A 144,179-nucleotide genomic window follows, 5' to 3' on the forward strand; every position below is an offset into this window, starting at 1 on the left:
TACTCACTTAATTTGCGCGAGCAGGATACAACAGACACAAGAGGAACAGGCTTTTCCTCCCGTATTAATGTGCGCGCGCAGAATACGATTTCGATTTCGATTTTCGATCTTTGCCTTCCAATATTTGTGTTTTCTGTAATTTAACATTCTGGCTCGTCACGTAGACCCATTAATTCTATAGAGGCCATCCGCGGACAAAGGGTTAAGCTTCTAAGTTTGTAAAAATCCATTTTTTTTTTTCAGAAAACTGGGGTCCACTCTTCAATAAATAAATTAAATAATTATTATTTTATGTGCAAATGCCTAGATAGAGCGTGTATTTTCAAACAGATTCATATTATTTAAAGAAAACCTCAAACACCTCGTTTTATCAGATCAATATTATACACATAAGCCAAATCTAAATTCACTTCTCTAATACTCACTTTCAAAAATTGATAGTACACGGTGGTGTAGTCGGGCCGGGTCGCCGCCCTGGTACTTCTTTTTGAGCCAGGTCACCGCCCTGGCATTTTGATTGGTTTTCTAGTACATTTAAAAAATATTTTCATTCAAATTTCATATCAAATTTTGTATTCCAAATTTTGTGAGCAGACTCTCGCTCTAACACTCGATGACCACAATCGAATAGTAATATAAGCACATTCAAAACTTAAAAGACGTTTAATGAAATTTATTTGCTTTTTACTTTATCTATGTACGTAGTAACAATAGTTTATCTTTATTACCACCCAAAACTTCGAAAGAAAACATTCATTGAACCATTTACCTTATGCACTTGAGGATAGATACAATGAGGGAACTCAGCTTAAATGAAGTCATCTCTAAATTCACATGTTAAAATTTTATAGTTTTTTGACATATGTATGTATGTACATGGTTTTAGCATTGCTAAAAGCAAATGTTTGACAACTACCAATATTAGGATACAACTTTTTTTTACTAAGGACAAAAGCGGGGGGGGGTCGTAAAAATTAAACACCGACCTGGTTCTTTTATTATTTAGCACTACACCACTGATAGTACACACCCTTATTAATATTCAGTCAATGATGTTTTTTACTTTCCCATGACATTTAGTCATGACGGTATTTTCTGCGGTCGATAGCTACCGCGGTGAAAATCTTCCTTGTCGCCAATGTAATGCCAATCACGTTTCATTGTTGGTCGTTAAAAGGCCGTACGACATGCGATAGATGTGAACTGGATTACGTCAATTGACAAGGAGGCTTTGCCGGGTCCACCAGAAGCGATTGTCATCGTCGTCAGTGCCTCGGTATTAGCTACAAGTACATACGTGCGTATAGCTGGTCTTTGGAGAGCTTTCGCTTTATGAAGAAGTGGCCCGACTCTGGTCCAGCGGCAGGCGCGTGTCAACACAGATCAATCAGAGGCTCTCCGTGGGACGCATCCACGTTACAGTTGATTTACACGATTAAAACAGCTCAATAATTCAATCGAACCGCACCCATAGAGCGCTCTGCCGATTATGGTTAGAGATACGTGGAAATTATTGCGCGATATGACTTTGTAGAAATGGCAAAACCAGGCTTTTAAAAGCTCTGCGAAAGGCTTTCGATGATGCCGTATCTGGCTGAGTAACTCTGTATTATGTTTGTTATGGGCGTATTGATTGATTGATGTTTGCTTGCATATTGTAAGGGATGATTAGAGCGGATATCATCAATTATCAATCTATGGGTATTGTTAGTGAAACAATAATCCTTGGTTAGTAAATTGGTAGCAAAAGAAGCCTGCACCATCAAAAATTGAAAAATTTCTACCTGGCTTATATCAAAAAGAATCGAGTAACTTCTCAATGATAATCCACCAAAAAAATCCCGTTTTCTTTATGACTCAATTTGCTCCTAGCCATTATGGACTTCAACTGCTTGAGCCATACTGCTAGCTCGGTTATTGTTCTGAAATGTTTTAATTTCTTAGTAATTACATACATATGTTCCAAATTCCTGTCATAGCACCTATGATAGAAATATTATATACCTATACATATTTTTATTATATAATTTTGAAAGAGACTTTGTATGTATGTTTGTTTAACTAATGTTCAATAGTTATTGTATGCCTGATAGCATCTCATTAGATGACAAACCAGTAGAAGTACATATGTAGTAAAAAAATATTTATAATTAGGTCAATTAATTGTTATGTCCGGTAGTAAAGATAAAGAGATATAGAGACGTATGCAATTAGGATGGAGTGCATTTTTACGAATGAATATTGTTTTTATTACTAATCTCTTCTTAGCTCGCAAACGATTTGGTCGTGTGACGAAGTTTGGGTTCTTATCCGATCGCTTTCAAACTTTGCCATTTTGCTCGGTTTGGTCATCACAATATAAGTGGAAGTGACGTCCGCCATTACCATGGCTAAAAATAATCGTAATAGACACGTTTGAAAATACTGCATCTTCATTCACAGTGACGACTATCGTCCACACTGTTCTGATCGTTTTTTCCCTTTTCGCCCCCTCTCGCTATGGCAGATTGAGCACTTTGCCATACTTATGATCAAAGTTTACGGAAACAATTGGTAATTTCTTAATTAGGTTTTTTATATATTATCTTAATAACATCAAAAGCCCCTCTGTCTGAAGAAAAAGATTTTTGATCAATGCTTTTTGCCATACAAATCAATTTATGAAAATGTGAATGACAAGAAATTCATTGAAACCTGATTATACAATTTCGATTATACATACATATATGTATGTATACTGTATTTGGACGAATGAATGTTGTTTTTAAATCAAAAATTCCACTCTGCCTGAAGAAAAAGATCTTCGATCAACGCGTTTTGCCAGTGATGACGTATGGATGTGAAACTTGGATACTGAACGCCAAGATGCTACACAAAGTTTAATGCACTCAAATAAGTATGGAGCGATGTATGCTTGGCATAACGAGGAAATAAAGGAGACAGAAAACATGGGTGAGAAGTATGACAAGGGTTGTGGATATAATGGATAGAGTGAAGAGATTTAAATGGTAACAGGCCACGTGGCTAGAAGAATGGACGAAAGGTGGACAAAAGAAGTGCTTGAATGGTACCCGAGATAATGCAAAAGGATAAAAGGAAGACCGCAGGGAAGATGGGTAGACGAAATAAAGAAAATGTGTGGGGTGAGATGGATGAGTGTAGCGCAAAACAGAGATGAGTGGAAGCGTGTTAGAGAGGCTTTCATCCAGCAGTGGATGGTGAATGGCGAATGGATGGTGAATGATTGATATGTATAATTTGAAAACAAACGTCAACTTTGGATGCCAAATGCAAATGAAATAAGCCACCATTGCAATATTTCTTAATTTAAGGTATTTTCTTTGTATCCATGAAATGAAATACATGTTAATCGACAAATAATCTTGACAAATTTTGCAAGAAGACAATGAATCTTATACGAGTGCAGGCGGTCGACTTAACATACATAGATACGCCATTTTGTTTTTCCGTCCTGAATATCTCCATATAGATTTACGTCAGCCAGTATCTTCGATGGGCAAATCCATCAGCAAAAGAGCAGCATATCGATGGATAGTCAATTAGTCTGGTATATTAGCGTTGCTCGGCCATTAGTCCATCAATCTTTCCGTGAATGAGACGTCTTCGCGGCGACCACGCCCCGTCACACTTTAATTGAGAATCGAGCATGAATAATCAGACCGCGTCTCCCTTTCAAGAACGCGATGAAGATCGACAATTTTATAGTTTCCGATCGATCACTCAATAAAATTCCCGCCGCCGCCACGAAAGAGGTTGTCGTGATTTTGAAATTCGGTTGTCGTGTATAAAAAAAGCTCTTTGGCGCCGCCATTTGGCGAACAAAACGAAAGCACACGGGACAAGCCGATAAATTACCTACGCCATGTTGCGAAACCCGCGAAGACGTTGTGGATGACGAATGTTTCACGAAAATTTTCGCTGAAGTGATTTACGCCGAGTCATTCGTGTGAAGGATGTGTAAAGAAAGGCTGCGTTCTTTAAACTTCATTTTTTAATAGTATTCGTATAAGGTGTAACTAGCGAAAGGTATATAATTAATATGAAATAGTTTCAGCTTACACAACCTAGCTTAAATGGCGTTTTGGCAGAAGCGAGTGATTGATTTTTCGTTTCGATGCTACATCACTATTTTGCAAAATGCGATAATTCATTGCGATACTAGTGTTCAAAATTGGACACGAAATTCACAAACAAAATAGACAAACTTTTTTCTTTATGTATGATATATTATATAGGAATTTATATGTAAATACATATGTTATATAAAAAGTTTCCTTTAGGTGAATAAATTAAAAACTAAAAGTAAAAGTAAAAAAGGAGTAAAAGTACTAATTTCAGTTCAGTTGAAAATATTTAAAAATATAAGTGAATAAAATTTATAATTTCTATTAGGTACATGTAAAAATTTTCAGTCTGATCTGTTGAGCGAATTAGGAGATAATTGAATCCAAAAAATTTTCAATCCGATTTGATTATCCGTTTGGGAGATTGAATTGAATTCAAAAACTAAAAAAAGGGGGAGGTACCGTTTCCAGTCAACATAAAAATATGAAAAAAAAATTGCATCGTATCTATTAGCATTTCAGAAACCAATACTAAGATTCAGTACGATAGAACTGAACGATTTCGATTTTTTAACGGTGTTAAAAAATCGAAAAAATCTAATTGAACGCTAAATGCTTAATGACAGCCATGATAGTTTTCTAAAATGTAGGTAGATTCCGGCAAGTAAAATTATATGTACATATGTAGTGTAGTTTTTTTAAAGTTGATCGGGATGAACATCCCAACATCCGAATCAATATTTCTTTATTTTTATTTAATTATGACTGACTCTTTATATTAAACTTTTGTAGTAGTACAATTTTAACCATCACTAGTATATTCGAAGAACTCTTTTATCTTGAACTTAACATTGAAACGATGAACTAGAGATACGCGTAAAACTGTTTATTAAAAGGCTTTTCTCGTACTGATTGAACTGGATATACGGACTGTACTGACTGATATTCATTTGCTGCTTCAACTCGACTGAGGGTGCGGCTTATAAGCCGATTTGATCATTTCAATGTTAATCTTATCAAACATATTTTATCTTATCTCAATTGTATAGGAAAGTGTGATGATAACATTTCAATTTAGATCGTGTGAACTCAGAAGGGGAATGATTCCTAACAGTAGGTACTTGTCCAGACTAGGGATTTTGTTAGTAAAATTATTAATTATTTACATAGTGAATAATTGTTTTTATTTTTTTACGGAGATTAGATAGAATCAGTAAATCTTTATTTGAAATAAATAAAACCATCAAAATTTTATCACCCATAGTGTTTGATGAAATAGAATTCAAAAATGAATTAATAAATTTGATTTTTTCTTTTCCCTATCGGCTTTGATTATAACTAGTTTCAACTACTAAGTACTTGTTTAATTCAAATTCGTGTTAATGGATTTGTAATATATTATATGTAGTTAAATGCTAGAATGGTATCCGAGAGAATGCAAAAGGGTTATAGGAAGACCGCAGGGAAGATGGATAGACGAAATTATGAAAATGTGTGGATTGAGATGAACGACAGTTGCGCGAAACAGGGACGAATGGAAGCGTGTTGGAGAGGCCTTCATCCAGGAGTGGATGGCGAATGGCTGTAGACGATGATGATGCTGATATAATATGTAGCTGCAATTTCTCAATATTATTCTTTGAGTAAAAAAAATATATCTACCAGATATATCTAACAGTGGCGGAATATATGTATGCACATATGTGTATATGAAAGTTTTATGAATCATTATTAAAAGATATAGTGTATAATTTTATAATGAAAAACACAGCAGATTGATTCAACGTTTCGAAATGGTTCATTCAAACGCAAATTGTGCTCATGAATCGGTATAAATGTACTTTATAATTATTAAAACATGGGTGATCTTGAACGTTATGGGTATTGTAAGAGAGGAGTATTTAGTTTACGAGGATCGTTTAAAATCACTTAACACTCTATATGTAAATATGTATATAGCGAGCGTTAATTGCGTATAATTCAATTGGAGATAAATCCACTCTCGAGTCAATTGATCGTATTTATCGATATCGCCATAACGAATCAACGTTAATCGTTACACGGACACGAAGCTTTTACCCAACGAATTTAAACACACGTTCGTATTTATCCTCTCGTTGTGCTCGCTAGAGATAAATCCGTCCGTTTCCGGTCGTAGAAAAGTCCGAGCGTGGAAAATAATGCGGAAAAACGGTCGTGAAAAATAATAGATAATAAACGTACACGTCTATATATATATAAATATTTTATAGGTAAATGCCACCGAATAACGCACACTTATGGCGAAGTTGTTATTTATCACATTACGAAACTGAGAGACGAGAAGGCGAACAGGTTGATAGACCTACCAACGTTTCTATTTACGCCAAATATGGTAGGCCATTTAAACATTCACCGCACACATGACACCGACTTCTCGTGTTGTGCTCACTTTGTTGACTAACTCATTTTTTCCCACAAAAAAAAAACTAAAAGAAATTATAAAAAAGTCGATTTATGTATATATGTACGTACGTCTACCCCTGCTTGTCGTTTGTGATGCTTGGCAAGTTCGTCAAATGTTATAGATCAATGATTGTATGGTTCTGTCTTGTTTTAAATATGGGTTTCAACGGGTAGATATGTGCATTGCTTATGTATATACATACATATGTACATTTATGAATACTAAAAAGCTATAAAATACATTAAAAACTGTTTGTTTTCTAAAACAAGTGTTTCATAGAGAAATCTTTCGTAAAGAAGTTGTCGCATAGTTCAATGGTTGTGATGTAGATTCAAGGAAAATAATTGGTGTTTTTTAGTATTTTTATAGCTTCTTTGAATGATTTGGGTGATGTTACAAAATATTAGAATCAAATCGTTCCGTTTTTGATATGATAGAATTTGACAACTTTATACGGCAGTTCTTGAAACGGTTCATTTAAAAATTGCCACTTTAAGATCATTTTGCACTCTCACTTTCATTGTGAGTTCTGTTCGAAGGAATATCTTTGCAGAAAATCATTCTCAATCAATGAATCAAGTAATGCTATTTTTTCAATATGCAATTAAAAGTATTGAAAACCAAATTTTTTTTAATATCATGTAAATATGAGCCATTATTTTATTTATTTTTACATACATATATACAAATATACCAGGAAGGCTTAACAGGTAAACCCCAAATGCGCCTTCCTGGTCCTCATAATTATTACATAGATACATGTAAATCTAAAAAATATCTGACATATATCGTCAGATATTACAAATATCGTATTAATACGGTAAATAACGATGAATAACTTTCATGTAACAATACGAATTTTTATATTCGATAAACAACCACAGAGACATATATGGTGAGCAATATGGCGAAACCTAAGATATAACAATAACTAAAGGTTCGCAACAGAAAATTGGGAAGGAAACGCCAATTTTACAGGAATCGTTTTAATGAAAATCAGAAAAATTGGCAAATTCTGATAAGAAACGATCGACCTTGACAATTCAAGGTCTGGCCAATAGCGAGACTTAGCGGGAATCGAACTCGCAACATCAAGTACGAGATAATTCAACATTCACCACTAGACCACGCTACTGGTTGTATTTATTATATTTGTAATACACTATTTCTGTTTGACTTAATCCACGAATTGTTATCACTTCTTTTAATTCGATATGTCCAGAATCTCGCAGAATAAACGTATCACAAGCCACCAATATTTTTAAATATTGTTAAACGCAACATATTATGTTTAATGTTAAACGGCTCAAATACTTTGAAAGGCATTGATTTTCTTTTTCGGTGTTTTATTGATTTAACAGATGTTTAATAAATTATAAAATTCAACGTTTTTAATTATTTATTTCAATTTAAAATATCATAAATCTTCATAAAGGAAATGAATAATTATTTGGTTACAGAAACAAATTGAAATAATTTACTGTAAAAATAATCTAATATTAATTGAAACTTTCAAATGCTAATTTGAATAAAAAAATAATCAAAATCAGCTTATACATAGTGTAATTCAGTTTAATCTAATGAAATAAATTACGCGAATAATTGAATTTATATAGTTGAACATATGCAACTTTATAAATTTTATACGATATGCAATCAAAGTCATAAAATTTTACGACTCCAAACAACAGTATAGTGTTACTGCTATTGCCTAATTATCAGATTCGAATATAACGTACATGCATAGGATAGACAATAGGTTCCGTTAATATCCATTAACCAAATCATCTCATTTGCATTTGACTTAATAAATAGTCAGAAAACACTCGTAGATTAGTATTAACGTTTCAACCACCTTGTTTTAAAGTAAGCTACGATAGCATAAAGGCGAAAAATTACACCTATAAGGAAATTTACAGAGTTTTCGTCGTCGGTCCTTCGCTCACCAGTCAGGGGTATCAATTTCAAACGAGAGTGTGCACGTCTTGACCATAAATAGACAAGCCCTGTCGCATCGTCATCGCCATTGATTTATTCGCTGCTACGAACCGTTGAAACGAGACGAAGATTATAAAAAAAAAGAAATAAAAAAAAATCGCGTCTAATTGCGACACCGCACCAGACTAAATTGGACAACTATAAATATTTATAATTTGTAGTTACACACATCGAACGTGTGTCGTTTAGCATCCACTTAGTGCTAATGGCGCCGCTGAGTGTGTTTATATTTTCGATAAATGAAATGTATAATACATATAATAATGGAGGTGCGTACCGCAAACTGTGGTACGCGTACAATTAGTGGTACCAGAGCTTCCGCATTAATGGTTTGTATATGTGTGTAGATTGCAGACTACTGTTGAAGTTGTATGGAAAAAGTGAATCATTGAACGATTTTTTTGCAGATGTAAAAATAAATGATGAAAGTAAAGTGCAGTTAAGCCGGCTGGGATAACGGGTGGCCGAGAATTAACCCGGTCGGTGATTGTTAGAAAATGTCTAAATTGGGAAATGGGTCAAACTTTATGAAATTATATTCTCTATTCTCAATCTTTTTTATATTGTTTACAGACCCCTTTTATAATCACTAGAAAGCTATGTATTATAATAGCACCTATCAAAAATGTCAGTTTTAATCACTGTCTGTTTAAAAGAAAAGGGCTTATCCTTTTAAAATACACATTTATTTAGAATTTATTTAGAAGTATTTAAAATTTTTTTTATTAATATTTCAAATAATCTTATAAATACCTATACATAGATATATTATCTGTACAAAATGAAATTTTGAAATTGGATAATGCACCGCAGGTGAAAATTTTATAGTAATTTAAGTGTTCAACTATATTATTTCTTAGTTTTTAAACATTTTACAAAGTGCTTATTCACCTCCAATTCGTGAAACTGCTGTATAAGATGTAAAAGCTTAAAAATAAGTTTTTTTTTAATAAATTTTTATTTATATTTTTATTAATAATATATTTTTTTAATTTTTATCAAAGCTTTGCGATTTGCCCCACATTGACACATGTGACCAAATTTGTATAATTACATATATTTATATATTATATAGTATACATAACTGAAACGACCATTATACTACGGAGAGTATTACTTACACACACACACAGACAGATTAAGGCGATTATATTATAAACTAGCTGAATCCGACATGCGTTGCAATGCCAGAATAAGGCATGCAGTTTCCGTTCCCGTTCCCGTTCCCGTCGCGTTCCTGTTCCCATTCCCGTTCCCTTTCCCGTTCCCATTCTCGTTCCCGTTTCAAATATGTTAATATAGTATGTATGTAAAATAAGTGATGGTTGGAGCTCAACTTGTGTCTCTACAAAGCCGTGTCATCATAAACCAACTGGTAACGTGGTTACCAACGTACACATTTCCTTCACTACACAGTGGCGCTTCAAACTTTTGCTTGGGTAAAATCGTAATTACAAATATTATTATTAAGAGGTTTTTCCCATTTTTTTTTCACAGTAAGCTTCCCGGACATGCATACAACAAATCCTGGATGTTTCATCTTAATCGGTTCAGTGTTTTAGGAGCATCTACGAGACAGACGAACATATATGTAATTGACAGATGAACATAAATGGGTTAGAGTAATTGTCGGAAATTACTCTAACCCATTTATCTGGTAGTCTGCGCTCATCATTGTTTTCATGATTGATTGTGATTTATGAGTGAAATTTTGATTAACTCTCTTCCATTTGGGCCTTACAGGGATGTTTTGTATTTGTAGTTGTTTCTTACATATTTATTGAAACTGGCTGTAGGTGCAAGGCATTCCTTATGCTATATTTTATTTGGTATTTTTACTTTATCTGTTATTATTAAATGCTATTTTTTATGTTTATGTATGGATGTATTTATGTTTATGTTTAATTGTTATTATTTTTTTTTTTTTGTTATATTTTTTGACCATTGTGGCGCTTTAGGAATCCCTGTTATGCCACAATGGTCTGTTTAGAATAAATAAATAAATATGTATATTAGACAGATATCCAATTATGTGAAGAAACGTTCCAACAATTAAATCAGTTAAATTTGCAAACTCTAACATAGACTTGGACTAGCATTTATCCTGAAAACTTTTTTGTTTTAATTTTATATTTTAGTACAGGACAAGGATTTCTTTTTTGCCGTTTTAACTTCACGACTAGTAATTAAATACATGTATGTATGTATGTATGTACATATATTCGATTCAGTAATACATTTTTGAAAAATATTACGAGCCCCTGCCCAATAGAGTTGGATTCGTTCGTACAAGTCACGGTCTCACGTGATACGTGATCAGTTTTTCTTTTGTGGTGTAAAAATGGCCCGCGCTTCGATATTGTCAGGTCGCAAACAAAAGCTCGACAACAATGCTCATCACAATAAAGTTGTGCAAGGCTCGCCGATGACCCCAGGAGATAAGTGGTGCGGTCTCGGCAGGGTTAATTGACACGCAAGCTGTATTGACAACTTGTGGATTCGACTTGTCGACCGTTTTCCCATAGTAGGCTCTCGCGGGAGAGCTTTTCTAGAGCGTTCGGATTTATTATTTGGATGTGTGTAATATCGTTTGTGCAGTCGGCCATTTTTGACGTATAATTTATGGTTTTTCGACGGGAAAGTGTTCCGATCGATGATTGATAGGATAAAAACCTGATGCAAGAGGAAATTGTGGGTGTTGATGACTGCTTAAGTTGCATAGTTAGAAAGGTAAATTGAGAAAAGTTGATGCAATTGTTCCCCTTTCGGTTTGCACTCAGTTACTTGATAGTCTTATACCACTACGTACAAGATGAGTGATTTGTTGTATTAAAATTATACAAATATGACTGTTTAACAAAATTTACGTGGCCGCATGCTCATTTCATACTTTTGTCTCGGCTTTTGCCATTTAAAACTAAATTCAATTTTAAGAATTGCCAATCATCAATGAATAACTAGTCTTTCGTACATGAAATTCAAACAGTCAAAATTCAATCGAAATGAGCATGCAGCCGCGTGGTTTGCAACCATTTGTAGCAAACCCTTGATTTACATATAGGCAAAAATATGATTGGCTTGTTCAATTTGGCACGTTAAGAGTCTTTGGTATAATGCTTATAAAGGCCTGTGTTTATTAGTTCAGTAACTTTGTTTGATTTGGTCAGTAAGTTATATTATCGGTCACTGACTGCTTAGCTGTTTTAAATAATAAGCATCTATAATACATGTTTAAAATAATAAGCGATTCACTGACCTTTTTACTGAAATTTTGTCTAAATATATGATATGGTGTATTATTATCGCTAACTTCTCGTAAAAGTTGCTGACCATTTTGACCTCAAATACATTTAAATAAAATCTTCAAAATTTTTATGAAATCTAGATCATTAATAAATGAAATCTTATATAAATGAAAGATTTTTAATTACCTTATCAAATTACATGTATATAAATTTTGTCTGCCGCGCATTTTCTTATAATGTTTAATGCCTTCTATTTATGTATAATTATTAATTTCAATTAGGTACATATATTAAAAATCTAGTAGTAGAGACAGATTCAATAAATAAAACTTTTATATGTAGGCATTATAAATTATCAATTTTTATATAATTCAATTATTAAAAAATTCAATATAATTGAAAAAGAAAAAATAATAAACAAATGTTAAAAAAAAACTTTATATATCTACATATTATATTATATGTATGTAGGTACATACATATTTTCTTATTAGGAAAGTGTATAATTATTTTTAACCTTCTAACTTTTTTTTTTACTTTCCAACGATATTAGCCATTAATTACATGTTTTACATTTCAAGAAAAGATTTTTTTAACATCTACGATATTACATTATACATAATACGTATTCGACAAAATCTTACGCAAGCACTTTTACCCTGAAGCTAAATATCTCATTTAATGCAAATAATGTCCTCTAAAATATAAGCTATAAATCATTTTTTTCTGTGCAATATAATATATTAGATTTTTTTTATAAAATTCATTAGTTATTATTGAAAATTCAATTCTAACCGTGTTAAAAAGTTCGCACGTTCGATATTTGCATTCAATTTAAGCGGTCAGCAAAATTACCACCACAGGTCAAATTTATTGACCCTCAGTTCACAGGTTACCTACCGCCAACATATACATACTGTTCAAATAATAATGAATCAAGTCTAATTGTACCGATTAATTCAATATAAATTGAGGAGATGCAAAACGATGAAACTTTTCACGATTAAATATATTGAAAATTTGACTTCGATAAGTACCATCATATGATAATAGTAAATTACCTACTAATACGGACTTAGTTCATTTTTTCGCGGGCTTGTTGTAGTTTCTCAGATGATGAAGCATGATTTTAAAGTTTGGCTAGCTTCGTTACGAAATGACCAACTTCATAAGCGAATCGATCGACCGAATATACGGTACAACAATAAAGTCAATAGATCGGATCCAAATGGAATGAAAAAAAGTAACAACGAAATTTGATCATTGCAATGTTCTATGTAAGAATAATAATTGTTCATCGCTTCGATTTGTTTTAATGAACGTGCACTTTGCACTTTGACATAACCTCGCGAACCGAGATAGATAGCCTTTGTGTTTTGCTGATATGAACAGATACAGAAAATCTTACGTTATTGATGATATCTGATACATAATGATAATTTTATATAGACGTACGTATGTAGAAATCATTCAGTGGGGTTCTCAATTTTTATGTGAGATGTTCAATTTTATTAATACTCATACATATGTATGTAATTCTCAAGGAAACTTGATTGTTAGTTTTCGGCTAATTAGCATGAGGTTTCAAGCCCAGATATACATAAGTCAAAAAAATATATTCAAGTACTTTGTTTTGAATATTCCCAGGGCTGTTGCTATTATAAAATAAAATTGGGTATTCAGTTGATAAAAAAATTCAATAATTTTAATTTAATTTTGATTTTTAAATGCTTTTTATTATAACAAAATTATGTTCACAATACGTCTTATATCTATTTTAATAGCTACTGATCTACTGATCATTTTCTATTTTACAATTTTAATTTAATTTTGTTAGTAATCATAGTATTATATTATTCTAATGTTAATGTATAGCATAATAGGAAAAAGAGCTCAAAAATGTATTTATAATTTTATATGTATATGTAAGTATATGTAAGTAGAAAAATAACCTAAGTTTCTGGTTGGTTTGGTAAGTAATCCTCAAATTCTTATTGAATTGAACTTAAATGTTTCCAGTCAACTCAGTCAACTCAGCCGAACTTTGTCTTAACCCAGCTCCTCAACCAGATTGCTCTTAATTTGTTCAATTTAAAATATGTAGATCTGGTTGTTTATTTGAGATGGTAACGTGTTCTATTATTGTATATTTTGTTTTTGACTATTTATTTGTTTTTTTATTTTTTATTCTTGCAATTGTATCCTTTTTTTGTTTAGCCATAGTGACAACTTGGCTAAATGTCACTATGGCAAGATTGAAAAATAAATAAATATGAAATGCTTTTTATGATATAATACATACATACATATGTTGTACAAAGCATGTTGAAAAAATGGGAAATAATTGCACTCCATATCTGAAATTAAGAATGTACATATGTACATATTTATCAGGGTTGAATAATGTTTGCAAAACTGTATAAATATGGTATGTAAAGGAAGAAGAAAAGTCTATAATTTGTTTTTATTATAAAGGGTATTGCTGCTTGAAAAATAGGTGTATATGACGGATCAGATAACAAAATTTTAAGCCATTTTTAGCACATTTCTGTAGTTTTTCAAATATATTTTTTTTGCAAATTGAAACGGTATTCTTTTGGATTTTATTATATTTGTGCCTTCCATAATACTCAATTACTACAAATCACTTGCTATAATCAGGCTCTCTTATCTGAGATCTTCGCACAAATTTCTTGAGAATATTTTTAGACGCAAACATACTGAATAAAACAGCATGGGCGCGTTCTTTCCCCCCTGTGGTGAAAATCCGCAGTTTCTCCCACATTTCTTCAAATATGGGAATCGCGGCTATCGATCATTGTCTAACATATTTCAATACAAACATTTTAGGCCTGGATGCCATAGCGTAGATTATGCGTGCTAGCATTCTTTTTACATGAGCAAAAATATCTAAAAAAAAAAAAAGACGTACCGCGTGCCTTTCTGTCTGTCTGTACAAAGAAATATGTCAAAACATGATGTATATAAATCCAAAGATTTGCAACTCCAGGTCGATCGTTTCCTATCAGAGTTTACCAACTTATTTGATTTTCATTGAAACGGTTCCAACAAATTGGCAACCTTGCCCATTTTCTTGCAAATCTCGAGTTTTCGGCAATCTCGAATTTCACTGAATTATATAAAATGCTGCAAATTCACAAATTTGACCATAAATATCTCTGTGGATGTTAATCGATTTGTATTTACTGAATTTTTTAAAATGCTGCAAAATTTACAAATTTGACCATAGATGTTTCTATGAATATTATTGATATGTATTTATGTACTTTATATAATACTAATAATATTTGTATCAAATGTACAATGTTTCTGGCCAGGAAGGCGCATTGGGGTTACCTTTTTTGGTGTATATGTATATTAAAAAGATAAAATAAAATAATATGTAAATTTTCCAACATATGTAATAACTTTCGTTTTGAAACCGAATAAATGACTGGTTGAGATGAAAGTGCGAGTTGATTTCTAGCTACCAGCATATGTACATATATTGTAACACAAGGAGTGCGTAATAACACGTACACATATGTATGTACATACATGCTAAGCAAAGTGGTGGGTAAGGAGCATCGTTTCCATATGATATATCGCAGTATGGGAGGATTGGGGGGAGGGGTTGTAAGCACAAATGAAAACCACGTACATAGGTATACGCTATTCGTTGTCCGCGGTTACATTTGTTAATGCGTCGTGTAAAATGTAAATGTATATCGGTATCGTAAGCATAGGTAAGTCCGTGGACGTGGACACAGTGTGCGTCGGCATCGAGCATTAATCTTGTTTGTAAATCACCAACCGCTCCAGAAGAAGAGGTGGTTGAGGATGAGGAGGAGGACGTTGGCGCCGTAGTGCAGTCGGACCACAAATTTACATCGAATATCGCCTACGAATGTGACGTATGCACTTACGACCTTGCTATCGCCTCTCGTATGTTTGTTTTAGTCTTGGTTCTGACACAATGTGGTCCCTGGTGAGGAGTTGGCTGAGCTCGATCAAGAGCTATTCTTATAGTTTGACTTCTTACGTCGTTCAGATTCAAACCATACTACGTGACACGTTCAAATGTTCTATTTTGGATCTAATTGGACATATTTTGAATTGGATATATTAGTTTTCGAGTCCACTTACTTTTCATTTTTCCGTGATGTTTTCTAAGAACTGGAAAGATTGACATAGGACTATGCAGGGCCGCGCCTACTATATGTACATATGTGTGCAAAGCACACAAGCGGCCGAAATATAAAGGGGGCCGAAAGAAATGAGAGTCGAAACAATTATATTCCTTAAAAATATGAAACAAGACATCGTATTTTTAAAAATGCATTTATTTATTTATTATTAGAATACATGGGGAACACGGCAAAGTCGATAGGCCCACGGGGATTGGCTAAGTATAGATAATGTGATAAAACAATAATACTCATAGTCATAACTAGAGGTCGGAATCTGAAGGGGCCGGAAACGCGCCGCCTATTGTTCCATTGTTGTAAATCCTTTGTAAAAAAGGTTCGGCAAACCTTTAACAATGCATTTACAATCTTTGAACAATAAACAGCCCCTTCAGATTCCGATCTCTAGTCATAACCATAGACCGGCGCAACCTTACGCACCATTATTCATTTTTATGGTGAACCTTTTTTTTAGTTTGCCCTATTTCCTGGAAAATAGCCCCAAAACGCCCTCTTTCCTGGAAAAAGCACGCTCCACCGTCGAAGACTACTCATAAAGTCATAAATAGTCACCGGGCCTGAGGGGGCCGTGTATTGTTCAAAGGTTGTAAATGCATTGTTAAAGGTTTGCCGAACAATGGATAGCACTGTGACTATCCTACCTCTACTCATAAATGAGCTTCGGCGTGACCCTGTGTACTTCATTTTTATGGTGAACCTTTTTTCTTTATTTTTTTTTGCTCTCTAGCTTTGCAGTTTGCCCTCTTTCCTGGAAAATAGCCCCAAAACTCTTATTTTTTGTTCCAAAAGCACGCTCCACCACCGAAGACTACTCATAACTAAAGCCCGGACCATGAGAGGGCTGTATATTGTTCAAATGTTGTAAATCCATTGTTAAAGGTTTGCCGAACCTTTTTTTACAAAGGATTTACAACAATTGAACAATAAACGGCACGCTTCCGGTCCTACCTCTACTCATAACATTAATAAGATACAAGACAAAAAAAAGTAAGCACTATAAAGAATTTGACATCAGAGAGACTACCAAAAGATACAAAGATTAGAGATAACAGATAAATAAAAAACAGTAACATATTAAATAAAAGAAAGCAAAAATATAGATACTGGGAAAGAAGAATTACAGAAATCTTTTAAGATTAAGAAATATATCTAGCTTGTTTTTAAAAACATTAAGGTTTTCAGAAATTACTACATTATTGGGAAGACTATTCCAAACTGAAACCAATGTTTGATAATAAGGAATCTCTGATCAATTTATTCGATTTTTCTTTTTGGAGTCTAAGGGAGTGATTGACCCCTGAGATGATTGTTTTCATTGAACGTTATAAATTTGGACATATGAAAATTATAATGATTATTTAATATTTTAAAGACTTCGATTAAGTCGCATCTTAATTCTTTTCGTCTCCAATGTTCATTATTTTCAATTTAGGTTGTCTTGTTGTATGTATACTTGTGAATTACTATTGTAAGTTACAACTTGTAATACACCCAAACTATGTATAATTCAGCTAAATAACGGGATAGCAGGTATAGCTTCGGTCCTCATAGAGCTAGGTCTTTTATGTTCTATCATCTTTGTGACCGCCAGATGTATTTCGTCAAGGATGTTGAGTATTAGTTGGTCATCGAAAAAACAATGTCCTAGATGTGAGATTGGGGTTGAAAATACTATATGTATTTTCATGAATTAACTTGAAAACGTTGTCTCTCTTGTCGTCTGGTCCTATTCAGAACTAAACGTTTTGGATTTCTGTCTGTTTTTCTGGTTTATTTTTATTGTGATTAAAATTTTTAACATTATATTTCCCAAACAATATTTATCACAAGGTAAGATTTGTGTACTTTCCTTTATTATATGATTCATAAAAATGCTGATAAAATTAAAGAGCGGCCGATTTAAGTTTGCAAAACAGGCAGTCGGAAAGGAAGTAAAGTGGTAGTCACCAGCATGTTCGAATTGACCATGTGGTAGAGCCCTTTCAAAATCATACAGTTTTGGAAGCAAATATGAATAATGAAAAATGGTGTATGAATGTAAAATTTTATAACGAAGGTTGGATGTAATAATATATGCAATAAATCTAATAGATATCTCAAGCAAAGCAAAGCAATTTCTATGCAACTCATGTAAGTCTAAATTTCATCGTAATAAATTAACATAACTTCACGCTACATGTTATTTTTTATTAAAAAAATAAATAAACGCTTTTCCACGCCATTTAACACGTCTTTATTTTCGTGTCATTAAATTTTTACCCCGGCTATAAATCTGGATATATTTCCATGTTGGATTATTATATTAGGTATAAACATTTACCGAACTACGTGTTCAACATAAGAAAGTGTCGATTCTACGCTCATCGTAAATCAAATACTACTGTCTGAACATTCAAAATATTTTCAAAAAGTCAATGGCTCAATAATACACTATCGCTTTATTTATATACACGTTATGTATACACTAACTAGCAAAAATTAAATAGATTGAGTATTTGAATCTGCGAGCTATGCTACCAACCCACTGTGCGAAAAATATCCCATACGTCACACTGGCAAACATGCTCGTTTTGACAGACGCATTTGAGTAATTTTTCCTTTTGATGTTACGTGAATATATGTATGACTAAATCAACAGACTTTTCTATCCATATTCATATGTGTACATATTTTTAATGTTCCTGTTTATATAGTGTGCACCTTGACGCGTTAACACACTGACGTCCGTTGCATCGAATCCATTTTCAGAACTTTCAATAGATGCAGATAAATCCAATCACGACTTTATCGTATCTTTTAACAAGGTATAACATTACGGCGTGAATAATAATCCTAAAAGGTTATCGTACTTTATTCATACAATTGTACTTTTGACCGATTGTGTGGCACAGATTTCGAGCGATTTTACTGTCAAAACATTATTATTATAGGACACGATTTGGATGTTGAAACCTTATTAAAAACATCTTTTGTTGCTGGATGAGTTTGCTGTTTAGATTTGTGACCTTTTGAATGTTTATATTTATTCAAAGACATTTTCGCTTGTATCATGTATTTTTGATGCCAACGATTCTTAACATTCAATGAGTTCTGAATGTTTCATATGTATATATAATATCGCTGTCCTGTGTGTGTCTACGTGTGTATCTGAGATAACGCTCGCCGTACTATAATAGTCGTTTTGATTCGACGTACATAAGTACGTCACAGCTAAACCACTGCCAACAAAATGTACAAATATAATTACGAAAGAAAAAAAACTTCTCTATATACTGTTTGCTACCAATGTTTCCTCTAAGAAAACTAGTCTCTGAGCATTTAGCGCCATCTATTAAAAAAAATTCTATTGGTGTTTTATATTGTTTATATTTTATTTTATTTTCATTCAATCAATCAATATACATTCGTCATTAAAGATCGCTCCAATGCGACGAATGTACTATAGACATCAAGCAATTATATATATATATATATATATATATATATATATATATATATATATATATATATATATATATATATATATATATATATATATATATATATATATATATATATATTTAATACATAATTCGAAACCATACTTGACATCTATAGTCAGACATCGTATACAACACGATCAATAAACATTGAATACAATACGTAATAAACATTTTTATACAACAATACGAATTAATACAATAAAAATCCACAGAGACATCTATGGAGAGAACCCCGGTGAATCCTAAGATATAACAATAACTCAAGATTTCGCGAGAGAAATGGGTAGGGAAAGCCAATTTTGCAGGAATCGTTTCAATGAAAATCAGAAAAATTCGACCGCGTGCGGATCGAACACAGGACCAAAACATTTATTTTTATTTAATAACTTAATATGCCAACACCCATGCGATGATATTTCATTGGGTACAACACTAGTATATACATATATATAATTGCTATTTAATTCTTTCGAATTAAACTTAAACATGTGATATGTTTTCAAATCTAAAATCTATGTATGTAATATAACATCCTTCGACTCAACAGGAGCGAGAACCTTGTTTAAAAAACTAAAAAACACTGTTTTTTTTAAGCGTTCAATTAACCCATCTAACAGGAAAAATGCAGTTGCAACGAGAATAAAATTTGTAATGTGGCAAGAATGGATACCCCAGGACTTGTCATAGAGTTAGTTAGTGCAACTTTTTATAATTGAACACATTGATTTCCCGGAATGCATTCCTGGACGTCGTGAAGTTGCTACACGTTCGTATCAGACACAATCTGTGACACAATTGCGTCAAGCAACTCCGAGTGCTGTTGGCTTTCGCATGGGTAAAACCCATATGTAACGAAATGTAATGGTTCGAGTCTACTAGTGAGACGTGTGTCACTCGATTCGATTCCCAGACATTAATATGCGTCTCGGTATGAACACACACATGGTGGTTTGTTTATTTGCACGTCAATGATACGTTTAGGCTTCAGACAATACAAAGGTAGGTATATTATCATGTTGTGTGTGAGAATCGATAGCAAATCTAAAAATTCTCATTGCATATGCAAATACACCATTTTGATAAATTCAGCTTTGCGTCTTCAAATTGAAAATTCCGACAAAACTTTGTAGCTGAAAAATTTAACAATATCACTTCCGGGATCTTGAAACTAATTTTATGTAACGTAACGGGTGGTATGAAATTTGCGTCTTTCGCACATTATTTTATTTAATGTTGATTGTTGATGTTCTAATGATATAAAAAAAAAATTAAAACATGCATTGTACATTATAATATATCGACATTGTCCACATTTGCTTTCAATTCCTAGTCTCATGATATATTGAAAATCTTAGTCGTCTGATATATCGAGGTATTTTTTTGTAAAATCACGAGTTAATAATACGTATATGACCTTTGCCACTCAGATGGATCCAAGGGGGGTGCCATGGTACAATGTAATTTTTTTTTTGTCTTCTTTATATTTTTATTACTATTATTTGTATTTTATTATATTTTTTTCTATTTTCTTTTTCTTTGTGTAAAATGGTCATTTTTTTGACCGTATAAACAAGCAAATAAATAAATGACCCCCCCTCCTCCCTGGACAAATATAATTTCATATACATATATGTATATGTACATGTGTTTTAATTTTTCTAAATCATAATTTTAACTTTCAAAAATATATCTATACAGAAAATAAGTCCCTAAAATTTATGGCTCAGGGCTTTTAACAAGTTATTTTTTTATTTATTATATTTTCAATTTGAATGCCCCCCTCTCAATAATGCTTCACCATTAGTTTTTAATTAGAATACTTACTAAGATTGTGGAGTCAGTTCAAAATTTACCAACTCCAGCCCTGAGTTTTTATTATGATTCGACTCTGACTCCGACTCCAAACTCCGACTTAAACTTGAAAGATTTTAGTAATATCCATTTTTTTTGCCAACGTATAAAGTATTAGTAATAAAAATAATATTATATAAAGTGATATTCAAAATTTGAAAAATGTAACTCCAATATATTAAATTATTGGCAATAAAATAGGTATAAATAAAAATTAAGTACATTCCAAGTGTATTTGTATGAATTTCATATATAAAAAAATCAATTTAATAAACAAAGAAAGAGAATGCAAATAAAATAAGTATGAAATGGAGGAAACAATCGGCTTAACAAAAAAAGTTGAATTCAACGATTTTATGTATAATGTAATTTAAATTCATGATTTTTATAAAGAAATTAATAAATTTTAATTTATTAGCGGATTTACTTCAATAAAATTGGAGACTCCGGTTGACTTCTACCGTAATAAAGAAAATAATAATAAAAAGGAGTCGGGAGTCGGTTGATTATTTTCGACTCCGACTACGACCCCACACTACTTTCACAAGTACATAATTCAATAATCCGTGAAATTGAATCAATTTTACATATGTACTAAACTTGTTTACAGTAAATTATTATTTATAGTCACAATGAGTACCACATGGACAAAAGAAATATAGATATTATTTATAAAATAAATATGTATATCTATATATATATATATATATATATGTATGTACATAGTATAGATCCATCGATAATTCAAAGTTTTCAATATATAACTTTTTAATGTTTTCCAACACTTGCCATCTACCGATGTAAGTCGATACTTCAATGCGAAAATATACTGTAGGAACAAAATTATAAAGATGCTATGATACATGTGAATGAATAGAAATAAAAATATATTTTTTAATTCAATATTATAAATATATATTTTAAACCTTTCATTGTGTGAGATTTTATGAAACATTAAATGCATGTTTATATAATTAAAATTATTGCCGCAATTGAAAATGTACATATTTCATAGATAAAGCATTATGCTGTATGAGCGAAATATAATGTAAACAGAACTCGTAAATACACTACATATATATCACAATAGTATGCCAATATCGGGTCAGTTATTTATCAGACGTTAAAGAGACACATTTTTTTTTACTATGTTCATCTTACGTGAATCGTATTGAAAGAAAAATTCTTTGAATTGATTTTTTTTGCGATTGATAATATATAATAATAAATAACTTTCACTAAGAGCGTAAACAAATGTATTTTGGAGTTATTTAAATATAATCATGCTAACTTCAGTGAGAAAATCTTTTTTACAAATTGTTAAACAAACCAGGAGGTATGTGCTTTATATTTTTCAATTATTTCTTCACATACTTATAGACAGTAGCATATGCTTATTTATATCATGGAGTAAAACTTTAAATAAAAGTTTCCACAAATTGTGAAATCACTTCAAGTTCAATCAATCCATTCCAAATTTGATGACAACCATTTTTTATTTTATTTATCAACGAAATTTCAGGTTGTCCACATTAAAATTTCAACCTCTGACACCAGATCGTTATGAAGAAGCTCTCGATCATCTAAGGACTACATCCTACATGGATGTTCCCCTTTATAGGGCTGCTGGTCTTGTGGGCACTGGACGGGCACCAGTCGAGCTCGATAATGTCTATTTGGAAAGCATGAAAGAGGGTGTATCAACGATTGTCTTGAAAGATAATAAAGTGAGGATTGCAATGTTTAAAAAAAATAACTATATGTTAATATTAATTAAGTTTTTGTGATTAATATAAGCCGTTGAATTTAGTTGGCTGGTGTGCTGATAAATGGTATATTAGCTCCGAGTTCCATTCCTGGCGCTATAGAAAATATGAAAAAATCAACCAATGAAAAATATAAAAGAATGGATTTCATGTTTTTAGCCCTACTCTTAGAGATGGATTTATTCAACAGGCAAATTTGTTTGAATTATTGATTAATGTTTTCCTTGTTTATGTTCCCTTGTTTATGATTGTCTGTATCTGTTTAGATTTGGTATCGATAGAGCTCTTGAATGCCGTCTACTGTCTACAACACGTGAATACAGAGGTTCTGGTTTGGGAAAAGTCCTCGTTGATAAGTTGACTCAAACAGCCAGAGACTTTGATTATCCGGTATATAATTTTATTTTATTTTTTTAAACACGGCCACACTTATTTACAATTACAATTTTGGATGAAAACGTTTCAGATCATAGTCGGAGAGGCCGTTAATGACTACTTATGGAGATTGCTCTCAGCTGAAGGTTGGATAATGATTAGAGAAATGCCTTATAGTGACTACATTGATGAAGCTACTGGAAAACCTTTGTATAAAGTAGACCCTCCGCATCATATACTCGGTGTTTGCGCCAGAATAGTAGATAACAGGTACATAAAATAAAAACTTTATATCTACATAATATAATAATAATCAAAAAATATTCCAAGTAGCAATTTGTTTTGAGAAATATTGACATTTTCATCGAATTTGAATTCAACCATTCGAAAATTGATAACCTTTGCAAGATAGAAATAAAGCAAAACATTTTTTTTACAAACCAAAGTTTAATTTAAATGATAAAATGTACTACATATATATCTGAATACTCCATCATTAAATGTATAAATAGTATTACGGCCTATAAATCAAATGAATTTTAAATATTAAATCTTATAAGAAGAAAGTTCGACGTAAAATAAATAAATCATTAATGTAAGTATTGTAAATAAAACAGATGCACCAAATAGATTAATATGTAGAGCGAAAGTGCAAAAAAGGTTATCATACACAAGAAAGTTCATTACACTAAACTTATCTGGACTAGAAAAATAAATTAATAAAATATTACAAAAAAACAAGTTGTAAATACTTTTTTCTTACAAAAACATTCGCTGAATTAGTAATTTGAATTCATTTACATTCCAGGTGTAAATCTAAAGATCCGCTGCCGCTGCCCAGTCCAAAAATTTACTATCCGAAAAAGATGGACACCGGCGATGAGGATGTTAAAAGGCAACGATTGGTTAGCAAATAATTTGTTAGTTTGTAGAAAATTTATTTTGTTATTTTGATATGTATTATATATGAGATTAATAATAAATAAATAGATATGACTTAAGTACATATGTCGGAAAACAGACTTTTCTTCGAAACACCATTATGTTATGTTATCTTTATTGTAACATTATAAATTAATTACATAATCCATAATAAATAAATTATTTCTATAAAATAGGAGTCAGAATCACTAAAAATGATATATTCGTGATTCCAGAAAAATAGAAATAAAAATATTCAAGTTAACAAGACATCATACATATGTAGTTACAAATTATACTATTAAGAGGGCTGGATACCAGCGCCTTGTCCATACAAACGTATTAGACTTCTCCCTTCCTCAATTATGGCACTAGAGAAATTATTTTTTAATATGCTATGGATATCCACCATTGAGTTGCATCTATCGTTTTATTTTTTTGATTAGTTATTTTTTATAGGAGCTAGAAGCCGCCAAACATCAATAAAATCACCTCTTTTTTACACCCACGAAAAGAGTCCAGCGTGCTTATTTAACGGTCGATTTAAAAAAAAATACGCACATAATTGCACAGAAAATATCTTTATCATACCGATGATGAAATTATTTTAAAAATTGGTCCAGTTTTGGAGGAGAAAATAGGAGAATACGAAACCTCGATTTTGTCAATTTAAAATACGTTTTATCTGGTCGAAGCGCAACTGTTGCATTCACTCAATATATATATTGATATATATTGTCGCATTCACTCAATATATATATATATATATATATATATATATATATATATATATATATATATATATATATATATATATATATATATATATATATCGAAGGAAGGAACGGCAACAAAATTAAGGTTTCGGGTGTACATCCCTCTTAAGAGGGCTGGATACCAGCGCCTTGTCCATACAAACGTATTACACTTCTCCCTTCCTCAATTATGGCACTAGAGAAATTATTTTTTTATATGCTATGGATATCCACCATTGGCATGCATATGTGCTTTTATTTTTTTGATTAGTTATTTTTTATAGGAGCTAGGAGCCGCCAAACATCTATAAAATCGCCTCTTTTTTACACCCACGAAAAGAGTCCAGCGTGCTTATTTAACGATCCCGGTTTCGCGCTTCTGATCCCGGCGTCCCGAAAGGATCTTTCGGGACAGTCAAATGTCCCGGTTTCAGATAACTGCTTATTGACCTCTCATTGTTAAGAAATATCGACCCCCCGCAGTTACGAAACTACAAAAAAAATGCATGAATCTCAATCTCTCGTGGATCCACATCCATGGCTAAAAAAGCGTGATTGAAAACATCAAGGTTTTTCTCAATCTTCTTTGCCACTACATATACATATAATTAATTTCATCTAATATTAAAATAATAATAACTAACTAAACTGGAAAAAAAGAAAGGAAATACTACATGTAGTTTATAAAAGGAAAGATCTTAAATGTAATTTGTTAAGTTTACGCTTTTTACAAGGTTTTTTTTATCATTCTTGTTATATCTGTGCCTGTGTACCTTCTTTAATTCTTGTTTTATTTTATACTAGTGGTTTTACCCGGCTTCGCTCAGTTTTTGTAATATAAACCGCTTAAATAAATGGCTAAATCTAATAGTAAATATTCATTTGTTTTTTTTTATTAAATTTATTTGAATCGAAAAAAAATAATATTCAACGATATCAATATCGTCGGCATAGAAAATTTGATTTGTTTGATGACGTCACGGATTCTACGACCCAAAACTTACAAAGTCTCTTTCAAAATTATATACTAGATTTATTTAATAATCATAAGCAGTTCGATCACGTGCTAATCTTTCATACTGCTGATCAGACTTGGATATTTGTGACTCCAAGTCGATCGTTTCTTATCAGCACGGCCACGTTTACCATGTGTAAAAATGTGTGCAACGCACACAGGCGCCCGTATTATAAAGGCGGCCGAAATAAACAAGAGTCCAAAAAAGTATGTTCCTTAAAAAATACGAAACAAGACATCATACTTTTTAAAATGCATTTAGATTGTCTTGTTGCATACTTTTGGATTGCTGTTTCAAGTTATGGACAACTTGTAACATACCTGAACTATAATTCGGGGAAATAGCGGGAGAGCAGGTATAGCTCTGGTCCGCATAGAGATAGGTATTTTATGTTCTATTATCTTTGTGACTACCAGATGTATTTCTTCAAAGATGTTAAGTATTGGTTGGTCATCGAAAGAAAAATTTCCTAGATGTGGGCTTCGGGGTAAAAACACTATATTTTCATGAATGAACTTGAAAACGTCCAGTCTCTCTTGTCATCTGGTTCTGTTCAGAACGAAACGTTTTGTATTTATGGTTAATTTTTATTGTGATTAAAATTTTCAACACTATACCCTGAATTGATATGGTTTATTAATGCTGGTAAAATTAAAGAGCGGCCGATAAATCCTCCTCCTTCAAATTGGCAAAAATCATTCTACCCGCTGCCACATTTTTCTGATTTTGATTTATGTAAAATATGTAAAAATGTATGTACAAGTCTAAATCCATATATGTATATCTCTATGAATATTCATTAATTAATTAATTGTTAATTTCGAATCCGGATCCGGAAATGAAAAAGTAATCGGCAAGCAAAACTGAAAAAGTAATTCAGAACTGAAAAACTGAAACTGAAAAAGGAATCAGGATCCGGAACTGAAAATGTAATCGGGATCCGGTACTGGAACTGAAAAAGGAATCGAAACCAAAATCGAAATCAAATATCCAAATCAAAATCGAAATCGATTATTATATAATAATACATCCTGGCATACAAAAAAATTGTTTTTTTGAAACCTCCATACTGGTTGACTCGTCCGCAAAAACGGTTGTGGGAATCTCGTCACATTCACCAAGCGGAACGATGCCAAAATCCTTCGAGAATATTCCGCAACAACAAACTAAATGCTCGTACGACCACTTCCATCAAGCATTCCAGAAAATTCGACGCCTCGACGAAAACAAAATTCCTCTCGTACGCGTCAATAACCACTTCCACCAAGCATTCCAGAAACCATATAAAAGGAGGTACAACCCAAACAAGACCAGTCAACATCCAGCTCCTGACCAGCCACCACTTCACTACGCGGACTTGGAAGAACAACCAGCCAGCAACACACTGCCGTATCCAGAGACTTGCTGAACATAGCCGAACGCCGAGCCAGCGACACTCTACCATATCCAGCGACTTGCCGAACATAGCCGAACGCCGAGCCAGCGACACTCTACCATATCCAGCGACTTGCCGAACATAGCCGAACAACGAGCCAGCAACACACTGCCGTATCCAGAGACTTGCTGAACATAGCTGAATGCCGAGCCAGCGACACTCTACCATATCCAGAGACCGCTGAACGACAAACTTTTGCCAACAATTAATCATACTTGTGTATACGTGTTACTACCAAATAAATACCATATTGAACATAGCTGTATTTAATATCGAACACAGACGAACCTGTCTATAATACATGGCGGACTGGTGGTGAAGAAGACCTTCACAACAAGACTAGATCCCCATAACTGGTGACCCCCGACTAAGAGCCACGCAGCCTTCAAAGCAGCCTACATAGCAGCCCACATCGCAGCCTACATAGCAGCCCACATCGCAGCCTACATAGCAGCCCACATCGCAGCCTACATAGCAGCCCACATCGCAGCCTACATAGCAGCCCACATCGCAGCCTACATAGCAGCCCACATCGCAGCCTACATAGCAGCCCACATCGCAGCCTACATAGCAGCCCACATCGCAGCCTACATAGCAGCCCACATCGCAGCCTACAAAGCAGCCCACATAGCAAACTACACAACTGCTAACATCATGTCTGTAAACGGAGACGACATCCCAGCAGCCCAGAACGAAAATCAACAAGAGCAACCACAACCCTTGGAAGCAGCCCGCATCGCACTACGTCTACCAGCAGTATTCAAGGAGAACATCTCGCTATGGATCGGCATAGCGGAAGCACACTTCGACAGCGCAAATATAACAAGGGACTGTACGAAATACGGTTGCCTTGTCACCGCCTTGGACTACGACACCCTCTCATTCGTCAGTGACATAGTGACGGGACCCAATGCAGCGAACAAATATCAAAAATTAAAGGAGGCACTACTAGAAAGACTGGGAGACTCATTGGAGCGCCGCACAGCACGACTTCTCACGGGTTTCGAACTAGGCGACAAAAAACCATCACACTTGCTACGACAGATGCAGGAGCTGGCCGGCCCGCAGCAAAAAGACTCACAAATAGTGAAGACATTATGGACACAACGACTTCCAAAACACGCCCAGGCCATCCTAAAATCAATACCAGACCCAACCTTGCAACAACTCGCCCTCACCGCAGATCAACTGATGGAAGTTTACCACAACATAGAAGTGAACTCAGTAAACCAGCAGACGCTCCCACACCCAAAAACAACACCAGATCCTCTACTGCTCGAGATGACTAATCATGTCAAATCACAACAGCGCCTCCTAATCGACCTGGCCAGAGAGGTTCATCAACTCAAACTCAGAAACCCCAGCCAACAGCAAAACCCGACCTACAACCGAAGCCGAAGCCAAAACCGGACTATGAACAACCACACAGAAAGCCGCTCACGCACCAGAGGTCAATCTACAACAAAAGGAGAACTTTGTTATTTCCACCACAAATTCGGAAACCTCGCACAAAAATGCCAAGCACCCTGCAAATACCAATACAAGGAAAACGAAAACGGCGACTCTCAGAAACGGCAAACAGAGCGCCCGGTACCCAAAAATGCCGACTAATAATCTGGGACCAATCAACAGACCAGAATTACTTAATCGACACTGGTTCAGACATATCCGCATTACCACCAAACAGCAAGAAATCCAACAAACCTAACAAATCCAACAACACCAGCACTCAGCTACACGCCGCTAATGGGACCATAATAAAAACCTACGGTTCAAAAGCAGTAAAACTCGACCTCGGACTACGTAGGAACTTCAACTGGGAGTTCATCATAGCCGATGTCAACCGTGCCATCCTCGGAGCCGACTTTCTGAGCCACCACAACCTACTTGTCGACCTCAACAAAAAATGTCTCATCGATGGTGTAACAGGACTAACCACAAAGGGACACACCATGACTATACCTTCACTTGGACTCTCAACAATAGCCAGCACCGACGAATACCATCATATTCTCACTCAATTTCCATCCGTGACAACACCACAGCTGGAAAGAAAAACAGCAGCGCACAAAACTCAACACATCATAGAAACATCAGGACGACCAGTGTATTCCAAACCACGAAGACTAGCACCAGCCGCCCTAGAAATCGCAAAAAAAGAATTTAAAAGCCTGACAGAGAGCGGAATTTGCAGACCATCAAAGAGCAACTGGGCCAGCCCACTCCACATGGTCCGCAAACCCAATGGTGATTGGTGCCCATGTGGCGACTACAGACGTCTGAACGCACAGACAACACCTGACCGATACCCCATTCCGCAAATTCAAGACTTCGCACACAAACTACAAGACGCAAAAATCTTCAGCACGATAGACTTAATAAAAGCTTATCACCAGATCCCTGTAACACCAGAAGACATACCGAAGACGGCCATCATCACCCCTTTCGGACTTTTCGAGTTTACCGCCATGCAATTTGGCCTCTGCAACGCAGCTCAATCCTTCCAGAGATTCATGCACGAAGTCGTGGGAGAACTGGAGTTCTGTTTCGCTTATATCGACGATATCCTGGTGGCATCAGCCAACAAGGAAGAACACGAGAGGCACATCACAATCATCATGCACCGCCTCAAACACTACGGTTTGGTAATCAACGTTGAAAAGTGCAAGTTTGGAAAATCGGAAGTATCCTTCTTAGGGTACTTAATTACTTCCAACGGCGTTAAACCACTTCCAGAGAAAGTACAGACCATAGCGACATTCAAAACACCGGAAACTTATAAATCACTCCGACGATTCCTCGGAATGATAAACTTTTACCGCCGATTCATCCCACACGCCATCAATTCACAACAAGCCTTGTTCGACGCAACCGCGGGACACAAGAAAAACGACAAAAGCCCCCTCGTATGGACAACTACAATGACGGAAGCCTTCAACAAGTGTAAAACCGACCTAAGCAACGCAACAATGCTAGTACACCCCAAAGAGTCAGCAATACTATCCTTAATGGTCGACGCATCAGACAGCGCCATGGGAGCAGTCATCCAACAAGCAAACAACAACGAAAACCAACCACTGGCATTCTTTTCAAGGAAGTTCAACACAGCTCAAAAAAACTACAGCACTTACGATCGAGAACTAACTGCAATCTACGAATCAGTACGATATTTCCGACACTGGCTAGAAGGACGACAATTCCAAATACTAACTGATCACAAACCTTTAACATCAGCCTTCACGAAACAAACAGAACCAGCATCACCAAGACGTCAACGCCAGCTAGACTACATAGCCCAATTCACAACAGACATAGAACACATCAAAGGTGATGACAACGTAGTAGCAGACACCTTGTCGAGAATCGAAGCCATAACAATACCCCCAAACTTGGACATAGAGAAAATCATAGCTGAGCAACAAACCGACGAAGAACTTTCAGAACTACGAAATTCAGACACGGGACTAGAACTACGCCACCTACGATTGACAAACATAGAACAACCAATTTGGTGCGACATATCTACTGGCAATATAAGACCATACATACCCGCATCATGCAGAAAGTCAATCATAACAAGCTTCCACGACCAAGCACACATAGGACCAAAACCAACACAACGAGCTATACAAACCCGCTTCGTTTGGACTAACATGAAAAAAGAAATACGAGACTACGTACGCACATGCATTCCATGCCAAAAAACCAAGATCTCTCGACACACGAGAAGCCCCACCCAAACAATATCGGTTCCAGACACTAGATTCAACCACATACATATAGACCTCATCGGACCACTACCCCCTTCAAGAGAATATATGTATTGCGTAACAATCATAGATCGTTTCACCAGATGGCCAGAAGCAATCCCCATCAAAGACATCACTGCAGAAACAGTTGCGAAAGCACTCCTGGAAAACTGGATTACTAGATTTGGCGTTCCAGCCACCATCACAACGGACCAAGGACGCCAATTTGAATCACATTTATTTTCACAACTAATGAAAATCATGGGAATCAAACGTCAGAGAACAACAGCGTACCACCCTCAATCAAACGGAATAATAGAACGATGGCACAGAACACTAAAAGCATCCATCAAAGCCTGCAATACAGACAAATGGACAGACGTTTTGCCCATGATACTACTGGGACTACGATCAGCAGTCAGAGAAGACATTGGCTATTCTCCTGCACAACTGACATACGGCACAACACTTCGTCTACCAGCAGACCTATTTTTAAATACACCACCCATAGACGCATCAACATTTGCCGGAAAACTACAAAGAACCATGCAACAGATAAGACCCACGATACAACACCATGGGCAACACAAAACTTTCGTCAACAAACACCTCCACGACTGCAAATACATATTCTTGAGGACAGACTCAGTACGAGCACCACTACAACCACCATATGAAGGACCATACAAAGTTTTACGACGAAACAATAAGAACATGTGGTTAGACATAGCCGGTTCAGAAAAAGCGGTATCAATAGACAGAGTTAAGCCCGCATTTCTACAGAACCCGGACACACCACCTACATCACAAGAACAGCCACAGCCAACTTCGCAAGAACAACCACAACCAGCACCAAATGAGACTCCACCAGAAACAACCACCAGGGCTGGTAGAAAAATAAGATGGCCAGACAGACTAGACTTGTGAACATATCAAGATACCCACAAATCCACACACATCGCTAACGCTCACCAGAGAGCCATGTGGGAATCTCGTCACATTCACCAAGCGGAACGATGCCAAAATCCTTCGAGAATATTCCGCAACAACAAACTAAATGCTCGTACGACCACTTCCATCAAGCATTCCAGAAAATTCGACGCCTCGACGAAAACAAAATTCCTCTCGTACGCGTCAATAACCACTTCCACCAAGCATTCCAGAAACCATATAAAAGGAGGTACAACCCAAACAAGACCAGTCAACATCCAGCTCCTGACCAGCCACCACTTCACTACGCGGACTTGGAAGAACAACCAGCCAGCAACACACTGCCGTATCCAGAGACTTGCTGAACATAGCCGAACGCCGAGCCAGCGACACTCTACCATATCCAGCGACTTGCCGAACATAGCCGAACGCCGAGCCAGCGACACTCTACCATATCCAGCGACTTGCCGAACATAGCCGAACAACGAGCCAGCAACACACTGCCGTATCCAGAGACTTGCTGAACATAGCTGAATGCCGAGCCAGCGACACTCTACCATATCCAGAGACCGCTGAACGACAAACTTTTGCCAACAATTAATCATACTTGTGTATACGTGTTACTACCAAATAAATACCATATTGAACATAGCTGTATTTAATATCGAACACAGACGAACCTGTCTATAATACATGGCGGACTGGTGGTGAAGAAGACCTTCACAACAAGACTAGATCCCCATACGGTAAACGGTTACTTCTCAAATATGAATCGCTAACAGGATAACTGCTCGCACGAAAATCGCTCGCGCGGATCTCCTATCGCACGCAAATTAGTCGTACAGGAAAATTGCCATACAGAAAACTGCCCAAACATTGCACAGAATATGCTTTTTTTTACAAGATTTTTATTATTTGACCAATATTTGGCCAGTTCATGCGAGCGGTTATCCTGTTAGCGATTCTCATTTGAGAAGTAATTATCGAACCGCACAAACATACACACGTATTACATACATCGCCTCTCTTTTTTTATATATATTATTTTCATTGGATTTTAATAAACATTAATTGCATTTTGTTTTATCACAAGTCCTGAATCCATCCTTGCTAGGAAGACGCATTGGGGTCTACCTTTTTTTTTTTTTGCAATCGACCAGTCGGTCATAAGCAGATTTTATAACAATTTAATTTATCAGAAGATTTGGCAATTCATTAATTGCCAACTTTTTATCCATTACTCGAGCACTCTGCGGCGCCTTAGTCTAGTGTCTTTTGCACTAGACTTTATAAGAGCTTTTGCTTTTTATTTTTTTTTTTATTAAGGGGTCTACCTGTTATTATATATTATATATATATATATATATATATATATATATATATATATATATATATATATTATTTTCATTTAATTTTGATTACATCATGAATTATAACATTAATTGCATTTTTTATCGCCCCCCCTGAGTCCGTCCTTGCTAGGAAGACGCATTGAGATATACCTGTTAGGCTTTCTGGTATATATCTATTTAAATAAAATAATACTTAATGGCCACAGCGCCCAAATCTTTTGTAAAATGGAAAAAAGATTCATACAAGCAAATGAACAAATACAATTTCGGATGGTGGGGTGGGGGGGGGGGGAGGTACAATTAAAATGTCCCGGTTTGGATATCAATAAATCTGGCAGCCCTATATTAGAAGTACATTTTGGGTGAATTTAATTTCATAAAAAATGAAATCGAATGTATTTTATTGTGAAATTACTATGGTCGTAAATGTGTTGACTTGAACCGTCCGTCAAACTTCACTGGGGAGTTGAGGTTAGGTCGGGGAGTAAATTCCTCCAGATATTTTTTCTGGAGAATTTAGACTCTAGGATTCCGCCATGGAGGCGGATTCCACGACAGCTGAACAAGAGTACGAGTGTGACTCATCCACAGGACACAGGGAAAACATACTGCTAAATGAACTCTCCAGGTTATACCTGTTGCATTGTTTACATTTTCTCGCAAAATGTGCTCTCAAATGAAAAAAACAAATGAATTTTCAAATAAATTTAAACAAAATAAAACTATTCAAATAAATTTAATAAAATGTTTACTATTAGATTAGCCATTTTTAAGCAGTTTATATTACAAATACTGAGCGAAGCCGGGTAAAACCACTAGTATATTATACTAATAATTGTAATGAATATTAATCTATGAGAAGATTGAAGGTTGTATATATATATATATACAGATGTATAGTTATAACGAAGTGAAAATTAAGGATAGATTCATACTTGTACCGGGTGTGTTGAATTTATTATATTTTTAAAATTTCTGTATTTATTTGTTGAAAGCGGTACGATGAAGTACAACATAAAGAGAATTAGACGGAACGAACAATATCAAACTGGTATTGGAATTGGAGAGCAGTACGGTTGGTCAGTGGTTACCGTAATTTATAAAATGCTGTATGATTTTTATCTTCAGGAACTATGGCTACTTTCGACAGATCGTGTTGCCCATGCTCAGAAACGGCAACGAGAAAGATCTACTGGAATGGATGAGAGAGTTCAATTTGATCCAACCGTCGGTGAAATGTGCCAAGAGTCTGCCAGACTGCCGGATGGTGATAACGGCCTCCAAAGTCGTCGACAAGTATCAGTGGCAGTGCAAAACTTGCAATCAGAAAGTGCAAATTAGAGAGAACTCCTTTTTCAAAAACGTCTACTGCCCACTGCAAACCATTTTCAAAATCATCCTCGCCTGGTGCCAAGACATGGACTATGAACACCTTTCAAATGTATTCGGTAAATATATATATACAATTTCTTATTAAACTAAGATTCTAACCACGTAACAATTGAGTATATAGTACACATTATACTAACTATATTATCACTTAATAGCATGCCTCAGGTGTTTCTTTAAAGACAAGGTAATTGAAAATTAATGTCAATACAAATATTAATATACAAATAATATAATTGTAATTAAAATTTAGGTTTGAAAAAACAAGTGGTTTGCGGCATCTATGATAAAATAGAACGAGCCGTTTATGGACGACCTCTCTATCAACTCGGTGGATTCGGAATAGTCTTGCTCGTCGATTTGTATCCTGATTTCGTTGACGAGTTGTATCCAGTCAGTTCCAAAAATGATTCCGCAATAAAAACGCAACACAAGATACTCTGCCTTGCCGATACTAATGTGAATGTGGTTTTGTATATTGATTTAAAATACTTTAAATTGGGAACAGGATGATGTTTCTAATCGGAACTATCATTACAGTCAATAGTATAAAATTTGCGTTAACGCTAACCACCAAAAGGTCCCTGGTTTGATTGAAAAGAATTTATTTGGAGCAGCTCTGCAGTGCTGCTGGTCAGACTTGGATATTTGTGACTCCAACTCGATCGCTTCCTATCATCAGAGTTTGCCAATATATCTAATTTCATTGTTGAAACGGATCCTCACCAAATTGGCAATCAACCTATCTACTATTTGTCACCTTTATTCGAATATAATTTATAATCTATAAATTTGACATAACCATAAGGGCGAAAACACACTGATTGATACGTGTTTTTTTTTTAGATACTTTAAAACATGCGAAAAAACTCAGCATGCCCATATACACAGTCCCAAAAATCACCCTCATGAAGTGTTTTCGGTGATATTTTATCCTTACTTGGCAGTGATCGATAACGATGAATCCCCAATTTGAAGAAATTTAGGATTAACTTGTCTGATCTCGGTTGCATATGGTTATGCATACACTTGCGAGCTCCCAAACATATGCACTCTGCATGTGCAACTTCTCCCGAATTCGGTTTGAAAAACCCTCACTGTGAAACAGTCATAGTGGTGATTCAAAGAACGTGACGTCCCGTACCACTCAGTGTGTTTTCGCCGTGTCGCTTTGGGGCAACCTGTAAGGGCGAAATCACACATAGTGGTATGGAACGTCATGTGTCCTTGGCGTCATATGTATGTCCTTGTGAACATACAGAATGAATATGTTTGGGAGGTTGCATTTGTATGCATATCCATTTGCAACCAACAACTTTCTCCTATATTTTTTCAATTATGGGAATCACCTAGGTCTAGGGATGGTGTGTTTTTTTCACATGTGTAAAAGTATTGTTCAGGATCCAAATGAAAGGCCAAAGTCGTTTATTGAATAATTAAGAAGGTCCACACGTAGCCAGCGCTCGTTCCAGAATAATCTGATATGGCCTAAGTACCTCCTTATAAAGGAAAAGTTGCTCACCGATCCGTTCATGTATCTATTGTCTAGGCACGTACAGTTTTAATTGAGTCTCACGGTTTCGGGTTCTGAGCATTCTGGCGGTCACTTACTGAGTCCCGCTAGGCCAATTCTGGGGTCTCCATTGTTCGCCCCCCCACTCTGTGTGTTTTCGCCCTAATGACACCATGGTAAAAATATAAATTAAAAAAAAAATTATATAGGATTGCTCTCTAAGAGCTAAATATGATAAATTTTAATCAGGGGCGTCATTTCAGCTTTTCCCAGGGGGGGGGCAAAGCTTTCGACTAGTAAGAAATTACTTTCTAATGGGGGGGGTGTATTATATAAAAAAAATGAGTATATGAATTTTAACTATTTATTTATTTATATATTTTTATCAATAAATCTATTAAGAGATTTGGGTATAAACGCATATTTATAAAGTACAAAATAATCTCCTGAAAATACGTTGAACGTTGTTTTTAATCTAAAAAATATAAAATTAGCATTGAATAAATGTTGAAAACTGTAATGTTATTATTATAATATCATTTTATTTACAATATTATATAATATAACACATTGCAATAATAGATACGATCTAAATTCATAATAATACATTAAACAACGTTGATAGTCCCATTCAAATCTAGGAGCGGCTGACCCCCCCACCCCAAATGAGGCCCCTGATTTTAATCACGGAATATATCCGATATAATAATCTTCACATTTACATTTCCTATTTGAAATTTTTAAAAATTATTTTTAACATTTTAGGAAATTCCAACTCGATATTGGCTCCACGTTATAAATGGATCGTTTTCTTTTCCATCTGAAAATAACAATACGACGTTTAAAAAGGTTAACTATTTCAATTCATTATTATTTTAACTTAAAATATATGTATATGTATATAGTTCCAGCATTTAACAATTTTTTTTTTAATAGATGAATATGTGTGACGAAACCTTACACGTCATAGAGAAGTTTGCTTTGCCGGGCGGCTTGTGTGCAATTGGGGGGGGAGTTCATTTAACCTCATTGAGGGAAAATCTACGATCTTCCTCCATGTTTGAGGGTGTGATCACGATGAATCACCTGACGACGCATTCCAACGTCGACATGCAAACATTCAGTGCGTATCATTCGTAAATTTTACCAAAAATCTTATGTATTTTTAATACCAACAATTTATTATTGATTTTTAGTGATCAATCGCATTTGGAATCCCATCATCAGACTGTGCGAGGCTGCGCAAGACCTGCCGAAGAATAAAATACAGTCATATCTGAGTTGCGCTCTGTGGCGGTGGCAAATGGAGTCGTCCGATCCGTTCCTGTCGCTCGTCCATCTAATTTCGCAGCAAGACTATAAAATTCCGACCAACAATAAAAATTCCAGTAAACCTCGTTGAATGAGAAGAAAAATTATGATGATCTCAATTTTTTATTGGATGTGAAAACTGCGCTTTGCGAATTTTTTTTTATGTAATCTATTTAGTCTTTACGACTATGGAAATTAAGCAATAAAATTAGTCGATTTGGACTGATATATATTCAAGTTGCCGGATCTGAATAATTACTATGTTTTATCTGTATCCTCAAAAAATTTTAATTTTACATTATTTTATATTAGTTTGAATATGTTCCTTGAAAATTATTGACGTATGTCGGAAAAATGTATTATGTACGTTGCCTTTTTATTATTACTTGTTATATAAGCAATACTTTTATTTTATTTTTACGTATCTTTTATTGACAATGTTCAGTATTATCATGATATTATATATATCTTTATTATAATCTTAAAATGAATTTAACTGATTATGAGTATAATTCTATATACATAGTTTATTCGGTTAAATTTGAAAAATATTAAAGTAACGTGCCTTTGTTAAGAGTGCCTTATTCTATACACAATAATTTAGATGTAAGCTTATTGTTATGTATTTTTTTGAATTATATAAATGTATTTTATAATATTTTTTTTCTTATTCCTGGTGCAATTTGAATGACGATTAGTATTATTGTTCAAATGGATCATACTGATTTAATGGTGTTAAAATATTGTTTTTACCCACATACATTTATTAAAAAAAACTTACATGTTTTATAAAATATCAATTTATCAATTATAATAAAATGTTTTATTTTTAAATGAAGAAGAATAATGTTTTATTTACCCTGAATAATAGAAACATAATAGATAAAATCTAATGCTAAGAATCTGTCGATGAAACTACTGTGTTCTCAATGTACGATTTGAGATTTCATTTATAATTGAAATCGACTACTTTTGCTTTGAGCAACGCATGAAATTGTCAACAAACAAAAATTAATGAAAGATGATGCTCAAGTGTCGTTATAGTACCAATTTCATATGAAGCTCTTAAACATCTAGATATTTCAAACAAGTCAATATGGAGTAAGATGTTTTTGTCGTTATTTTTGATGACGATTATAATAATAATTAAATATGATGATAGATCTACTTCTATAGACATGAAGTATGTCATAATAGAGGTAGCGCCACTCTATATTCATTGCTCGTGTATCAATTTGAATATCGACAAATGTTAAACGTGATACATAAAAAACTAATAAATTAATAAACCATGAACTTTTATTACTTTTACTGTCCATCTGTCATATATTCTTCTAGCTATATCCTGCTCATTATTTCCTCATCTGTCTTTCAGCTTGGGCATGCTCCACATTCATGTATTTCTCTTTAGATCTCTTCTTGTTATTTCAAGTATATACATATATACGTTCATATATACATATATAATATATATTTCCAAACACTTAACATTTTGTAGCATTCTTGTGTTCGAGTCCAGGTTTAATTCCATTTAATGTAAATATTGGCAAATTTTGGGCAAATAATTTACCAGGAACATATTATTTTTTTTATTCCAGACGATAGGGAGAATTGTGGAATAATAAATACAATAGTATTGAATAATAATAAAAAAAAATATATAAATAATAAGAATAGTTAATTAATTAATCAATTTAATGTCTATTTAAGTCGGTCGGTGGAGTAGTTCCATCCATTGAACATATAGTGAAGAGTGCAAATGAGAAGACGCGGTAACAAGAAGACAATTAGAATATAAAAATATACGAAGACGTAGTGAGGCCGCTCTCATCTTGAGAATGGCCTCAATGTGAGGCACGTGCCCTTCCACAAACATTTGCGACGTGCTGCAACCCCTTGGTAGCCTGAAAAGAGTACGGTAGCAGTTGTTATATTGAACCTTTATCTTCCTCATCGTCTCCCGCTTGTATCTGGTCCATAGTTCTATAGTATAGAGGCTAGTATAAAAGGACATAAATAATTGTCTCTTAACCACTATACTTGAGTGGTAAAACCGTCTTGCCAGCATATTAACCCTTACACAAATAGCTCTCCTTTACCCTTCGATGTCACAGTCATCAGAGAGATCCTCCGTCAGCAGGTGTCCCAGGTACTTGACTTCCCTCACGGTTTTAAGATTATGTTGGGTACAAAATGGGGACCTCAACCGTATCGGAAAATCAATACAATGCTGCATGGTTTTATGCAGCATAACGTGAGCAAACTTCCAGGAGGTGATTCAGGGACGTCATTTGGGGAGTGTGGGGGGCATTCGCCACCCCTAAATTTAGGAATAGTTTGAATTTAGAAAATAATGTGGCGGCTCGCTATATGACATGGTCGAGTTCGGTCATCTTCCTGCGAGTTGGGACCAACTCGGCCGTGTTTCAGGGTTGCTACCTCACTCCGCCTTCGGCTGCCATAATAAAAATACGTGCATCAACATGCCAGTCATCTCATTCGTTTCACCCCCTATAATATTATGAATTTAATGATAAATGAAATACTATGGATCTATGAATGCTACGTTTATTTCTTATATATAGGGTAGCTTAGTGGCCAATAAAATAGTCGCTGCAATAAGCTACTTTGAAAAAAAAAAGGTTTTATGATTTTGAAGTAAGTATATTTTGTTTTTTGAATGGTATGCCTTGGATAAATTTCTTAGAAATTGTTTGACCCTATGGAGCGAATTGTTAGAAATGTCCTCCTTACTTTATTTTATCTCAGAAACAGATGTGTAACTTATATTTTTCTGAAAATTTGAGTGTATTGTTTGTTTTCATGAAAAGTTTTAAATTAATATTTTACTGAATCGGTTCAATCCGAACTGATTTTATTTCTCGTATTTTTATCTCACAAAACAACGAATGAGATGGATTTAATCTTCATGTGTGACGAGCTCGGTCCAAAAAAAGTTTTAGTTATGTAATAAAATTGCGTTCTGACCAAAACCTTATCAACTCTAAGTTAGTATATAAAGAATACAAATATAATTTTTCAACTTGATACGTTAAGGGGTGTGGAAAAGCCGTGTGGTCACAACATTTTTGAATTTTCTGAGGAAAAAATGTCACTTCCGGTTAGTTAAATTTAATATTTTTTTTATTATTTTCAGCCGCCCCCCTTAGATTTGAACGGGACTATCCACATTGTTTAATGTATTAATATAAATAAAATGGTATTGTAAATAAAATGATTATATAATAATATTATAGTTTTCAACATTTATTTAATGCTAATCTTTTAATTTAAAAAAAATGTATTGTATATATTTTCAGGAAATTATTTTGTACTAAATATGTGTATATCCAAATCTCTTAATAGATTTTTTAAAATCATTTTACTATTAATTTTATTGATAAAAATATATAAATAAAAAAATGATTAAAATAAATAGTTAATATTCATATCCCCCCCAGAAAGTCTTCCCCCAGTAATTTTCAGTCAGTCAGTACTGGTCAGTAATTTTTCCTCCCCCTGGGAAAAGCTGAAATGACGCACCTGTTTATGTTAGTTTTTAATAATGGAAGTATTTATATATAGAAAAAAAATGTTTTTTTGATAAAATGTCCTGGTTTTCAATTTGAAAGAAATGGTCACCTAAATTTAATGCATCACACTCCTTGTTATATAAATGGTTCTGTATCAGTATCATGTTAAGAATAGATAAAGGTACTCTACTTATTCTTAACAGAGACTTGTTGCATCTGAGTTTTATACATATGGTATAGTTTAAATCCGCAAGGGTACCGTTAGTAACGGGAAACTGATTGCAAAAATCGCATCCGTGTTCCAATAATTAACTGAAGTCTGATAATCACCAAGGAGTGACTTGCTCTTAATGGCATTGAAAAAGTTTATTGCGGTCGTTGCACCACCAACACAACTGCATAATAATCCACCACGGTTCAGAGAAATGCAGATTACGATCAAAAGAGTGAGGTATTAGGTCAAACGAGTAACCGTAAATCCTTAAAGCCTCTCTCGAACATAAAGGCAAAAAGTCAGCAGACAACCAGTATGGAGCTGGAGTACTTTTCAAATGACCCACAAACCAGGGTACCGTTCGATAGCGACAAAAAGGCGACACAACCAAGAGAGCCGGTTTCCTACCTGGTCATCATCAGCCGTTCGCAACTTCAGTGTTGTTTACATTAACGTCGAGAGCAGCCGCATTCAGAACAGCAAGATGCACCGATTCCACTTTGTAATCTTCGTCGCTTCCATCTACCTTTCATCGGCAATTGCTGCTCCTATCAAAGAAGACGCTGAAGACCATTACGATCAGAGGCAAAATGGTACTGAAAATTACAGGATCAACGTCGATGGGGTATTGTTCGCTGTAGCTCCGGCAGAAGCCCTATTGTCTTCCTCATCAGATATAGAAGAATTGTTAGGCTTATTGGATTATGAAGGATTAGACGGCCAGTTTCCCGTGAAAGCAACTACGGAAGCAGATAAGAAGACGACGGTAGAAGAAGCAGTGGAGAACAATAGTAACAGCGCTAAACCCGAACCCGAAAAACCCAATTCGGTAAAAAAAGTCGGGTGAGTGATCTTCATAGTATTTTATAAAATTACCCAATATTGATTTACATATATAAGTAAGAAAATACGCGTCTTTCGCTTGAGACCGGTTTGCTGAACTTCCGATTGGTAGTTGCGCAAGAAAAACGGTTATTTTATTAGTTTAAAAAATCTTCATGTGGTTGAGATAAAATTACATGAAAATTTATCACAATTTCAGATTCAAGAGACGTCTGGCTAACTTCATCCTGCCGATCCTGAGAAGAAACCGTCACCAGTGAGGAGTGGATTTATATGTAGTTTATTTATTTATTTATTTATTAGAGAAAAATATTACATGTATGCGTCTGAATATACTCCACAGAATATTTTAATAAACTTATTCATAGGAAATCATTGTATTCATTTCATTACAAACATCTGAAACATTTTACATGCAACTAATTATAATACATTTCGCGTTATTAGGACGCAAAGGTGATGACTCCACAATATGACTTAATCGAGCCATTAATGTACATACATAGTTTTGTTCTTATTTTCATACCTTATTTATTTATTTTTATTTTTATATACATATTTTCACATACATATATACAAATATACCAGGAAGGCTTAACAGGTAAACCCTAAATGCGCCTTCTTGGTCCACATAATTATTACATATGTAGATACATGTAAATCTAAATATCTGACATCTATGGTCAATATACATATATTACAAACATCGTATTAATACGATAAATAACGATGAATAACTTTCATGTAACAATACGAATTTTATATTCGATAAACAACCACAAAGACATCTATGGTGAGCAATATGGCGAAACCTAAGATATAACAATAACTAAAGGTTCGCAACAGAAAATTGGGAAGGAAACGCCAATTTTACAGGAATCGTTTCAATGAAAATCAGAAAAATTGGCAAATTCTGATAAGAAACGATCGACCTAGACAAATCAAGGTCTGGCCAACAACGAGACTTAGCGGGGAATCGAACTCGTAACATCAAGTACGAAATAATTCAACATTCACCACTAGACCACGCTGCTGGATATACCTTATATTAAATTCCTTAAATTCCTTACTTAAATTCCTTTTTTTGGCAATACAATATTTAAAAATTGAAAATATTAACTTCAATTACAAATCCCGAATTAACTCCATTCCATATCCATCCATTGAAAAGTCAAGGGGAAAGTGCTATTATAATATAATATAATAGTTTATGAAATTTAATTTAAAGACAGTTAACTGGTTAATGAATGCATGTCATTATTAACTTCAGGGAACAGTAGAAAATATATTTTTTTAAATATATCCTAATGAAAAGAATAAATTACTTAATTGATTACACAAACAGGATGATTAGAAATATATTATGTATGAAGTTGACTATAAGAGTGACTTTCAAAAGATAACTGGAAATCAAAGTAAAAAAAAAAAAAATATATATATATATATATATATATATATATATATATATATATATATATATATATATGTATATATATATATATATATATTGGTTTTTGAGCTCTTTTTCCTATTATTCTGTTCATTAACATTAGAATAATATAATATTATGATTACTAACCAAATAAAATAAAATTGTAAAATAGAAAATGATCAGTAGATCAGTAGCTATTAAAATAGATATACGATGTATTGTGAACATAATTTCGTAATAATAAAAAGCATTTAAAAATCAAAAAATAAAATATAATTAGTAATAAATAACAAATAAGCAATTGAAGATATACTGTTATGAAAGTCTAAGCTTTGTATTGAAGTGACAATCATTTAAACACTTATACATGCTATTTACAATGTATCATTCACACATTTTCACAATGGGTAATAGAGGGCAAAGCGATGAAGCATCCAATGTTATTCATGCGTTCTAAATGGTTTTATTATACACTTTCTATGGGGTCACAAAGAATAACAGATTAAATCATGTTGTATGTAATGATTTCGATTGATAATAAATAAATTGAGTTGCGTCTTTTTTTTTGTGCATACATAGACAATGCATAAGCAAGAATGTCAAGTCATTTAGTTTAGATGATATTACAAATAATCTAGAAAGCAAAATCTGAATCGTATACAGAATTAATGAATGACAACTACGTATAATACATCTGTAAGTATAAGAATTGTAAATAGGTTTTTGAGCTCTTTTTCCTATTATGCTGCAGATTATAAAATATATATATATATATATATATATATATATATATATATATATATATATATATATATATATATATATGTATATATATATATTGGTTTTTGAGCTCTTTTTCCTATTATTCTGTTCATTAACATTAGAATAATATAATATTATGATTAATAACCAAATTAAATTAAATTGTAAAATAGAAAACGATCAGTAGATCAGTAGCTATTAAAATAGATATAAGATGTATTGTGAACATAATTTCGGAATAATAAAAAGCATTTAAAAATCAAAAAAATATATACTGCATATATATATATATATATATATATATATATATATATATATATATATATATATATATATATATATATATATATATATATATATATATATATATATATATATATACATATATATATATATATATATATATATATATATATTTTGTATATGATACACGGTTTTATCAAAAACTTGGGGTCAAGATCGTTAATTTTTTTCATCTTAATATTATTTTTAGAACATTATCTGCGTATTAAGTTTATCGAAAATGTGTATTTTCATTATTTTTTAATAAATTAATTAAAAACTGCTCATACAAAAATGAACGAATTTATAGAAATATATATAAATATGAGCAAATTGTTATACATATTTTGGAAACATATACCATTCATTGCTTTGATCAATAAAAATACGTATTTTTATAAACAATAACATTTTATTATAAAAAATTTAAATACATGGCGTAGGTAGTAATAAATAAACAAAAAATAAATTTAAAAAATGTATACAAAAATAAAATTATTCATTTGAAGCATAATAAATTACTGTTCAACATCCTCTATCAATCTGCAGACACCTTCATGATCTCTATACAGATCTGGACCACATTGTTCCATCGCACCCAAAAGTGTCAACCCACTGTCTCTGTTTACCCTGGTGATGCTGTCGTTGCTGGCTTCAGACAATGGCTCGATCACATCAGTGACAGTCTCTTCGTCGACAGAGTCACTTTCAACCGATAAGTTATCACTGAGGTTCACGACCTCAACTACCCTCGCGTCTCTCTCCGTCATGTATCTATTGTTTTTCACTGCAACAACGTTTGGAACGGGACTTTCGTCGGAAGACAATACCAGCAATGGAGAAACGGCTGACTTCGTCTGTGGAACGATCACTTCAGATTTGGATTCGATGGGATACAACTGGGCTAAGTTGGATTTCGCTTGGCTGATGTCCACATGATATGGGGTCTTGGGTTCTAGGAAAGGTTCAGCAACCCTAGCGTCGATCTTTTCAGGTTCTTGATCGTCGATCTGCTCCGAGTCTATAGTTTGTGTACGTCTGTTGAAGTTCTTCATTGATTTTCTACCTTGTAAGGTTTTCGAAAGAGCGTCCAAAAGAAGAGACCCTCCTTCCATTTTGGGGATGACTGCTATGACCACAAAGTTCTGTAGATCTGCTCTGACGTTAACACTTCCATCTTGCCTTTGATCGTAGGTCGCTGGAGCTGCTGATGTTAAAGCAATAGTGAACAGAAAAGCACAGAGAGACTTCATGATTGCTGGTGAAGAAGTTTGCTGCTTGAGATCAGCGAATCGACTGATCCTGTTTGCTGTTTTACGGATGTTTTGGGAAGCTCATATACTGTTATACGTAAATAGACTTGCTCGCGTTCTGTTGTACACAACGTTGGATGTGCGTCACTCACTAAATATGTAAATGCATTTTACAATTTTGTTTACCAATTTGATTCAATAGGGCAAACTTTCTAAATAATCAGTAACAATGTCACACTAGAAAAGTCAGCACTTATGAAACAAATATGATCAATTTCGATGTGTATATATATGTTCATAGATAGTATAGGTAAATACATACATATACGCGACCTTCTCCTGGTATTTTTATAAGTATAGTATATAGTTTTTTGTATCGTTTATATTATCTTATCTAGCCATTCGAAGGTGTAAAAAATCTTTAGTAGATTTCGCGTTATTATTAAAAATATATAAATGAAACACCTCGACAATGATACACCCTTCAGTTTCGTTGACCGAGAATGGTCAAGCAATAACGGGAAGTCGAGTCTTGCACCTCCAATCAAGACAGATAAAAAGATACCAGCTCGAGCTACTTCGAGATGAGGACGTGTCGTGAAGAAGGATATTGCATGTTCTGTGCCAATTCAATACGAAATATACTGTTATGATGTGCATACATATGTATATGTATGTGTATATGTACCTATAACAATTACAGCATTTATCTTGAATTTAGGGCGAGTGAGATGATATGCAACTAACAAAACGACAGTGCAAAAGTGCAACATACTTTTTTTGATAAGAAGGTCACGGTAAATTGTTATAGTGATCTTTACAATTGCTCTGATTGGTCAAGTCGTGAGCCACGGACAGCTTTTAATTTAAAATTTAAATTTTATTGTATATATACGTATATGTATAGTGCACATATTATTTATGATATACATACATACATATACTACGCGTACATATAGCAAAAGTAAACAATGCGATATATTGTTATATCAAATCAAAGAAATATATAATAGTATACATATATACGAAAATTTGGTGTAAAATTTAGTTTTTTTTATAATTCAGACAAAAATAAAATTTTAGTTTATCCTTTGTGTTATATCATTATCAAGATACGATTACCTGATAATAATCATATTAAATGCTGTAAGTACATATATTTGTACTAAGCAGTGGCGTGAGTTGAAATTCTCCCTATTTTTGTCTCACAGCCTTACTTGCGTAAGTATGTAAGATACAAGGTAGGGTTGTCAGGCATCCCGATTAATCGGGATTGTCACCAGTTTTAAGGCTCATATCCCGGTGTCCCTAACAAAGCTCTCGGGACGCCCAAATGTCCCGGTTTACTACTTTTTAAATTCCTACAGAATTTTTTAACTTAGTAAAAAATATATAACATAAACTATGAAAAAAAGTCGATGACAGATGAAAGAAATAGACTATCTTTGGATACTGTTGAAAGTATTCTAAAATGCATTGAAAACTATGATTTAAATTGTTGCCAAATGTATGATTATCTAATTACAAACAAAATACTCTTGCAAAAGGCTAATTCTAATGAAATGTATAAAAAATATAGATTTTAGAAACCTATTTATTAAAAAAATTGTATTTTTTGTTTGTATTATTTGTATTTTTTTTTTTAATTTAGATGTTTAATTTAATTTTGCTTTTTAATTTAGCTTTTGTTCCTATTCGTTGGTATATATTTTCAATTGTTTTAAAATTCAATTTGTTATGACTGCTTTTGTTCCTATTAAAGTAATTAATATAATTAAATTATATGCCTCCAGCCAACGATTTATCTCTACGAAAATTTCTAAAAAGTGGGTTTTTTCATATATCTATTTTTATGTTATTTAAAAAAAATAAAAGCTTAATATTATTTCAGTTCAATTTGGTAAATTATGATGTTTTGACTGATTAATGAGAATTCCCACTATAGAAACTCTATAAAGCCCGCCACGCTCACAACGCCTATTTTTATAGTCGTAGCCCTCCTTTCATAAAATTATTTTTAAAGGTTTTTTTGATGTTTCTGTCATTGTTTTTAAAATACAGGTCGTTAAGATCTGCTTTGGGTTGAATACAAAAATACCGAAAAAAATTAAGAATTTTTGGAAATATAAGCAGGCCAAAATGTCATATTATAACGTAAAATGTCATGTTATACGTCAAAATATTCATAATAATGAAAATGCCCAAATTAAAAAATATATGTATGTTAAAAATTTGGGCCCTACGGCTAAGGGGGAGGGCGCGTCAAAGTGAAACTACGGTGTTGTGTAGATACGCTTTTTAATTTGACGGGCGGGGAGGAAATTAAATGGAATCTACCAACAATGCTCGAATCGGTGGCAGATCGCAGGATAGCAACCCTGGTTTAACCATGTCGTAGGGTTCCCACCTGATTTTATTTTTATTTTTTCGTATATGCCATATTAACATGATTACTTTGGCCTAAATGGCATGATTTTCATGCTAAAATTGACACTATTTAAAGGTCAACAAATTCGACCCTTAAAGCCCTCAACATGTGCCCCCCTCCCCCCAACAAATACATTCTGAGAGATCCTTCCGACGGAGAGCAAGACGGTTGTTTGACAACCGTCTTGGATTTACACTATGGCCAGCTGTATGTACATGTACAAATCCATATATATTACACAATATAGGTATAAATATGTACGCAGGGAAGGTGTGTTGACCAGTGTACCAGTTTATAGAAACACGTGTGTGCTTGGAAGAATATCTCTATTGTTCAATTGATACAGGTGTGTTTGTAAATGCGACGAAGGAGGTAGTTCCTCGACTAGATACAGGCGTGTTTGTAGCGGACAGGATGAACCCCTGTAGCTCACTGCTTGTATGGCGAAGAGGTAGTTCCTTGACTTTGGAGGAGTGGGCAGGCTGAATTCCTGGCATCTGGCAGGGTTGATGCGCTGGTTTATATATTGGTTGATTTTTCAACGCGTAGCTTAGCTAGTGAGATCATGTTCTGGATGATTCCCACTGGCTCGAGGTTATCCCTTGTGCAACTGTGCCTCAAGGTTTGGTTGATGCGTATATGTGTGATGAGGTCATGTCGGTCATGTCACCTCAAATCTGGATCGTCGAAGTTGTGATATATTCCTATAAATAAATAAATTAAATCGCACGCATATGTTTACTTGCAACAATCGGACCAGCGGAATTTGAGAAAGTGGTGTAGGAATACAATACAGCTTGTACGAGCTTTCAGCAAAGCCAAAGCAATCATCTATTCGCTCCAGATAAACAAACCTTGAGTTCAAGGGAACAACCGAAATACTTCGTCCAGCTTAACGATAAAAGTGATTCGGTTCGCTCCAGATAAACAAACCTTGAGTTCAAGGGAACAACCGAAATAGCATAAATCCTATTACCCCAAAAAACACAAGGCACGCGACCACACAAAGGATATCCTTGAGCCTGGAAGAATCTTCGAGAACGAGGTGACATTACCTCACCCATATCCAGACCACCGATAAAGGCGATTCGACTCGCTCCAGATAAACAATCATCAAGCAACCTTGTGGCACACCCACACAAAGGAAACCCTTGAACCCGGAGGAATCCCCGAGAACAAGATGACATCACCGTACCCATATATAAACCAGTACAGCAGCCACAGACGGCAGTTCAGTCAGGCTTTCCTCTGAAGCAGGCAACTAGCCCACTTCCCCGTGAATTTTCTGTACTGACAATAAACTTGTATACTGAAGAAAATAAATTTCCTCTGTTATTTTATTTATTTTATTTTATTTTTTATTGTTACAATCAATATACACTCGTCATTACAGATCGCTCCAATGCGACAATACGGGTGTACGATAACGAAATACAGAATACATAAACAATCAGAAATCATAAATACAATCATATCTATGCAATCAGAATATATATCATATAACAATATATATTCTGATTAATTATTAATCAGAAACAATAATCATAGAGACATCTATGGATTGTTTTTTAGATTTTTTTTTTGTGTACAATTTTTATACATATAATAAATATGAAATTATAGAGATGTCTATAGAGATATCTATAGATTTCAGATTACTGTGCATAATTATTACAAATTATACACACACAGATTTTTGTGACATCAGGAAAATGATTTAATACCAATTTTTCAGGAACCGTTTCAGCAATGATCAGATAAAATTGGCAATCTCTGATATAGAAATGATCGATTTGGAGTCACAAAATCCCCAAATCTAACCAGCAGTTTGATGAATCGAACCTTGGTTCTCAGTGGTGCTAATTATATACGCTACCATTAAGCCAAACTGCTGGTTATCTACAACGAGTTTCCATAGGCTGGGTTACGGTCACAACACAACCTCCCATCCTATAGTGGTAAAGTAGAACCGTCACAACGATTAAGTTATTGATTGAAAAACTCTATCGGGAGACGTTCGATCTGGATTTAAAATCGTAATCATTGGTGCATGCTATACAGTCAATACGGCTCATGATTCTAGTATCGTCGATTTTAAAACAGCTAATTATCACGATACTAATCTATTATACTATCAATGCGGATCTTGATACGCGTGAAACTGTTAATAATATTGAAAGTGTGGCATTCCTCAAGGAGAAAATCGAATAAATTTTTCGATTCCGGACAGGACTTAAATCCACTAGTAAACAGCCGCTTGACTAATGAGAACTCATTAAAATATATAAAAAGAGTGAGCTGTAGGTCTACAGGCGTATGCTAAAGATCCCGTGGACCAAAAAAGCATCAAATGAAGCTGTCCTCGGTATGATAGGGAGGGGCAGGGTACTTGTTTATGGGTGACCGTCACAGCACCGAATGTTAAAAAGTCGAAAATGTTCGTTTACCATGCATACATATGAAAAACGGTTAGTATACATATCAGTGGCGTGAGGTAAAAGTCTCTCTCCCCCCGTCGTACATCCTCACTTAATTTGCGCTAGCAGGATACAACAGGAACAAGAGGAACAGGCTTTTTCTCCCGTATTCTGCGCGCGCACATTAAGCAAGGCTGTGTGACAAAAAGAGAGATAATTTCACCGTATGCCACTATATATATGTATATATATATATATATATATATATATATATATATATATATATATATATATATATATATATATATATATATATATATATATATATATATATATATATATATATATATATATATATATATATATATATATATATATATAAGCTAATAGAAAATACCATTAAGAATAACCGTAGCCTGAAAAAGTGCAAACAGGATCTTTTCTTAGGCAAAAACCAAATGATCGCAATCAGATCAGAGAGCGGAGTAATAATTAGGAATAGAGAAGAAATCATAGACAGAGTTTACACGTTCTATGCAAAACTATACGAGAACGACAACGGCCAATTCCCCGCTCTGGAATCGACACACGGCCAAAGGGTTCCTGCAGTATTGCCTAGCGAAGTAGAGGCCGCGCTAAAAACTGCAAAGAACGGTAAAACCCCAGGGGAAGATAATATTCCCATTGACTTACTAAAATGTGGCGGCCCCCCCCTAATTAATATCTTAGCTAGGCTTTTCAGCAAATGCATCCAGAACCAAGCTATACCAGAAGGATGGAATAACGCAACTATCATTTTAATACACAAAAAAGGCGACAAAAGCGATATCAAGAACTACCGACCCATTAGTCTACTTTCAGCGGTCTACAAGCTCTTCACGAAGGTTATTACAGAAAGGCTGAAAAATATCCTCGACGAGAACCAACCTATAGAGCAGGCAGGGTTTAGGGCAAATTTCAGCACAATGGACCACCTCCAAGTAGTTGGCGAACTAATCGAGCGCGCCAACGAATATCAACGGCCATTGTGCCTAGGTTTCGTCGATTATGAGAAAGCCTTCGATACAGTTAGTCATAATGCAGTACTTAACGCTCTAAAAACACAGGGAGTGCCGGAACCCTATGTGGGACTGTTAGCTGCAATATATAAGAATGCCACAGCTTCGGTTAAAATTTTTTCAGGTACAGATAGATTTAGCATAGGAAAAGGAGTAAGACAAGGAGATACAATCTCGCCCAAGTTATTCAATGCGGTGCTTGAGGGAGTTTTCAGGAAATTGGATTGGGATACAGCCGGAGTAAGCATCAATGGTCGCTTTTTGAGTCACCTTCGGTTCGCAGACGATATAGTTTTAGTAGCTCGTGATTCAGCTGACCTACTTATCAGACTAACACAGCTGGACAGGGAAAGTAGAAAAGTAGGATTAAAAATTAACGTAGATAAGACTAAACTAATGTTCAATAGTTATTGCATGCCTGATAGCATCCCCTTAGATGATAAACCAGTAGAAGTAGTAAATAATTATTTATATTTAGGTCAAATAATTGACATGTCTGGTAGTAAAAATGAAGAGATAGAGAGACGTATGAAATTAGGGTGGAGTGCATTTGGACGGATGAATGCTGTTTTTAAATCAAAAATGCCACTCTGCCTGAAGAAAAGGATCTTTGATCAATGCGTTTTGCCAGTGATGACGTATGGATGTGAAACTTGGACACTGAACGCCAAGATGCAAAATAAAATCCAATGCACTCAAAGAAGTATGGAACGCTGTATGCTTGGCATAACGAGGAAAGACAGGAAGCGGAACACGTGGGTGAGAAATATGACAAGGGTAGTGGACATAGTGGATAGAGTGAAGAGATTGAAATGGCAATGGGCGGGTCACGTAGCTAGGAGGATGGACGAAAGGTGGACAAAAGAAGTGCTTGAATGGTACCCGAGAGAAGGCAAAAGAGTAAAAGGAAGACCGCAAGGAAGATGGGTGAACGAAATTAGGAAAATGTGCGGAATGAGATGGATGAGTGTTGCGCAAAACAGAGACGAGTGGAAGCGTGTTGGAGAGGCCTTCATCCAGCAGTGGATGGCGAATGGCTGTAAATGATGATGATGATGATGATTTTTTTACCGTTTACCATGCACCCTTTTTTTTTTTGATCTTTCGACTTAAGAACTGGGTCTACGTGACGAGACAGAATGTTAAATTACAGAAAACACAAATATCGGAAGGCAAAGATCGAAAATCGAAAGATCTTAAGTCGAAAGATCAAAAAAAAAATGGTGCATGGTAAACGGTACATACTCACTTAATTTGCGCGAGCAAGATACAACAGGAACAAGAGGAACATACTTTTATAGGGGGGTTGGTTGAAGGTTTTGGACCGTTTCCCAGCCTATGGAAATTCAGTTGAATTTTGAAGAGGATCTTTATTACTCGATTAATACAGGTGTATTTGTATGTACAGTGAAGTAGGTAAAGGATTCACTGGAACGAGCTAGGTCGAGTTCCTGAAGCTCACTGGCATCTGGGGACGATGCACTGGTTTATAAAGGTGTTGCTTGAGCAACGCGTAGCTGGGCTGGGGAGATCACGTTCTGGAAGATTCCGACGGGGTCGAGGTCTTCCTTTGTGTTCTATTATGGAGGATGAACGAATGAGACGACTGGCATGTTAATGCACGTGTTTATTATATGACAGCTGAAGACAGAGTGAGTAGTGGCTCTCCGAACCCAGCCGGGTTGGTCCCCACTCGCAGGAAGGCAACCAAACTCGACCATGTCGTATAAGCGAGCCGCCACACTATGTTTGATGCGTAGGTGCGTAGCTCCTTGGGATTTCCCGTGTACTCGTGATTACGTATCTGGAGCGAGTCGAATCGCCTTTATGGGTAAGCTGGATGAAGTATTTCGGCCACGGCTAACTTTTGTGTACGAGAAGAGGACGCGATGATGTCATTTGTACAGATTAAGTTCGATGAGGGAAATAGGTGATATCACAAGTCGTGCTATATCTCTACACTTTTCCTCCCGTATTCTGCGCGCGCACGTTAATACGGGAGGAAAAGCCCGTTCCTCTTGTTCCTGTTGTATCCTGCTCGCGCAAATTAAGTGAGTATGTACCGTTTACCATGCACCATTAAACTAGGCTGTATGACAAAAAGAGAGATAATTTCACCGCATGCCACTGATATATATTATATAAACATAGTACCGTTTACCATGCACCCTTTTTTTTTTTTTGATCTTTCGACTTAAGATCTTTGCCTTCCGATATTTGCGTTTTCGAGCTTTTCACTTTCGGTCCCGTGAGGTAGACCTTGTTTATGTCATAAAGCGGAGAAAGGTGGAGTACCTCTGACACGTGATACGGGGTACAAAATATGAATTTCTCCGTTTGATAACAATGGAAAAAATAGAAAGTAGAAAATGGATTGGCAGTAAAAAGTTGTCTTGCCTTCGAAACATACGCATGTGGACCGATATGAGCACCGAGGACCGATATGAGTACCGAAGACCGATGCGGATATCTTCAAATAATCAACGAGGCGGCCGCCAACGTCCGGATGCGAGCAGGGAATTAGAGGAAAAAGAAGAAAAGGAAGAATTTTGTGCAAATTGATGAAACAGTTGGTAGCTTTGATCGACATAGAGTGATTGGCTGGAAAGTGCGCAAGTGTGTCAGCGCGTTCGGGTGTTGTCGGCCGAGGACCATCGGCGGATAAACATCGTCGGCGGCTCATCAGCCGCCTCTGCCCCTCGCTCCCGCCACCCGCACCCCCCCTGCATCCCACACCACATACTTCAGAAAAGATTTCCCATTTTTCACCCCTGTCGTGTCGAGGATGGCTTGCTAAAATGAGTTCGCTCAAGTGTGACGTTGCTCTGCCTTTTGGCTGTCAGCGCGAGCGCTCCGCCCCGCCCCCAAACCCACCCCCACACCACCCGCCCACCCCTCGTCTCCGCGATGGAGAAGAAACAGCCCGTCAAGGGGTCCGTCGACTTTAAGCGCACAGGTACGTCACACCCCCACCCACCCAACCACCCAACCACCCAACCACCCTTCTGAGCCCCGCTCGCCCGACATCGTGGCCTGGATATGCTGCGCGCCAATTCCATTCACAACAACGGCCATTTTGAATGCATCGACGAACGCATCTTCAACCCCATGGCCCATGGCCTCAGCTGATTTTGCGTGTCCGATTTGTGTTGCGCAATAATTGAACAAACATAACCTACATGTTTCAACCGCAATCTCGCGCCGAAAGCGTGTATTGTCTTCATACGTCACAGATTGTCTTAACTTATATCGATTGTCTTGTTTTCATGTTTGACCTTGATCTTTAGACTCTTACATTATGCACGTTTTTATATATCTAATCTCAAATTTGATATTTATTCATTATCTGGATTTAATAGGCTGTTTAATGTCTCGCATGCTCGTCCAATACTGGTTTTCTTCAAGGCAAGGCCTAATCCTAGGCGAAGACATCTATTAGGGAGTGGACTCGTTGCGACATGTGTAATTGTGTTGTTGTCACTTGCGACATCAAATTTTATTGACAATCAGCTGTTAGATTAATTCTAATGTTATATTTATTTAACAATACAACCTTGGGAGGTGGAAAAGTCAATAGGCTTAGAGGGCTTGTCACTCGTTTCAAAATAATGCAATAAGATAACAGTAAACAAAAATAGTATAACTATAATGAATATAGGATCCGGATGTGAAGGATTCCAAGCGAAACGCGCAGATTAAGTCAGAAGTATTTATTATAACATGATGTCGTCGGGCTTGTTCTCCAACAAGTGACCATAACAACACGCATCCGGTCTCTCCCATGCATACCACACACATACTTTATCCCTAGTAGTTTGACCAACCACACATACGGCTCGGCTCGTTTAAAAATCATTCCTACATATATGTGTAAAAAGATATGGCAAATATTGAAAATAAATAAAGAATATGAAAAATAAATGTACTTGTTTAGTAGTTGGGCTCGCGCTTCACGCTCAAAACTAATTGTTACGCTTTCTACGACATGGCGTTTCGCACTCGCTTTGACGTCATGCTTCGACGCGTTGTTAATAGATGGTGTAATAACATTGATGTATAATACACTAGATCCGCCCTCACGCTTTATACTGGTCTCCCTTTTGGCGCATGCAAAATACATGGCGCATGCACAGTTTCTCTCAGTAGGTAGGTAGGTACCGCTGCGTCGTAGGGAAAAAACCTTTTTTTTCCCAACTTCCCCGCTAGTTAAACCCCGCACCCCTCAGTTAGTGAAGACAAGATCTCGGACCAAAATCACACGTCAGGGCCCATCTAGTGTATTATACGTCAATGTGTAATAACGTATAATTTTCAAATTTCTTCAGCAAAAACGAAGATAGTTTCAAAGGGGTCACCACTTGTTTCCCGATTTGATAGAACTTACGTTGGAATCGTTGGAATCTTACGAGATTCGTGGATGCTATTATTTTAAATAAATTGAGACGCATGTATTAATTTCGAGCACGTATTGATTTTATCACTAGAGACATCTGTTGAGATATTGTTGAAACGTGATGTCGCAGGAAATCGTAATAATTGGTTTTCGAGCGTGAAGCGCCAGCCTCACTACTAAACAAATACCAAAAAATTAAAATAAAAACTAGTAGGAAGGAAAAACTTCAGAAACCCATTGCGTTTTTTAGGAATGTGTATTAATTTTGAAGAGGTTTGGGTTATTTTTGATTTTTAAAATTTATATTTTACCATGGTGCCATTACGGGCTTTGCTCCAAGACGACACCTATGGCAAAATTTGTACATACATACATACGTACTTTATATACATTTATATAACATTATTATTATAAATTTGAAATTATATTCTAATAATGGTGAAAATTGAGGATAGGTTGCCAATTTGTTTGGAACCGTTCCAACAATGAAATAATAAATTGAATAAATGAGGATAAATTGGGAAACATGTCCGGTCATTAAATCACAGTGGCTTTCACTGACAGATACATGCAAATATTTTTTATCCACAATATTAATCTTGACCAAATATTTGAATGTTATTCAAATATTTGGAGCAATGATTTCTTGAATCGTACATATGTAGTTTCTCTTTTTTAATAAAATTAATTGAAAACTTTCTAGCTTTCTTTTATCAACAAAACAATAAGTTATATATTTTGTTCGTTCGAAAAATTTTATTGCTGTACAGTATAATTAAAAAATTGTTGCATGAAATCTGTCACCGAGTTGTCCCCGCAGTGAAATGTCCTAGAATCCTTGGGAAATTATTGGAAACGATCGACCTGGAATCACATACATCTAAGATCTGGCCAGAAACACCAGGCTAGGGATTGAACCCATGACTCCTCAGTTGATTGCATTATATGCTAACTACTGAGCTATGTATGTTGCTGGGTATATTAGAAAAATAATAAAGTTTGTATTAAAATGCGTGAAACCTTCATTTTTCTTTCAATGCTACCTTTAAAGGCTTAGCAGATAGTATTCTTGTTTACTTTGTACATGCAAACGGCTATCGGCGATTTCAAGCCTATGGACTTGTCAACAAAACGCTGATCGGCGTTGGTCAGCATTCAAAGGGTTAAGAATCCAATAATTTTGGAGACGATGACAACTCATGGCCAGTAGTCTCGTTTGTTCGACTTTCCGCCCTCCACTCGTTTTGTCAGATTTTAATTGATTAAACGCAGAGAAATGTTATAATAATAGAAGGGCCCTTACGAATAAATAATTGTTGTCAATATTACGCGGTATGTCTCTTTAAATACGCTACAACGCACAGAATACAATTGTATCAATTTACTTTTAAAAATGTATCCCATGTTGTTTATTGCGTGTTTTTGAACGTATTGTGCAATTTTTAACGATGCTTGCCCGTCTTGCGAGTAATATAAACAAACAGAGAAGTTTTTATCGGACATACGTCTAGCACCAACCATCAAATACGACTGATGCTAGAATTATTTAGGATTGTTTTGTGGACATTCGTCACTTGACAACAATATGACGCCTAAAGCCACTTCTATTATTATAACATTTCTCTGATTAAACGGCTATAACTTTATCTTTTTCACACTATATTCTTAACGCATGCGCGCTTTATGTGTTCATGCGTTGTTGTTTATTTTGTACATTGTGGTTTTTTTTATTAGAACAGTGATGTGCGGTTGTTCTCGTGCGATATTCATGAACAACCATCTCGTTCTCCGACGAAAGGGTCTCTTAGACTGTATTCGTTGGGGGGGGGGGGGGTGGTGGCCTCATGTTGAGGGCTTAGAACTATATCTTATAAAATTTGCATTATAGGCTCTCATTATATCTCACATATATTTTTACTTCACTAATAGGTTATTCTAGTTTGTTATCTAATATATAATTTCGAAAGAGACTTTGTAACTATTGTTGGTTCGTAGAAAAACAAATGAATATTCAAATAAATTTAAATAAAATAAAACTATTCAAATAAATTTAACAAAATGTTTACTATTAGATTGGCCATGTTTAAGGGGTTTATATTACAAATACCGGGGCGAAGCCGGGTAAAAACACTAAGAAATAGTTGTAAATAAGCATTTTTTATTTTATTTTTTTTAGATACCTATAATTCAAAAGCTTGCCCGCGTCCTAAAAAGCGCGAATCGCCCGTCAATGTTCCAACAAAGAGTGAAAATGGTCGCAAACAGAATGCTCCTCGGGGAAAATCGTACGACAAGCGTCCGAGGCCTCGCGGTTCCTATCGTGAATGTGCTATGGGTGGAAAGGAGGACTCCCGGTAAGCGTCTCTCGATTCGTCTTTAAAGTACTCACTCAAGAAAAGTATTGTTTTTAAAAACAACATTGCATTCACAGACTAGAGGAGAGTAATGCTGAGGTAGGATCAGTATTTTTGCCGGGAAGCAAAAAGCATAATTTGAACCATTTGCTGAACTTTCATTATGCACCTCGTGATGCCAATCGTCAGTCGTCGAACAGGGGAAATCGCAAACCGCACGGACTGATTTACACCAACACGCACAAGCACAACAAGGAATTGTTTCTACAATCAAAGTTAGTATTGTATATACATATATATGAGAATAATTGCAATTTGAATTTTTTTGTAGTTGTATAGTTATATAAAATCATTTTTTTAGTTGCCAATTTGTTGTCAAATCCGATGGTGACTATACTCCCTATTTGGTCGATCCCGATATACCAATTTGCTGGGATTTTATAGAACAAATTGTATGTGATTATTTGTACTACAATATGTTACGAGTTTTATAATTTGGAATGCGGTAATATACTGTTTAATCTTGCAGAATGTACGCGTGAGTGAGCCGTTGACTTGTCCAATTTGCTTGGGAGAGACGGTGGCCGGACGGATTACGCGATGCGGTCACACTTACTGCTGGCCGTGTCTGCTTCGTTACTTTTCCTTGGCCGAGGAGACGTCCAGGCCGTGCCCTATATGTTTTCAACCGATTGATAGAAACAATCTCAAAAGGTTTTTTTTTTACATATTTCTTTGTCACACGAAGTATATTACACGTTTAGTTTTTTGTTATTAATGTATTTATATGCTTTAGCGTTCAAGGCGTTTGGCACAATCATGTTCCGGTCGGTGACGAGATTACAATGAAGCTGATGAGGCGTAAGCGCGGAAGCACGTTTGTGGAACTCGCGCCTCCACTTGGACCTGTACTTAATCCGATGCAAAAGTCTGCCGATCGTCTCTTCTCGGTGTCAGAACAGGAACCGTCTACACTTTTTTCAAAATTGTTGTCTGCATCTCCACGTGAGGTTTGTATTTACATAGTAATTTTGCAAAGTGCGCTTAGGTTTTTGAAAGGATTTTTTTTACGTTTTCAGTATAATAATAATAATATATATAAAAACGGACGCGATGTGTGTATGTATGTGGGTATGTGGCAGACGCGTCGACCAGTATGGAGATTTAAAAAAAAAAAACAAATTTTAGAGCACCAGTATTTGTTGTGCCTAGAGATATTTAACCACTTAATCGCCAAGCGCGCACCGGTACGTGCTCTTTCGTCTTTAAGACTATGATTCGAAATTAATTTTGGTTTATTCACAGTAAGGTCTAAAAATATCCTGTGATACTAATGAAATTGAAAAAAAGTCAATATTTTTCCTTAGTTTGTTATATAGTCAAGGGTTGACACTAAACACAAACATAAAATAATCGAATCGGTGTCTCAAAACGCGGGGCGATTAAGTGGTGGATAAAATAAATACACGCGAACAACGCGCACAGCCAATCAGAGTGAAGTGGTCCACGTGGACTAAAACCATTGACAAATAGGTGCATTTTAAGCATCCGCTATTGTTATGCTGACAGTTTATGCGCATTTAAATTTGTTTAAAACGTCTGACACGTGCTCCTGATATTGAACACATGACTTGGAACGGGTGACGTCAGTGTCAGATGCGCTGCGCGGAAGTGTACACACACAAACACGTCTGCGAAGACACAAATTCATTCATCATATCGAACGGGTTGGATCAGCGAGCGTGTAATGCGCGCAATCAACATTTTATTATTAATTCGTGCGCGTCCCTTTAAATTACCTTACATTTATATTTTATACTTTTTAAATTCGTAGATCAATTCCTTTCTGAAACCAGCCGTTGAATCAACGGGCACAACACTAGTTGTAAATATTTCCGTATTTTTTCAGGTCATTGAAATTATACTAAGGGAGCGTCACGAACTGAACTCCGAGTTGTCGGATGACTTGGAACATCCAGAGTTTATACTTGAAGCTTTGCATCTGCTCGATCGTAGGGAAGCTGCTCTTCCGGCTGTCAATGTCGTCGAAGATATTATTGTAGAGGACAAACCATCGGCCATCCAAATTGATGCCGAACCAGAGAACATCGTTAATATCAATAACGATCCTGAAATATTTACATTTGACAATTGTTCTAACACTTTAAATGATTCTGTGAATAACATTGATGAACTTTCACCTGTTATTGTAACTGAAAATTCGCCTAATATCGAGACAGATTCTATAATTGAAAAACCAAACGTAAACGATAACTGTTTCTACTTTTATCAAGGTATATATATATACATATATATATATCGGCCACAAATATGATTTTTATTTTATTTTTATATATATTTTATAAGAAAATTCATTATTATTTCGCAGCTGCCGATGGTCAAGCAATATTTTTGCACGGTTTGGATATACGTATCATAGAAGCATCGTGGGGATCGTTGAGCCTGGCTCCACGCGAGTTGAAGGGGATCATTTTGGAGCGTGCGTCAGGATCAGTCGGTGCCGAGTGTCGACGCCGACTTCGCTGCTTGCAACATCTTCCCATTCATTGCCCCTACGACTTTGTAGAAGTCAATCTTAAACCGCCTTTCGTTACACACGATGCTTTAAAGCTCTTCAAAGGTATAATTAGAAACATGATTTTATAATAAACGCATTGTGAGAGTTTCATTGTAATTATTTTGCATTATTTTTAGGTGAACTTGAAGATCGTAAACGTCATCGGCATAAAAGAGCTCGTGATGAGAAGCGTAGAGAACGTGTAATATCCCAAAAAGAACAAGTGATTATGGGACATATTCCTTCGCTTGAAATTAATATTAATTCCGAGGTACATTTTCCGGCTTATCAACCTGACCTGGAATTGACTCCCCCGGCGTCTGATTGGAAATGGGAAGGATCTGTTGATTCGTCTCCGGGGCCGTCTAGTGATGGTGGTGTTTCTTTCGCTAAGGTTTTTATTAACTGTAATATTTGTATTTTTTTCATGTTCTTGATGAAATTTTACTTATTTTGATTTTGATTTTTATCAGATGGCTTCCGCTGAAGGGACGTGGAAAGCGAGGCCGGCTCGCCCTTTGCCTACAGCTGTCAAGATTCAAAGCGACTGCGATGATAGTGAAAATGAGTGCGCTCCTCCGTCGGAATTCAACTTCAACATTGCTGATTATTTATCGGCGGCTGTGACTAAAGTTGCCATCAGCAGCGCACAGGAAGAATCCTCGAATAAGGATGGAAAGAAGAAAAAGAAACACAAAGCCAAAGTGCTATTCACTACTGGGATTCAACATCGTACTACATTTGAATGAATTACTTGTTTTAATTTTTTTTTTTTAAATAATACGATTGTTTTGCTAAAATTTTGATTTTTTATGTATTTAGACATAAATATATTTATTGATGATAGAAAATTATGTAACACATTAATGGAAATTAAAATTTCATGTGTTTTAATTGATGTTTACACAAAAAAAAAGCATTTTTTCAAAAGCATTGAGCTGTTTATTTTAAGCGATATAATGGATGTGTTCAAAATAATTTTGCAAATGTATTTATTTCGTTTTTGGTTTTTTTTTTCATTTGAAATTGCATTAGCTATGATACATTTTGATCACAAACGCTTATTAGAATATTTTGAAATTAAATAAGTTCAATCTTTTGTTTTCATATACATATTTAAAAAAAAAAACATTTTGTGTTGTTTTTATAAGCTTTTTCATATTTGAACTTTTATTTTTTTATGAATCTACATTATAGTAATTGCATTAGTTTTTACTTGCATTTTAAAATGAATATGTTGATATGTATACACTTTCGAGTTGATTGTAAAATTTAATATACAGATATGTATATATATAAGTTCTATGATGTTTTCTTTTAGATATATTCTATTATGAAAGATGATGTGAAATAAAATTGATTATGCAAATACAGTTTCTATTGTTGTTGTTTTTTTTGTATTTTAAATATTTTAAGTACCCATTCAAGAACATATCTTTGAAGGCCTGTATTTAAATGATCAGATACTAATTCCCTTTTTGGTCAGTTAATTAAATAAGTTGTAATATATCAAAATGGTAATTTATATAAAAGGGTTGGTTGGGCTGCAGGTTTGCAGCCCTCCCAGTATAGTCCAAATGCATGCTATTTTTGTGGACCATATGGGCTGCGGGCTGCAGACCTCCCAGTAAAGCTATTTTTGTTTGCATTTGATCACTGGTATAGTCAACGAGCTACTACAGCTTGATTCATCTCTACCGAGTTCTTACGAGCCACCACTGGTTAGTACTTAGATTAAATTGCAATACAAAAAGATAATCGGAAAACGTATATAATAAAATAAATCACCGGATGATTTGAACATTCCTGCACAACAAACACATCACGGGGCTTCAAGCTAAAAATTAAGATGCTAATATCTAATTATTAGACAATATTAAAAAAAAATGGTGCGTAAATACCAAAATTGGTCTTGGTCAAGTAGAACAGTAGTGTTTGGACCATTATGAGATACCAGAATCAAGGATGTTGGTATACGCGGTGTCTCACAAGATGAAATATTGTTTTTAACTGATCACTTTCATGAATAAGTACATTTCTGACCTCTTCTTATTTAGTTACTGATCGTTTATTTTTGTATAGTAATTGACCAAAAAATTTTATGTCAAATGGAAATCTAAATTTTATGTCAGAGGTAAATATGAAACTTAATTTTTAAGTTATGATTTTAATTCGTGTTTGATTTTTGTTAACCGAAATAATTCACGATTTTATAACACCTGGTATGTTGGCCTGTTTTTATATATAAATTATTCAAAAAAAAAAAAAAAATCACCGTGGCCTGGTCTATAATCATGATCCGTGACTTGCTCAAAAATTTGGAACTTGGACACATTTGAGCCGTACAAAAAGTTCATGAATATTAAAATTAAATTGCTCAGTGCACATCAGTTGTAACGTCTTCACACTGCTTGCTTATTACATATTATTCGATCACTGGTTCGACTACATTCTTATAGGTATATACACGAAAATGCAGTTGCATTCTCACTGTAGTGCTGTGGTTTACTAAACGTTGTGATACAATCCTCCCCACCACATTTTTCAAGCCGAATTTTATCTACACAAACGACACTTTCTCCAGCAACGTGACCATTTTCCCTAAACGAATTTAACCGGTTAGTTGTAGAACTGCTGTGGCAGGCTTTGTATGTGTTTCGTGACCAGTTTTTATAATACTAAATTCATATTTGGAACAAACAGGAAACAAGTGAGTGCTATTATGATATTAAATTTCCTACTCACAATACAAATATTGAATTGTAAATGAAATATACCTACATTGTATACAATGACTTGTATTAATCAAACATCAAAGTATATATTATACTATGTATGTATGTATAATATGCAGTTATTTGATTAGAAATGAATTATATAGTCATGCTTTCAATATTTATAGTACATATAATAAGTTGTTTTTATTTTAAGGATGGCTTTTGTGGAGGATGCGAATTCTAAAGATAATATTAATAACAACGATTTTCCGTACGAAATCAAATTTGTAGACAAGGAAATTAACGAGCAATTGTTAAAAGATTTTACAGGTGAGGTTTTGTTATTGTATTAACGCCAGCGTTTCCCAAAGTATATTCTGCAATGATATTTAAACAAAACAGATGTATCTTCTTAAGAGGGCTGTACACCCGAAACCTCAATTTTGTTGCTGTTCCTTTCTTCGATATATATATTGAGTGAATGCGACAATATATACCAATATATATATTGAGTGAATGCGACAGTTGCGATTCGACCAGATAATACGTATTTTAAATCGACAAAATCGAGGTTTCGTATTCTCCAATTTTCTCCTCCGAAACTGGACCAATTTAAAAAAAAATTCATCATCGGTATGAGAAAGATATTTTCTATGCAACTGTGCGCGTATTTTTTTTTTAAATCGACCGTTAAATAAGCACGCTGGACTCTTTTCGTGGGTGTAAAAAAGAGGCGATTTTATAGATGTTTGGCGGCTCCTAGCTCCTATAAAAAATAACTAATCAAAAAAATAAAAGCACAGATGCATGCCAATGGTGGACATCCATAGCATATTAAAAAATAATTTCTCTAGTGCCATAATTGAGGAAGGGAGAAGTGTAATACGTTTGTATGGACAAGGCGCTGGTGTCCAGCCCTCTTAAGAAATTTGTGACCATTTTTTCCAAATTCAAAACCAGAACATTACCAGAACCACGATTATTTAAAACGAAGAATCATTGACGCACATTTATGATAAAATGAATACATTTTCTTGAATGCTCTTATAAAATTCTATACAAGACTGGTTAAATCTTTACTAAATGATCAGCAAATATATTAAGGTTTCAACATTCAATTTCGTTTTATCACTGGACTATATATTGGTCATCAAAGTAAAAAATCCGTCAGCTGGTGCATTTGTTCCTGATAAACGGAAACAACATTTGACTAATTTGCCAATATTTTTGTAGAAGACATCATTTTCTCTGAAGAATTCGATAAAAAATTCTATTACATAAAAAAATGTACTGGTTTTATCTTTCGACTTACCAGGACGGATGCCCAAAAAACCAGTACTGTCCTGATAAAAGCAGTACGAATGGTCACCTTACTATAATATTGCATGTATCTGAATGAAATTTACTGTAGTGGTATTTGTAATGCAATAAAATATGTATATTAGGGTTATATTTATAGGGATTCCCGGAAAAATACACTGATATATACCATTTATAAGACACGTTAGAAAACTTAAGGTAAATCAGTGTGTTGTCTATATATTTATGTATTTACTGAAGACATAGTTATCCCATGAGCTATATAATTTATACAAGATTTTTTAATCATAAACCAAATGAAAATGAATAAAATTTGTACACTTATGGATTCTCGAGTAAAGTGTGCTCTGCAGTCAAAAAGTTTAGCAAACAGTGTATTACATGTTTTTCTGTGTAAAAATAATTTTCTAAAATTACATATATGTTTGCTGTGAATACATATGTAGGTGTAATAGAAAAAAATCCTTGGACAAAGTTCAACGAATCTATCTTTATTCAACATAAATCTAAAACCTACATATACTTAAATAATATTATTATTTATGTAGAAAAATATTTGTAAATTGAACCAGTGCGAAAACTTTCACCAGAGAGCTGTTTGTGAGTGATCGAATTTTGTCAAACTTTCTATTTAATTGTGGCGAATTTCAATTATGAGCCATTTGATATACCGACACAGTTCAAATTGTTTAATCTACTAAAAACATTTAGTATATCGAAAAGGTCAATCAAAGTCAAAGATTCAATGGCACTTGGAATTATCAACTTGTTTTCAAAACAAGTCAATTTTGGTAAATTTTTGATAACTCCTTACGGAAAACACGCCAACTAATTCACTTTGGGATATGTCTAGAGAATTATATCTCATTTTGAATTTTTACTTGAGTTTTTGTCCTCTGCAAAGGTAGTGGACATAATGGACATAATGGATAGAGTGAAGAGATTGAAATCGCAATGGGCGGGCCACGTGACTAGAAGAATGGACGAAAGGCGGACAAAAGAAGTGCTAGAATGGTACCCGAGAGAATGCAAAAGGTTAAGAGGAAAACTGCAGGGAAGATGGGTTAGTGAACATAATGGATAGAGTAAAGAGATTGAAATCGCAATGGGCGGGCCATTTGGCTAGAAGAATGAACGAAAGGTGGACAAAAGAAGTGCTTGAATGGTACCCGAGAGAATGCAAAAGGTTAAAAGGAAGGGTAGACGAAATTAAGAAAATGTGTGGGGTAAGATAGATGAAAACATGGAAGCGTGCTGAAGAGGCTTTCATCCAGCAGTGGATGGTGAGTGGTTGTAGATGATACACACATGATAAAATCTTCACCGTCCACAATTTCCTAGTGTTTTGTATTGTTATTTAACTTTGATTTTTTGCAACATTAGTCGTATTGAACATAGCATTGCAAATTTATCTAATTATGTAGCTAAATTACATTTAAAGATAATTATACTATACTTATTTTCAAGGAGAGAGAACTGGCTTTGTGCAAGTCGGCAAAGAAAAATGGTTTTTTCCGAGCAAATTCATCGAAGCATCTACGCACTTTTATAACTTCAACGTTCGTCCGGATGATACATGGATAGTGACTTATCCAAGATCTGGTACAACATGGACCCAAGAGCTAGTGTGGATGATAGCTAATGATCTGGACTACGACACTTCCGCTAAAATACCATTGACCGATAGGTTCCCCTTTTTTGAGTAAGCACTTTTAGTAAATCTCAATTACATATACATATTCATATCTCACACTTTTGATAATTTTTCTAAATGTTATGGAAAACTTTTAGATTTAGTATTTTCGTGCACGATGAAACCAAAAAAGAATTCTTATCAGAAAATGCTCACGATCTGGAAAAAGTCAAAATGGTGCACCACGTCTCTAGTCCTGTATGGGAGGTAAAATCATACAAACATGTATATTTAATTATCAAAATTTACTTCTAGATAGCGATGTTTGTTTTAATTCATTATTGTTTAGATTTTAGATAAAATAAAGACCCCAAGATTTATAAAAACACATTTACCATTTAGTCTTTTACCTCCAACAATTTTAACATCAGGATGTAAAGTAAGTAAAGATAAATTTTATTTATATAAATGATAAAAAAAAGCATGCTTGCTAATTAAATTTTGATTCGCTTCAGGTCATTTATGTTGCGCGAAATCCAAAAGATGTGGCTGTATCATTCTATCATTTGAATAAGTTAATCAGAACGCAAGGATATTTGGGAGACTTTCCAAAATACTGGAACTATTTCCAAAATAGTCTGCGTAAGTTTTAAAACAGAGTTTAAATCTTCACATTATTTTTAATTAGAGCGTATAATAATATATATAAAAACTATATTATATATACATATGATTTTATTTTAATTCGTGTATCAATTCCTTTCCCGTTGAAATCAACGGGCACAACACTAGTTATTATAAAAATAATTCTCAATGTTTTGCAGACGCATGGACACCATATTGGTCTCACGTTAAAGAAGGATGGAATTTAAGAGATCACCCGAACGTACAATTCTTGTTCTATGAAGAAATGAACAAAGTAATGTATCGTTTGATTGTTTCATTGACATTTTTTTTATGTATTATGTATGTATGTACTACGAATGATTTATTATATTTTAGAATTTGCATGCTACGTTAAGAAAAGTGTCAAAGTTTCTAAGTAAATCGTTCGACGAACAACAAATCGAAAAGTTGAGTCAGCATTTGATCATCGACAACTTCAGAAATAACGCATCGGTAAACTATGACGTCTTGAAAGATTTGGGTATTTTGAATTCGGGAGAGCAAGCTTTCATCAGAAAAGGTGCGTTTGTATTTGAAATAAAATATATTTCTTATAACAATTTAGTGTGGTAAACGGAATACTAGTCATATGTGAACCAGTCACAGGACAACCGGTCGCTCTAGATTGGTCACACGTGATCACCCGTCACACTAAAACTGGTCACGAGAAAACTGGTCACACCCTAAAACTGGTCAAACCCGAAAATTAGTCACGAAAAAACTGGTCACACCCAAAAATTCGACCAATTTTTAATTTTTGGGTGTGACCAGATTTTTCGTGACCAATTTTCGGGTGTGACCAGTTTTCTCGTGATCAGTTTTAGTGTGACAGGTGATCACGTGTGACCGATTGTCCTGTGACCGGTTCACATTTGACTAGTAATCACCGAACCTTTATTGTATGTGTGATTATTATGATTTTTTGTAGGTAAAAACGGTGGATGGTCGGAAGAGTTCACGCAAGAGTTGAGCGAACAGGCCGACACGTGGATCGCTGAAAATTTGAAAGACACCGATTTAAGGTTTCCCAAATTGTAACGTTCCGGGAATGTATTGTAATATTTATGTAAAACATTCAAATGAATAATACCAAAAATTTAAAATACACTTTTATTTCAAATAATGAATTCAAATAAATACAATAAATACCCCATGGAAAACTAAAAATAATTTGTACGTGTTTTTTCTATTGCAAAATAAAATATGACACAAGTAAATTTGTATGTTGCTATTTTTAAACCTACAATAACACCGACTCGTAAAATCTACATATATTATAAATAATAGTAAAAATTAACAAACAAAACTTACACGTTTCAAAATAAACGAAATAGAATTCGAAGTATAAAAATTATCATTTGTTTTAAATTGTATAGTATAAAAAAATAAATAAAGGTACACTTTTCTAACACGCAATAGATTTAAATTATATCTAATATATGTATAACAACAAAAGCTTACAATCACCTATTACCTGTCATCTGTCTTTTCTTTTTTTGTATTTACCTATAATAATAACACACAATTGAGACTGTGGAGTCATACAATACAGTCATGCAATAGCAATTCTCGTCAAACTCGTCGTCGGTAATTGACTGCTTGGTACAAATGCAAGTGCAGTAAATTCGGGTAACAATATTATCATAAATAGCCATGTTATGAAGAGCAGATTATAATAAACTCAACGTAAAACACCTACATATATATATATATATATATATATATATATATATATATATATATATATATATATATATATATATATATATATATATATATATATATATATATATATATGTATATACATAGCCTACACACTTTAAAATACATTTCAAAAGAATAATGGTAAATTATATACCAGTCAACTATTATAATCATTATTTTTACAAGATTGTCTCAAATATATCAACAGTGAACACATTTACAATATTAATTTGAGAATATTTCGTCAACTAGGATATGTCTCCATGGTCCTGAAACGTTCGTAAATTATATAAAATAGTAACTTAATTATAAATGGTACGTTTTTATAATACATATATACGTATAATATGTGGTAACATAAAGAGAATTAGTTTTAGTCTCGGAGGGTTGGACATGCAGGAATAATTTTGCTTTTAGAAAACGGACAAATATTGCTTCAATTTTGTGCCATTCGTAAAGTTAAGTCGATTATAAATCGGGTCATTTTTAAAATTATCTAAATTACAATATTATAAAAATATTTAAAAGATTTATACATATCGTAAAACAAATTGTATACATATTAAATATTACACATTTGGCACAATTTTTATCATTATTTTACATAGATTATTTAAAGATATTGCCCGTACATTTAAATTTGATTTGAAAATAAATAACGAATATATTGACGTTAGAATACATAAAGGAAATCGTGTCTTTGACACGTGCAAAATTATTTTTAGTACATTTGTATTAACGAAAACATTTTTCTTTCATAAATATTAATCATATATCAAACTTTCTCAAATAATTAAAATTATCTGTCCGTCAAAATCACTTCCTGTTTACAATTGTCATATTCTTCTATTATCGCGTTATCATTTGAATTGATCACATCGTCTTTCTTCTCCTCTTGCTTGCAATGGTTCATTTTATTGGTATTGTTGCAAGAATTTGTCGAAAATGGCAAATCGGGTTGCAGAGCGTAATGATGTTGCCAGGAATGCTTTTCTTCCACTTCTTTACTCACTACTATGAATAGTTCTTTATCTTTACAATGCAGTTGTTCTTTTAAATACGATATTAAATCAGATCCCTAAAAAAAAAAAACCGCACATTTAATAAAAATACATACAAAAAGATGATATTTTAAAAAAATGAATCTGCAAAATATATAATTACCCTTCCGATAAGGACGGGAGAATCTAGTTTAGAATCCAAGTTATAAAAATTGCCATGAATTTGTCTCAATGTGATCCAATGTCGTCTTCGTAATGGTAACATTACGAATCCTAATTTATATTCAGACGGTACGTTTAAAATGAAACCGCAAATATTCGTCAAATCCAGACAGCCGGGATCTCTGAAAACATATAACAAACGTACACATGTAACGAACCAATCAAATTAAACAGCGGCAAAACAAATAATTCTATACACACTTTCTTTTATCGAACCAAACAGCTTCCCGCCCTTTCTTCTGCAAGGCCGCCATAATGACGTTGATATCGTAATTCCCTAAGCCTAATATTGATCTGTGCGGATTTATCCAAACATTCGGCGATAGGTTATTGCATATATTGTCAAGCTCCGACTTGGTGTACGAACCCCGAGCCTGAAAGGCAATACATGATGATAAATTGCAAAGTTCACACTAGGAAAAGTGTAAATATAATGTATAATAGTATGCGGTCTCACTTGGAATAGGTTGTTGAGGGCGTGGAGGGCGCAAAGCTCTCGCACTTGTCGCTCGTGGTAAATGTCAGCGACTGCATTAGTGCCTCCTCCATCAGCAGCACCACCACAAGACGAAGACATCCTGCCTCCTCCACCTTCACTGACAGCAGACAATGACAGCCGATCAAAGTGCTGCCAGCATCAAAAATTACACAACACCCATTGTACAGGTTGCATTGGCATTTTTGAAAAAACGCACATCATAGATATTATTATACTAGTGTTGTGCCGGTTGATTTCGGAAAGAAATTGATACATGAATTTAAAATAAAGTTATATGTTATATATATAGAGTTTGGGTTTGTAATTTGGAGTCCCACTGAAATTAAATTCTCCTTCTTGATAGAAAGAGTTTAAAAAAAGTTTCTTCGGTACCTTTATATGAGGAAATATAAATATTACCCCTATTCAGTGCCAGTTTTAGGGGCGGGGCTGGGTCGGGTGGAGCCCGAGGGCGCCAAATAAGTTAGGGCGCCGAACGATGCGCCATAGGCGCTTTAAAATTTAAAATTAGAGCGTCAAAAGCCATTAAAAATTTTAGATTAGAGTGCCAAAGGCGAAAGTTCTTTCTAAGGGTGTATGGGAACTAATCTAGTTGTGAAGGTCTTCTTCACCACCAGTCCGCCATGTGTTATAGACAGGTTCGTCTGTGTTCGGTATTAAATACAGCTATATGTTGGATATGGTATTTATTTGGTAGTAACAAGGTATACACAAGTATGATTAATTGTTGGCAAAAGTATGTCGTTCAGAGGTCTCTGGATGTGGTAGAGTGTCGCTGGCTCGGCATTCGGCTATGTTCGGCTAGTCTCTGGATACGGTAGAGTGTCGCTGGCTCGGCATTCGGCTATGTTCAGCAAGTCTCTGGATACGGCAGTGTGTTGCTGGCTCCTTCGTTCGGCTATGTTCGGAAGGTCTCGGGATACGGCAGTGTGTTGCTGGCTCGTTCGGCTGGTTGATCTTCCAAGTCCGCGTAGTGAAGTGGTGGCTGGTCAGGAGCTGGATGTCGACTGGTCTGCTGCAGTGTGTCGACGCTTGCTACTGTGGGTCGACTGGCGTTGTTTGGGTTGTACCTCCTTTTATAGTGTTTCTGGAATCACCTGACCGATGGTGGTGGTTGTTGATGCGTAAGCGAGGAATTTGCTTTTGTCGATGGGGTGGACTTTTCTGGAACGATTGGCGCCGTTCCGCTCGATGTAGTTTAATGGCGGCGGCGTGTTTCGACCGTTTTGGTTCCGCTCGATTGGTAGGGGCGTTCCGCTTGAGTTTAATATAATGGCTGCAGGTGTGCGTCGTCTGGGTTTCATTCCGCTCGAGTGTGAGGCGTGGAACATTCTCGAAGGATTTGGCACCGTTCCGCTTGAGTTTAATATAATGGCTGCAGGTGTGCGTCGTCTGGGTTTCGTTCCGCTCGAGTGTGAAGGGTGGATCATTCTCGAAGGATTTGGCGATTGATTCCAAGAAGTGCACGGGTTGTTTACGTGTGTGAGTTCTGCAAGGAATGTGGTTTGTTGTTGTGGAATATTCTCGAATGTTTCGATGATGATGACGATGACGAGATTCCTACAGGTGTTTAGAAAAAATTGCCCTAGGGTACCATCGGGTGTAAAGCCGGCACTGCCCCTATTTATTTCCCACTGCCTTTTTCCGAGCTATTCTAGGCTTTGATTCACTATCTTTGAGAAGAATTTAGACCTGAAGGACCTGTTTGATTGTCATGTTGATGAACTGGTTAGTTTCATGAGAATTAACACGAGTCTATTTGAATGTGATGAATGATTGCCAATTTTTATTGTTTTTTTTTTTTTTGTAAGACTTGCCAGGTCACATTGATCATTATTTTGTTATCCTTATTATCTATCCATTTATTATAATAATAAATTAAATATAAAATATAAATATAATGTAAGGTAGTTTATAGGCGCGCGTGCGCACTTATTGGGTCTGTTCGGTTCGGTGATTACATCCCAAATGTGCTACCAGGATAACCGCCGCTACGAAAATTGCTCGCGCGGATCTTCTGTTGCACAGGAAAATTGTCATACAGGAAACTACCTAAATATTGCTCAAAACTGCCCAAATCTCAACGATCCAACACGTTCACCCGTTCGAAACGATGAATGAATGTGTGTGTGTGGCTTCATGGATGTGTGTATGCTCCCGTCACTGACGTCACTCGTCCCTCGGCCTGACGTCGCACATGTCAGATGCACCACACCCCCCCCCACTTCCCCGCTACTCCGCTTCCCTGAGTCTCCTCGACATGACTGGTTGATGCGTCTACCACATACCCACATACATCGCGTCCGATTTTATACATAACTGATGGTTTTACCCGGCTTCACTCGGTATTTGTAATATAAACCGCTTAAACATGGCTAAAAACATCCAGATCCGGAAATGAAAAAAGAATCTGTAGGCGGGGTACTGGAGTGTTGACCGTATCCCAGCCTAACGAAACACTGTTGTGCTTGTTTTATTTAGTTTTATTGTTTGCCTATGGTTGTACAAAGGTATTATATTTGGGCAAAAGTATGTCGTTCAGCGGTCTCTGGATATGGTAGAGTGTCGCTGGCTCGGCATTCAGCTATGTTCAGAAGGTCTCTGGATGCGGCAGTGTGTTGCTGGCTCGTTGTTCGGCTATGTGCAGAAGGTCTCTGGATGCGGCAGTGTGTTGCTGGCTCGTCGTTCGGCTATGTTCGGAAGGTCTCTGGATGCGGCAGTGTGTTGCTGGCTCGTTGTTCGGCTATGTTCAGAAGGTCTCTGGTCTGCTGCTGTGTGTCGACGCTTGCTGCTGTGGGTCGACTGGTCTGGTGCTGTGTGTCAACGCTTGATGCTGTGGGTCGACTGGTCTGGTGCTGTGTGTCGACGCTTGATGCTGTGGGTCGACTGGTTTTGTTCCGCTTGAGTGTGAGGGGTGGAACATTCTCGAAGGATTTGGCACCGTTCCGCTTGAGTTGGATTTGGCACCGTTCCGCTTGAGTTTAATATAATGGCTGCAGGTGTGGTTCGACTGGTTTTGTTCCGCTCGAGTGTGAGGGGTGGAACATTCTCGAAGGAACTGGCGATTGATTCCAAGAAGTGCACGTGTTGTTTACGTGTGGTGAGTTCTGCAAGGAATGTGGTTTGTTGTTGTGGAATATTCTCGAATGTTTCGATGACGATGACGATGACGAGATTCCTACAAATCTGGTGCCGAACCTGAAAAAGTAATCTGGAAACGGAATCGAAATCGATATCGTCGTCATAGACAGTGAGATTTTTTCGATAACTTCACAGATTCTACAATACAAATTTTGCATAGTTGCATACATACAAAGTTTCTTTCTAAATTATATATTAGTCTAGATATAAGATATATACATTTAAAAACAATAAATAAATATTTTTAGTTACATATTTTTATGTTATAAAATATGGTAAACGGATTATTTCGCAAATTGCGATCGCGCGCACGACAATCGTCGCCACAAAAATCTGGCACTTGAGTTTTCGTTAGTACAATATATCGCATTGATAGTTTTCGATTGATGCAGTTTTTGGGTTCCAGATGTTCCGTGATCGAGATTTTAGTGTCGTGCGCGAGATCGCTCTTTATTGCGATTTTGATGTCGAATTTTCACATGTTGGTATTAAGAGTTGGGTATGGCAACACTTTTTGCCGGCGCTCGAGTCGCTGTCAGCCGGAGTGATCGCTTCGGTCTGATCTGACGCTGAGGCTGGAGACGCATTTGATATCCGGAGGCAGATATGTCTGATGGAGACGATGATTTCATGTGCGAAGAGGAGGAGGACTATGGACTGGTCAGATATTTGCACATTTCTTTACAAATCTATTCTTTTATTTTCGCTCATCACTATACACTATACATATTTTGACCTAACCTCTATTTGTTCGAAATGTAATATCTAGTCGAATTATGCTACAATGAAACTTTCATTATAACGAATTGTTTTCGCGGCACCGAACAAAATAACTTTATAGCGATTTCCAACTTATTCTAGTATATTATTATAAAAAAAAAAAAGTATAAGGAAACAATCCGACAACTTACTCTAGAAGTCAATCTATGTAGATATAAAAAAAAAATACTATAAAAGTCATCATATTTATATGTCTTTATGATATTTTGATATTTTCATCATAAAGTCATCATATTATAATATTTTGATAAATGATATTTTCTTTGTTTAAAGTATGATAACGATAATTTCATTTTCAAATTCCAATGTTTAATATTAATATACCTATAGATAGCTTTTGACAATATTCACATAAAATAAAAACAATATTTTTTATATTAAACATTATTAATTTTCAGGAATACTCTGAAGATAGTAATTCCGAGCCGGACGTCGATTTGGAGAACCAATATTATAACAGTAAAGCTTTGAAAGAGGACGACCCTCGAAATGCTTTGACCAGTTTCCAGAAAGTTCTTGACTTAGAAGGTGGTGAAAAGGGCGAATGGGGATTCAAAGCATTGAAGCAAATGATTAAAATCAACTTTAAACTTGTAATGTCCCCCATTTACACTTAAATGTGTATAATATGTACATATATTTCTCATTGAATTTGTTTTCCAGACTAATTACCGTCAAATGATGCATCGATATAAGCAACTTTTGACCTATATCAAAAGTGCAGTGACGAGGAACCACTCGGAAAAGTCTATCAATTCAATTTTGGATTACATATCGACTTCGAGAAATGTAATTTGAATCGTTCATTTTTTTTATTTTGAATATATTCATGCAAATTGTACGACTTTCTTTTTTTACAAACATAGATGGAACTTTTGCAAGACTTTTACGAGACGACCTTGGAAGCGCTAAAAGATGCTAAAAACGATAGACTTTGGTTCAAAACAAACACAAAACTTGGCAAGCTCTATTACGACCGAGGAGATTTCAATAAACTTGCCAAAATTTTAAAGCAATTGCATCAGAGTTGCCAGGTATTTGTATTTTATGCAAGTTTCAAATGCAGCAATACATTTACGTCACCTTTGTGACTGTACATACTCATATTGTAATTTATTTTTACAGACCGATGACGGTGAGGATGACTTGAAGAAAGGCACTCAATTACTTGAAATTTACGCATTAGAAATACAGATGTATACGGCGCAAAAAAACAATAAAAAGTTGAAAACTCTGTACGAGCAATCACTCCATATTAAATCAGCCATTCCTCATCCACTCATCATGGGTGTCATTAGAGGTAAAGCAACTACACAGCCACAATGTTTATAAACAGTTTATTATGACCGAAACTTAACCTATCTATGTATTTTAGAATGTGGTGGCAAAATGCATCTGCGCGAAGGAGAGTTTGAAAAAGCTCACACAGACTTCTTCGAGGCGTTTAAAAATTACGACGAATCCGGCAGTCCTAGAAGAACAACCTGCTTAAAATATTTAGTCTTAGCAAACATGTAATAAAAATTCAACACTTATTTATTTATTTATATATATATATATATATATATATATATATATATATATATATATATATATATATATATATATATATATATAGCAAACTGCTAATGCATATAACCATAGAAGTAGAATGCATAGAATGGTCATTGTTAACAAAAGTATCGTCTAAAAGCGAGCCATCGAAGAGAGAGACGGAAAGTCAGAAGAGAGACGAAGTTTAGCAAACAATGAACAAACTCTGCTGCGCAGAGTTTCGCGCAGAATTAGCAACATTTTTGGAGGCTGAGAGCGATTCTATGCATTCTACTTCTATGCATATAACACAAAATAACAACTAAAATTATAAATCATCTTCCACAAAGGTATCCATTAACACCCTTCAAGAAAGCATCAATGTTATTAGCACTTCTAATGCCTATAGGAAGGGCATTATATGTACATTTGAACACCTCTGTGAAAAACACCTGCAGTTTTAGCTTTCTTATCTTTACCTATAATTAATTTATTCCTATTAATCGTTTTATAATTATGTATATCTCTATTCCTAACTATATGATTATTAAAATATTCGGGTAATAGATTCTTATCTAGCTTATATATAAATTTTGATAAATTCTAATGTCCAACCATTTCAATTCATCTTACATTCTTACGTTTCCTCACATTCAAAATTGCACGCATTGCTCTATTCTGCACTTTCTGCACTGGATATTTCCACACCGAGTCTGCAAACTGTCCATTTTTTATATTCAAAATCCTTTCACTTTCAGGCTCATGAAATCCGGTATCAATCCCTTCGACTCTCAGGAAGCAAAGCCGTACAAAAACGACCCGGAGATACTCGCCATGACCAACTTAGTCGTGTCGTATCAAAACAACGACATAAACGAATTCGAATCCATTCTCAAACACAACCGCAACAACATCATGGACGACCCGTTCATCCGAGAGCACATTGAAGATCTACTGCGCAACATCCGCACCCAAGTCCTAATCAAACTAATCAAGCCGTACACCCGCATTCATATTCCGTTCATATCGAAAGAGTTGAACATCGACGCATCCGAGGTCGAGAGCTTACTCGTCTCGTGCATACTGGACAGGTGACTGTCGCTTTAAATACCAATTAAAAACCACACGTATCATTTGTTAACGTGCGATTTTTTTTTTATCATTTCAGTACAATTCGAGGTCGTATCGATCAAGTGAACCAAGTGCTGGAACTGGATAAACAATCTCGGTGTGCCGCTAGATATAACGCATTAGACAAATGGACGAACCAGCTCGCTTCACTTCATTTGGCTGTCACTAATAAGATGGCTTAAATGTTTTGCTGCCGCTTTTTATTAATTTATGAAATGGTATGATTTGAACGGATTTGTATGTCTGAAATTGAAGATATGATTATGAAAGGTTCAACGTTACGCCAGTATTGTATTACCATCAAGTAATGAAAGTGAATGTGTGAATATTTGATTTATTTTGAAACATCACATCGAGTTACATAATTTATACTGAATTGTTACTTTGAATATTTTTATATATATATTTGTGATCAATAAAGTATGTAATCTCATTATTCATTCATTTTATTACACCGAACCATATCATATATGGGTCAGTGGTGGTGTTTATGTTTAGCATCGAGAGATTACTAGGTTCGATCCCGTGCTAATCTTTAATACTGCTGATTAGACTTGGATATTTATGACTCCCAAGTCAATCGTTTCTCATCAGAGTTTGCCAATTTAACTGATCTTCATTGTTGGAACGGTTCCTCAAATTGGCAAAAATCATCTTACCCGCTGTCACAAATATCTGAATTTGATTTATGTACAAGTCCATAGATTTATCAATGGATTAATTGTTAATTTCGTGTTCTTCAGCCTCTGGAAATACAGTGATTTATGCAATAAAAATGCTGCAATGTTTGTTATTAATTGATTAGGAAGGCACATTGGGGTCTACCTGTCAGGCCTTCCTGGTATACATATATCTATGTAAAAAATAAATACATTGAATGTACCGGAATAAAATAATACATATGTAGAGAACAGTACTAAGCATAGAATCGCTCTCAGCCTTTGTTCATTGTTTGCTAAACTTCGTCTCTCTCTCTCTCTTGTCTCTCTTCGATGGCTCGCTTTTAGACGATACTTTTGTTAACAATGACCATTCTATGCATTCTACTTCTATGATACTAAGGCATTGGCAACGGGAATTTTGCCGAGGGTACAAAAATTTGAAAGACGTTCAGAGCGTGAAGCAAAACATTCTTAAGACGATAAATACAATATGAACAATACTTTTATTAAAGGTTTCATTTAAAATACTGTTAATTAGTGGGTACCCATTCATGCAAGTCATTTTTTTATTGTAAAATATAGATCCGAGCACTATTTATCATTTGGATATTTTGAATGTACTAAGCGAGTGGGATTTACAAGAATCTTATTCAAATATTAAACCAGTTATACACATATTTCTGACAATGCCAGTGACTATAGCTACGGCTGAAAAAAGTTTCAGCGGATTAATAATAATCGAAAAATTATTTGAAATCTGTAATAAGTCAAGATCGCTCTTTTTATTATGTGCCATTTGTCAATAGAACATAAATTAGTGAGTGATTTAATATTTCACGATATCATTAATGAGTTTGCTAATTTAAAAGAAATAAGACTAGATGCGTTTTTACAAACCTCTTTTATTTTATTTAAATTTTAAGTATGAATAGAAAAATTAGTACTGCGAATAAACATTTTTTATTGTACTTTTTTATGTTTACATTTTTTATTGTATTTAATTTTAATCACACGTTTTTATTTTAAATAAAAATCACAATCAATAGAAAAAACATCTGACTATTGATTCCAATACTCACTTTTAGCATAGCAATACTAGATTTCGAGTTATAGACGGCAAAATCCAAAAAAACGAGCATTTTTTTAAACGCTCATATCTCATAAACGAAAGCAAACCAACAAAAATCATTGGCATATTCGAATTTAGTGGGTGAAACTTGTATAGATTGATTAGTTTCGGCTTTGGTAACTTAAAAACATGATTTTTGTTGCTCAGTGCTATTAAAATCGAACAAAAAAAACACGAATCAAATATTTTTGTAGAAAATATCATTTTTACTGAAGAATTTGTATATTTTAATCCTTCTATTAGATACTATTGGTTAAGAAAGTGTACTGGTTTTATCTCACGACTTACTAGGACGCATTGATACCCAAAAAACCAGTATTGTACTGGTAAAATCAGTACGAATGGCCACCTTATAATATATAGACCTTTTTTATATGATTTAGCTTAAAATTTGTCACCGAGGCACACACCAATGCTAGATCTGAATTCTATAGACATATTTAGAAGCACTATGTACCAGATTAGGATACTATATACTCTATTATAATGTGAAACAATATTTAAAAGCGTTTGAGCAGCAATTGCAGACGCCGCTGGTCTTTCGGAGTGAGTTCGATCTTGCACAGATGTTTCATGTTGCCCCTCTTCGGTATTACGCGATGTAGGACGCTTTGGGTGAACTCCCTGTGAACCTTGACACCTTCCAAAGCCTTGTTTTGCATTCTTTCGATCAACAGCAACTCTTTCATGAACTGACGATTGTACCCTGCGATAGATCGCCAATACCGATGCAAGCATTCGGTATCACTAGAAGTAAAACGAAACGGCTTCAAACATCGAACTGAATCATGCGAACAAGGACATAGTTCAATGACAACACTCACTAGCGAATCTCTATATTGGTGTAACTAGGATATAAAGAGACTGTGGAATGGTCCGACTCCGAACATTGTTCTTTAATGGATAATTTAGCCATGGTACGACGATAAATCCAGTCGTGTAATGTTTAATCAATGCGTTTGTAACGTTTCCATGACAATTACTTGTTTTATATATCCAGCAGTTTTGCTCGGTGGGTGCGTTTATGTTTAGCACCGAGAGGTTACCGGGTTCTATCCTGTGCTAATCTTTAATACTGCTGGTTATACTTGAATATTTACAACTCCAAGTCGATCGTTTCCTATCAGAGTTTGCTAATTTATCTGATTTCATTGTTGAAACGGTTCCTCCATCAAATTGGCAAAATCCATCCTACCCGCTATGTCACAAATATCTGAATTTGATTTAGGTACAATATGTAAAAATGTATGTACAAGTCTAAATCTATAGATGTTTCTATGGATTAATTAATTAATTATGCCAAGTTCAGATCTGAAAATCCCCTCTGGAGAAAGTCTGAAATGGCAGTCAGTAATAAAATATTTAGGAGTAACGTTTGATAAAAGAATGAGATGGGTACCTCACATTGAGGCAGCGAAATGCAAGGCGATGCGGGGTATATCCTCAATATATCCGATATTTAATCGCCATAGTTCTTTATCAACTCAAAATAAAATAAAATTATATTGCGCGCTCATATTACAATTATTAACCTATGGTTCACCTGTATGGAATAACGCCTCGAATACTAATCTAATCTTTCCAAGCTCCAAGTAATACAAAATAAATCCCTAAAAATAATTTATAATACACCCATATATACTAACTTGAAAAAACTGCATGCCATATATAATATTCCGTTTGTTACAGACATTACTAACAAACTAACCAGTAGATTCTATGACAGAATCACTAATAACCATACTAACACACTTTTGAAGAGTTTCGGTGATTACAACAAAATGTCTTTACCCTTCAGGTATAAACACAGATTACCTAAACACAATCTGCTTTAGGTCATCGACTTTAGAGAGTCTTTAATTAATATTATGTATTAGATGTATTATGAACATTTATAAGGATTGTAAATAGGTTTTTGAGCTCTTTTTCCTATTATGCTGTAGATTAACATTAGAATAATATAATACTATGATTACTAACCAAATTAAATTAAATTGTAAAATAGAAAATGATTAGTAGATCAGTAGCTATTAAAATAGATATAAGATGTATTGTGAACATAATTTCGTCATAATAAAAAGTATTTAAAAATCAAAATCAATTAATTAATTGTTAATTTCGTGTTCTTCAGCCTCTTGAAATACAGCGATTTATGTATTTAAAATGCTGTAATGTTTGTAATTAATTGTCTAGGAAGACGCATTGAGGTCTACCTGTTAGGCCATCCTGGTATATATCTATGTAAAATAAATAAAAAATGTACATAGGTATATAAATAATATAATAGCGCTATTCTGTGTGCGATAAGTCGTTTCGATTCGACATATGTGGGTGTGGGTGGGACAAGCGCCAGGCAGACTGAACCACAGATTAACTGGATGGCTGCTTTAAACGCAATTCTCGACTTCACGAATGATAGATTGCACATCAGATGACGAGTAACCTTTCGATGTGCACAGATGCAATTATTAAAATTGAGTTGGATCTTTCTGGCGAGTTTCATAAGGAAAAATTCTGAACTGAAGTATCAGAAGCACAGAACGTATACAGGGTAGGTATGTCGGGACTTTGAGTAGATTTCGCTTAGTATAAGTGCGAGCAGTGCGCACGCATAAAGTACACGTGTCGTTAATCTGTGGTTCAGTCTGTCTGGCGCTTGTCGATCGTTTGCACCACATCGGACATATGTACGTCACAGTTAAAATACTGCCAGCAAAACGTACTAATATAATACGAACATAATAACGGTAATTGGACTATTCGTCACATTGGGGTGGTCACAAAGACAATTTTTGTCATGAAAATCGCGAATACACAATATTTGGCAAAGTTCTCGTTACTATGATAGTTATCGTTAGTATGATGGACTTTTCGGCTGCCAGATGTTCCGTTATAGAGATTTTAGTGACTTTGTGACCAGTAATCACCGAACCCATAATAACATATCAACAAAAACTTCTATATGCACTGTTTGCTACCAATGTTTCCTCTAGGGCAATTAGTCTCTAGAGTATTTAGCGCCATCTATTAAAATTTTATTTAATTAACCCTTTCGAGTGCTCACGTCTTTTCTGTTGAAAGCCCTCCACATTGAAAATTTTGCCAACATTTCCAACTAGAATTATTTAGAAATCCAATAGAAAGCAGGTATAAAAGTTGTAGCTGATCCAAACAAACCCTAGATAACTACCGCTGAGGATTTCGAGTTTTGTAAAGGTGTGTTTAGACTCTTTAATATATCTTGCAACAATATAAAATAAACAAGTCTATTAATGAATGTATTTTTTCAAAACTTGTTCCATTTTCTTCATTGTTGTTAAAATGTAATGCTCACAATCTAAAATACTCAGCAGTTAGGGATTTCCATCGAGAAATTCTGCTATGGTTATCAATTCAGAAATTCCGGTCTAAACCAGTCTTTATAGACACGCAGGCGGAAGGAGATACAGCAAAAGCTGATGAGGTGCTGGCAGAGGCCGTGGGACGAAGAATGTAAGGGACGCTGGACCTACAGGATCATCCCATCCGTGGGCGACTGGGTCGAGAGGAAACACGGCGACACCAGTTTCCACTTGCCACAGCTGCTGACGGACCACGGCTGCTTTGGCAAGTACCTCCACAGGATACAAAAGGAGGCCGAAACAAAATGCTACCACTGCGAAGCCAAAGTGGACGACGCAGAGCATACCCTTTTTGGGTGCCCAGCTTGGGCGGAAGAAAGAGAAAGAATGGAGGAAATCGGAGTGACCTGAAAACCTGGGCAAGAAGCTAATAGAGAAGATGGAAGCTTGGGTAATCATCGACACGTTCGCGTCAACGGTGATGCGCAAGAAGGAGGCGCATGAACGAGAGAGAAGAATGCATGCGAGATGAATGGAACAAAGAAAGAAAGAACGACTAGAAACAAAGAATGAACGAAGATGAATGAATGGACCACCACTCTTTGAAGTAATACACAGAAGTCCCATAGAGTGGAGGTCGGGGGTGGGGTTTAGCCGGTAAAAATCCGGCACTACCCTGCCGTTCGGACTGTAGGCTGTCTTTCGAAGATTCCCCACCTCCAGCGCATTATGCGACCCATGTTTCAAAGCTACCTGGAAAGGCTTAGCGGGTAGTAATTTTTACATACTCAAAAAACAAAGCCCGTCGGCGAATTTCAGGCTTATGGACTGGGTCAGCATTCAAAGGGTTAATTAATTAAATAATTATTTTTTTATTGGTATTTCATATTGTTTATATGTAGGTAGGTAGATAGTTTATACCATTTTTTTTCACATTACAATTAAATATAAATATTAAATTAAATATGTATATTTAAAAAAAATACCGCATGCGGATCGAACACAGGACCGACACATTTCTTTTAATTAATAGCTTAATAAGCCAGAAGCCATGCGATGATATTCCATCGGGCACAGCACTAGTAAATAATAATGCCAAAATAGTGATCGTAAATCGTACATTTATTAATAAACTAACTTATAAATACATATTTCAATTATAGAATGGATTATAAGTGATCCAATGCGCTCTTTTTTGATCTTTCTCCGATCTATGTGTCGTGAAGAGGGACTTGAAAACGTCCGTTGCCTTAGGATCCTTGGCTACGCTGTAATCGTCCTTAGTCTTTTTGTATACTGGATCTTGCATGTCTTTCGAATTTGCCGGACGTTTGCCCGATTTGACTATCTTACTAGACTCCGAGTCTTTCCCTGTAGTCGGTTTTACTGTCTTAGTGTCGTTTATTTTCGGTACGGCGAAGTTTGACGTGGACGATGATGCTTCTTCATTGACAGGTACTTCTACTGGTTTTGGTTCTGCCTTGCTTTTATTCTTTTTTTTCTCCTTTAACTTCGTTTGGCGAATTTCCATGTTGGTTTGCATCAGAGGAATTTCATCTTCGGCACCGTTTATAACGACAACATCGCACGTTTCAAATGGTTCCATGCACTAAAATTCAAAAGCAAGTATTAAATAAATCAAACATATGTACACATGTGGAATGTATATATAATGAATTGTTAAATACCAAATGGCAAAGCTTCATTTTGACTTCTTTGAATGCTCTCTCCGACATGACGCAACCGCATGACCAGATGAATATGAATTTAAACTTGCCGGACATTTCCAAACCTATGACCGGACATATGTACGGTGCTCCACGTTCATCGATAGCGCCTTCGGTCTTCTCGGCTTTGTCTTTGTATGCCGGGTTTTTGGTCAATTTCAGATCTCTCACGTCCTAAAATGTTATATTGGATTATTGCAGGGTTCTAACGAGAGCCTCAAAGCATAGTGTTTTACAAGTCTACCTTTAAACTTTTGATGTGTTTCATGTTTTCCAATGTGTTGGATTTATCGAGCAAGTATTCTATCAGTGTACTTTTGGTATAGAGTCTGCCAAGACTACATGCGACAATCGGTTGTTGTAGTACTTGTTGAGATAGGGCACAATGTCTCCATTTGAATGCCAGTTCGGCATCTTTATCTTTCTGTAAGTGGATAAACAATGTCAGTTATAGTGCACTAGTAGTGATTTTATCCGGCTTCGCTCGGTGTTTGTAATATAAACTGCTTAACCATTTGCCCGCAGCCGTCTTCTATGGAAGCTTTGGGCGACAAGTCTGTAGCGCGGCTGTCTTCCATAGAATTTCTGAACTTTGCACGGGATTTTGAGGCTTATATGCGCCTATTTCAACTGTTTTAAGGTTCAAAATTGGTTGAATATATTACTGAGAGTTGAATGCCATCTATTCAATTTGCTTAAAATGAATATATACCAGTCAAAAATTTGTTTTTTGTGGAACCATACTGAAGCCTCGTTTAAGTGACGTCACGTCTTCATACAATTATGAAGAATGATTATTTGACAATTAATCCATAACTAAGAGATATATTATGTATTTTATTGTTTAAAATAATACTTTATGTGTTAATTAACATATCTGGTTACTTGAGTAAATATTAAAATCTGTATTTAAGGTCGAAAACTCGATTGACAAATTCGCGAAAAAGGTGCCGCTTTATTTATTGCCGTGGGCAAAGGTTTAAACATGGCTAATCTAATAGTAAACATTTTATTAAATTTATTTGAATATTCATTTGTTTTTTTATTAAATTTAACGTCATGGATTCTACGAACCAAAGTCTCTTTCGAAATTATATATTAGAAGATGAGAGATGACATGTTCAGATTATTTTACGAATAAAAAATGCAATGTTGACCTGTTCTGGTTTTTTCTTGAGTTTGACGAGCTCATCTCGTTTTGGGATGGTACCGCCATCGCAACCCATTTTAGATTATAAATAAGTCTTGGGGAAGGTCGTTAATGCAGTGCGTATTATCTGTGACTCACAACACGCTCAACGACAGCTGTCAAACGACGCCATGTTTGTTTCGTACCTAGGGTTGCCAGGTAAAAAAATTCAATAGTGACACACATTCGCATTCATGCGGTTCGATGACTATTCCGCACAAAGCGAACTCGCAAATGGTTCGGTGATTACTGGTCACAAAGTCACTAAAATCTCTAAAGGGCGGGTTAAAGGTTTCGACCGTTTCCCGGCCTATTGAAACTCAGTTGAGTTTGGAAGAGGATCGTTTATTTTTGTTCAATTGTTACAATGGTTATTGTATGTACGAAGAGGTTGAGCTTCGGAGAAGTGAGCTGATTGAACTCCAGAGGTTCACTCTGGTGTTGGGAGCTGGTGCGTCGCCTTATATACGTTCTGGCTTGAAGCGTGCCGTGTGCAGATGCTTTGTCTTCGTTTCCAAGACACGTGTTTTAGGGACACGTGTTGACCTGTTTTCGAGGCACGTGTGTTATAGCTGTGGGCAGTGGCGGACTGGCCATACAAGCGAACATGCCCGATGGCATGTGGGCCCCACTATCTGTTAGAAAATATGGGCCCTCAGTAAAATTAAATAACTTTTTAACTATTTCACGTGTGTAAAAATTTATAGGATATTGCACTTTGGGACCCAAAGTTTGGGTATTTCAACAAAACAAATTTCTTATGATATACACAAACAACTAATACCTACTTTAACAGCCCAAGGATCGGTTAACTTTTTTTATTAGGCTCGAAATGTAAGTTTCAACATTTGCGTGGGCCCTTTTGCTGGGCCCATTTCTAACCTCAATATTATGTATATACCAATACCTATGTAACAACTACCTACTGAAATAAACAAATTTCCGTGAATAATATAAACTGAATTGCTTAAAACAAGTTTGATAGGACGATTCATCATCAACCAGCGATTTAAATTTACTTCATACTTCCAAAATAACATTTGATTATACTTTGACGATATAGTAAGATTTAAATACACAATTTTAAACAGTTTCCGAATATAAAATCTATTCGTAATCTAGACACATCCATGTATATAGAAATATAGGATAGGGGCCCCCTCCCCAAAATCCCGATTTTCACATGATCACAAAACTTTATCTATTGTTATTACGTACATATGTATGTATGCATGTACATAGATAAAGTGAAAAGACAGTCGGTAGAAATTAAGTTAATTTATAGTTTTTTAGTGACTCAGTTTGATGGTTGATTTTTGTTGACCATGTGAAGATTTTTAGAAAAAAATTTTCGCCCGCGGCGCTTTTTTCGTTTTTTATATAATATTTTTTTATAATTATTTTATCAAAAATAAGCTTATTTTCATATTTTATAACTCAATAAGGTGTATGCACATAAAAAAGAACACATGACCAATCTTTGCCTGCGCCCCCCAAGAAAAAGCTGAAATGACGTCCCTGATTGTTTTCTACCGAAAGTAAAAGCCGCTTTTATGCCGCATTCTTTTATGATGCATTCTATTTACCTAGGACAAGGGTTAATAAGAAATATACAATGTAATTTATGGATCTATTTTGCTTTTGCCATTTTTCTTGTACTTAAATTTGTTTATTCCCATTTTCGAAAAAAAATTTTTTTTTTACACTTGATTTTTAGCGTGATGGAAAATTTTTTTTTTTTATATGGGGGGGGGGACAATTTTTTTTAACCCTGAGTGGGCCCCCTTTGACTCCTGGCATGCACTAATTTCAGTCCCAGTCCGAAACTGGCTGTGGGGTCAGCGCCAGGACGTCGTTCGTATGAGAATGCGGTCATGTGCCACGTGTAAACGACTTTTCAGGACATGTGTTGCGGTTGCCTGATGACATCACTGTTGGGTTTCGTTCGTTTTACGATAGAGCGATGAACTCTTTCTTCTGGAATGGTCAAAGGGGACCATGCCCTTGGGCTATGCATGTTTGTACAGGATCGATGATGAGATCACTGGTTTTGATTCGTAATAGCACTAGTTGTGCTAGATTCCTACATCTCTATAACGGAACATCTGGCAGCTGAAAAGTCCACCATACTAACGATAACTATCATACTAACGAGAACTTGAGTGCCAAATATTGTGTATTCGCGATTTTCATGGCAAAAATTCTCTTTGTGAACACCGCAATGTGACGAATAGTCCAATTACCCTCGCAAATGTCAGTAAAATCTCGATCGCGGAACGTCTGGCGCCCGAATTCCACCCATCTAGAGCTAATCACGCGAACTATCATCCTAACGAGAACTCGAGTGCCAGATATTCCGTATTCGCAATTTACAATGTGTGAAATGGCCAGTTCGGTGATTATTGGTCACAAAGCGCTCGTCCAAAAGTTACCAAAATCTCTATAGCGGAACATCTGGCAGCCGACAAGCATATTAACGATAACTATCATACTAACGAGAACATGAGTGCCAAATGGGTCTACCTCCCGGCACCGAATGTGAAAAGGTCGAAAAAGCAAATATCGGAAGGCAAAGATCGAAAAACGAAAGATCTTAAGTCGAAAGATAAAAAAAGGGTGCGTGGTAAACGGTACTATGTATATATAATATATATTTTTTACATACATATATACCAGGAAGGCCTTACAGGTAAATCCCAATGCGCCTTCCTGGCCAATTACAAATACAAATGCAGCATTTTTATTATAAGTCGTTTGAATTGCGAGATACTGAAAAAATTGGCAAATTAACCGGACATCTATGAATTGTACATAAATTTTTATTGTACATCAATCAAATTTCAAATAGTGGTGACATAGTAGGTAGGAAGGATTTTTAGCCAATTTTTTTTCCGGGAACCGTCTCAACAATGAAATCAGAGAAAATTGGCAAACTCTGATAGGAAATGATCAACCTGGAGTCACAAATCCAGGTCTGACCAACAGCATACTCTGAAAAATTCATTTTCATTCAGGGATAGAACCCGGCACCTTCTTGACGGTAAGCAGAAGCTTAACGTCCGAGCTATGCTGCTGGGTATGAGTGGCATGCGGTGAAATTATCTCTCTTTTTGTCATACAGCCTTTTTTAATGTGCGCGCGCAGGATACGGTAGGAAAATCCTGTTCCTCTTGTTCCTGTTGTATCCTGCTCGCGCAAATTAAGTGAGGATGTACTACGGGGGGAGAGAGACTTTTACCGTCCGCCACTGATATATATACTAACCGTTTTTCATATGTATGCATGGTAAACGAACATTTTCGACTTTTTTACGGTCACCCGTGCCAAATATTCAGTATTCGCGATTTTCATGGCAAAAATCGTCTTTTGAGCGATCGCAATGTGACTAATAATCCAATTACCGAAATAGTCCATTTATTCATTCCCGCATACCGGCTATCAGAACATTTTCGAAACAAATTTGAGCACTAATACAGTATGGTCTCGATTATCCGGGCGCGGATTATCTGGTTTGCGGATTATCCGTGCTTGAAAAATATATTTTTGATTAATTTTTTTTCTTATATGATTATGAGACGCACCGATTGATTGCGACCGTAAATACCCGTGGTTTTTGAAACAAATTATGTCTCACAGAAATGATTTTCGTTCCCTCTTTAAATGTCTTTTATTATTGCGTTAATTCTTTCAGTCGCTTTTGATCAGCGAAGAAATAATAAGTGCGTGTGTGTATTCAGAGCAGATTTTTTCGTAACATACGTACGTAAGTTTAATTATTTTCAATTGCTGATGAATTCTGCATCGAATTTCGAGAATATTTGCAAAGAGAAAATTTGCAACCCGATAAAACCTATAATGCAGATGAAACAGGTCTGGAAGTGATAAAAACGATAAAAACACTGGCTTCAATGAGAGAGAAGTCCGCTCCTGGACATAAATCGTCCAAAGAAAGGATAACTGTCATGTGTTGTGGAAACGCATCAGGAACTCATGAAATGAAACTTTTGATGATTGAGAAAGCAAAGAAGTCTCGATCTTTTAATGGAACTGAAATGAAAATTCTTCCCGTCGATTATTAGTCAGAAAGGAGCATGGATGGACAGGGAGATTTTTTAAGATTGGTTCAAAAAGAAATGAGTTCCAGAGGTGCAAGATTTTTTAAAAAGTAAGGGATTACCATAGAAAGCAGTATTTTTTATTAAATAATGCTCCTTCTCATCCGAACGAAAGCATATTGAAAACAATCGATGAACTTATGGTTAGTCACTGGAGCCTGAGGGGGCCGTGTATTGTTCAAAGGTTGTAAATGCATTGTTAAAGGTTTGCCGAACAATGGATAGCACTGTGACTATCCTACCTCTACTTATGGTTACAAGATTTTTGTTCCCTAATGTGACATCATCAATGAAAGGTCTTTATCGTCAAAGTTTTCTGTAAACGCTTGTTGAGGAAGATTACAACCTGATCATGAGCGTAAAATATCAAAGAGATAGAAATAATTTAAAAGGTCAAAATAAAATAATGAAATAATGTTTAAGAAAAAATATTATTTCTAGTTTACGAATTCTATCCAAAACCTTATCAATTCTAAGTTAGTACATAAAGAATGCAAATAAATCTAAGTTTTCCGCTTGAAACTTTCAGTAGTGTGGAAAAAATCGTGTGGTCACAACATTTTTGACTTTTCTAAGAGGAAAAAAATCTCACTTTCGGTTTATTAACATTAATATATTTTTTCTTATTTTATCACATTGATTCAAGAATTATACTTGAATTTTCTTGTGAAAAATACATATGTACATATATTTAAAGGGTCGGAAAAATAGTGAAAGTAAAATCGAACAAGAGTTAACTGCCACTTCCGGTTGATGGAACTTCTCTAAATTGTATATATTACTGGCTGAACCCCGGAATGCGTTGCAATGCCATAATAACGCATGCAATTCCCGTTCCCCTTCCCGTTTCCGTTCCCGTTCCCGTTCTCATTCTCGTTCCCGTTCCCATTTGTCGGAAAAACGCAGGCAGCGAACACATTTGAAATTATTGCGTTGCAATGACACTCATTCCCGTTTTTACCGTTTCCGTTCCCGTTTTATCCCGTTTTTTTTTCACAGTTATCTTCCCGGACATGCATACAACAAATCCTGAAAGTTCAGTCGGAATCGGTTCAGAGGTTTAGGAGCCTATTGGAGATACACACACAGACATTAATTTATATAAGACATTAATTTATATAATTATTATAAAATTTTAGTTCAATACTCCAGAAGGTTTCCGAGATTAACATTAAATAAGTAAAAGCTTTCTAATAAAATATTCAAAAATATGAGTGCATAAATTTATCAATTTTATTTCATTTGAAATAGTTTTGGTTAGATCTGTTGAGCGCCTTTAGGAGATACCTATAAGCAGTGGCGGACTGGGACTGAAATAAGTGCATGCCAGGAGTCAAAGGGGGCCCACCCAGGGTTAAAAAAATTTGTCCCCCCCCCCATATAACAAAATTTTCTTCTTTCCATCACGCTAAAAATCAAGGGTGAAAAATAAATAAAATTTTCAAAAATGGTAATTAACTAATTTAGGTACATGAAAAATGGCAAAATCAAAGTAGATCCATAAATAACATTGTATATTTCGTTTTAACCCTTTTTCTAGGTAAATATAATGCATCATAAAAGAATGCGGCATAAAAGCGGCTTTTACTTTGGGTAGAAAACAATCAGGGACGTCATTTCAGCTTTTGGTTGGGGGGGGGGGGGGGGGCAGGCAAAGATTGGTCAAATTGAACTCATTTTTAAATCGGAATAAAAATGGAAAATATTCTTTGCATATACACCTTATTGAGTTATAAAATATGAAAAAAATAAGCTTATTTTTGAAAAAACAATTGTATAAATATATCATGTAAATAGCGAAAAAAGCGCCGCAGGCGAAATTTTTTTTCCAAAAATCTTCACATAGTCAACAAAAATCGACCATCCAAACTGAGTCACTAAAAAACTATCAATTAACTTAATTTCTACCGACTGTCTTTTCACTTTATCTATGTATGTACATATGTACGTAATAATAGATAAAGTTTTGTGATTATGCGAAAATTCGAACTAGTACTTTTACCCTATAAGATCGAGGTATTTTTATTTTTTTCTCGGAAACTTTTCAACGTATTGAACTGACATTTCATATCTATAATTATAAACCTAATGCCAAGTTATATATAAAATTTCGTGAACATCCGTTAACCGAAAGTGACAGTTTACTCCTGTTGGCAGTTTACCGGATTTTTCTTCCACTATTTTAATCGACCCTTTAAATATGTCTGCTCTTCACGATTTTATGTGTAATTCCTAAATTTTCCTCTTAGAAAAGTAAAAAATGTTTAACGTATCAAGTTGAAAATTTATATTTGTATTCTGTATGTACTAATTTGGAGTTGATAAGGTTTGGTCAGAACGCAATTTTATTAAATAACTATAACTTTTTTTGGACCGAACTCATCACACACGAAGTGCCCCCCTATGCCCCCCCCCCCAAATTAGGTCCCTGAAAAAAATTCATAATATTTTCAATTAATGTTAATCGAAAATCGGGATTTTGGGGAGGGGGCCCTTATCCTATATTTCTATATACATGGATGTGTCTAGATTAGGAATAGATTTTATATTCGGAAACTGTTTAAAATTGTGTATTTAAATCTTACTATATCGTCGAAGTATAATCAAATGTTATTTTGAAAGTATGAAGTAAATTTAAATCGCTGGTTTAAAATCGCAAAATTTAAATTTTGATGATGAATCGTCCTATCAAAATTATTTTAGGCAATTCAGTTTATATTATTTACGGAAATTTGTTTATTCCCATTTTTATTTCACTGTGTAGTTGTTACATAGGTATTGATATATATGTACATAATATTGAGGTTAAAAATGGGCCCGACAAAAGGGCCCACGCAAATTTTGAAACTTACATTTCGAGCCTAATAAAAAAGTTAACCGATCCTTGGGCTGTTAAAGCAGGTATTAGTTTTTTTGTGTATATCGTAAGAAATTTGTTTTGTTGAAATACCCAAACTTTAGGTCCCAAAGTGCAATATCCTATAAATTTTTACACACGTGAAATAGTTAAAAAGTTATTTAATTTTACTGAGGGCCCATATTTTCTAAGAGATAGTGGGGCCCACATGCCATCGGGCATGTTCGCTTGTATGGCCAGTCCGCCACTGCCTATAAGAGAAGATCTTCCACTTCCGGATAATTTTAAAATTTGGTAAAGATTTACGTCGTATCGATAAGCATTTTGATAACCGATATTAAGTTTCAACTCTATAAGAAATACGTTGTTCAAAAAATTTCCAAAATACACAATCTAACATACACACACATTTTTTCTACGCGATGAAAACACGAACAGTGATCGATTCTGACTTCAAAGCAGTCAAAATCTTGAGTTTGAATTTAGCTACCAGGATAACCGCCGCTACTAAAATCGCTCGCGCGATCGCCCAAATCTCGTAAAAAAACATTTCTTGAGCAATATTTGGGTAGTTTTCTGTACGGCAATTTTCCTGTGCGACGAATTTCGTGCTACAGGAGATCCGCGCGAGCGATTTTCGTAGCGGCGGTTATCCTCGTAGCGATTCACATTTGGCATGTAATCACCGAAACAAAAAATCTATAGTTGGTAATATTCAGTACTTGCAAAAACATTTTCCACGAATCGCACTGAAAAAAAGTTTCAGCGTCGAAATCACCCTCCCCCCCAGATCTGACCAGGCAAAGAACAGGCATGTGATTTGATGTAAAAATATGAATCTTTATCAAATCGATTATTCGTTACTAAAAGCTTGGAGGAGCAGAAAAATTTAAGCGTGTAGATTAGAAGCTTCCTTCATAAAAAAGGAAGCCGAAATAGCGTCCCTGTAAAGATCCTTTACTTAAGCATAGTGCTGGGGTGGGCAGCCGTCCCCCTTAGATTTGAACGGGACTATTCACGTTGTTTAATGTATTATTATGAATTTGAATAAAAATACTAAACCAACAAAAATAGAATATTGAAATTTTTTAGAACACTGGCAGGTATATTTTTTTCCGCCGATTTTTCCCAGAAAAAAAATTTTTAACTCCCAAATATGTATATTTTGTTTTGTTGTTTTTCTTGCTTTGAAAGATATTTGTAAAACAAATTGTTGAATAGGATTACCTTTCTATTACTGAAAAAATGATTAAAAGAAATAGTTAAAATTCATATACACTATTTTTTTTTAATATAATACACCCCCCCCCCCCCTTAAGTCATTCCTTACTGGTCAAAAATGTTGCCCCCCCTCCTGGGAAAAGCTGAAATGACGCCCCCGCTTAAGTAACTCAACCAAACTTCGGTAGAAATTATTCTTCCCTATCCACACATTTAAAATGGTAAACGGATTATTGCGCAAATTGCGATCGCGCGCATACCACAAAAATCGCGAATACGGAATATCTGGCACTCGAGTACTCGTTAGTATAATATTCCGCGTTGGTAAATTTCGATTGATGGAGTAATTGGGTGCCAAATGTTCCATAATCGAGATTTTAGTGACGTGCGTGAGATCACTTTTTGCGGATTAATCACCGAACCATTTAAAACTTACTATACTCAAGGAACTACCAAAGTCCTTAATTGTCCCTCTCAATGTTGACACAGTCGCGAAGAAACGTGGTATATTGCATATTTCTGTATACAACGCAAATATCAAAGGAAGGAGGAAAACCTGGGGAAAGGGGATATAAATAAATATTTCGGTTGATTCTTAATTCTAATCTCAATCCATTTTTGTTTATTATTATTAATTTTAAAATAGTTAAATCATACACAACGCTTAAGAATATTTTTATATATGTAGGTGTGAAATATATATGTATAATGAAATATTGCACATAAAGTATATATAATGAAATATTGCACATAAACTTACAGGCTAGATAATTAACATTTAAATAATAAAAACAACCAGTTTCCGTAAATTTCTAAATAACACAACTTTTCACAACAAATGTTTAAATAACTAGTGACTAAAAAACAATTTAACCAATTATAATAACTTATGATCAGTGACCCGCACCAAATGTTGAACAAACAAAAAAAAGTCAAAACAACAAAAACACTGAGAATAAAACTAAAGTGAGTAAATAAAATTACAAAACTTGGAATAATTTTTTTCAGAAAGCAAGCAAAATGATGTACATATTTAAGTTTCAGCTGAAATTGTTGCATCAATCAATAAATTGAAATCTAATTCATTTAAACTTGCTTTCGCAGTAAGTAAATCTAGGAATGTATCTAGAGGAGAAAGTCTATCTCCCGAAGGAAATGCTGCCAGCCCTAAAATCAACAAAACAAAACAAATTGCAGTTAAATTGTAATGTATCATTCATGTATGTATTTAGAATTTTAGAATATTTAGTTCACATCAACTAAACTCACCCCTTCGAGTATTAGTGATGCGAGAATTGGAAACCAGCCGAGATAAGTGAGCCGGTTGACCAGCAAGTATAGTAGCTGCATGGTCCCTAGCACGGAGTAAAAGTGCAGCTGAATGATTACAACTGACCAAAGCACGTCTTCCACGTCCTCTTCCTCCCAAAGCCGCCAAACGTATCCCTCTAAGAACCGCTTCACTATTGTCACCAGCGTCTAACCAAATATCTTCATTCAAGAATTTTTTTTTACTATTCAAAATCACAAGGTAAATTAGTGCAATGTCAATAATACCTGCGATGACGACTTTCAAAAAATCGATTTGAATTTCGAATACGTTTCGATGTACGTACTGAAGAAAGTTTGGAAACGGTAATGAGCGATAGCCCAAATACGTGAAGAACGATGAGAAGCCTTGAGGTAATGGAAAAGCCATTGAATCAGCGGCTAAATAGTACGTTTCCAGAGCTTTCAAGAGCATATATCGGTGATCCTCATTCATTTCATCTCTAAAATTAATCATTTAAAATAAAAATATACATAGGAAAATGTGCTTGTAAGAAAATTATGAGGTTTCCTAAAAAAATACTTTTTAAGACAAACAATTTTGGCTTTTAGAGTATTTAGAAATTATAATCATATTATGCATATATATAATAGAACATATATTATAATCACGATAGAATTAAAGATAGAAAACAGTATAATATTACAAAGTAACGGAGTTAATATATTATATTAATATGTATGTACATATTATGTTGTTACACTAGCTTGTAAAACACGTAAATCCAAAATTACATATTGATAAAAAATGTTTTATCGATCATAGTATATGTAGTATCAATTTTATAGCGCTTTTTGATTTTGTTTTTAATGTTATAGTTTAAAATTTTACTCACAGGTGAATTTGGAATAGACAAAAGACAACATAATTATTGATTTGAACAAAATTGGATTTACGAGGTTTACAAACTAGTCTATATAACGAAATGTATAATAATACAATGTTAATATATTATTCATGCAATAATACAATAATTTCTGGCAGGCATGTCAAACTTATAGCATATAAACAAAGGTTAATATGGCAGTGTTCATCATAAATAGACAGTTCCGTTTAACAAAAACCAACCCACATAAGCAATTTTCTGACGTCCACAACTTTATTTTTTTTTTATATATAATATGAAGGCAAATTCATAAATTTCGATGATAATTTGTTACGTACACCGCCGAGTAAGTGCAATCGGATTAGGCCGAGTAGCATCCCAAAGACTGAGTAACCGTTATAATTGGTTTCAAGGATTATCTCCAGGCTTAAGTATAAGTCGGCTAACAATGATATACCCCCGAATGCACTTAGCGGGGGTAGCGGCAACTCGGTCGCATTCTGGTAGAGTTCTCAGAACCGACAGCGATAGCGTGGGACCGACTTCCGTGGCACATCTAGTACGTGACCATAACAATAGGTAAACAAACCGGACGTCGAAGATGCCCTGAGAGACCTTTACTTTATAAGGAGGTACTTAGGCGATATCAAGAAATTCTGGACGGAGCACTGTCAGTGCGTGTATCTCTTTAATCACCAATAAATGCTGTGACACGACTTTGGCCTTTTACTTGAATCCTCCACCCACCCCTACGCAACGATAATAAACACTAAATTATTCATGATGTTTCGTACCAGCATTAAAGAATTTATATAATCTGCTTTTTTATACATATAATCATACAAATCAATTTATGAAAATGTGAATGACAAGAAATTCATTGAAACCTGATTATACCATTTCGAGTATATATGTATACTGTATTTGGACGAATGAATGTAGTTTTTAAATAAAAAATGCCACTCTGCCTGAAGAAAAAGATCTTCGATCAATGCGTTTTGCCAGTGTTGATGTATGGATGTGAAACTTGGACATTGAACGCCAAGTTGCTACACAAAGTCCAATGCACACAAATAAGTATTGATCAATGTATGCTTGGCATAACGAGGAAAGACAGGAAACAGAAAACATGGGTGAGAAGTATGACGAGGGTTGTGGATATAATGGATAGAGTGAAGAGATTGGAATGGCCACGTGGCTAGAAGAATTGACGAAAGGTGGGCAAAAGAAGTGCTAGAATGGTACCCGAGAGAATGCAAAAGGGTAAAAGGAAGACCGCAGGGAAGATGGGTAGAAGAAATTAGGAAAATGTGTGGGGTGAGATGGATGAGAGTTGCGCAAAACAGAGACGCCTGGAAGCGTGTTGGAGAGGCCTTCATCCAGCAGTGCATGGTGAATGGCCGTAGATTTTGATGATGATGATGTATACTCTATATATCATCATCATTTGGAGTCACCAGTCCAAAGAAAACAGAACAATTACTTATGTGGCTTACTTTCAATATGAAAAACTATGTCTATGAGTATGTTGTTAATATAATAGCAAGGAATGTATAAGTTGGTCATGCCTGCCTTACGGCATAAAGGTGGTTAATGTGTTAAAATAGTCGAGTTACATGAAAGCAAAGCCCCTCTCTTGGTCGGGTTTGGCAGTAGCCGCCAAGGCTTTACAGATAATCAAGCAGAGAGTACGAGACGTCTCCAACTGGGCAGCAGCATAACGAGTAGCCACCGCATGCACGTGTGTAGCGCTACCTTGAGCTCCTTGCCCTGCACCCACAGCGCTTCCATGCTTAAGCAGATGCATGCTGACTTCCCGTAAGTTCTAGCACATGGTCAATTTGTTAATTTTACACCAATATGGATAAGTATGTGTGTACAAGTATATAATAGACATTAGAAACTACCAGTACACCCGATAGTACACAGTGAGATATACATAAGTAGTGGAAGCATTTCTAAATAATTTTTTTTTTACAATGATTAAGGCGCAGACACACTGAATCGTATAGTACGGCTTGCCTAGGTAGAATCCAGTTGTGATGGGCGTATCCTCATGTCATTGTTAATTCATACGATCTTATTATTTCGACAAGTTTCTCCTACGTTTCTATAAATATTGAGTAATGTGGGAACATGAGTGAAAATGTTCAGACCTAATTGAATTCGTGCATAGAGAATAATAATCTGGGGAACGGGACCCGTAAGTGTCCATACAATGGACACGCTGAAGTTTTCACAAGCCTTGTCTAGACAACGGATTGCAGAGGCTGTGCTATGCAACTTTTCCTTTAAAAGGTAGAACAGATGGTAGATCAGATATTCTGGAGTGAGCGATGATTTCGTGTGGACCTCCTAATACGTTGAATAAATACTGTGAAGCGACTTTAGCCTTTCATTTCGATCCTGAACCCACCCCTACGCAACAATGGGGATCACTGTTATCGATTACCGTCAGTACAAGGAAAAATATCGCCGAAAACACTTCAGGGGTGAGTTTTGGCCTGGGTCACCATAGCATAGATCAGGCGTGCTACTGTTTTTTTTTACATGTGCAAAATGTCTAGAAAATAAAAACACATCCTGCGTATCACTCTGTGTGTCTGCGCCCTACATAAATCATATATTAGAGATTCATAATAAATATTTATATAAAGCGAATATGATTAAAAACCATTTAATTATACATATGTATCCGATATAATGGTTGCTATTTGATTTATAGGTTTGGAATTAGGATATATTAGTCATTTCTTTGATTTCTCATCACAGATCTGCCAAATTTTGTCCACTAGCCTAGATGCAAATTTATTTAGATAAGAAACTATATTTCAAAATATTCCGAATCCACTTGAAGAATCATTCTATGATGCAGTAGGGAAAGTTGGTCTAGAAGAGGAGATTTTATTTTAGTTTTTACCATTTGTCTATTTATAATGGGAGATCTACATATACTATAGTATAAAATACCCTATAAATTCAGTAAAATTAAACTACAATAAAAAAGACAGTGATATAGATTAAAGATGAAATGAAAATTTTGATTACTATTTTATTGGGGAAGTGCTGTAACTGATTTATTTTTGTTAAGTGGTTTGTAAGTAAAATCTATACTGATAAATTTTATGTACTGTATCTAACATTTTCCAAATAAAATCATGAATTTTTATGGAGCAGGTTAAAACCTATTAATAAAATAAATACTTCTGCTACTTATGGCCCAGCCTGCATAGTGATAGTTTGTAATTAAGCACTTTATACATGAATCGTTGCTAGAATATATACAAAAATGAATTTTACTTATTAAAACAAACCTATTTCAATCAATATTTACCACAGATATAACATGTTCCTGTTTACTAGCCGTACAAGTGTCAATTTCAAAAAATGGTGGAAGTGCTACGTCATTAGTCTGCGATGTCTGAAAAGTGAAAGGCGGTGCTACACGACGAGGTGGAGGAGGACCTCCAGCCGGCGACAACGGAGTGCTACACCGTGAAAGAGCTTCAGGCTGCAAAAACCATAATCAATGTTGTGAAAACAAAACAAATATTACAAACAATACTGAAAAAATAACACACCTGATAACACGCCAAAGAAACTTTCAGCTTCTCAAGGACTTGATGCGATTTGAAGCGTATTGTTACGGAAGATAGATAATCCCACAATCGGGTCCACATATCTGAGCGAAATGGTACGATACGTTGACGGGGCGATAGAAGCATCATAGCCGTGTTCAACTCCTCTTGACTTACAGATAAAGTAGTCCCGCTTATCTATTTTGCATCAATAGTGTTAATATTATATTTGAGACGTATCAATGCTGTCAAATGGATATAAAGTAGTACCTGAACGAGGGACGGTTTCATGTTTGTAGTAAACGGAAGTAGTCTTGTAAGTGGTAAAGCTGCAGTTGCAAGACAATTTTTAGTGGCTATATAACTTCCACCGGTGAGAAATTCTTTAAGCACCGCACAAAAAGTTCCAACTTCATCACTAGGTTTGATGCAAATGTCACCGATCAACTGCAACGAAATAAATGTGAATTAAATCAACAAATAGTACAATCGATTTAATCAAAAGTTTAATGGTACCTCTTCTACAATGTCTATGTTCAAATCGTGATGCAAAAAGTAATGAAGTATCGACAATTTATTCTCAATTGATGTATTCGATTTGAAGAATGTTATCAATTGTGAGTTTGAAATGTTCACTTTGACAATGTCGAGTGTAACCAGGTCGACCAGAGTGCTTTTGTTATTTCCTAGCAGGGGTACTAAATGGTCTCCTTGCACACAAAAGTTCGGCGGAAGTACAATGTGACAACACGGTTCATGGCTCAATCCAACGTCTAGTAGATGGGTAAAGAGCGTCGGAAGATGTACCAGAAGATAGTCATCTATTTAAAGAAAATATATATGTACATATAGATTTCAAGATTGGTTGTTGTAAAATTGATTTGTTCAAAATATATGGTAATACCTTTATAGAGCGAAAAAGTGGGTCTTAACGATTTGGCTAGTGACCATATTAAATTCGGTATAACGCAATGCGTTACATATCCATGGTGTAATAATGTTATTGAGTATGCAAAATGTACGCCGTTTTCATTTTCAGCCAAATTTTTGGGATCTTCGTTGGTAGTTTTCGATTCTTCTTCAGGCTGAAATATAATTTTGGGTTGTATACATTTATGTATGTACTTATATTTACAAAAGTATAATATTCACTTTGTATAAGTAGTGATGACATATGCAAACGACGCCTGATGGATGTGAAACAATTTGCAAATCCAAGGAACAATCATGGATTCTCAACGGAACAGCGTCGTCTTCGTATAAGCCGCACGATGGAGTCTCACTCGTTGCCGGAGGGTGAGGTAGGTTCAGGGGAATATTCAACTGAGAAACAAAACGAAATGAAAAAATTTTCACAGGTATATTGTTAAAGGTGGAATAACAATAGGCAGCAGAAATACTTTTAGCATAAGATTTGCAGACGATGTGGCGTTAATGGCAAGCAATGAGGATGAAATGGCTGAACTACTTCGTACAATAGATATAGAGAGTAGACATCTGGGTGAACATATAAACAAAAATCCTATTCGTTGACAGATTTGAGACTCTCATAAAGTCTAACGCTCTAATAGACTATGAGGAAGTCGACGACTTTATCTACATATGTATGTAGGTGCTTTGATCTCGAGGGAAGTAGAATACCAATTGGAAATCCACTGAAGAGTAGGAATGGCGAAAACGGCAATGGTCAGTCTGATATAAATATAGAAGGATGAAAATTCATCTGGTGCGATCTCTGATGTTCCCCATTGGATTGTAAGGAGGCGAGACATGGACCCTGAAAAAGAGAGAAAGGGACATTCTAGATGTGGTGTTGGAGACGGATGCTGCGCATACCATGGACCACAAGACGCGCAAACATCTCCACCCTCAAAGAGCTGGCAGTCTCAGAGAGACTCTTCACATGTAGAAAAAGGGTTCCTTCCTATTTTGGCCACATAGCCAGGAAGAATGTGGGAAGTCTGGAGAGGCTGGTAGTCACCAAAACGCTGGAGGGATAACCAAATCAAAGAACTGGCGGGATCGTCCCTTATCGCTGCTTTCAACTTGGCACAGAACCGGGAGGAGTGGACGCAGATCGTCCATCAAATTCCAGACATCGATGACTACGACACTCAGCATTGAGCAAACAGGGAAGAAGAAGAATCATATGCTTGACTAGCATGCATAGTTAATAATTTTGTACATGGTAAGCATTCACAGGATCCCTAGTACCACCACACGGTACAAGCATGTTTGAACAGCGTCAGGTTGTGCTTGAACTATGTCAAGTTCGGACGACGATCCGCAGCACTTTGGCTGCTCTTATCCTGGTTTTTAAAAGAAAAATAGGAAGGAAGAAACGTGGCATGTGGTGTAAATACTGGTTTATGAAAAGAAAAACCTATTCTCATATTAACTTATTGAATGAACTGAAAATATATCCACCTGATTGGCATAATTGTTTCAAAATGCCCGGAGAAACTTATTTGAATCTTTTGTCACTCATCACATCTTCAATTAAAAAGCAGAATATGGTCATGATAGAAGCTATAACAGCATGTGAAAGATTTGTCAGCAACATTACGATTTCTTGCAACCGGAACGATCTCAAATATTTCATTGAAGTAGGAAAATGAGCTTCTAGGAGTTTCTTGATCTCTCAAAAAGACAAATAATTGGTAATGGATACCAAAGTGTGGTTTCAGATGTTTCATTTGTACCAGAGCCAGAGCAACGAAATTCATCAATTTTTTTTCCCTTCTATAATTAGTTCTGAAGCTATCTATCTTCTTTACAACCATATTCTAGTCGGCGATTGGATCAATTAATTTATATTTTTCTAATAAATTATTATATGCCTTTTCCATCTTATCTTATCATGATATGCTTCAGATTTAAAACACCAAAGATATGGGTTATATTGGTAAGTAGACATAAAATCTTCAAACAATTCAAGGACTGACGGTTGCTTGCACAAACTTGCATATCACGTTTGCGCAATTATTGTTTATACAAGCATAGAGATGAAAATTAAATAAAGCTTTAAACCACTTGTACAATCAAAATACTTGCTCAAAATAATTACAGCTACCTTAAGTCTATAAAAAAGGATGGATAATAAATGGAAAATATACTTACGACAGTTTCGTGCGGCATATCTTCGTGAAACTGAAAACCAGAGAGCGTAGGAGTGGTATCCCGCTGCATTTTGTAATCATTGACTTCGATAGAGCTTTGAGCAGGTATTCGATAATGTATGTAATATAGAACCTGATATTGAAAAAATCAAGTGTAATTTAATATATTTCAATTTTTCAGATATGATGAGTAGAGCCCGGAATCTGAAGGGGCTGTTTATTGTTCAAAGATTGTAAATGCATTGTTAAAGGTTTGCCGAACCTTTTTTACAAAGGATTTACAACAATTGAACAATAGGCGGCACGTTTCCGGCCCCTTCAGATTCCGACCTCTAATGATGAGCTATACAAATGGAAAATACCTGATGAACCGGATCCCACTGCGCCCAAGAAAACGACTTAACAATGGTATCTTGATGCAACCCTTTATCATCCATACTCCATGATTCATTAGCGAAATCGTCACAATCATCTGGTTCTAATTTTATAGTAACGGATTTTATACCTAAAATCGATAATTCAATTTCAAGACAATTCTTTTGTTATTAAAAAATCATTAATACACACATCATACTTACATTCCAAATGTATCATAACTAAGAGTTTATCAACGATGGACCGTCGCAGGAACGATTTGCTTTTCTTGTATAGGAATTGAACCATAATTTGTCGGTTTCGCTCGTTTTCAATCGGCATCGGTTTAGTTCTGTGCTTTGGCTTTAAAGGTATTAAATAAGGTCTATATAAATGTTCATCGCTTTCATCGTTTAACTTCTGCTTTACTACATAGGCGAGTACAGTGCGAGATTCGTTAACGGAAGCTTGGATGATGTTTAGACGAGTATCGAATCTGTGCAGTATTTTAAAGTCGTTCGATTCGTATTGATAAGCAGCGATGCTGGTGATATCGGATTCGGATATGGGGGATGTAGAGATCCATGTGAATAGTTGGGAAAAGTCTTGCTCTTGTCCCACTAAACGCCATTCTCTCGGAGCAGGGATATCTGTAAAACAATATTTGTTTTTATAAAATGCTATCGAAAGTATTCGTCGAATATTAATTAATATCAACTATCGTATATCTATGCAGCTATAGTTCTGCGAAAACGATCTAAATCAAATGAGAAATTGGGCTTAATGAGTCGAAATTCACGAATCTTTTTTTTACAATAAACTGACAGTATCTGACACTGTCACAATCTTCAGCAGTTATTTCATAAAAATGTTAATAAAAGTATTTGTTTTTAGCTTAAACGTAATCTTTTAACCCTTTGCTCGCGGCAATAAATATAGCGAACAAGCCCTGTACGCGGCACCTTTTTCGCGAATTTGGCAATCGAGTTTTCGACCTTAAATACAGATTTTAACATTTACTCAAGTAACCAGATATGTTAATTAACACATAAAGTATTATTTTAAACAATAAAATACATAATATCTCTCGTAGTTTTGGATTAATTGTCAAATAGTCATTCTTCATAATTATATGAAGACGTGACGTCACATAGACGAGATTTCAGTATGGTTTCAGTATGAATAGATGACATTCAACTCAGTAATATATTCAACCAATTTTGAACCTTAAAACAGTTGAAATAGGCGCATATAAGGCTCAAAATCCCGTGCAAAGTTCAGAAATTCTATGGAAGACGGCCGCGCTACAGACTTGTCGCCCAAAGCTTCCATAGAAGACGGCCGCGGGCAAATGGTTAAGACTCTTTTTCATTTAACAACTTCGAATGATATTTATTTTCACTTCCAATTACTTATGGCAATGAAGCTAGTTAAGAAACGGATCTCAGAATTTAAAGCTTCGGTATTTGAAATACCTCTAGATAAAACTTATAAATGAATATTTATGTACATTCGTATTTTATTGAAAAATAGCTGCAGAGGATTAGGTTTCGACGACGAATGCTAGTTACCATATCACATTTATTAAATGTAGTAAAAGTAGACAACAGTTGTAACAATATACTATTAATGTGCGTTGGATCTTTATGACAGAACTTCGTCTAAATATCTATTATAAAATTGACAAAATTCAAATAAACACATAAAATGAGTTACAGGAGGTTGGATATTATCTTCTATGAAACGAAATTCATCAAAAATTAATAGAATACGATTTTCAAAGCTTAAAGTAAAGAAATTATAAAAAAAATATTAATATTATGAAATTTTGTAATTTTTTCAGATTGATGACGATGTGTGTAAATATTATGAATTAATGGAATCGATTTGGTATGAGATAAGAAACGGCAAATGACAGATAAAGTATTATTTTGACAGATAAATAAAACTTGCGAGTTTCTCCTGGGGGTTGTAATTTAGCACATAAACGTCTCAGTAGAGAGTCTCCAGGTCCAGTTTGCGCCCCTCCCACCTCCCTATCCTTCTCCAGAGACCACATCCCTTCGAGCTGAAGAGGCTCCACCTTCTGACAGATAACGACAGTAGGCTCTCCACTGCTGCCACAATAAAAACACCAAAATAACATTTGATAACGTTATACAGATACTACACGAATGCTGATCTCTTTTAAATCCTTTTCAAACGAGGCTGCTTCGTCGTGAAAATTTGTTCATAGTTTCCGATAGAGAATCTTCCCATGTAAGGAAATGCCTTGGAGAAAGAATGTTTTAAGTGGCTTCCCCTTGTTTTCTGAAGTTAAAGGAGAAAAACTATACTAAAGTTCAATATTTATCGACGTCCTTATTGTATAAAATCATTTTTATAATAACTAATTTACCATTAAATTTAGAAAAATGGCAAACTTTCAAATGAAACATTTTCTTTATACGTTTCAACTGGTAAACGGATTATTTCGCACATTACGATCGCGCGCACGACAATCGTTGCAACGAAAATCGCAAATATCGAGTATCTGAAACACAAGTTCTCGTTAGTATGATAGTTCGTGTGGGCATCTCTCGATGGATAGAATTTTCGGGTGCCAGATGTTCCGTGATCGAGATTTCAGTGACGTTTGCGAGATCGCTTTGTGCGGAATAATCACCAAACTGTTTCAACTAGCGTCAGGTATATTTTCAAAATATACTACCAAAAAATTAATTTGATCAATTTCAGGCAGGATTTTTACTTTAAATCTCTCGAACTTGTTGCAGTTTTCACTGGTAAAAACTTTTAGTAACGAATAATCGATTTGATAAGTTAATAGGTTCATCAAATGACATGCATGTTCCTGAACTGGCCAAATATAAGCCCGCCTTTACATGACTTAGACCGGCAGCCACGTCTTGCGCCGAGTAATAGTCGTTCTGTTGTATGGGTGGGTATGCACTGTTTCACACGTCCCGGTTGTGGATTCACCCGGAACGTGTGAAACAGTGCATACCCACCCATACAACACTGAGCCTAGTACCCGGCGCAAGCGCGCCTGCCGGTCTAATCCATCCTTCCCGTATAAAGGCGGGATAAGGGGGGACCAAAGGATGAAATGTTCCCTACTCCCCCCACCCCCCCCCAAATCCTGTATCATTAATTAATGATTTTTGACTATCGATGTCTAAAATTGGTATAAATTAAATTCTTCATGACATTTAAGCTCTTTAAATTAAAATTATGTGAGTTTAAATGAAATTGACGTGAATACAAACTACCGAAATATTTTGTTGGAAGCTTAAAATAATTATATGGTTACTTAAGTCCATTTGAGAAGTTCTACGGTCTTATTTCTATTTAATACGTTGCATCACTTGGTTTGGTTAAGATATTAAGTGAGAAGAAGATATCAATCACTTCTAGTATTTTTGAAATCATTATTTTATTGGGCCTAATAAATTACTTGAATTATTCTTATTGAACTTGATAAATTAAGTATCAAACTTAGACATCTGTATTGTACGATAGCCGTAATTTACTGAACAACCGTTGGAACCGGTTCCCGTCGAAGAACATGCTTCCCCCCCTTTTCTTGCATGAAAAAATGTCCAAGATCAATATACCCTACTAGTGTTGTGCCTGTTGAATTCAACGGGTGGCTTCGGAAAGGAATTGATACACGAATTAAAATAAAGTTATATGTTATATATATGTAAATATAATGTAATGTAATTTAGAGGCGCGCACACTTATTAATAGTAAAAAGTTGAGTGCGCGCATTACACGCTCGCCTCTGCAACCTAATCACCCGTTCGAAATAATGAATGAATGTGTGTGTATTTTCGTGGATGTGTGTACGCAGCGCATCATAGTACATTTTCCGGCTTCCCCGCGTCTCCTCGACACGATAGGGCGTCACGGCACATTCCTATGCATAACGTATACTCCTGGTATTCTAACATTTTCAAATCTCCATATTTGTCCACGCGTCCACCACATACATACATCGCATCTTTTTTTATTTATAATATTATATTGAAATAATTTTAGTATTAAATGATAATTTCTTATGGAGCTATTTTTCGGGAGAGGGAAAGAAAGGGAAACGATTTTGGATTGATTACGGGTGAAACGGCAACTATTTATAAGAGGATTGTAATTGATCGACGGGGTGACGAAGGAAAAGCCTCGAAGAATAATGGGATCGTGGAAATTTTTAAAATAAAAATCAAAGGTAATTAAATATTAAATAAGAAAATATAAAATAAAAAATACGATGTTTACTCTTTTAGAAAATTTAATTTAAAATAATGAAAACCTTTCTCGCTTTTTGCAACGGAGCGTATACTATCAGCGAATATTCTGAAATCGGACGGTGAAAAAGTAAGTACGCCTGAAAAATAATTTCAGCGTTGAATTTCACGCAAAACGGTAAAAAGATCCGAAGAAAAAGTCGACCATCGAAAAGGGGGAGGATACAAAACGAAAAGCAAACACGCACACGAGCCACCACATGGTGGTTTCCCCGTTTGAAGTTTGCCATGTGTTGCGAACGTTTCTTGGCGCGCGATTGCTACGATAGTAGTTGTAAGTCGGGGACCGGAACGCGCGTCAGTGTGAATGTGCGCGAACGCACATTCAGCCTGAAACGCGCCCAAAACCGCAAACCATAACTGAAAACCGACCGGAGACGAAAATCCAGTGCAGATCGCAATGCCTAATTAGTGATTAATTAAGACCAACGGACGGGAAACGTTCAGGCTTTTCACGCAAATGTTTACATATTGAAATATATAGAGAGAGAGGAGCGTGTGTGTGAGTGTGAGTGTGTGTGCGTGAGTAAGTAGGCCGGGTGGGGGTAGCGGCTGTTGGCGCGCAATCAGCTGTTGCGCGGCCGGCGCGCGCGTCACACCTTGCGTACGTTCGCGCCACTCTGGAGCGCGCGCCCCTCTCTAGGGCCGGCGCCCCCGCCCCGCGGCGCCCCCTCGCCGGCCCCGCTCTCGCCCCCCTCTCAACCACCAGCACCAGCACCAGCACCTGCTCGCCTCTGCACCCCCCCACCAACCACCCCCAGCAGACACCCCCGAATCTGATGGCGGCCACCACCACCCACCACCCACCATCATCAGGTAAGCGAAATTTTCCAACCCTTAGAAAAAATAATTTTTATCAGCCACGAAACGCTATGATGCGGCACCTTTGAACCCGTGACGCGCTTCTTCCCCCTCCCCCCCACCCCTGTGATTTTTTTCTGGTCTCCCGCTCGAAGATATCCATACGATTTCCGGTTTTCAATTCGAGGGCACGTATGTATGTTCTTGGGGGGGCGTTCGTTCGCGTTTCGTTTGCGTGGCGTTGGCGCATTTTTGCCGCCGAATTTTTTTCGCACCCCCCGCTGAGGTTCGCGCTGGGGCTTCGGCCTTGTCGTCGGGGTGCTCCGAGGTGATTTTGTGCCGGGTGGGGGTCGGGGGCGCGCCCCAATTTGGCGTAGAAGCGCGCGTGGTGTCGGCGAGCGCGCCAAATTTCCGCGCCAAAACGGTGCGCTGTCAAGCGCCGTTTTCGCGCCCCCTTTTCCACCCCTAGATCGCGCCCCGCACCCCGCCCTCTGCCGGGGCCTCCCCTCTGCAAGCCCGCCCTTTCGTTTGCCAAGTTTTCCCGGGGCGCTGCGCCCCTTTTTAGGCCAGCTATCGGCGACGATTCCCAAGGGTTATATTTCCGACCGCGCACCTGTTACTACCCAATATGTACACTTGCTAATTGTTTTTCCGAGGTTCTATAATATTTGTGCACTATTCTAGATCATCATCAGCCGTCGGAGACGTCGCAGATTAATTCGCTGTCGACTAAAATGGCACAATCTAGGTGAGTCTCTCTCATCCACTTCCTCACAACTATTTGGCTTTATTTTACACTAATTATTGAGTATCCTGTAATTAATTATTTAATAAATTATATTAGAAAATTTTTTTGCATACTAAAATTCTACTGAAATCCTCGGGATAGTTTGTATGAGTAGTGTGCCGAGTTCTCGTTGGATTTTCAGCTTCAGCTGACGATTGATTTTGAACCATTCCTCGATGCCAATTTGACTATGTATTTATCCGATTTAACATTTGATTGTCACGAGTAACTGCGAATTATTATACTGAAAATTTTTCTAATTTTAGACGAGCCTCATGGCTACAGCACTAGAGGTTATTGTAGTGCTTCATTTGTAAATTTCATTGCTGATTATCATCCATTACATTTGCAGCAATCTGCAATGCAGTGAGCTTAAAAGATTCTGATTTATTCAAGGAAAAATTTTTCTATAAAATGGGCTTCAGATTTCATTTTATTCTTTTGATTTTCTTCTAAGTGAGATTTTCTATCAAAGTTAACTAATTTTGACTAAAATTTTCTTATTTAAGAACTTATAATGTGTGTATGTTTAACTGAACATATCATCGGTTTAATTTAAACCAGACGTTTTTTTTTTATAAATGGACATATAATTTTATCTGATTTCGTTTATGTATGTCATGTTGTACGGAAACTATAAAACGTTTTCAAATGTTCAGTTCTAGATCGTTGGAGTCATCATCGCCGAGACCTCTGAAACGGAAGCGACAACCTTCCAACGATGAGGTAATTTCATTTAAACACCGAGGAGCTCGACGTTTAAAACAAATTTTCCACGTGTTCGTAAATTAAACGGAGTTGATATTTACAGGACATTGAAAATATAATGCCGCCGACCAAACAAGCGATGCATCAGTACCCTCAAGGCTATCCGAGCTCGGCGGGAAGCAATCACAGTTCGTCATCGCAATGCTCGAGCGACGACGGTTTCTCAAATTTTACTTTAGACGAGCGAGTCAGCAATTGCACTGACGTATTAAGTTCAGAAGAATCTAGTCCAATATGTCCCTCGGACGTACCACAAGAAGTTTTAAGTCCTTTGCATAATTTGCCTATTAATAAACAACTTCGAAGTAGAAAAAATAGACAGAATACCAACTCGTATGAGAGTAGATGTCCTCTGCCGAGTCTACCTTGGGCAGACCATCAGCAAGTTTGGGAAAAGCTGTGCGAAAGAGATACCATCAATTTCAACGAACGCTCCACAAACATGCTGGAATACCATCCGAGCTTGAAACCGAGGATGCGTTCTATTCTATTAGATTGGTTAAATGAGGTTTGTCCTTGTGATTTTATATATTGAAAATCATCACCGTGTCTTTTTTGAATTCAACCATTTTCATGCGGGTTTTTATTTATAGGTAAGCGAGGTATACAAATTGCACAGGGAAACGTTCCACCTTTGTGTATATTATATAGATAGGTATTTGAATAGCACTGAAGACGTACACAAAAATCGTCTGCAACTGATAGGTAAGTGAACAGTAATCCTTGACAATGTGAAACCATGCATACATTTTCTTACAAGGTGACTGAAAATTTTAGGAATTACTTGCCTGTTCATTGCGGCCAAGGTGGAAGAGGTGTATCCGCCGAAGGTCGCCGACTTCGCATACGTAACGGACGGTGCATGCACCCAAGAGAACATACTGACCGAAGAGTTGGCTATATTGAGCGTGTTGAATTGGAGTATATCACCGATCACTACCTACGGTTGGCTCAATATGTACATGCAGCTGCGTAACGAAAAGTATGCAGATCCTCCGTCCCTGGACACGGACGGTCTTCGGAACTACACGTTTCTGTTCACGCAGTACTCTTCGCTCGACTTTGTCATATGCGCTCAGCTGGTCGACTTGGCTCTGCTGGATGTGGAAGTCAACGCTTTCAAGTACAGTCAATTGGCCGCTGCTGCGATCGCGCACTGTTTCGATAAAACGTCTGCGTCTCGCGTTTCAGGTATTTTAAGCCCGACTTCTGCTCAGTTATCGTTTTTTTGACGGTGTTGTAATGTTGGTTGGTTTTTTTTAATAGGTTACCTTTGGGAGGAATTGGCTCCGTGTTTTGCATGGTTAAAACCATTTGCTCAGACGTTGTTGGAGTGTGGGAGCGATGAAGCTGTTCAGAGCTTGCCGAATCACGACGGTGTGAACAGCGGCAGTGACGGCCTGTCGAAGATATGTCCTGATATGAATCCTGAGCAGAGTCACAGAATGCAGATTCATAATGTTACTATGGGTTTGTTTGTAAGTCAAATTGTATCATGCTTTGTATGTGTATGTAGGAAGGTGAGCTTTCAATTGTCACAACAGTATATAATGCAGATTTAGGTAGCCCTCGGAACCTTACAATTGATATTTTTCTTCAAGGAATCCTAACTTTGGAAATGTTTTCCATATTTTATTTTACATTCATAAACTTGGTTTCTTTTCGGAGTGCTTTTTTTCCTTCAAGGGCTGTCAACCATTCGACTTCACAACTTTCGACTCTGTACTATCTGTTTGTCCATTTGTAAATATTTAGTAACTAAGGATATTTTTCCTCATTGTTTTTTTTTTTGTCATTTGTTCAGTGGCATAGCTAGAAATTTTCGGCCCTCATGCAAAATTAATCTAAGGCTTTTATCCTTCCCTCAGATTTAAAAAAAATATGACATCGAATAATTCAAATTGTTTGTTGATACATATTAATATAAGACTATTTGTATAATTCTAAAACTATTAGTATAAATTTAAATTTAACTTAGCTCATCGATTTTAAAAATTTGTCTTTCTCGATTTAATTTTTGTGATGAGTCTTATGCATAGAAGTAGAATGCATAGAATCGCTCTCAACCTCCAAAAATGTTGCTACAAAAACTCTGCGTGGCAGAGTTTGTTCATTGTTTGCTAAACTTCGTCTCTCTCTTCGATGGCTCGCTTTTAGACGATACTTTTGTTAACAATGACCATTCTATGCATTCTACTTCTATGGTCTTATGAGTATATTTACAATTTAGTCTTTTTTTTTTGTTAATAATGACTGCGTGATTCAATATCCCACTTGAACTCAAATGGCTTTTTATGGTCTGAAACGATACAGGCCCAAATAGTTGCTTGTACCTTTTGACATTTAAATCTGTCATAAAATAAAGGTTAAGCAAAATAATATTATCTAAATAAGTCTAATTATATTGAGTGTACCAGTGTACCAATTGACTTTGCTATGAGGTAGTTACGCCACTGCATTCCTTTTTTTTTTATTAAAGGATTAACCGTACAAGTTAAAATTTTTCATCATGGAAGATATGGCCTATGAATGGGGATTTGTCCTTTAGTTTGTGAGAGTTTCATGCTTTTTGAATGTACATATATTCAAATGCTTCAATTTTATCCATTGTGATGGTATATAAATATAAAAGGACTGAAAAACGGGTCTACCTCACGGGACCTAAAGTGAAATGGTCGAAAAAGTAAATATCGAAAATCGAAAGATCTTAAGTCGAAGATCAAAATAAAGGGTGCATGGTAAACGGTACTATGTATATATATAATATATATCAGTGTCATGCGGTGAAATTATCTCTTTTTGTCATACAGCCTTGTTTAATGTGCGCGCGCAGGATACGGGAGGAAAAGGCTGTTACTCTTGTTCCTGTTGTATCCTTCTCGCGCAAATTAAGTGAGGATGTACGACGGGGGGAGAGAGACTTTTACCGCACGCCACTGATATATATATACTAACCGTTTTTCATATGTATGCATGATAAACGAATATTTTCGACTTTTTCACGGTCACCCCTGACAAACATATGCTTTTACCATTTTTTTTTTTATTAGGTTTCCTTATTGTTATTGAACAACACTAAGCTTCCTTTACTATTGGAAAAATTATATAAATCAAAAGAAGGTTGAAATTTTATGTTTTTTATTTCATCCTTGCTCACTTCCTCTTCACTTCAATGATAGGCTATTTTGTGATGATGAAAGCTTTCCACTTGTATTTTTTTTAATTTAAATTTCTAAATATTAAGAATGTATTTTAATATTCTAGGATAAGGTTGAGCAGTACGCCAAGCTGATTGAATTATCAAGCGAGTGCAGCTCGACGGAAACCACTGCCGAATTAGATAAGGGAAGTCTTTTGACACCGCCTGATAGTAGTCATAAAAAGCACGCCAAGAAGTCTTCGACGTTCACTCCGTGCTCTACGGAACCGTCGAGATCTGTAACACAATGACTAGGACATATGACGTTACTGTGCGTGCTAATTTTGCTCTTTTCGTGGTTCTCAAGACGGCTTAGATTCTTGAACGCTTTATACACACGATAGAAGTGTTAATCTAGGATAATAATTATTTTATCGTATTAAAAGTGTATTTGTGTTTGACTCGTGTCCACAAATTGTGGGTTTTTGTATATTGGAAAGCTAATATGTATTATTTTATATGGTATATTTAGATGGAATGACTTTTAGCGTTTAGTGTTTGTTGATTTTGAAAATGGCATTTAAAAACAATCCTTCGATATTATTGATGTGCGTATTTACATACATATGTATTGTCATATAGATACCAATGTGATGTGAAAGGCCGAAATTTTGAGGTTGATCATTATTACAATTGGTATGAACTAGCTCTGATCTCTATCATATTTCATAGTAGGTGCAAAAAAACTTATTTAATTATTTCTATCCTATATATGTATGTATATACGTAAAAAAGAGTAATTCATATTTTTTTATGTGAAAACTGGTACACGGTTTGGCCTTGTTAAGAATAACTTTCCTTTAGTTCTGATAAGACTTCTGATTGACCTGAATATTCGTTATCGATCTGAAATGGTCGGTGTAATATATGGCATCTTCTAAACATCTCGTTCATGTGTTGAATGATACAATATAGCCCATTTCATCTGATCTGATGCGAACGGTACGTCTCCTCAATTGTGATAATGAACAGTAAGGACGCTCGCTCAAATTTGCTCGGTGAATGTTGAATTAAATTAGTAATAAAGCATACTATTTATGAAGATGATAATACAAACCGTATAAGTACATATGTATGCAAGTATGATATTTTACATTCTTAATTTTGGCTAAGGTTCGAATGTTTTAGTGAATTTATTTTATATGTAATAAGCGAAGCAATATTTATAATTGATAAGTAGTTAAATTAACATATTGAACTGTGGTGTAGTGAAACAAGATTGCTTATGTAAGTATTGTATGTATTTATATTCTGATTAACGGTGCCTTATTATTAGGGTGTTTTTTTTTTCTTTCTATGTATGTAATTAAGTTTATCCCCGCATCATTGTTTTACGTTTTTACATTTGTGTTGGCATATTGTTGTAACATTTTTCACTATCGTACTGACCAAAGAGTGGCATTTCATACGCTTTTGATAGTTGTGTTAAGTTTTACTCTTACTTTTAAAAATCCTTGCATGATAATGTCATTTAAATATTGTATAATACATATTACATGCTCTGAAATTGTTCATTCTGGAAAATTTTTCATTCGTTATGTGCAGTTTGTCGTTTGGCCGTTTGTTTATATTTTACAGTAATTCCTTACCAGCAGTCAAGACTTGGAGTTGTTGATGATTAGCAACGGGTACACATCATCTCGAATTCTGTTATTAATGTGATAATTTAAATTCCAATCATGCTATATAATTGTCACATTTCAAAGAGCTGTTTTATTATTTTTTTTATTATTATTTCTTGTTGAGTTTTGAAGACGGCATTATTTTTGATACTATTTTTGTAATGCTTTTTTATCAAAATGAAGTCAAAACAAGGATTTTACATCTTGTGTATACATTTTACCAATATGCTTATTATTTTAACTGTGAGATCAAAAGGCAAAATGGCTGATAATCATCTTACATACAAATCTTGTTGCTTTTTTTGTTTGTTTTATTTTATTTCTAAAAATTTGCTTTTCATTTGTGTATTATGATCAATATAAAAGTATTTCATTACATATTAGTCCTTAATTGTGTGGTTCGAGATTTCTACTCTTTTTTTCTTAAATAAATCTAAGGTGAATGCGTAATGTAGATATTTATATCATATTTTGTGTTTCTACATATTATATTATACTATCCAAACTATTAGGTAGCCTATAATACTATATTACGCTTATAAAGTACAAGTAATTATTATTGATATAAAATATAAATATATAATATGCGAAAACAAATATATTATTTAATATACTATAATAAGAGAAAAAGGAAATGAAAATAATTAAAATATTAATATTTGGTACCTAGTATATTATGAGTGATATTGTAAATACTTTTATAAATTTGCTTTTCTGATCTAAATTGGTTTATATTAAAAAAAAAAAAAATCGCAAGGTTTGATTATATATTATGTATATGTGTTAAATATATTGCATAATTATGCATTTATGATTTGGTGATGAGTTATTGTTTAGTTAATCGTTAACACGTCTAGCTGATTTTGTAATAGTAATTCAAATTATTGAATTATTTTTAATGATGCGAACATGAATTGAGTGCCTTATTTATATTGATTGTGCATTTAGAGATATTGAACGATAAGAGTACATGTAATATGGAAAGCGTGACAAATTGCATTTTTTTTAGACATGTGTAGTTTAAACGATCATTCAAAATTTTATTACAAATTGGACTAAAATATTATTAATCAGAGTATGTGTATTTGAATTGTTAGTGTAATACTCCTTTTATGCAGGATCAAATGCGGTTTATTATAAAAACTAAATTAAACTTGGTATTACGATAGCTTGCAATTTCGTACATATCAAAAAAAAGATTAAAACGAAAGACTGTTGTGAATTTGTTTATAGATAATAACAGAATATTTTTATATAAAATTTGTGAAACTAATATATGACAAATTATGTATTTCCTCCAAAGGAACCATCAAATAAAATAATATAAAAAATACAAATCTCTATTTATTTATATTAGTGTTATTAAAATGGTAAGATTTTTTTTTGTAATACGCAAGAAGAAAGGTGTCTTTAGGCGTATATACCAATTAAGCATTTTTTTATTTGCACTTAATTAATAAATTTACATATTTTGTGAAGTATGGAGATTTGTTTTATTATATACTTGCTGGCAATTTTTTTTTTTGGTCATTTTCAATTGGAAAAGTATTCAAATTCAATTCTGAAGACTGAAATATTAGAATTAGTATAATTGGAATTACAAGACGGAAAAAAAGGATATTTTTTTGTCCTTTGTTGTAGAAAAGTAGAGCCGCTCTAAGAAAGACTTCAAAGGTCTTTTCTGCATGATCAAACATTTCCCGTTCTGTTCAAATATCGCGATTTTCCTCACCATGTTATCGATTGCGTACGCTTGCAAATTTTGAACACATTTTATTCTGGCATTTTGAGCCTTTTTTCGCCATAACGTCAATAAGGGCAAAGAAACGTACGTCTTTTTTTTTAGATACTTTCAAATATGCGAAAAAAATAGCAACCCTAGCCCATATTCATGGAACAGAATACCAAAAATCACTCCCTGGAGTGTTTTCGGTGATATTTTATCTTTCTATCTATCCTTGCTTGATAGTGATCGATAACGGTAAATCCCATAATTGAAGAAATTTAGGAGAAACTTGTCGGTTGCACGTGGATATGCATACACGTGCGATCCCCCAAATATATTCATTCTGCACGTGCACAACGTGCAAGCCAAGGACCCATGACGTGCCTTACCACTCTGTATGTTTTCGCTCGTTTTGTCTCACATTAATGGTAAACAATACCAGTAAATGTGAAAGAAGTTTATTCCCCTCGTTAGGGCCGGGCCGCACCGTGCGACTTGCGAGCGACTTGGTTGAGGGCGACCAGACCAATGCTTGCAGGTAGATGGGACATGCCACACCCGTCAACTTGTCGCACACATAGTTAACTAGCACACGCGCAACTAGTCAGCCGACAAAGTTGCACGGTGCGGCCCGGTCCGGCTTACAGCTATGCAATTAATGGCAATATTTCGCTAATTTCTAGCGAATTCTCCATATTCATGACGGTTATTCGGAGAATTTATATTGCGATTCATTTCATGCTACACATTCGCCTATTTTCTACGCTATATAATTTTCCACACCTTCGAAGCCAAGCAATGTGTGGGAGACGCCATTTTGATAATCGTTTTCTACGTCCCATTTTGTTTTAATTTTCAAGAGGCGTGTGTTTGGTCTTAAATCATAGAAAACCAATCAACTAAACACGTGAATGTTTGGGATAGCACCAATTCTATTGTATCAATTTTAAATGTATTTATGTACATATGTAGATGCATGTACGCAAAAGTTTTATGTGAATTCGTTTTCCACTTTTACAGCGTACGCATGTTGGTCGTAGCGTATGCATGAGTTTGGTCATAAAACGACTATAACCGATGTGGAGGTTGTAAATATAATACGTACCTGTGGTTCGGTTCACGAATAAAACAATAAGACGATGGGTAAAAATATGCACGTTTAATTTAATTTTATGGAAGATATTATAAATTCGATTTGACGTATGAAATTTATTTATTTAAATTTAAGTTTGGACTATTGCGGCATTGTAGGAGTCCCTCATAAGCCACAATGGTTGAAAAAATACAGAGATATGAGAAAAACAAAAATATATACATATACATATACGCGGACAAAAAATACATTTATACATAATAAAAAAAAAAAAAAACAATAGCATTATAATCAGGGGCGGCTCGTCCATATGAATTGCGGAACTGTAATACCTTAACGTCCCCAACCAAAAAAGAGTATATTTCGAGATATATTTAAAATCGATCCTAATATGTGTTTTATATTTATTTATTTATTTTTTATATATATACCAGGAAGGCCTTACAGGTAAACCCCAATGCGCCTTCCTGGCCAATTACAAACTACAATTACAATGCAGCATTTTTATATAAATCACTGAATTATGAGACACTGAAAAACTCGCAAATCAATGAGACATATACCAATTTGTACACAAACGTATTTATTGCACATTAATCAACAACAAATTATAGGTGACATATCGTATAGGAGGGATTTTTTAGCCAATTTTTTCCGGGAACCGTTTCAACAATGAAATCAGGGAAAATTGGCAAACTCTGATAGGAAACGATCAACCTGAAGTCACAAATCCAGGTCTAACCAACAGCATACTCTGAAAAATTCATTTTCATTCGAGGCCCGGCCTGGGATCGAACCCGGCGCCTTCTTGACGCTAAGCAGAAGCTTAAAGACCGAGCTATGCTGCTGGCTACAATCAGTGCCGTGGCGAGGCTATGGCAAATGGGCGAGTGTCAAGGGCGCTTGATGCGAGGGGCGCCGAAGGCTCCCCTCGCCTATTTTATTTTATTTTTTAATAAATAATAATAAATTTAAAAATAACATTCGGATACGAGATAGTGTTCAAAATCGAAACTAATGGAAGCAGTTCTCGATCAGTATGAGGACATTTTTGCCAATTAGGGCTAAATCAAACGTGCTCATGAACTCCCCCCTCTCGAGAGCTGTTCGACTACTTAACTTACTGGCACATTACTTGGACCTATTCGATGCCAGTTATGTTGAGTTGGTGGAACACATCCTAAATAGCACGATATAAATTTTTCAATCTTATTTCTTTGTTTTTATTTTGTGTACATATTTTTTACTTGATTTTTATTATTTTTTTATGATGTTTTTTTTTTATTTATGATTTTTTTTATTTATGATTTTTATTATTTTCTTATGTTTTTTTTATTTATGATTTTTATTATTTTTTTTATGATGTTTTTTTTGTAATTTTTATGATTTTTATTATTTGTATTAAAATCACATTGACGCTTTGGGACAACCTGTCAAGTCTCTGTGGTATTGATTTTTTTAAAATAAAATAAAATAAAATATGTATGTACATACATGTGTACTTTTTGTTTTAAAATATTATAAAATACGATAAAAATTTTGCTAATTCACATTCACTTGCGAAACTTTCAAATGTTCAATTTAGGTTTCTTGAATTTTTAAATCTGTGGAATCTCATACTTGATAAATGGAATAAGGCTAAAATTGCACTTCAGCAGAAAGAACAGGATATTTAGAGGTCATCGTTATTAATTCAGGGGCTCGATAATGATTTTAGAAATTTTCGAGAAACTAGTTTATGTAAAAGTTACTGAACATTGCACTAAATTGAATTATAAAAAATATCTAAGTACAATATTATAAAAAATATATAACAGTATAAATTGAATTAGTAAGAAATATAAATTTTGATAATAGAATAACAGACTTTGGTAACGCCAAATTCACGGATTATTCGTTTTTAGTTTTTTGTATCTGTAATAATTAATAGTTAAGTTGTTAAAAGTGTTATTGGTTACCGGTCAAGACAGTTATAATGTAAATAATAACTGTGTTTTTTTTGTAATTTTATTAAAAAAATGTTTTATTTAAATATTTCAATAAACGTGTATTTTTTAAATGAAATAAATTTTTTAAATGTAATGAAAAAATATTAAAGGGGCGCCAAATTTGATATTTGCCAAGGGCCACAAAAACATCGCTACGCCTCTGTGTATAATTATTGAAAGATTGAAATATAAATTGATCAGGCGATGGTAAACTCTCCAACACTGTATTTCGTCGAGTTCCACTTGGACAATTGCCGTTCGCTAGCCTAATTTGACAGTTGGGATTTCGCGACAATATTTACATGCTTTGCGTTTATGGATTTTCCCTTTCACAATGAATGTATGTACTTATCTGGTCATATTAAAAATTAAAAAAAAATTAATAATGCCATTGATTTTATTCGAATGCGTAGAATCGCTACTCAAATATCAGAAGCAAAAAAAATTAGGCAATTCTATATGTATCGATATGAATAAAATATACACATAAGTCATTAAGCTATTGGAAAATTATTCAATAAAGAAAAATTCAAGGGCTTCTCCGAAAAAATACCTAGTCAAGAAGTGAAAGATATTATGAAAGCATATGCAATGCTAGAAGAAGAAAAACTACCATTATTAAACGTATTCTATTCTGCGTAGAACAGAAATGCACCAATCAGAGTTTCCAATTATTCGACCACATCAACTATTCGAATATCGAATGGTAAAATTCGAAATATTCGAATAGTTTTAAACAATAGAAAACAGTGTGAAATATTGATTCAAAATAATTAAAATGAGTGGGGTTCACACACATTAAAAAGAAAAAGTAAATTTATCGTCATATATTATTTTAATTTTAAAAATACATATTTTAAAAATAATAATGCGTTAAATGTTCTAAAATTTAATTCGCCCTTAATTTTTTTTATTATTCCTGCTGTGGAGAACACTGTCAGTGGCAGTTGACGTTGGCTTAATTGTTAATAAAGTTTTTACAAGGATATCTAAAGCTTCGGTTCGTTTTTTAAGGTTATCCAAATACTTGAAATCTTTTTTTAACCTTTTGGAATTATCTTGGAATTTGAAAAACGTACTTTTATAACGTGCATGCGCGTTCAATCAATTTATTAAATTTGATCGATAACGTGTCACTACGAACTCTGAAACACAACTGAAGTTCAAAACAACATAAATGAAATGAAATATTTCTGCTTATCCATAAAAATTGCGTTCCCGCTTCGGACTGTATTTTCATTTCAAAAATCACATGCTCCGAAACAGTGCCTTAAGCCCTATGGGCCGGGCCGCACCGTGCGATTTGCGAGCGACTTGGTTGAGGGCGACCAGACCAATGCATGCAGGTAGATGGGACATGCTACACCCGTCAACTTGTTTGTTGCACACATTTCCATACATATTTTCATGTCGCGCAACTAGTCGGCCAACAAAGTTGCACGGTGCGGCCCGGCCCTATGGCGCCCTCTGGTAATCTTTTCAAAGCGCCCCTAGAATTATTTTTTTAAATTGGTTACTATCCTCCTTTTTCCACGCTTGCAACCGACAGCAAAGTGGTTAACAAGGTTTCCCAACCTCGGGTGGATTTAAAAATAAATAAAGAAAATAATATTTCAGAAGTGAACTTTTTGAACGTTTCTTTCAGCAAAATCTTTAATTAAAGCTGAAAAATCAAGACTTTCAGCGATATCATTTTTAGTAGGTAGATTTTCAAAATTGGAAAGTCTATTTTGTGACATTATAGACCGGAGATAAGTTTTAATCAATTTAAGTTTCGAAAAACTACGTTCACCACTTGGTACAGTTTCAGGCAGTGTCAGCAAATTTCGCATATTTAAAAACAACATTTATTTGAAAAAGAACATCGTACCAAACAATTAATGAAACAAGAAAGCTGAAATCTTTTAATTGCCCCGCCAATGTGGTTGCTTCATGAGCTACACCTTGATCCTTTCTTTCAGTTTCAGATAAATTAATTAAAGCACCATGAACATCACCAATTTGATAACGAACTGCTTTGATACTAGCTATTAACTATATTAATAAGGAATTATTTAAGGAATATAATTAATTACACGTGATCAGTTAGAATCTTCCAGCGATATATAGAAGCTGAAAGTAGAGTAAACAATCTTTTAAGAATAAGATAAGATAAGCATAATAGAATTATAATTCAAAAGGGAATGCGGCTTCAACCATGAATAGAATTTGCCGAGTACAAATGTTCGAGCTTAGAAAGTAGTTTTAGGGCCTTGGGCACTCTAATTTTAAATTGTAAAGCGCCATATGCGCATCGTACGGCGCCCTAACATACTCGGCGCCCGACTCAGCCCCCCCCTAAAACCGGCACTGCTCCGAAATTATCGAGGCCTAAAAATCCCATAGTCCAAAAGTATTTTTGTCCGAAAATCCAATGATCCAAATATCTAATGCTGCAAAAATCCCACGGTCGAAAAGTCTTTGATATGGTATTCTTAAAATGTCAGGGGTACAATTTCATATTTTATAATAATAGTAATTATTAAAATGTTTTTTTTTTTGCAAATTGGTGTTTATGTAGCAGTTAAAACAAAAGCGGTGTTCTAATTGCAAGATGGCTAACGATCTAATTAAGAATAGCGCTCTGAGACATTTCTGAAAACTAGGACGCCTCGAAAAACTCATTTGTCTTAAATTTGCGAATTACATTCACGTCTAAAAATAAGAAAGTTTACAGACAAAAAATTACGTTAGCTCACTTGATTTTCAGAGCTTGTTTATTAGACCGGAGCGAAAAATGTAAATTTTGGATTGGCCTCGATGGATCTAGTTGAAAACTTGCATCGTATCAAGGTAACGTTAAATATTATTACTTTATCTACATATGTACGCAGTAGCAATAGATGAAGTTTTGTGATCATGCGAAGATTTTAACTCGAGATTTTGACTTATTCGAACTCAGAATCGATCACTGATCATGTTTTCATGGTTTAGAAAGGAATATGTTTGTGCGTGTTAGTATGTGTGTCTGTGAATTTTGGAGATTTTTCGAAACCCGTTAGTCCTATTGAACTGAAACTTAATATCGGTTACTGAAATACTTATCGATTCGATGTATTTGTTTTCAAATTTTTAATTTGATTGGAAGTACATAGTACCTACCATTTTAGTTTTTGGAGTCAATTATTTCCCAAGGCGTTCAACGGATCAGACTGATTTTTTTTTTGATGTAATAGAAATGATAAACTTCATGTATGAATATTTTTTTTATTATTTTTATCTGAACCAGAAGTTCTTTTACCCTAAAGAATAGAGTTTTTTTTATGTTTTTCTCAGAAACCTTTTGATTTATTGAACTGAAATTTTATATCTGTAATTTTAAGTTTAATATCAAGTAGCGTATAAAATTAAGATCCATCAACCGGAAGTGACAGTTTACTCTTGATAGATTTTTCTTCTACTATTTTTTTTTACCCTATAAACATAATATGTGTGGTCTTCACAAGAAAATTCAAGTACTAATGTAATTTTACCACACGAGTTTTTCTACACTACTAAACGTATCAAACTGAAAATTTATATTTGTATTCTTTATGTACTAACTTAGAGTTGATAAGGATTTGGATATAATTAGTAAACCAGAAGTAGTAATTTTTATTAAAACAAAATTTAAATATTTTATTTTGACCTTTAAAATTATTTATATCTTCTTGATATTTAATTTTTATAATATATATATAGTAATGTTAAGTCATAAAAAAAATTTGAACAAAATCCGATAACCGTAAGTAGAACTTTTGTCTTGTGTAAATTTCCCTAAATTAGCGCTCAATTTGTATCTAAAATGCTTAAATGCTAAAATGTGTGAACGTTTATTTATGTTTCACTATCAAATTTTGTTTTTTTTTTTAGCTTTTTATATTCCTCAAATACAAAGATAAAGTCGTGGGTTGGTCACGTACGAGTTTTCATTAATTTTTATTGATTTTAAACAATCCCGTCGTTATTTAGATTATTAATTAAAGTTTAGTTACCACCAGAATAGACTGGTGGTTAGCATATAATGCTTTGAAATAAGTGGTCACGCGTTCAAATCCTACTGGTTTCTGCTGGACAGATCTTGGATTTGTGATTCCTATCAGAGTTTGCCAATTTATCTGATTTTCATTGAAACGGTTCCAACAAATTGGCAACCTTACCCATTTTCCTGCGAATTTCAAGTATTCAGCAATTTAGAATTTCACCAAATTTTATAAAATGCTACAAATTTGACCATAAATGTCTCTGTGGATGTTAATTGATATGAATTTACTGAATTTTGCTTAATTGTTTAAAAATACTGCAAATTTACAAATTTGACCATAGATGTCTCTGTGGGTGTTAATTGGTATGTTTTTACTTTGTATAATACTAATAATACTTGTATCAAATGTCCAAAGTTTCTGGCCACCTGGTTACCTTTAAAGCCTTCCTGGTATAAATTAAAAATAAATGATAAATTAAAAAAAATATATTACAGAAATTTTTTAAAATCTAATCAAAAATGAACAAGTGGCAATCTTATTGCAATTTTATGATTGTACTTATTTATACAATTTGTAAATAATACTGAATCTGAGCAAGTCAATTTCTTATTAACCCTGTGAGTGCTGACGTCTTTTCTGTTGATAGCCCGTATCGCTAAAAATTTCGCCAAAATTTCCAACTAGAATTACATATTTAGAAATACAATAGAAAGCAAGTATAGAAATTGTAGCTAACCCAAACAAACCCTAAATAACTACCGCCGAGGATTTCGAGTTTTGTAAAGGTGTGCTTAGACCAGAGAAATGTAATATTATAGAAGTGGCTTTTGGTGTTATATTGTTGTCAAGTGACGGTTGTCCACAGACAATCCTAAATAATTTTAGCATCAGTCGTATTTGACGCTTGGTGTTCGACGTATGTCCGATAAAAACTTCTCTGTTTGTTTATATCACTCGCAAGATGGGCAAGCATCGGTAAAAATTGCACAATACATTCAAAAACACACAACAAACAACATGGGATACATTTTTATAAGTAAATTGATCCTTGCGATGTAACGTATTTATAGAGACGTGCCGCGTAAAATTGACAACAATTATTTATTCGTAAGAACCCCGCTATCTCTCTGGTTTAGACTCTCTAATATATCTTATAATGTCTAGTAAAATGTACATAGGTATATAAATAATATAATAGTGCTATTATGTGTGCGATAACGCATTGCGTATTATAATAGTCGTTTCGATTCGACATATGTACGTCACAGTTAAAACACTGTCAGCAAAACATACGAATATAATACGAACATAATATCAACAAAAACTTCTATATGTACTGTTTGCTACCAATGTTTCCTCTGGTGACACGACAGCTCGTTCACAGATTTTCCGTAAACCGAGGATGCGCTCCAGGCATTACGTATACGGCCATCTCTTTCTCACCCCGTCTGTTCACCAAGATCTCGTATACTATGCCATTACGTATGCAGCCATTTCTTTCACAAACCGTCTGTTCACCGATAACAGACGGTCTGTGAAAGAGATGGCTGCATACGTAATGGCATAGTAAACGAGATCTTGGTGAACAGACGGGGTGAGAAAGAGATGACCGTATACGTAATGCCTGGAGCGGATCCTCGGTTTACGGAAAATCTGTGAACGAGTTGTCAGGTAACCGTTTCCTCTAGGGCAATTAGTCTCTAGAGCATTTAACGCCATCTATTAAAAAAATATTTAATTAACCCTTTGAGTGCTGACGTCTTTTCTGTTGAAAGCCCGCCATGCTGAAAATTTTGCCAACATTTTCAACTAGAATTATTTAGAAATCCAATAGAAAGCACGTATGCATAAAAACCCTAGATAACAATAGAAGCAAGTATAAAAATTTTAGCTAATCCATACAAACCCAAGATAACTATCGCTGAGGATTTCGAGCTTTGTAAAGGTGTGTTTCGACTCTCTAATATATCTTGAAACAATATAAAATAAACTAAAGAAGTCTATTAATGAATATATTTTTTCAAAACTAGTTCCATCTTCTTCATTGTTGTTGAAATGTAACGCTCACAAATCTAAATGCCAAGTCGCAATCTAAAATACTCAGAAGTTCACAAGATTTCCATCGAGAAATTTTGCTATGGTTATAAATTCAGAAATTCCGGCGTAAACCAGTCTTTATAAACATTGACACGGATTACACTACCCATGTTCAATGTATTTTTTTTCAATGCTACCTGGAAAGGCTTAGCGGGTAGTATTCTTGTTTATTTTTTACATACTCAAAATACAACGCCGATCGGCGTATTTCAGGCTGATTGACTTGTTGGCAAAACACCAATCGGCGTTGGTCAGCATTCAAAGGGTTAACCGAGTCAGCTTCAGTCACTCACTCACTCACTCTTATTTAGAGTACATGATGCGTGAGCGTCATCGCATTCACGCATTACGCGCCCAGTCACAACGCGCTCACGCATCACGCATTCACGCACTACACGCTCACGCATCACGCACCCACAGATAATTGCCATGCGAGCACGTTCCGCAAAAACTTTATCAGTCGGTTCGTCCCCGTTTAATTAAAGAGCTGGCGCCAGTTTCGCGAACAAAGGCGTGCGGGTATTCGATAAATCGTCCGATGGAATTCGAATGGCGTTTCACAATCCAACTTCGAACATTTTAATATGCCGGATGTTCGGTGCGAAACTTTTTCGAATCGTGCAAATTGAGTCGTTTGCCGAGAAAATCAGCAAAGGGAGGGGGAAATTACCGTGCCTTCCGCGAACAGATAAACCCCCTCCCCCCCGTTTATAATTATTGTTTCAAATTATCAACTTAAAAGCGATGTTTCTCCGGGGTAGAAAGTCTGCACCCCCGTGAACTTTCCCCAACACAATAAGTTTTCAAATTAATATTCGCAATTAGTTGATAAAATTTTAGCGAGTCGTATTTCACGGAGAAGCTACTCGAGTATTATTTATTGCGTATCTTAATGTGAAAGGTCACCCGTGACGCGAATACACTATAAGATTGTGGCGGTGGCGTTCATTTACGTGCAGACATTACATGGGTGGGTTATGGGAAACACTACAGTTGTTGGCCATGCGATAGTTATTGGCCATTTGGAATAGAATAATACATTACACCGAAATTATAAAAATAAAACATCGCCACTGAAATATTCTTCACACAGAGAGACTCATCGTTGTTGTCGGCGTAGAAGAAACAAGAAGAAGAGACAAATCTTCTCCGATCATATCACAATCTTGCAAAATACTGTACTCGGTAAGGGCATCTAAATCGTACGGCACGGCTTACCTAGGTATACTCTAGGTATGATGGGCGTATCCTCATGTGTAAAACTATCTAAAAGAAATACCTGCCGCCTACAACTTCGTGTCTGCGGCAACTTTATATAAAAATATATATAAAAACGGACGCGATGTATGTTTGTGGGTATGTGCGGTGCATTAAAAGAAAACAAATTTTAAAATACCGAGAGTATATGTTGTACCTAGAGATATTTAATAAAATAAATACACACGAACATGGCGCACAGCCAATCAGACTGAAGTGGTCCACGTGTAGGATGTAAGATTAGCTGGATTGATAACATAGGATACTTTAGAGCAATAGGTTCCGTTTTATTATATGTGTAACGCGAGAAGATGAGAGATAGCATCCACTGTTTAAGTGCATTTGTGGGTGAACAATAGACACCCCGGATTAGGCTAACGGGACTAAGTGCCCGAATAAAGGATACGCTGGAGTTCTCATAGACTGGGGCGAGTGCGTGTGTAAACCATAGACTCACCAGGGTAGACCTTTAAGAGGGTTGGACAGCAGCGCATTGTCCATACAAAAGTACTAAACTTCTCCCTACCTCAATTATGGTACTAGAGAAAATATTTTTTAATATGCTATGGATATCCACCATTGGGGTGCATCTATCGTTTTATTTTTTTGATTAATTATTTTTTATAGGAGCTAGGAGCCGCCAAACATCTATAAAATCGCCTCTTTTTTACATCCACGAAAAGAGTCTAGCGTGGTTATTTAACGGTCGATTTAAAAAAAAATACGCCGATAGATGCACAGAAAATATCTTTCTCATATCGATGATGAAATTTTTTTAAAATTAGTCCAGTTTTGGAGGAGAAAATAGTAGAAAACGAAACCTCGATTTTGTCAATTTAAAACACGTTTAATCTGATTGAAGCGAAACTGTCGCATTCACTCAATATATGTATATATTGTTGCATTCACTCAATATATACATACACTCAATATATATATCGAAGAAAGCAACGGTAACAAAATTAAGGTTTCGGGTGTACAGCCCTCTTAAGTACCTAGATCAGTGGTTTTTAACCTTGTTGGAGGTACTGAACCCCACCAGTTTCATATGCGCATTCACCGAACCCTTAAAATAAAATAAAATAATTTTTTTCAAATTCAAAACATATGTAGGTATATATTTTACTGGTGCACAAAATGAACCGTGCATCAACATCACTGTGTTCAAAGAACAAAACCATTAAAACATGATTTTCACACAAAAACAAAAACATAATAATGAATAATTACTGCAAATCAGTGTGGCTTCTGCTGTTGCCTTTCAGAGACCAGTTCAGAAACCTTGGCAAGTGCCACTCTCGTGTCATTTTCGCAACAAATTCTGTTCCTTTTCTTCGTTTTTATGTCCAGCATCCTCGAAAAGGATTGCTCGCAAAGATATGTAGTAACAAACGGTATGAAAATCTCCAGAGCTTTCTTAGCAATAACAGGGTACGTTACCATTTGTTGACACCAAAACTTTAAGAGCATTGTTGTTCTGAAAAGTTGCTGTTGAACCTGGCTCTGCTGAATTTCCGCCGAACCCCTGAGACTGACTCACCGAACCCCTGAGACTGACTCACCGAACCCCTGGGGTTCGATCGAACCCAGGTTAAGAACCACTGACCTAGACAATATATACATTAATGGATCGAGGAAGCTATGTTGTGCAACTTGTCCTTTATAAGGAGGTACACACGGTGGATCAGATTATTCTGGAGTGAGCGGTGGATTCGTGTGGTCCTCTTGAATCGTTGAATAAATAGCCAGCATAATAGACCAGCGGTTAGCATATAATGCTTTGAACAGAGTGGTCACAGGTTCAAATCCCTCTGGTTTTTGCTGGCCAGACCTTGGTTTGTGACTCCAGGTTGATCGTTTCCTATCAGAGTTTGTCAATTTATCTGATTTTCATTGAAACGGTTCCAACAAATTGGCAACCTTACCCATTTTTTCGCAAAATCTCGAGTTTTCAGTAATCTTAAATTTCGCTGAATTACATATGTATATAAAATGCTGCAAATTTACAAAAAAATGACCATAAAATGTGGATGTTAGTTGATATGTATTTACTGAATTTCTCTGAATTGTTTAAATTCCTGAAAATTTACAAATTTGACCATATGTATTTATATACTTTGTACAATACTAATAATATTTGTATCGTATGTACAATGTGTCTGGCCAGGAAGGAGCATTGGGGTTGCCTGTTAGGCCTTCCTGGTATAAATTAAAAATAAAATAAAATAAAATGCTGTGAAGTGACTTTTGCCTTTCATTTGGATCCTGAACCCATCCCTGTTTCGTATTATTCGCGGTGAAATTATTTGTCAGTGTACACGCTAACGTGATTAAGTATACTGTGAAACTCCTCAGAGCCATAACTATAATATAATTAAAGGGATCCGCGAAAACTTCCTGACACTTGGGGCTAAGTTAGTCCCTGAGAGTAAATTCGTCACATAAAAATCATATTTATTTGTATGTATATGCGATTTTTCACACATCGGTGAAAGTGCCCATTGTACTACACGTTTAAATATTTTTGAAAAATGTCCGTGTTTTATATTTTAAGTTGGCACGTCAACGCATAGCATTGAAAAAATAAGAGTATCGCGAGAAAAACTGTCAGCCTATTTATTCGCCAGATAACGTTGAAATATTCACGCCATGGAAACTCTTTATCGTATGGAAATGAAAGGTGAAGAGGACGAGCAAATATTTCGCTGCTGCGGCGATAGGAAAACTTTTCGTGAAAACATTTCCCAGAAATCACACACACACACACACGAAATCGTTGTTTCGTGCATTGCGACCAATCAAAATAAAGAAGGGGAGATGAGGAGCCGGAAAATATTCGCTAGATTTTCCGCACGAGAGGGAAATATTTTGACGGCGATACGTTGCGACATCGATAATTGGCTTTCGAAACGCTTACGATCGTTTTATTAGCAAATTGACGTGAAAAGCAACAGAATTCGTAACCGCTTTGTCGCATTACATTTAATGTTCTGTCGAGAGTACAATACAACGAGCTCCTTGTAATAAAAACACTAATAATACAATTTGCGAATTGAATACCGATAAATGCGTATTACTTACTTAATGTTGTTGGATTTATCGCAACTACGTATTAACGTATGTACATACATACATACATACATAGCGTTCATTCTTTAATAATACTCATTCTTTAATAATCAATATACTGCAATGAGAGGCGCCGGGTTCGATCCCATGAGCTGACCTCGATTGAAAAGAATTTTTCTGAGTATATCTGTAGTGCTGCTGGTCAGACCTTGATATTTGTAACTCCAGGTCGATCGTTTCCTATCACAGTTTGCCAATTTTCTCTGATTTCATTGTTGAAACCGTTCCCGGTAAAATTGGCTAAATATCCTTTCTACCTACTATGTCACCGCTATTTGAGATTGATTAATCTACAATAAAATTTATGTACAATTCATAGATGTCTCGTTAATTTGCGAGTTTTTCAGTGTCTCGTAATTAAGCGACTTGTGTAATAAAAAAAAAATGCTGCAATGTTTGTAATTGGCCAGCAAGGGAAAAAAACTTTTAGTTTCGGTTGAAGTTGGTTTTATAGTTTAAAGGGGGGGAAAACTTTTTTTTAATTATCTGTATTTTTTACTGTCAGCATGTGTATTTACATTTCTATTTTAAAGTTGAGGCTATTTTTATATATGTAATTTTTTAATTTTTATCTTTGATAACTCCTTATTTAATTTTTCATTCATCAAAATATAAAAAAAAAGTAAATAATATATCTATAATATTATCTGGAAAACATGTATGTAATTATTAAAGTGAATTTGTTATAAAATATCTCCTTAAGAATACTAAATTATGTAAATTAGAATCCAGAAGTCTATTTCTAGATTTGGTACAAATATATCCAGCAATGGAAGAATTTAATGGTCGAAATAATAGATCAAAACATTTTTTTTATTTTCTTCTGTCAGCATATGTATTTTCATTTATTTTTTTAAGACGAGGGTATTTTTATTTATGTTATTTTGTATTTTTGTCTTTGGTAACTGCCTGTTTAATTCTTCATTCATCGGCAAACACATAATTGTCTCATCTGCATCAGAATCTAAATAAATGAGTTTCTTTCATTGTGGAATTGTCAATACAAGAAGAATACACTCGCTTCAAAGTAGTTTCATAGAAGCATATACATATGTACATACATTCGCCTTTATTTAATTATTTAAAGAACGTTTTAATTGAAATATATTTCTCGGGATTCGAGAAAAAAATTCCGTGAGTTCCCGGGATTTTCGATCCGGACAGAAACCTTAAAATTACTAATGCATAAAGTTTTGCGATTATGCGGAAGTTCGACCTTGAGATTTTGACTGATATGACCCAGAATTGATTACTGATCACGCTCTCATGATTTAGAAAAAAAAATGTGTGTGTTTATGTGGGTATTTTGGAGATAATTCGAACACCCATACTATAATCTAAACACCGTCAATCCCATCAAACTGAAGCTCATTTTCAGTTTATTACAACTTAACACTGACGATGTTAGAATGTAATTTTTTTTCAAATTTTAGTTGGACCGAAAGTGACTGCTTCAGCCGTTATTTTTTCATTTCTCGCACTTATTTTATATTATTCGACGTTTAAAGAGATAAAATGATTTTTATAGCTAATTACAATAATTTAACTCACATATTTTACATTATTTTAACATAAAAACACAATTTTACAGGACGCTTGGCATCCAGCATACTGGCTAGTGGTTTTTTTTGCACATGAAGGCAATTATATGATAAACAATATTGATTCTTTCTTATTATAATTTTAATAAACCCGCGTAGCATTGGATTTTGATAGAGAATCGAACAATTAACTTACGTACATTATTTTTTATTTATTGCTTCGAATCTGTTTTCGGACGGCTTCGGGTGAAAGATGACGGTTCGAATACGGTTTGATTTGAATTGATGAAAGTGAAAATTAGAAATTATAAATTTACAACACTGCGAACCCCCAGATAGCAGTAACATAATAGAAAAGAGGGTAAAATTACATGAATTAATAAACGATTCATCGAAAATAGGAACGAGGTTGTGCCGAAGCATACTCTTCAGTATATACATACATATATGTAGATATAACGAAATGTAGGGGTGTTAACGAGAAATAAATGAAGTTTTTTTTCCGTTAACCCTATAGTGACTTGCGTGTTCGCAGAATTGTAAACGGCATTGCGGTGCTTTTTTTGTTTGTTCCGCTTTAGTGTAATATCTGGCGTGTGTTTTCGTCAAAGCGTCTGTTAAATATAAAATACAATATCTTCGAAAGATGATGTAAACAACAGTAGTATATTTGAAAGAAAGGAAATGTCGTTAGATAAAAGCAAAATTCAATAAAATGACGTAACATTTTTTATATAACATTGCGAGACAAAATATTTCAATTCGTCATGGGGTACGGAAAATTGTTATTATGTTGATAAAAGGAAATTGCTCGCTTATATGAAAAGCATAATAGTTTAAGAAAATTTAGCCTAAAAATAATTGTGTTGTGGAAATTGTAAATATACAAACGTGTGGTCTGCCCAGGTTAATTACCACCCCCAAGTGGAATAAAATATCATTAAATATTCAAATATAGTCCGTTCGGGAGCGGCAAGCCGAAATGTTAATACAATTATCGGAAATACGTATTGGAGCAAATATTTTGTATGCACATATGATTAAGCGGGTACCATTTTCACTTCATTTGAATTTTAATTATATATATTGATGCTTCATTTGTTTTATTTTCTTAGTAAAAGTAAATCAGTTTGACGGGTGAGTGTTTTAAATTTGTTCAATTGTATATATGTAGAATAGATTTCTTTATCGTTTTTAATTAAAACTGGCCGGCATTGCTCGGGCGTTGGAAATTGAAAGTTCCTTAAAAGGGTTTAGATCTTTTTTTAAACCAATATGCGGTGATTGATTTAAAGTAAAATGAAAGTACATCATATATGTTGATGTTAAGTTGAAAACTGCGGATTTGTATAGGGAAAAAACATGTACATATGTATATTATGTATATATCAAGGTATGTAAATACATATGTATATATTGGAACATTAATTTTCATACAAATATATGTCCATATATAATACTTAAGAGAAGTATAAAAATATCTATTAAATGTCGTTTGTTTCTTTGTTTTAAATTATTTAATTTCAATTTTCATGTATGCATTAAATTGTTTATTTTTTTATATAAAGTTTTATTTTTATTAAAAAATGCATGAAAACTTTATTAGTAGTGTTGCAAAGTAATTGTTTCAATTCTCATATATGTATATATATTTTTAAATCTCTTGTATTGTAGACGTTAACTTTAAACTAGCGCTCGCATATCGACCAAGGAAATGTCGTACAAAACTTGAATTTTCCCATAAAACGAGCTGTATTGTTAAAACTTTTAGTCATTTAAGCACTTAAACAAACTTTAAAAAAGGTGAAAGACGTTTAATAATCCCAATCTTACGGTTCGTTCTACGGAAAAATCAATGAACTTCGCTAAGTTTTATACTTTTTCAGTTTTCAAATTCAATATACATGCATACATAGTTGAATTTAATGATAAATTTAGTAGATTCAGAATATATTAACATTTCGCATAAAAAAAAATAAAACTTTCTAACTTGTAATACAATATGTTTGTAATACGGACCATTTTCATTTCAAATACTTTCAGAAAATAACAGATGTCGCTTTCGTGCTAAATTTACATTTGAGTAGCATCTTGAGCTGAGATATACACATGTAGTAGTATGTGCTCCAGCTTGGAAAATTTGGGCTTATTGTGTCAAAAGATCAAAGAAGGTTACCCTCGTATTATATATGTATGTATGTATACGTATGTGAGAGGTTGGTTTGTATAGTTTGACGTAATTTAGAGCTTCTCTTTATAGGAGTAATTGTTGAATTTTCAACAAACTTTAAAAAGTTTCAACATATATAACTTTGCTGCTGATGCCGAAAAGGGAAAAAGTTATTTTCCTTTTCATTTTGAAGTTTATTGAAAGAAATTATATAAAAGGACGGTGAATCAACAATAAATCAGGATTGATATAATATACTTTAACACCATATTATAGTGTCTTATTTCCAAAAATATGTATATGCATATTGCAAATTTTTAAAAAACATAATTTTTCCTGCATTTTCTTTTATTACTTTAATACATCTATTTTTGTAAAAAAAAATGAAAATGTAAAATAGATATACTACATAGCTATTATATGTATATTCAATGGACTTAACCGTCATGAGTCATTTTTAGATATCCGCAATTTTACAATACATACATATAAGGCAAACTTGCAATATTTAATCACAGTAAACAATAGGGTATTGTTGCCTACTTTTTTAATATATTATAGTATACAAAAAAAGGTTTAATTAAATATTGAATTCAAATGAATAAAACAAGAGGGGCAGATATTGCTTTTCGTCCAAATTTTACCGGTTGCTTTAGGAGTTTTCGAATACATATTTAAATTTGATACTAAAATTCGAGTTCTGTTTTGGGCAATTCTCATCCATCTCAACCCACACATTTTTCTAATTTCATCCGCCCTACGGCCTTCCGTTCACCCCTTTACACTCTTTCGGGTTCCATTCCAGTATTTTTTCATCCATATATCGTTTGTTCTTCTAACTACGTGACCCACCCACTGCCATTTCAATCTCATCACTCTCTACACTATATCAACTACCCTTATTGTCATACTTCTCACCCACGTATTCCGTTTCGTATCTCTCCTCGTTATGTCGAGCAAACGGCGTTCCACACTTCTATGAGTGCATTGGGCTTTGTGTAGAATTTTGGCGTTCAATGTCCAAGTTTCACATCCATACGTCATCACTGGCAAAACACATTGATCGAAGATCTTTTGCTTCAGGGGAATTATCATTTTTGAATTAAAAATTACGTACCCAAATGCGCTCCATTCTATGTACTTGTACTTGTATGCTCATTATTTTTAATCGTACTTTTTTATTTTATATAAGAAAAATAATACAAAAAATCAATACTGAAATATAAACAGTAAAAATTTTAAACAAAAATAAAGTACTTAAATATAATAATAGACGTATGAAAACACCACTCACGAGCTCCAAGTGGCTTATGTTTATATTATTAGCCAGCATTATAGTAGCTCGGTGGTTACGTTATTACCAACCACCGACAGGTTCCAAGTTCAAGGCCTGGTTTGACTTCGATTGAAAATAATTTATTTTGGGTATTTAATTCAAACTTAAATATTTGTCACTCCAAGTTTATCGTTTCCTATCAGAGTTTGTAAATTTATCTGATTTCATTGTTGAAACAGTTCCTCAACAAATAGGAAAACTAGCCTACCTACTATTAGAATATAATTTCTTATATGTATGTATATAAATCTAAAACGGCGTCTGTAATTCGTTTCCGATTGGCTGGATTGGTCAAAGAAGTTTGTAATTGGTCGGTCGTGAAATAATATTATTATATTTCGATTCAAATAAATTTAGCACCACTAGTAATCTAAAAATTTGTTTATTTACAAATTAAAAAAAAAATATATATTTTGAGAATATCTGCAGTGCCGCTTTTCAGACTTGGATATTTATCCCTCCAAATTGATAGTTTCCTATCAGAGTTTGGGAAGGGAAAGCCGATTTTGCAGGAATCGTTTCAATGAAAATCAGAAAAATTGGGAAACTCTGATAGGAAACGACGGACCTGGTCACAAACCATGGTCTGGCTAGCGGTAGGGTTTCTGGACTCAACCCGGCCGGGTAATTACTTAAAGCCCGGATTCGGGATCCGGGCATTTAAAATTTCGAGTATTAACGTAAAAATTCAAAGTGATTTTCAGTCAATACATGGAAAATATCCAAATATGCATGTGTTATTTATAGATTCTGCGTGTACATGATTCATTTATGACCTTATTTGTTTGAGAACTTGATTTTACGACTTGTGAAGTTGTGAAAACCGAGAACAATGGAACGGATTTTGCAAATACTGAAAATAAATACCGAAAATGATACTGAAATTTGGATAAATTTAGAATTTCACCCATATACAGTGTATATATTTTTAGAATTTTGTCATAGACTTCTCTAAGACTTCAGAGTGTAAATATCGTTTCAATATTATCAGCATAATCATCATAACTGATTTCGTTAGCGTTAAGTACTTAATTTTAATTATTTCTTGTAATTCTCTCAAAAAATCAGTTTTATTCTTGACTGAATATACATATGTATGTAAGTATAGTTTTCACGATATTTTTCGGAAAACTACGAAATTCTATAATAATAATGATAGTAATAAAGGGAGACAAAATCACATATTTGCTAAATGTGCCGATAATATTGGTTTACGTTTGCTGACATTTAATTGTTTTAAGAATATTAATATTTGCCTGTATTTATTTGTTAATTAATTTCAACTTCAGTAAACAAATAGCCTGATTAAAATATGTTATTAATTTTTATAACATATTTCATTTTATTTCACTGTCGACGTTTCACATTACTTTACATAAAATATATTATATATATTTAGTTATTGAAAAATGTTTTGAATTTATAGAACAACCGATTTTTTTTAGTCGAGTCCAAAATTATATAATGAAAAAAAATAAAAAAATAAATGGAATTTGAATTTAAAATCTGAAAGTTTTTGATTTTGATTTTGGACCTACATATGTACATATATCCGAACCGGACCCGTCGGGTTTTCAAAATATTGGACCCGGATCCGTCGGAAAACATCCGTTCCGTTTTAAAACCCGGGTTTTCAGAAACCCTAGCCAGCAGCAACCAGTTTGACTCCAACTCATAACCACATTGGCCATAGCAGGTTATGCTAACCACTAGTCGATGCTGCTGGTTATATACGTAGATATGTACCTATACATTTATTTATTTATTTATTTTATTTTTACATACATATTTTTCACATACATATATACAAATATACCAGGAAGGCTTAACAGGTAAACCCCAAATGCGCCTTCCTGGTCCACATAATTATTACATAGATACATGTAAATCTAAATATCTGACATCTATGGTCAGTATACATATATTGCAAACATCGTATTAATACGATAAATAACGATGAATAACTTTCATGTAACAATACGAATTTTATATTCGATAAACAACCACAGAGACATCTATGGTGAGCAATGTGGCGAACCCTAAGATATAACAATAACTAAGGGTTCGCAACAGAAAATTGGGAAGGAAACGCCAATTTTACAGGAATCGTTTCAATGAAAATCAGAAAAATTGGCAAATTCTGATAAGAAACGATCGACCTAGACAAATCAAGGTCTGGCCAACAGCGAGTCTTAGCGGGGAATCGAACTCGTAACATCGAGTACGAAATAATTCAACATTCACCACTAGACCACGCTGCTGGTTAATACATAGATGAGAGTGTTGAAGAGGTCTTCAACAAATTCGAAAGCGATGTGTGTGTGTGTGTGTGCGTGTGCGTGTGTATATTTCACAGCTCGGAAAACTGTCAGCGTCGGATTTTCCCGAGCGCTCGCTCCGCGTACAGTCAGCCGTGCGTGCGGTCGGAAAATGTTGCTCATCGCTGACCCGTAATGTTGTTGTGAGTGTCAAAAGCTCCCAGTGCGAGAGTGGTTTGGCACGCGCGCCTCCCGGTAAGCGTCACTGATCTCGTCCCGTTCCGCGCGCACCGAATTTAGAGAGGGAGAGCGGCTTATCTGGCGCCCAACGACGCCAGACGACGCCGGACGTCTGCGCGAGACGCCTGTGCCCTCGTCAGCGACGCGGACGGGGGGGCTCCGCCCCTAGGGGGCCCACGGACGACCCTTAAACCCACCCCAAAGCCCCCCACAAACCCCCCCACCCGCCCTCCCGAAGACCGGTGGCCGTTGTTCCTCCGTCCGGAACTGCATGGTGAGTGATAAATAATCGGACACGTGCATCGACGACGGCTTGCACTCATGTATGTACTTGTTCGTGTGCTTGACGTGTATTGCGTTAACCCTTTCTATGCAGACAATGAATGCGCGAGACCGGAAAGGACGGACGGCCCTTCCGTATTTTTTATTTCGAATTAAGACCGTCGGTGCTTTTGTGCCCGTGCGCCAAAAGTTTTCGACGTTTAATAATGGCGTGTGCTAAACTTTTGTTTTGATTTAAATAATTCTCGTTGATGCGTTGGGCTTCGATTACGGTTACGAGTTAGCAATTTATTACGGAGCTTTGTGATTGATCGTTGTGTTAATTTTATGCCAGATGTTAACGGGTGGTGATGTATTTTTCCGTTTGTTTTTCATAGTTTAATCTCGTTGTAATGAACTTTTAGGGACTCGGTGGATTGCTTTATGCACTTGTATTTCGTATTGTTTATGGCGCAATTTCACCGTATTGAAAAATTTGTTCGAGACGATGGATGAAAATGTTGTGGGAAAGTTTTTTTTATATTTTTTATATTATTATCTATTGACATAATAGATGTGTCACCGTATATTAAAATTGCAATGTTTTTAATATCGGTTTTTCGAATTAATACAGTTTATGTACATATGTGTGTGCATCTTGATAATAACAAATACGAAATACAGTTTTCACAATCACATTGAAATTTTATAAACTATCTCATGATTCTCTAGATTCTACATATACATATGTACATACATAGATCGGTTTATTTTGTTCTTTTTCTCAGTATTCACGAGTCCGACTAATTCAGCCAGTAATAATTAATTAATTGGTATTAATATGACAATTAATTTTATTTTATCTGTGTATGCACACACACACACACACACACACACATATATATATATATATATATATAATCAATTTTAATATGGTGAAATTTTTTCGTAGAAACTGTATGTATGTATATAATTAATGGATTGGGTTTTATTGAAGGTTGAAAAAATTTGCATATAAATATGAGGTTGCATTAAATTAATGATAGGTTTCGTAATGTGAAAAGTTATCTTGTTTGTGTAATTTTGAAGAAATTTTGGTGCTGTTGACCTTATCAAAATTTTGAATAATGAAACTGTGGCAGTTTAAAGCGGTAGGGGTGGGCAGGGGAAGGTTGAACGGGAAGGATGAGGGTGAGTGCCACAAACCGCCAATTAGGAAACGCTAATTTAGGAAAGTCGTCAAAGGTTAATAATGTATACATGTACACTGTTCGTATATAGGCTGAAACCTGTGGATTCTGTTGCGTTTTCACCACAAAGAAAAACTTCAACGAAGTTCGAATCAAAAGAAAGTTTTCGTTTCTTCTTTTGCATATTTGATAGGCGTTGAAGGGTTAAAAAATTCTAATGAGTTTTATAAAAATAAATAAATTATGCATTGAAATATTGGCTGTATGTATTCGTCCAAGGTTGTGATAATATTCTAAATTATTGAACGACTTCTTGAGGTGTTTTTATCCACCTATGCAATGGTGGTTAAATAGAGTCGTCATTAAATAAATATATGTCTGTACATACAATGTTAATCGAACGTTCTTTGTTGAAATTTCCGCACGAAAAAGTCCGGAAAGTCGACCACACTTTATTCGATATATGTATTTTTGAATTCGGGATAATGTTTTATTATTCGCCAGGTCAACGGAACGTAAGCTGCGAATTGTGACACCTGTCGCAATTCGAAGCCACGACGGATTTCCCAACTTTCCCGCGGTGAAAATCGATCTGTCGAAGCATCAAAAATTTATCGACGAAAATAATATGTGTGTATATCGTCTATGTGCCGTCCGTACTTGAAGTGCAATTTCACAGTATATACATACTCTGCAATATAATTTTGCACGCTAGAACAATAAGCACGTACATATGTATGTATGTACGTACATATTTATGTACATACACATGGGATATTCCTTTGTGTACTTTAGTGTTGGCAACGTAATGCAATAAGCTTTGATCGACGGGTGCATTAGATACGTTTTTCCCACAAACACCTATATAATATTTTACGTATAAATGTGCATTAACTGCTATATATATATATATATATATATTGTATATACTGTATGGATTTTTATAATACTGCACTTTTCTCATTCTTTTTTCTAAGTGGAAAGGTTGCTGGTAGTATTGAACCGTTTATTTTGAGATTTATTAGCATGTATTTATGTACTTATGTATATATGTACGTTATGCAACATATTATTCATTTATAATTAGTGTGAAAATGCTAATTGTTCATGCCAGAATGATATATCAAGTGAAGTACAGCAAGGTCAATGTCTTATCTTCTCTTAGATCATGTTTCATATTTAAATACATATGTATGTGCATATTTTTTTAGATACTTCTCGCTGCAATGTCTATCCAATTATATTTTCAAATTAGACGGTAAAATTTGACAGAGGTCATCGATCATTTCAATTGTAAAATATTGTATTATTTTTTGAGTTTATTAATTTTCGAATACAATAGGGATTACACCACTCCCTTTTTATTATTTTTTATCCGCCTTTCATTTGTAGACATCCGTATTTTGAATCTGACAGGTACTGCTTATGACGGGAAAAAGTTTCAGTGAATAATTTGAACCAGAGTATAACATGTGTATTATATAATATCACGTTGCCAAGATCAAATAATACATACTAGATATGTATATTAATATATATATATATATATATATATATATATATATATATATATATATATATATATATATATATATATAGTATATATATATATATATATATATATATATATATACATATATATATATATATATATATATATATATATATATATATATATATATATATATATATATATATTTATAAATATTTTATTTAGGGGTTGTCGGGCGCATTTGCAAGTTATCAAATTACCAAATAATGAAATCCAATCCAATCCATTGATATGTACCGAATGTATTTATGTATGTAGTTATTATACAACGGATGGGCTAAAAGTATCATCTTACAGATGACTTGATACTTGATATACATATATGTATGCATGTATGTATGTTCATATGTATATAATAGTTTAATTAAAAGGTCCAAAAGTTATCAATGAAACAAAAACTCCTCCGCTCGGAAAGACCCCCCACGTGTTATGCTCAAGCTATGAATTTAAGCAATTTTCATTTTAATTCAGGAGAGTGTGTACATTTTCCGGGGCACACACATACACACAGACGTACATGTATGTGTTTTTGTAACAGGTGCTTTGTATGTAGTGCAAAATTAAAACTGTATCTTTTGATAATTAAATGAAAACACACAGTGCTTTCCGTACGCCCACTTGCACCGAGATGGAAGCTCGCCAAATGATACACTTTTTATTTTATTACTACAATTATATTATTATGATACAATATGTGATTCGCAGATTTCAAGATGTGATTGTTGTTTGTATGTGTTGATTGTAGTTGTTTTTTTTTTTTTTTTAATTTTAACTTTTAATATAACGTTTGCGGTGATGCTTTACTGTTAGCGGTTTGGAATATCTGGAAGTTGCCAAATTTTATCGCTTCGGCGACTCTGCGGTGTGAATGTTTAAATATTTGCGGTTTCGAATGGTTTTTTATCGATGTTAAAAATTCTATGACGTTTTCTTTGTATAGAAAACTATTGAAAGAGTACGTTTGTTTCAGTTTAATATATATTAATTGGAGAGCAACGGACTGGAGAGGATTAGACGCGTGTGTCTACATAAATGTTGGGTTCACTTTGTTGAACTTATCCATTGGGATCAAGGGATCTTCTGAACTTCGTCTTGTTTGTTGTTGTAATAATGTAGAGCTTTAAGAGCGAATTTCTGGACATGTTTGCGATATGACGGTCTCTTGGTGGTTTCGCAAAGGCAAACGTCTTTGGTGTCAATCACGACATATTAATCACTATGGGGATAGTGGAAGTTTAGCAATCATGTTGTCTGGAGTTGAATGTATGTAATAATATGGGACAGTTTGTCATTTATTTTTATGCAGTGTTGAGTTTATGGGAAAAATAAACGTATTGAATATCGCCGACGGAATATATGAGGTCATAAAATAAATAAATAGACTGAGAGAGAAATTTAATCCAGTGGAAGAAAAGGCACACTTGTTGATAATAGGGGTGTTTTTCCCCCCCGAATACGGTATAAAATCTAAAAACGCGTGTGTGTGTGTTTTGATTTATAGGTGTAGAGATAAAATTTAATATGAAAATTTACGATGAAATGTTATAGGTGTATTTCGTTTTTTATTGTTTTTGAAAATAATTAGTTTTTTCAACTGAAAATGCTTCACATTTGATATAGGGTGCAATGCAATAAAGGATTTTTCGTGATCTTGGTAAGGTTTAAAGTATGTATACATATGTACATGCATAGATATATGTATTAATCTATCAAGTCGAAATTATTCGATAAGAGGCATTACTTAATTGTTCTAATTTCACTGTTTTTATTTTTTTCGATTAGAAATTGATTCATTTTAGGATTGAGTTATTTTTAATTTTATTTTTATCCCAGAATCCCAATAACATAAATACAAATATACATACATTTATTTAATATTTTATTTTAAGGTTTAATTGACTTTTTACCATAAAATTTAAAATCTTACGACTGATTATTCCTTTTTAAATTGAATTTTTTTTCTAGACTATAAGAACGCAGAAATATCGCTTATTAAATTTGATTGAGTTTTTAATTAAAATCCTCCTATATTTTAGATAACTGGAAACATCACGGGAAAAATAAAAATAAATCAAATCTCGTTAGGCAAGATTTTTCATGCAAAACGGATTTATTTTGGAGTTAAGCCGATATTTTTTGTCGTTAAAAAGTTAAACTCTTTTTTGGATATATAGGTTTTCTATGGAACTTTCCAGTTAAATATTGCTGTGAATAATGAGAGACAACCCTTATTTTTTTTCGAATACAACATTATTATTATTATATTTCTTTATATAATACTTTGTACTTTCGTTCAACATTTTTGTTATATTATATCAAAATATACATATGTATACAAGTAAGTAAAAATTGTTTACATATTTATAAACACACAATTTCAAAGTAATCAAGGGAATGCTCCTAATTGCAAGGTTCGTTGTACGTAATTGCGAGACCAGAGGGCAATCGCTTTTGCGCAAAGGCGACCCTAGTTAGCGATGATAAATTTCGACGGTTTAATTAGGCTACAGATCTAATCGTCAATTTTACACAAACAAGCACTTAGTCATTTTTCGACACTTCGCACGACGTTACAAACGTGTAATGTTAGAAATCGTACAAATTTTCAAGGAAAACTGTATTATAAATGTCGAATTTTCCTTTTGTCGGTTTGAATATTTTATATGCACATATGTATGTATGTATGTATATAAAGCTTAAAATTGACAGTAGGAACGACGAACATCCTGTCGCCATTTAATAATTCAAACTGCGGAACATGCGTATATTTTATTATCGGTGTTTATGACTATCTATGTTCGAATTATTCATACAATGTGGGAAAACGCCAACAGTCGAATGCATTAGTCGCGCAAAGTCGCACGCCATTTTGGGCTTTATCGGGTGAGAAAACAAGGGATTTAATCGATTGCCGATCCGTTTAGAAGTCACGTTCACCGGAGCGTGGAAAGAAAAGTTTACTTTATTCGGGGAAAATTTAAAAAAAGAATTTCGCGCGCTTTGTGCGTCGTTATTGCCTCGTTCGTTCGCGATTGACAGGCAGGATAATTAAATTTTATTTGTTTATTGAAAATTTAATATTTGAATCGTTTCTTTTTACGGCAATCTAAATGTCAGGCATGTCTACTGTGGATATTGCCTATTATATGTACTTATTTGAATATATATGTATATATAAATGAACGTTTTTTTGTACATATTTTTAGATGTTTATTTATTTGTTCAATTTAGGACTATTAAATTCGGCATTTTATATTATGTTATGTAGACCTAACTTATGTAGACCTTATATTACGAAAATATCGATTTGTACTAAGTTCAATTTTCGAGTTTCCCCCGCTCAAGAAATGCCGAGCATTAACTCTTTATATACAAATGTTTGCAAGACGTTTACCGTTATTAATATTCCCACTTTTCAACTTCAAATTTGATGATTCAAATCGATTCGAATCATCAAATTTGATATACCTATACGATCTTTTAGTTCATATATATGTAGATTTATTATTATTATTATTTTTTTACATACATAGATATGTATATATCGATAAGGCCCTAAAAGTTAGACCCCAATGCGCCTTCCTAGACAATTTTAAAAACGTTGCAGCATTTTTATTACATAAATCGCTGTATTTCGAATGGCCAAAGAACACGAAATTTACAATTAATTAAGCAATGAATTAATCC

At 34.9% G+C, this 144,179-nt stretch overlaps 12 protein-coding genes across 23 annotated transcripts in view; 7 read left to right on the plus strand and 5 right to left on the minus strand.

Annotated features, from left to right (window-relative positions):
* Positions 1-22,246: 22,246 nt before the first annotated feature.
* Positions 22,247-24,470, plus strand: LOC143918047 (uncharacterized). Its single transcript, XM_077439713.1, has 6 exons — positions 22,247-22,651; positions 22,838-23,042; positions 23,126-23,271; positions 23,348-23,471; positions 23,548-23,726; positions 24,265-24,470. Exons 1-6 carry the CDS (start codon positions 22,599-22,601, stop codon positions 24,371-24,373), a joined length of 816 nt encoding a protein of 271 aa, XP_077295839.1. The 5' UTR covers positions 22,247-22,598; the 3' UTR covers positions 24,374-24,470.
* A 9,594-nt stretch (positions 24,471-34,064) lies between these two features.
* On the plus strand, positions 34,065-38,658 carry LOC143918336 (uncharacterized). The gene is made up of 6 exons (XM_077440177.1): positions 34,065-34,242; positions 34,743-35,062; positions 35,257-35,462; positions 37,282-37,365; positions 37,453-37,639; positions 37,713-38,658. The coding sequence occupies exons 1-6, from the start codon at positions 34,151-34,153 to the stop codon at positions 37,916-37,918; spliced, it is 1,095 nt and encodes a 364-aa protein (XP_077296303.1). The 5' UTR covers positions 34,065-34,150; the 3' UTR covers positions 37,919-38,658.
* A 6,727-nt stretch (positions 38,659-45,385) lies between these two features.
* Positions 45,386-48,608, minus strand: LOC143918341 (uncharacterized). 2 transcript variants are annotated; one of them, XM_077440188.1, is made up of 2 exons: positions 48,484-48,608; positions 45,386-46,398 (listed from the first exon to the last, which is right to left on the minus strand). In XM_077440188.1, the coding sequence occupies exon 2, from the start codon at positions 46,144-46,146 to the stop codon at positions 45,412-45,414; it is 735 nt and encodes a 244-aa protein (XP_077296314.1). In that variant the 5' UTR covers positions 46,147-46,398; positions 48,484-48,608; the 3' UTR covers positions 45,386-45,411. The 2 variants fall into 2 exon arrangements, with proteins under 2 accessions (XP_077296314.1, XP_077296315.1); XM_077440189.1 differs by lacking the exon at positions 48,484-48,608 and having other exon boundaries at positions 45,386-45,942; positions 45,982-46,282.
* A 6,010-nt stretch (positions 48,609-54,618) lies between these two features.
* Positions 54,619-62,767, plus strand: LOC143918322 (E3 ubiquitin-protein ligase RNF10). The gene is made up of 10 exons (XM_077440152.1): positions 54,619-55,005; positions 58,619-58,796; positions 58,874-59,071; positions 59,158-59,248; positions 59,326-59,510; positions 59,593-59,806; positions 60,706-61,090; positions 61,186-61,437; positions 61,512-61,768; positions 61,848-62,767. Exons 1-10 carry the CDS (start codon positions 54,957-54,959, stop codon positions 62,121-62,123), a joined length of 2,085 nt encoding a protein of 694 aa, XP_077296278.1. The 5' UTR covers positions 54,619-54,956; the 3' UTR covers positions 62,124-62,767.
* A 521-nt stretch (positions 62,768-63,288) lies between these two features.
* Positions 63,289-69,189, plus strand: St4 (Sulfotransferase 4). Of its 5 annotated transcripts, XM_077440182.1 has the most exons (10): positions 63,312-63,833; positions 63,924-64,084; positions 64,306-64,421; positions 66,879-67,113; positions 67,203-67,311; positions 67,394-67,483; positions 67,560-67,686; positions 67,869-67,963; positions 68,047-68,230; positions 68,639-69,189. In XM_077440182.1, exons 3-10 carry the CDS (start codon positions 64,307-64,309, stop codon positions 68,746-68,748), a joined length of 1,065 nt encoding a protein of 354 aa, XP_077296308.1. In that variant the 5' UTR covers positions 63,312-63,833; positions 63,924-64,084; position 64,306; the 3' UTR covers positions 68,749-69,189. The 5 variants fall into 5 exon arrangements, with proteins under 5 accessions (XP_077296305.1, XP_077296309.1, XP_077296308.1 ...); XM_077440179.1 differs by lacking the exon at positions 63,924-64,084 and having other exon boundaries at positions 63,289-63,404; XM_077440183.1 differs by lacking the exon at positions 63,924-64,084 and having other exon boundaries at positions 63,302-63,508.
* A 917-nt stretch (positions 69,190-70,106) lies between these two features.
* On the minus strand, positions 70,107-71,261 carry Josd (Josephin domain containing). Its single transcript, XM_077439724.1, has 4 exons — positions 71,095-71,261; positions 70,839-71,011; positions 70,579-70,759; positions 70,107-70,492 (listed from the first exon to the last, which is right to left on the minus strand). The coding sequence occupies exons 1-4, from the start codon at positions 71,212-71,214 to the stop codon at positions 70,214-70,216; spliced, it is 753 nt and encodes a 250-aa protein (XP_077295850.1). The 5' UTR covers positions 71,215-71,261; the 3' UTR covers positions 70,107-70,213.
* Positions 71,262-74,754: 3,493 nt separating this feature from the next.
* On the plus strand, positions 74,755-79,344 carry alien (COP9 signalosome complex subunit 2 alien). Of its 2 annotated transcripts, none has more exons than XM_077440037.1 (8): positions 74,755-74,937; positions 75,456-75,650; positions 75,721-75,846; positions 75,924-76,091; positions 76,183-76,357; positions 76,433-76,571; positions 77,349-77,681; positions 77,759-78,503. In XM_077440037.1, exons 1-8 carry the CDS (start codon positions 74,884-74,886, stop codon positions 77,901-77,903), a joined length of 1,335 nt encoding a protein of 444 aa, XP_077296163.1. In that variant the 5' UTR covers positions 74,755-74,883; the 3' UTR covers positions 77,904-78,503. The 2 variants fall into 2 exon arrangements, with proteins under 2 accessions (XP_077296163.1, XP_077296162.1); XM_077440036.1 differs by having other exon boundaries at positions 74,759-74,937; positions 75,924-76,106; positions 77,759-79,344.
* A 668-nt stretch (positions 79,345-80,012) lies between these two features.
* Positions 80,013-80,428, minus strand: LOC143917737 (uncharacterized). The gene is made up of 2 exons (XM_077439318.1): positions 80,337-80,428; positions 80,013-80,259 (listed from the first exon to the last, which is right to left on the minus strand). The coding sequence occupies exons 1-2, from the start codon at positions 80,426-80,428 to the stop codon at positions 80,013-80,015; spliced, it is 339 nt and encodes a 112-aa protein (XP_077295444.1).
* Positions 80,429-83,953: 3,525 nt separating this feature from the next.
* LOC143918339 (replication termination factor 2) lies at positions 83,954-86,206 on the minus strand. Its single transcript, XM_077440186.1, has 4 exons — positions 85,738-86,206; positions 84,825-85,004; positions 84,542-84,754; positions 83,954-84,462 (listed from the first exon to the last, which is right to left on the minus strand). Exons 1-4 carry the CDS (start codon positions 85,804-85,806, stop codon positions 84,007-84,009), a joined length of 918 nt encoding a protein of 305 aa, XP_077296312.1. The 5' UTR covers positions 85,807-86,206; the 3' UTR covers positions 83,954-84,006.
* An 8,341-nt stretch (positions 86,207-94,547) lies between these two features.
* pigeon (gamma-secretase activating protein pigeon) lies at positions 94,548-105,290 on the minus strand. 2 transcript variants are annotated; one of them, XM_077440405.1, is made up of 14 exons: positions 105,123-105,290; positions 103,394-103,819; positions 103,178-103,320; positions 102,817-102,948; positions 100,849-101,019; positions 100,601-100,781; positions 100,213-100,517; positions 99,967-100,143; positions 99,700-99,894; positions 99,453-99,629; positions 97,735-97,943; positions 95,520-95,734; positions 95,232-95,441; positions 94,548-95,129 (listed from the first exon to the last, which is right to left on the minus strand). In XM_077440405.1, the coding sequence occupies exons 1-14, from the start codon at positions 105,226-105,228 to the stop codon at positions 94,996-94,998; spliced, it is 2,781 nt and encodes a 926-aa protein (XP_077296531.1). In that variant the 5' UTR covers positions 105,229-105,290; the 3' UTR covers positions 94,548-94,995. The 2 variants fall into 2 exon arrangements, with proteins under 2 accessions (XP_077296531.1, XP_077296530.1); XM_077440404.1 differs by having other exon boundaries at positions 94,553-95,129; positions 95,232-95,453; positions 105,123-105,282.
* Positions 105,291-108,252: 2,962 nt separating this feature from the next.
* On the plus strand, positions 108,253-113,279 carry CycE (cyclin E). The gene is made up of 8 exons (XM_077439319.1): positions 108,253-108,289; positions 108,959-109,022; positions 109,721-109,787; positions 109,873-110,337; positions 110,423-110,534; positions 110,607-111,020; positions 111,096-111,307; positions 113,094-113,279. The coding sequence occupies exons 1-8, from the start codon at positions 108,253-108,255 to the stop codon at positions 113,277-113,279; spliced, it is 1,557 nt and encodes a 518-aa protein (XP_077295445.1).
* A 24,290-nt stretch (positions 113,280-137,569) lies between these two features.
* Positions 137,570-144,179, plus strand: part of LOC143918344 (potassium voltage-gated channel subfamily KQT member 1-like) — a 275,499-nt gene continuing 268,889 nt past the window's right edge. For 4 of the 5 annotated variants that reach the window (XM_077440195.1, XM_077440196.1, XM_077440197.1 and 1 more), the window contains exon 1: positions 137,586-137,763. The gene's annotated coding sequence lies outside the window, so the exon portion shown is untranslated. Of the gene's footprint in view, positions 137,764-144,179 lie in introns of all 5 variants that reach the window. The other variant, XM_077440193.1, reaches the window with a different exon arrangement.

Source organism: Arctopsyche grandis, chromosome 10, assembly GCF_051622035.1.
Source record: "Arctopsyche grandis isolate Sample6627 chromosome 10, ASM5162203v2, whole genome shotgun sequence".
In the NCBI taxonomy this organism is placed as follows: domain Eukaryota; kingdom Metazoa; phylum Arthropoda; class Insecta; order Trichoptera; family Hydropsychidae; genus Arctopsyche; species Arctopsyche grandis.

Coding starts and splice junctions, on each gene's coding strand:
- LOC143918047 (XM_077439713.1), top strand. CDS start 22,599: ATGCTAACTTCAGTGAGAAAATCTTTTTTACAAATTGTTAAACAAACC. Junction 23,043..23,125: donor TTGTCTTGAAAGATAATAAA/GTGAGGATTGCA, acceptor CGTTGAATTTAG/TTGGCTGGTGTGCTGATAAA. Junction 23,272..23,347: donor GAGATGGATTTATTCAACAG/GCAAATTTGTTT, acceptor GTATCTGTTTAG/ATTTGGTATCGATAGAGCTC.
- LOC143918336 (XM_077440177.1), top strand. CDS start 34,151: ATGGAGGCGGATTCCACGACAGCTGAACAAGAGTACGAGTGTGACTCA. Junction 35,063..35,256: donor ACACCTTTCAAATGTATTCG/GTAAATATATAT, acceptor ATTAAAATTTAG/GTTTGAAAAAACAAGTGGTT. Junction 37,366..37,452: donor ACAATACGACGTTTAAAAAG/GTTAACTATTTC, acceptor TTTTTTTAATAG/ATGAATATGTGTGACGAAAC.
- LOC143918341 (XM_077440188.1), bottom strand. CDS start 46,146: ATGAAGTCTCTCTGTGCTTTTCTGTTCACTATTGCTTTAACATCAGCA.
- LOC143918322 (XM_077440152.1), top strand. CDS start 54,957: ATGGAGAAGAAACAGCCCGTCAAGGGGTCCGTCGACTTTAAGCGCACA. Junction 58,797..58,873: donor GGTGGAAAGGAGGACTCCCG/GTAAGCGTCTCT, acceptor TTGCATTCACAG/ACTAGAGGAGAGTAATGCTG. Junction 61,091..61,185: donor CTGTTTCTACTTTTATCAAG/GTATATATATAT, acceptor ATTATTTCGCAG/CTGCCGATGGTCAAGCAATA.
- St4 (XM_077440179.1), top strand. Junction 67,484..67,559: donor TTTTAACATCAGGATGTAAA/GTAAGTAAAGAT, acceptor GATTCGCTTCAG/GTCATTTATGTTGCGCGAAA. Junction 67,687..67,868: donor CTATTTCCAAAATAGTCTGC/GTAAGTTTTAAA, acceptor AATGTTTTGCAG/ACGCATGGACACCATATTGG.
- Josd (XM_077439724.1), bottom strand. CDS start 71,214: ATGTCTTCGTCTTGTGGTGGTGCTGCTGATGGAGGAGGCACTAATGCA. Junction 71,012..71,094: donor CCCTCAACAACCTATTCCAA/GTGAGACCGCAT, acceptor ATTGCCTTTCAG/GCTCGGGGTTCGTACACCAA. Junction 70,760..70,838: donor GTTTGGTTCGATAAAAGAAA/GTGTGTATAGAA, acceptor ATATGTTTTCAG/AGATCCCGGCTGTCTGGATT.
- alien (XM_077440036.1), top strand. CDS start 74,884: ATGTCTGATGGAGACGATGATTTCATGTGCGAAGAGGAGGAGGACTAT. Junction 76,107..76,182: donor GCCAGGTATTTGTATTTTAT/GCAAGTTTCAAA, acceptor TTATTTTTACAG/ACCGATGACGGTGAGGATGA. Junction 76,358..76,432: donor CATCATGGGTGTCATTAGAG/GTAAAGCAACTA, acceptor TATGTATTTTAG/AATGTGGTGGCAAAATGCAT.
- LOC143917737 (XM_077439318.1), bottom strand. CDS start 80,428: ATGGCTAAATTATCCATTAAAGAACAATGTTCGGAGTCGGACCATTCC. Junction 80,260..80,336: donor ACCAATATAGAGATTCGCTA/GTGAGTGTTGTC, acceptor TTTTACTTCTAG/TGATACCGAATGCTTGCATC.
- LOC143918339 (XM_077440186.1), bottom strand. CDS start 85,806: ATGGGTTGCGATGGCGGTACCATCCCAAAACGAGATGAGCTCGTCAAA. Junction 84,755..84,824: donor AACACATCAAAAGTTTAAAG/GTAGACTTGTAA, acceptor ATAACATTTTAG/GACGTGAGAGATCTGAAATT. Junction 84,463..84,541: donor AAATGAAGCTTTGCCATTTG/GTATTTAACAAT, acceptor TTTGAATTTTAG/TGCATGGAACCATTTGAAAC.
- pigeon (XM_077440404.1), bottom strand. CDS start 105,228: ATGTGGTCTCTGGAGAAGGATAGGGAGGTGGGAGGGGCGCAAACTGGA. Junction 103,321..103,393: donor AGTTATGATACATTTGGAAT/GTAAGTATGATG, acceptor TATCGATTTTAG/GTATAAAATCCGTTACTATA. Junction 100,144..100,212: donor ACATAGACATTGTAGAAGAG/GTACCATTAAAC, acceptor ATTTCGTTGCAG/TTGATCGGTGACATTTGCAT.
- CycE (XM_077439319.1), top strand. CDS start 108,253: ATGGCGGCCACCACCACCCACCACCCACCATCATCAG. Junction 109,788..109,872: donor GACAACCTTCCAACGATGAG/GTAATTTCATTT, acceptor TGATATTTACAG/GACATTGAAAATATAATGCC. Junction 110,535..110,606: donor AAATCGTCTGCAACTGATAG/GTAAGTGAACAG, acceptor TGAAAATTTTAG/GAATTACTTGCCTGTTCATT.